At 36.4% G+C, this 144,179-nt stretch overlaps 1 protein-coding gene across 3 annotated transcripts; it reads left to right on the forward strand.

The window, feature by feature from the left end:
- Window positions 1-58,821: 58,821 nt before the first annotated feature.
- Window positions 58,822-118,425, forward strand: MTX2 (metaxin 2). Of its 3 annotated transcripts, none has more exons than XM_058549305.1 (10): window positions 58,822-59,049; window positions 81,896-81,943; window positions 82,943-82,989; window positions 102,780-102,852; window positions 106,484-106,560; window positions 108,597-108,689; window positions 109,195-109,233; window positions 109,619-109,744; window positions 110,830-110,906; window positions 117,958-118,425. In XM_058549305.1, exons 1-10 carry the CDS (start codon window positions 59,010-59,012, stop codon window positions 118,139-118,141), a joined length of 804 nt encoding a protein of 267 aa, XP_058405288.1. In that variant the 5' UTR covers window positions 58,822-59,009; the 3' UTR covers window positions 118,142-118,425. The 3 variants fall into 3 exon arrangements, with proteins under 3 accessions (XP_058405288.1, XP_058405290.1, XP_058405289.1); XM_058549306.1 differs by lacking the exon at window positions 58,822-59,049 and adding an exon at window positions 65,980-66,043; XM_058549307.1 differs by lacking the exon at window positions 109,619-109,744.
- The last annotated feature ends 25,754 nt before the right edge of the window (window positions 118,426-144,179 follow it).

Raw genomic sequence — 144,179 nt, forward strand, 5'->3', positions numbered from 1 at the left:
GGGACAGTTATCTGAGCAGGTTAAGGGAGAGAAAAAAACTACTCTGCCAAATATCCAAGTAACTAAGGAAGCACTCTTTGCCTTTAGTGCCTGAGTTTTATGGTGTATGTGTAGACTGCACATTGACTCAAAGGTTAGGTATCCACTGTGGGAATGATGTATAGCCAAGGAGATCCTGCAGAGAGATCTCCTTGTTCTTTTGTCTCCTGCTCTCAGAAAGGAAGAAGAAAGGTGACCTGAAGACTTGGTTAGTTGTTTAGTAGGTTAGTGTTCTCTGAGAAAGGTGGCCGCACAACAAAAAGCTCTCAGTAGTGGAATTCCCATTTCTAAAGTCAAGAATTACAAAGAAAGTGGGGAGAGTAGTCAGAGCTTTCTGCTTCCTGTAACCCAGACCGAACATCTGGCCTTATAATAGAGCATAGGGGTGCCTTTCTGTTTTTAAAAATGAAATATTTTCATATGAATTCTTTGCAGGAAGCACAAGCACAAAATTTGAAAGTTGGCAAGAGGGTAGGTGGTAAAAAACATTTTCACCCAGGCCCCCAGTTCCCAACCCTGAAGGTATTCATGGTTGGCCAGGCTTTTATGTAAACTTTCAGAAATAGTACTTGAAAAAATGCAGTGTTAATACACAAAATCAAGTGGATACTTGGGACAATTATCAGGGCAGGTCATTTTCCTCACTTTATAAATGGCTACAACTGTATCTTTACGTTCTCTGTATAGTTCAACTGAAAGTCTTCAAGTCCCAAATAATCCAGGTAGGAACATCGGCTCTCCTTTTAGCTAGATTTCTAGATTGTGGTGTAGTGCTTCAAATCCAATAATTTAGAAGTTTAACAATCATGAGGGATTACTTTCCCTATAAAACAGTACTGTGATTAGTTGTTTTCGAAGATTGAAATTACACTTAAACTCCTGTCCTTGGCACCCACATTTTAATGGAGTTGAAGAAATAAAATTTTCAGCTCTAACAAACTCGGCTGATTAGGGGGAAAAGATATCACTTAAAAAGCGGGTCTGTAAATATTATTCTGTTTCACCATCTGCCCTTCACTAACTTGATGCTAATCAGACCTTGTTTGAAACAACAGCCCCTGCTCTGAGCTCTGTAGCTATTTGACAAGACTTGTTAAAGGAGTGGCAGTCCGCTTGCTTACAGCCACTTCCGGGCTTCTCCTGCAGCGGTCTTTGACAAAATGATGTTTCCTTTTTGATAAGCATTTAAATGTACACCTAAACAAAAAATACCAACGCGCTTGGTCATGTCCTTAATCTACCGCCCTTTTCTCTGAGAAAATAAAGCTTTTCCTTTTGAAACTACTCCTAGCACTTAGCTCTGATGGATGTCCTCCGTGATGAAGGTGGCTATTTTGACATACGTATAATGCTGTTCTTATGAATCAGGCCAATATTGGCTATTTTTTGACCAACCCCAGGGATCTTTAAAAGCTTTCTTAATGCAGATCGCTATACAGCTATATTCTGTATTAGGGAGAGTCCTGGCTGGAGATCCAGACGAATGAGGTGACCTCTGGAGGCCCCCTCCAGCAGTGAAAATGCTACAGAAACCATTCAGTGACTTGTGCATGTTTTATTTTAGGCCTATCATCGGAAGAAAGAGAGTCCAATTATAAGAAAGCAAATGCAGTCCCTAGGATTACAGTGACATTGTGTTTATACAGGAAAAGTGAATTTTAGACATTATTAAATACTTTTCATCAGTAGGGGTACCTATCCCATGTGGAGCATTTATAGAACATCCCGCTTCCCATTATTCAGAGCTTTGTGTTATTTTGAGTCAGAACTTCCATGAAGTATAATGATTACTATGCAAACTGTGAAACTGCTAAAACAATCCCATTTCTATTTTGTAAGATTTCAAACTAAAGATGCTAATTTACCCTCCAGTGATCTGTCAAAGGAATGAATACACAGTGGATAGTTCTGGCTGTTGTATAATTAGCTATTCAATGTTCTTTTGTCTTCACAGAATGACCATGTGTCTATTTTTCTGGATTCAAGATAGTTGGGAATGAGGAAGGAGAAATAAAGCATTTAATAACATATAAAATTTCCATTACTTGAGTATTAGCAAATGAAGGACTTGCTAATGTAAAAACCTAAAGAAATGTCACCTAGCTCCTTAAAAGATTAATTGTATGTGATTTATTCCACCTTAATCTCATATATGATGAGGCCCAAGACCAGGAGAGGTTATGTCCGATTATCAGGTCATCAGAAAAGAGGGGTAGGCTCAAGAGAGTTTCAGTAGCTCTGAAGTTCTTAATTATTTCTTAGGGCCAAACAAATGCTCTATATTTGCTGAATATTGAATTTGAAAACCTCAGGACGAAATCAGGTTCAGAGAGATGTTTAGTCTGACCACAGACCTCTCAACAAGAAAAATGCCCATTGTGAAAACTTTATTTGTGGTTTTACAGTGAAAACATACTGGACATACTCACAAATAATGATAAATCTCCATCTAAATAGAAATCAAGATTTTCAGGGTTTCTACTTGTATACCGTATTTCCAGGGCATGAACAGGCAACAAATATACAAAATAGTTCTACTTAACGTTTCACTTACAACTGCTTCTGAAGTTATACTTGTTATGCAGAAATATAATTTCAATAGAAACTGTTTAACTAAATTCAATAATGAACCAAGGGGAAAGAAATTCTAAATATTGGAATGAAAGGATGGTCTATTACTTAAACTGTAAAGATTTAAACATTATTTCATCTACTTTTAAAAGTCTTACTGATGTAATTTAATAAATATAAAGGACGGCCAAAGAGTGGTCATTTGGACTTGTTGTAGTAGCTAATAAAGCAGGTCACTGACACTTTTTGAGGCGTTTCTAGAGGGCACTAGACTATTTAGCACATCCCATTCTTAGGGGTTCTGTAGAGCCTAAACTACAATTTGAGGGGAACTGTTTAAGGGAAAAAAACCCCAAATCATAAATACAAAATTACTAGAGCATCTCCCGGGACCTGGAAGTGTCCAAGTTGGTGAAGTTTAAGTTTCTTTGGGTTCATGGTAAGTCCATTTCTGCCCCTTCCTGAAACCATTGCTCCATTCCCACTACCCAGCCATTGACTGCAAGATGATAGCAATGACTGCTTCTCTCCAACATCTTCGAGCCAGAATCACTGTTGGCTCCTCTTCAAGTGCATCAAATAGTAGATAATGTGGATAAGGGCAGGTTGGGGCTCTGTTCTACTCTCTGAGCATCTCAATCCCACTCTGCTCTTCTGGGCTACTGGCTAGCTGAATTACTTCACTGCCTTGGAATGGGAGTTCTGTCACATCCTGGAGGTCCTTTTCTGTTGTGTTTCCTTCTCAATGATACAAACGGAAGAGAAATATAGAGCTGGACATGACACAGCTACACTGCCGGCTTCTAAGCATGTCCCAAAAGGATGGAATTACTGAGGCCAAGGTAAAGGACTGTGAAAAACAGAACATTATTCTTAAGGGAGGAGATCTGGATTTTAGTACCAGTTGTGTTTTCTAATTAAAAGGGAAAATGACTTCCCTGGTCTCAGTTTCTTCTGTAAAACAAAGGGGGTTGGTCTGGATGATCATTAAGTTTTCTTATCACCTTAGTATCCTTCCACAACCCTTTACGCTGCTGGTTATTCTGAAAAGTTTATTTAACGATAATGTAGCTCTGTAAGATTTGCATCAACAAGAGGCTGTTATTGAACTAATATCTGAGGCTTTCAACATTTAATCTCTTGAGCTTTAGAATGTATTTGTGTGTGTGTGTGTGAACTAGGTAATGTTTCTCATTGGTCTTGATGAACAAAAAAGCTAACAATGGTGATAGCCCCCCCGCCCCCGCCCGAAGGTACCACTGCTCTTTGAACAGATAAATGAGAGTCTAATAAGAAACTTTTCAAATGAGTGTCAGCGCTTCACGTTCAGATTCTCAATCTCTTTGTCTTTAATTCTATACTTCAAAGTTGACACCTTTCAGATGAGAGAAATAATTTTGAATTTCTCTTCCTTTAAGATATGTGGGATTCCAAAGTAAATGCTCTGTTCTGTTGAAGAAAAGAGATATGGTTAACCAATTGGCTCCTGCTTTCCGTTAGTCACCAAGCCCTGCCTATTTTTCCTTCAAAATGTCTTCTGCCTTTTCTCCTTCTCCATTGGGTCAGGCTTTATCATCTCTCATTCAGCTATGCAATGGATGCCTTACTGGTCTCCTTGCCTCCAGTATCCTTCCTAGCCAATCCAGTCTAAAGCCCTGTCTCCATCATGTTCTTCCACTTTAAATTCTCGGTAGCTCCTGGTTGCCAGTAGGAGCAACTCAAATGTCTTCAGCCTGAGATTCAGGTCCCTCAACATCTGTATCCATCCATGTTAATCCATGTTAATCTCTAAAATTAATATTTTGTGCCTGACACAAAAACTTCACCCCAGTGATCTCTTCATTCTTTCCCCAAGGAAATTTATGCTTTTCTGCCTCTGAATCTTTTCTCATGCTGTTCCTCTCTCCCACCTTCTCTCTACCTATCCAAAGTCATCCATTATGGCACAGCTCAAATCCTATCCCCTCTGTGAAATCATTTTGCACCATCCAAATTTAAAGTGAACTCCTCTGAGCTTCTGTAGCTTTTAGTGTTTCTATTACTCACTCAGCACTTATAATCTCCTGCCATATTATGAGATCTCTCTCTTTCTCTTCCTCTTTCCCTCTCCCTCTTCCTCTCCCTCCCCGCCGCTGTCTCGTCTTCCTCTTCTCGCATTTGTTCTCTCTCAGTGGGTATATATTTTATCTCTCATTGAGTACCTTATGCATAATAGTGGTCCTATACTATTTGCTGAATATTGAAGGTAGTTTTATTACCAAAGTGTACAGTGCTACTCATTAAGCACCTCTTCTACTGGGTTAAGAACATTATAATGACTTATTTGCTAAGTATTCTTTATATTTCTTTATTTACAGTAGAACACAAGCTATTCTTGACCACACAATAAAATACAAATAGGAGACTAGGAAGTGAAGGAGGGAGAACTATAGACTTCCCTCCTTGTGCTTCAAGGCACATTCTTTTGATTGAAGATATTGTAAACCAACAAAGAGTGTGAATGTTATCTCAAACCATCTCTTTTATCCTTAGCAAATATGATTTATGATGCACTTTGGTTGTTGTTTGAGGCTTTTAATATATTGCACTCATTATTTGCTACAGTCATCTGAGTACCTTCCGGGAACGGAACTGTTGGAGAAGGATTGTTGAAACCCAACAATGTCTTGTGTGGGGTTTCTCAAGAAAGGTCTGGAGACAATTAAATGCAGTTGTTACAAGAGTGCACTTTGGAGGCAGACAGGCTTGAGAGCAAATTCTGGGACAGATGACTCAATGTCACTCAGCTCTATATTCCTCCCTTAAAAATGGGAATAATAATGTCCTTACTTCATTGACTTGTGAGGATGAACAGAGATAATACATGCAGATTGCTTAGCACAATATCTGATGCTTCATAAACATTTGCTAATTATTAAGATAGGATAGATTATGAGAGTTGTAATAGGCAGCTAAGATGGAAAGACACAGGCTGAGGGAGAGAAATACTTATATATACAATAAATATCTATTGAGCTCCCAGGTGGCAGGCATAGATGGCACAACTAGAATTGTTGAGAAGAGAACAAGAATTGCAGGGAATCAGGTTGAAGAGAATAGGTAAAGGTCTAGGGTTATTGATAAAATTTAAAAAATATTGGTGGTACATAATAACAGAGGAAAACAAAATGGCAGTTAATGGATACTTGACCAGAGCAATGGCTGAGCACTCACTGCATGAAGTAAGAGCACAAGAACTTAGAAGAAGCCTGGGAGAAATAAAGGAACAATAGACCATTAAACACTGCTTCCAGTTTACTGGATCATTCCAGTCAATGCAGAAAACTTAAATCCATCACACTGCTGCTCAATTTTTCCCTATCCAAAAGACATGTGAATTCATATGCATGGTATTTTGAGGGTCAGGTATCGTAAATTAGAATGCAGTGATGACTTACATGAGTTTTCTACATTCTTATACCTCCCCAGGATTGAATTTATCATTCTTGAAAATAGAGAGACTCCAGTTGCTGTGTTCTGTTGACATCAAAGTTAAATAAGATAGGATCAACCATATTCTTGACTCTGTTGTTGCAGAAATGAGAAATTCCTCCCTCTACCTACTCTGGCAGTGGGGAACTGTGAATCTTCTCAACTGTGCATAAACCCGTAGCTATTTTCATGTGGCTTTCTGAAAGCCTGATCTTAAACTGAAGGAAGAAAAAAAACTTGTGGCAAAAAGGACACTTTGAGGTCTAATTAATGGCTAAAGGATAGTCCTATGTAAATAGAAAGTATTTTGTTTTTCCTAAACTCCTATGACCTAATTGTCAAAATAGTGTTACTATTCAATTGCTTGTATGAGTGATTACTCTATCATATATAAATGTTTATATCTCGTTTTACATTTGAAACCTGAGCTACGTTTCAAATTCATGAAGTGTGTTGGCTTCATTATAGTGGGCAAGAAAAGAAATTTCTGGCGTATAAAAGAATCATAGAAAAGATAGATTCAATGTAAATAAATAAAATCGAGCTCCAAAGGACAAGTTAAAACTATGATATTTCTTATTCAGACAAAGATAGCATATTGTGTGTCCCTAAAAATCTTCAATCAACTTTAAAAGCAATTTAAGCTTTCTTGGGTTAACCTGCCAAGAAGTCCAATTTATTCCTCTGTTTTGACTGCAAATAAAAGGCCACATGCAACCAGAATAATCTATTTTTCTAGCAGCATATGGTTCCTTTGCAAACTTCAAAAACAGCTGTGTTTGTATCTCTGAAGACACTTTGGAATTTGTCAAACAGTGACGCTATCAAGAACTGTCCAAGTCCACTTTTATAGAAGGTTTGTGATTTTGTGATTTTTGGCTTGGCCTTTGATTTTGAAAATTTATATATTTTATGAGAAAATGTTCTAGGTTTCTTAACTGATCCCATAAAAACACAAACTATTCACGTTACATATTTTATTATACCAATGAACTGAATGAATTTCATTCTGAATGATCAAAGATGAATAAAGGTATTGCTTTATACCTGTCCCTAACTCAATATACATCACAAAGACAAAGGCGAGCTAGCCCTAGGTTATTTGTAAATAAAAAAAAATTTCATGGGGCCGGCCCTGGTGGTGTAGTGGGTTAAATTCGTGTGCTCCACTTTGGCGGCTTGGGTTCGCCAGCTTGGATCCCCAGTGCAGACCAATGCACCGCTTATCAAGCCATGCTGTGGTGGGCGTCCCACATATAAAGTAGAGAAGGATGGGCACAGATGTTAGCCCAGGGCCAATCTTCCTCAGCAAAAAGAGGAAGATTGACAATGGATGCTAGCTTGGGGCTAATCTTCCTCACCACAAAAAAATAAATTTCATATTTTCCAATTCTGCCTCCTTCCAATGTTAGTTATAAAACATAATTATCATTTTGAACTCAGCACAAATAGAGTTAGCTTAAAGCTTTCTCAATTAAGATTATGTAGTATAGCGACACTTTAATAAAATTCAAAAACACATTTGAGTTGCTAAAAAATGCAAACTCTAACATATTTTCCCTCCTTAATGTCAGAAGGCTCTTTTAGAGGCTACTCTCTTAGTGAAAAAGAAACAGGTATCAAAATATTAATGTCATCTATTTCTTTCTTTTGTTAAATTTAATATTTTTATTTTTAAAATAACATGCATGGTATGTACCCAATTTTATAAAATTATTTCTGTGTACCAAACCATCTCTCCATGTGTTCATCTATCACTCCTCGTGTCTGTGTGTCCACATCGAGGGAGATGTTGAGAAAGATGTTCACCTAATGTTAATGATGATTATTTCTACACAGTAGAATTTTGATTTTTTTCTTTGTAGTCCTTTTCTATGTTGCTTAAAAATTTTTAATAATGAATCATTAAATGTAGAGATATTAAAGTCATTACTTTGAAATATATAGAAAAGGGAAAAACGCATTTGGTAGCCACAGTCTTCGCATTTATTTTTGCCAGAGGAAGACCCCAAAGGAATTAGATAATGCATCTCATGTGCCGATTCCTGAATAATTAAATAAAAATGTCTGTAATATACATGGGTGTACGCATGAGTCAAATAAATGATAGATAAGGTCTATCATTCATTTCTTCAACAGGGAATTCAGCACTTGGGTGTCACATATGTTCAATTTTCATCCTACCAGTTGGAAATAAGCTCTGAATTGTGCTGATAAGGGCAGAATTCATGATTAGCCAAAGAATAGAAAAGAATACCTTTAGCTTAAGTAAAATGGAGAACCAAAAAATATGGCAAGCTATACTTCTGATTATCATATTTCCATGCTTACAAAGGAAAACTAAAGAAATGCTGCTTTTAATGTTAAAAGCAAGTTTATAAAGACACAAGCAAACTTTTTATAAGAATGCATATTCTTAATAAACTTTTCATTTTTTTTGCTGGAAAACAACACCAAAATATCCTTTGATTTCTTTCTTTCCTGTGGTAGAAATTTCATAGTGGTCTGTGAGATAAACACACACCAAAAAGCAGGTCTAGTTAAGCCTCCTAATTGGATAACCACAACGAGGAAACGCTAGTTCTTTCACTGGGTTTCATTTCAAAGTTGGCTTATTTCATTAGCAGCTTGATACTTCTAGGTATGTGTGAGAAAACTTAAAAGAAATATATATTTTTCTAACCGTATTAGATATCTTTATTTGGCCGAAATTATTAAAATTCTGTAGAGCATCTACACGTGGCTGCTGTTGTTTGGGTTGGTTGGGCTCACCTAGTATCCACTCCTTCTTCTGCTAACAGCCCTTCACTTTTTCTGTGGGGAAAGGAACAGGTGGTTCTCAAGACTGGTGGTGATGCCAGCTCTGGGGTGTGTGTCTGGCTTACCTTCAGGGGGTTGTTCTCAGCTGGCTATAAAGCCTCCTCCAAGCCTAGTTCTATGGCGGGCCTGGAGACAACTAAAGTTAATCATCTTTTCCCCCTGTTTAAACTAGCTTGAGTGGATGCACTGCTTGTCTCTCAGAACCCTGTGTGATGCGCTGCCCTCAAGGAACTTATAAACTCAGTAGTTAAGGGAGATCACACAAGTCCAAAAATAATCTTAAGTGCTTTATGGGAGATTTACATGCTTAGGACTGTGTCTACACAGCACAAAACAAAGTGGTAGTCTGGCACGCAACCAGTTGCTTTAACAAATGTGGCAGCCCAAGAATATACAAGACTTCAAAGTCTATCATAAGATCTCTGGAGAAGGGAATTCCACAACTTCCACTGGAAACTTGCTGTGAGTTGCTTCATAGACTTTGGCGATGGAGAAATGGAGTAGGTTTTTTTCTTCCATCTCTTTTGGTTCCCAAGAACTTTCTCAGCTTAAAGGGGGAATTTTGGTCTAAATGACAACAGCGATCCCACTACCAATTGCTTCTTGCTTTGTTTCATAGTTTGATTAATTTTAATTCCTTCTGTTTCTAAACCCTTCTGTGCTCCACATTGCACTCTGTACACATCTTTATTATAGAACAATTGCTGTTTGTTGCAATGATCAGCATCTGTGTCTATCTCCTCCAGCGCTGGAGCTGTAATATATTCATCTTCCCAACTCTGCATTCTCTACTGTATCCATTTTTGCTATGTTTAGTGTTAAGCTGATTTTATATACCATAATTACTGGGGAGATTTTTTGCTTAAAGAATTGTCCATGTGCCCCACTCTGGTCCTGCTAGAAGGTGCTGCCTCCCATGCTTGGATTAAAATGATAAAGTAAGAGGAGTTTGTCTCTAAATCTTCTTTTCCTGAGGCTCTTTCTGCCACTACTCTGTCTACCCATACATTCCAGGCAGGGGTGGATTAAGTCAGCTCTAAAGCACTGACTAGCAATGTTCTATCTTAACCTAGTTACACGAGTGGTCTCTTATGATTGTCTTTCTAAACTGTAAACAAAAGTTCAATGCACCTTTCTGCATGCATGTATGCTACATTTCACAATCAAAATAAGTGAAATATGCACATTAAAAACACGTGTCCATCACTACATATACTGGGTTTCCCTCTGAATGAGAGATAAGACTGTTTTAATGTGTTTTCAACTTCTTCTAGAGACAAGAATGAGACACTGAGAGTGTTGAACACTGAGCTGGCATAGAAAGCAGGGTTGTAAGATGGATTAGATGGGAAGAGGCAGAAGTCAGCGAGGCCACTTAAGGATTCATTTCAATAGCCTTGATGAGAGATGATGAAGGCTTGAGGCAATGAAGAAGACAGAAAAACATAAAACAGACACTTTGGAGGAAAAAATAGGAAGGTGTTAGTGATTGATGCAAAAGAGGAGATAAGACCAGATACAGACCTTAGAGCTCTAGGAACAGAAATGATTTAAAAATTTTTTTTATCATGGTAAAATATACATAAATTAGAATTTACCATTTTACCCATTTTTAAATTCTAATTTAGTGCCATGAAGTACATTCATATTGTTGTGCAATCACCACTATCCATCGCCAGAACTTTTTCATCATCCCCAACTGAAACTCTGTACCAATTAAACACTAGCTACCCATTACCCCCACCCCTCAGCCCCTGGCAACCTCCATTCTACTTTCTGTCTCTACAAATTTGCGTATTCTAGGTACCTCACATAAATGGAATCATACAGTATTTGTCCTTTTGTGTCTGGCTTATTTCAATTAGCATAATGTTTTCAAAACAAAGAAATGATTTTGCTATACCTCACCTCCATTACAAGTCATTTAAGATAAAACTATATTTTTCAAAATGACACCAAATTATGTATACGCTTAAATTAAGGAAGCATATTTCTGGGTTTTCTGATTGCAAACTTCTGGATGCTTGAAGTTCAACTTTTCTCTCTTTTTATGTCTGGGATGTGAGTGGGGGTGTGTGTAGGGGAGACTCTCTGCTCATCTATTCGGTACCCCCCACTGCTCAGAAGGCCTTCCAACACCCAGAAATGCTGCATTTTCAGATCTTCCTCCAATTCCCCACACGTTCAAATGTATCTGCCCAGTCTCCTACTCCCTTTGGGTTCTGTTCTCTGCTGATAGGTTAAGGATGGTGACAACAGGTTGGTGGACATTTCCCAGATAACATATTTATATTTTAACTAGGGATTTTTTTTTTTAAATAGACCCTAATGAGTCCTAGAGACAATGTGGAACTGGAAACTTCAGGAGAGCCACAAGCTGATGGAGAAGGAGGTGAGACTCGTGTGGCCAGGCTAGGCTTGGCATTCTCCCAAACCTCATGTGCAGATGAGCCCCTCATATGACTGTCTGGCCACAGCACACCCGGCTGAAAGTGGGCGGTGCTTCCCGTGGCATGAGGCAGGGAGTGGAGGAGGAGCTTCTCGCAGCACAGAATCCGCACTGTTTGGGCTGGAAAGAACCTTAGTGATTTCCCAGTCCAGTCCCAGAGCGTGGGCTTGGGCACAGAGGGCCCGGGTCGAAATGCTGGCTCCAGTACTTCCTGTTTGACCTTGGGCAAGTTATTTGACGTCTTCTGTGCTTCAGTTTCCTTATGGGGAAATGAACAAAATGGTATCTACCTCATAAGATTGTTGTAACGATTAAATAAAACAATATGTAAAAAGTATTTAAGGATGGTTTTTAGTATATAGTAAGTACTAAATTACATTAGCCTTCCTTCCTTTTACTTTTGAAAAAAACAGGCCCAGAGATATTGCACCGATGGCTCAATGTAGAGCCAAGGTTGGAGCTACGATGATCAGGACCTTTAAATGCCCATTAGCTCTCTGGTTTCTTGAAGCCAGGAGGAGGGGAGAACATTCTTATAATCAAGAATCTCTCTGTTTTGGCCTGAGGGAGAAAATGTAACTGGATGCTCAAAGCACTACATTTTATTTTCCCACAACAGAATGAAGGACAGACTTACTGAGAAGGCAGAGCAGGAGAGGGGCTGCCCAGTGATGGAGGGGCTGACTGCCAGTGGGGCCCCTTCTCCCACACTCATACCCTACCTGTCATTTCACCATTTTTTTTTCCTTTAGTAAAGGAGTCTGGCTAAAGTATAAATGCCCTCAAGAAGGGTTATATATTAACCTTCTGTATTAGTTATCCATTGCGGTGTAACAAATCACCCTGAAACTTAGTGGCTTAAAACAACAATAATCGTTCATTAAACTGCACAGTTTCTGTAGGTCAGCAATGCTGGAGTGGCTTGGCCAGGTGGTTCTGGTGCAGATCTCTTGTGGGGTTACAGCCAGATGTCCGCTAGACTGCGGCAGTCTGATGGCTTGACTAGGCCTGGAGCTTTGCTCCCGAGGTCGCTCACTCACATGGCTGGTGGGTCAGTCCTCTCCATATGGGCCTCTCTCTGCTGCTGCTTGAGTGTCCTCATGACATGGCTACTGGATCCCTCCAAAAAAAGCAATCCAAGAAACCGAGGCAGAAGCCACAATGCCTTTATGATCTAGCCTCTGAAATGACACACCATCACTTCAGAATGTTCTATCAGTCACACAGGCCAGCTCTGATTCACTGTGGGAGGGGACTATACAAGGGTGCGAGGACCAGGAAATGAGGATCTGGGAAGCTGGCTACCACACCCACGGTCAGCTCAGATCCTAGTAATGAGTTAACCTGGGAATAGAAGAAACATGGAGGTGGGGTCCAGTCTGGAGGGAGGCCTTAAATCGGCCCTGATGGGGGAGGCAGGACAAACCAAAAGCGAGCTTCATCTCCTTTTGCCTGCTCTAATGGAGGGCCTGGAATGCAGCTTGAATCAGGAAGAAGCAGCCCCTGAAGGAAACTACAGAGCTCAGAAGCACACTCGTGCCTGGAAAATATAGATAGAATGATTTCTCTTTTAAGCAAATTGGGTAGAACTTTGAAACTTTGACAAATGTCCTAGTAATCCCTGCACCTGGCTGAGCCAGCAGTTTCCAATAGCTGCTGCTGCTCCCACCAACATACTGTGTGCTGGTATCTTCATGCCTCACCGTCTCCATCTTTGGAATGGGTTTGACAGTATTAGTTCATTGGTGATTGTTTTGAAAAACAGGTTTATCATTACAAATACACAGTATATTTATTTTCGTGTTATTATTTTGCTTTAAAATGTTCATTAGTTTGTTTAAAAGATAGCATAAAGATCCTCATAGATACATTAATCAACACATTTACTTGCTCATTTTTCTTTTAATTTTAGTTTTCAAGAACACCCAAAGGCTACATCCATTATAGGGTAATGGACTGCAAAATCTTATTTAATTACAATAAACGTATTTACTGGAGTTACAGAAAAGAAAAAAGACATAATTCTCTGAACTTCTATCAATTTGTAAGAATCAAAACAACCTCTGGTAATGGGCAAGAGAGCGCTTCCTCATACTCTTACTCTCCCCTCTCCCTCCCTCTCTCCTCATTCCCTCTGTGGGAGCTCTGCAGACTTGAGAGGGCAGGAAACCCTGAGCCAGAACATTTGCTAGGCTCACAAGGCCTCAGACACCTGGGGCTTAGAACTTGTGCCTCAGAATTCTTGAGAGATGGATGTAGCTAACATGCTCCTAGTTTGATTCTGATACAGGGCTTTAGGGTGACTCACCAATAGCAATTTCCAGAGCCTTCTTTCTCTGCTCAGCAGATGGATTGTCCTGGGTGACCCTCGGGCCATGAGCAGTCCCACTATCTATGAGTTATTCTGGTGCATTCCCTACTCACCTTGAAGTTAGTGTGAGCAGTTTTTGAGCAGTAACTATGGCGCTTCACCAACCATCTTATTTATCATTCTTGAATTATAAAATATTTTAACGGGAGATTTTGCCCATGAATTAAAAAGTGATAATTAAAAATAGATAAAACACACAAGTTCAGGAACACTTAGTACACCCCAAATTTTCTAGTGGATCCGGGTACCATTACATAGACGATTATATTTAATTCAATCTAAGACAATTACTTCAAACTGGATTCTCCTGCTGTCTATTTCTGGTTCCTCAGGGATCCTATGGAAAATCCAAGGAAATTCCTTGCTGATTGGGGAGATATTAGACTGCAACATGTGGCCCACACATGTGATTAGTATTCCTGTAAGGAAAAATGCAAAGGATTATATTTAGAATATGGAGTACGTGTTCAGTGGTTCTGGATGACCCAGGGGATTATTAGATTCTTCGTGTGGAATTTTCTGTAGTTAAAAGATGAATCTGGAATTCTGACTGGTGTGGATATTGGAGCCCATCTGTAAGTTTTTGCAGATGTGAGGCCTGCCGAATTTTCACTATTGCGTAGTTTCTTGAAAGCTATTCATATTGCTCTTCAGAGAAGATTTCTTGAGTTTCAGGGTCTCTACCAGGTATTTTAGAGGAGTCTTTTGGCATAGGTAACTTCTAAAGTAAAAAATTAATAATTCCTCAACGATATGTTATTGGCCTCCAAAGAAAATGGGTTGAGTCTATAACAGCGTGGCCAGTTTTACATCTACTTAAAATGAAATTATTCTAAATTTCACTCCTTTTTGTTCTGATGTTTCACCACAGTTGTGTTTTACCACATATTTGATGGTGGAACTAGAGAATGCCACATGATTTCTGATGAAATTCTGACGCTCATATCTTGGTCCTGGGAGGCTGATAAGTCAGGATTTCTTCCTGCCTTGGTGCAAGGCCTTGCCCAATCTAACCATCTCAGAAGCTCCTCCATCCTTTTCCATCTTCTGATAAGATGTCTTGTACTATAATATGAACTCCTTGTTTTGTATATATCCAACTTAAACTACTAAAGTCCTGAAGAATGTAAAAATTTTAACTGCCTTCATACTTGCCCTTTCCACCTGAATATCCTGCTCTCAACTCAGAATCAATACCCCCTGCCCAATTTACCCCTCCGTAAACTAGTTCCCCTTCCCAGTTACCCGACTGCTGTCACTTTCGTGACACCTACTTTTCTTCACTCAGGTGAGAACACTGGGGAAGTACAATTTTCTTCATTCTTTTACACTAACCTCTTTCTAAGCCCCTTTATTAACTTTTCTCTTCAAGTGTTGGATTCACTTTCCATATTCCTCTCCTTTGACATCCCATGGGAAGCTTTGAGTATAGCTATTTTCCATGACTCCAGTGACCTTTCCATCCAATTCAGCCTCAATCCTGTTGCCAGTGACTCTTCATGAACCATCTCCCTCTCTCTCCCAATTGTGCTTCTGTCCTGGACTCCAGGCAAATTACAGCAGGCTTAAACTATTTCATCTCTCTCTCAAGGGCCGCCTCTAACAAGCACCTACCTAACTCATCCAGCCTGATTTCCCACTACTGCCAAAAAAGCCTTCTACTTCAGTCAGGTTCATTCCTTTTGTCTTTTATTCATATTAAACTCTTACTTGCTTCTGTTTGTTTTTTCAAGCATTTTTTTTTTCTTCCTGAAATATCCCTTTTCCCGCCTTCCAAATCTCCATATTCAGACCTCTGATAACTCGACCTCACAGCAACCTCTTCTTTCTCTGCACTTAAAAGAAACAAGACAGATCAAAACCATAAACATGTGTTCATACTCTTTGATCCAGTAATACCATTTCTAGAACTGTATCCTAAGAAATTAACAGTTAACAAATTAGAAAAAGCTCTTGTGCACAAAGTTTCCTCTCCTGTACAACATTATTGCTGATAATGTTGAAGAACTGGAAACACACTATATATCCAATAATAGAACTAAATAATTATTGTAAATCACTCTATGGAAATTTTGTATGCACAAAATGAATATTATAAAGACTATGTAATTATGTGAAATGTGTTTTTAAAATATAAAGCTAACTAAATAGTAGAACAGAATGTAATATTGTATGTACATAAACATTTTAAGTCAGTCCTTAATATGCAAATTTCAAATAAGCTTGATGATTTCCATTTTTAAAATGGTGAAAAGAGACATAATTTAAGACTAAAGACATTACTGACAAAAGAAAAACACAGCCATTTACAAGTTTCTATGTAAATAAATTTGACTTTTTGTTAAAAAGAATCTAACATCTCTTATGCACCTGTGCCATTCTAGTCACTTTATATGTCATTCAATTCTTACAATATAGCCGGTGAGGCAAGTATTATTAGCTCCATTTTACAGATGCAAAAAAATAGGCTGGGAGAGGTTAAATAATTTTCCCAGGATCACACAGCTAGGAAATGGTAGGTTCAGGATTTTCGTGTGATTCTGCTGCATAATAATCTGAAACAAATTTAAATACATCTTCATTCCTAATAAAATGTCTATCATTGAGGACTTAGTTATTAAATAATGTGATTAATATGAACCTCAAAAAGTAGGAAACAAGAGAAAGGGAGAAAGGGAAAGAGTGGGGGTTTTGGATTTACATGGACTTCTTCCTAAAGAGCAGTCAGAGACATCACAGAAGTTAATGACAAAGGTCATACTGGTGGACAGGGTGACTTTTGGGAGCTCTGGTTTGCCATTTTCAGCTTAAGGTGTAAGATTCAGTGATGACAATAATAAAATTGTTCAAGCACTTGAATAGTTTTTTTTGTTTGTTTTTTGAGGAAGATCAGCCCTGAGCTAACGTCCATGCCAATCCTCCTCTTTTTGCTCAGGAAGACCGGCCCTGAGCTAACATCTATTGCCAATCCTCCCCCTTTTTCTTTTTCCCCTTTTCTTCCCAAAGCCTCAGTAGATAGTTGTATGTCATAGTTGCACATCCTTCTAGTTGCTGTATGTGGGACACCGTCTCAGCATGGCCGGACAAACAGTGCATTGGTGCGCGCCCGGGGTCCGATCCCGGGCCACAGCATCGGAGTGCGCGCACTTAACCGCTAAGCCACGGGGCCGGCCTCTTGAATGGTTTGATTAGGATACAACCTGGCCTCAAAATCAGATAGAAGATTGGATGCTACCATCTTTCTATAGCCCAGCAATTCAGCTTATACTTCATGACACTTTGGGTTTTAAGTCATCTTTCAACTTTCCAAAGATAGTTGGCTTTCCAGACTCAGGTCTGTTTCTGGAGGAACAGAGGATCCTGTAGCTATCTCCCTTATGTGGATCATGAGAAGCTATGAGGTTTTGGCTATCTTTGGCTGCAAGTAATACCTTGATTTGCGGAAAATCTTGTAAAAATAATGTTGGCAAAAAGCTAAATTTACTAAATTCATGGAACGGGTAGCCACCTGGGAAACGGTATTTCAGAGATCCATACATTTTCTTCTGGGACTTAAAAGCGTGGATTCCTGATTGAAGGGGACAGGTGAGATGTTTTAGAGCTGCTTCTATGCTCTTCAAGCTATATGGAGGTGGCCTAGGCACCATGGATGAAGTGCTAGTGAGAATTTGAATCTCACAGTGATTTGGTTATTAGGTCAACCTTTCATCCTACCCAAACTATACTGTACTTGTCAGAGCCTACCGATAGATACTTCCATCAGTAAAAAAGATGGGGCTTTTCATGCCTAAAAGAACTCAAAATTTATTTCACATTGCTGTGGGCAGAAAAAAGTTTCGTGGTCAATTTAGTTACTCATAAGCACCAGCAGATAATTTTCAGAACAGTCCATGGGGGTAGCACGAATTTGGGCAATATTGCTTGGAGAGCCCTTTGTTGCTAGAGTGGCCAAGCTAGTCAAGGAAGGAGTGTATATTTCTTGTGTGGGAGGAGGGTCAAGGTAGGAAAGCTGAAGCTCAGGCACAGCCCACTCCTATCAGGGTAAAGGGGAATGGAGCTGCCTCTTCCCCTTCCCTGTGTGCAATTCAGGCTTCATATTGCATTGTTCTGACTTCTCTTTGCTTTCAAGTCTACCCATGCTGTATATTTTAACTTGAAATCCATGGTGCAAAAATTCTGGTGTGGGGAGGTAGTGGGAAATTTTAAATTCCTCAGATATGATCCTAGGTTTTGTATCTCTCTTGGGGTGGCACTACATTGGCTAAAATTTGTAGTTTTGTGAAATCTTTTCCTCGGTGAAGAGTGAGATGTACAAGATTTGGCAATGCCTCACGTTCACCAGTAGTCTTTGCATTGTTACCAACACCCTGTTAAATAATTCAGTTGTGTGGTATTTGCTAATGTGGTATTAAAATCCCAAACAATTTTAAAAATTAAAGTTCTTAATGTGAACATCTTCAAGGGATGGGAAATGCTGAAATTAGCAAGGTGCATGGAATGACTAAGAACATTCACCAACCCTTCTATCTGAAAACCTTAACTCCATAGTAGAGAAGAGGCCCATTGGATCTCTTGCTTCGCCTCTTCTTAAACGTACTTTTAAACCTACCTAAAGTCTCTTATTATGGAAATTTAAAAACAAATATGGAGTCTAAACTTATCTTCAGAATTCTATTTATTTGGATGATTTTCAAGCTAGATAACTAGTGATTCAATTTGGATATTTTCTTAGCTTATGTTTTCTCAAAAAGTTCATTATTATACTTTTGATGTACATCAGATGAGCAGAGTATAGGTTATATGCCTAAGTATGCTATTTAGGAATTATTTTATGGAGAAATTTTGGAGTTTATCCTATTATATCGGTTGTTACATGAATGGTAATATTTTTAATAAAAGCATAACTTTTGGCCATCATTTTATTTCCTCCTCACCGGGACATAAGCAGCATCAGATGACTTTCTTAAGATTGTGGAGAAAAAACCCTATTATTCTATCAGTGACCTTTGGCAAGCAACTGCTCTCTTGAACTGCTCCTGTCTCTGGAGTGTTTGACTGAGGTTTCTTCTGGTTAAGACATCGACAATCCAAATGTCAAACAACAATGTGGCCATTTTTCATCTTGAGATAAGTGTTTCTCCAATAAGATGATCAATTAGTCTTATTCACATTACAACACACCTCCCCATGTATTTTTATGCCATACAATGATCTCTATAGTCCTATTACCTTCTTATTAAAAAACCTCTTCATTTACATTTCAAGCTATTAGAACACATAATCAATCCAAACACACCTCATGTATGACCTATGCGTATTGACATTTTCATTATACCAATACATCCTCCAAAGGTGGTATTATGAAAAAAAAAATCTCTATTCTCAAGGATATGAACTAAGGCTTTCATAGAAAATGCCCTATTTTTGATAGAAATAAAGTTCCGGAAACAGCCTTTTCACTGAAGCAAAACTTATATTTAATTACAATTCTTTAGGAATTTTTTCACTTGGGAGCAAGGCATTTCATGGAACGCTACATAAGAAAAATTCTAAAATTTGTTTGCTTTTTGCTAGAAAGGTCTAATGTGGGAAACATTAGGTGTACATTTTGAGGAGAGGTCTCAGAGCATCATTACATACTACTTTTGGAAAATTTTGACTGCTGTCTGGGGTTGTGTAGATACAGCTATAACCCCTGCTTCAAATGCAGCCATATTTTAAATATGAACAACTGTTTTTTCTTAATTTCATGTTACTGGTAACATCATCCACATCTACTCAAGTTTTTGAAATTATTTTACAGTATAGTTGAACAATTTATAAATCCTGCCCAAGAGATATCTACGTTTTAGAGAGACATATGAATACTCTTGTTTTTAGAGATCTTATTTTTAATAAATGAAATTTAAAAGGCCTTTTCTGAAAGGAGCTCAGAGTGCTTACACCTCCAAATATAAACTGTTTCAAATCATTTTTGGAAACACAATAAAAATATAGTACTAAATATATACATATATGTGGGTTTGTGTATAGTGAGAGAAAAAAATAGCTCCACATCCTGAATCAGTCTTTGGCAAGACATTTCAGAAATTTGGAATATATAACATATTCAAAACAGCTGGCTTAAAATAATAACAAAATACTTTCCTACATTTGAAAGTGAAACAGCAGTTCCAATAAGCATTATAAATAGAACAAATCTTCATTGGTTTATTAATTCATTCCTTCTTTCCTATGACAAGCCAGTGACAAGAACCTACTCTGGACCAGGTAATGTACAGGGCCCTGCAGATACAAAGATAAATGACAATCTGTGCCCTCCTGGAGATTTTTTTCCTCCTGGAGTTTTAATGTTTAATTTCATTCGTGCTTTTATTAGGAAGGAAAAGCAGAAGAGGAGGAAAATGATTGTCTAAAAATGGAATGGAAGCTTGAGTCAGAAGCTATTATTCAGCTTTTCTTGGGAGATTCTGAACTCATTCCATCATTATAATGGTCTCACTTACTTCTCCAACTGAAATGAAACATACACACCCCTTTTCTCTCAGACGAAGACAGCATAACAGTAACAAGAGCATGGGACCCGAAGTCAAGTATGAGCTGGAATACCAATCCTGCTACCAATTCAATCGCACCCTTCCACAATTTACTTAACTAATCTCTCTGTGGATTGGTTTCCTCATTGCAGAATGGGAATAAAAATATCAGTTGGTCCTTGCTAAAGGCTAATTCTTTCACCTTCTAGTCCCTTCCTTTCCCTTCAAGCACTGAATATTATTGATCTAAAAATGAGGCTCCACACAAAAAATTTAAAACAATTTGAAGTCTGGGAATTGTATGTTTTGAATGATGTAGCATAATTGCTAACCTTGATGGTTTATAAGACGCTGGAGGAAAAATGATGTCAGGGCCCCCTAATCCCCTGGTCCGGCTGTACATGTTTGGCACTGATCCCAGACTAAATATAGCAGGTCTTGCTCCTTGGGTCAATATAATTTCTAATCCCTAGGTTGAATGAGCAAGGCTTCCCGACAAGATTTAATTCACAAATGCATTTAGGTAGACACTGGATATGTCTAACCGTGCATCATCAAATGAAAACAGGTCATCAGCATTAGCTCAGCTAACTGAAAAGAAACTTGCATTAGGAAGCCAGCAATCTCACCAACAAATCCTTCTGGGGATTGACTAAACATAATTGCTAATTGAAAAACAATTAAAAATAGAGTATTAGGGATATATTCTCCCACTGACAGTTGCACATAATTCCCCAAAGTGTTACTGGAAGCTAAGCAAGTGCGTCTTTGGAAGAATCTACCTCTTAACATCCACTTTCATCTGTCAATCTCCTTTCACAGATTCTTGAGGAGGGGTGGAAACGGAAAGAAAATCCCATGGAATTTTCAAGTAAGAGGAGCCCATCTCTTTATATTCACCAGTTGACCACACCACAGCCTTAGCCTTAAAATGGCTGAAATGCTTGGATTCATGTGTTCCCATCCCTGGAGGATGGACTTTGCTCTCTACCTTTCTAGAATAGATTAATGGGATTTCATCTAACTTACTCCACGAAGGACAAGCTGTAAAAAGCCAGGCCCCTCTGATTCACATGGACATTGAAGGACTTTTTTCTTTTTCTTTTTTGGCCTTTGCCAAAATGTCTCTGAATTCTTGGACTTAAAGCTGAGAACAATTTATGCTCTCAGAGTATCAGTAGAAGTTAAACGTCTTTATTTTTCCATTCATTTTGATTGGAATAAACAAGCCTGTATTTTCCAATTTCTTCACTAACTGAAATCAATTTCTGCAGTGGATGAAAGTTACTATCACAACCCAGTATGAAAAGTCAATAAGAAATTTAAGACTGCTGTTTCTGTGACCACTTCTGATGATTGCTCTAGCGGGTGTAGACTCCTTCCACAGGAGTCCTATAAGCCAGCCCAAAAGAATCCCTATATTTCTGTGCAACCCCTCCTAAGAAAACAACCATTCAGTCTAACAGAAACTGAATACGCTATACTCTAGCAATTTGTTTGACTCGAGGCTTGTATTAGTTTTCTATAACTGCCCTAGCAAATTATCACAAACATAGTGGTTTAAAACAACCCAAATTTATTATCTTACAGTTCTAGAGGTCAGAAGTCTGATGCTGGTCTCACCTGCTTAAAATCAAATTGTTGGCAGGGCTATATTCCTTTCCAGAGGCCTTAGGGAAGAATCCATTTCCTGGCCTTTCCGGCTTCTGGAGGCACTGTATTCTTTGGCTCGTGACCTTCAAAGCCAGCAGTAGCCGGGTGAGTCTTTCTCACATTACATCACTTTGACACTGATTCTTCTTCTGCCTCCTGCTTCCGCTTTTAAGGACCCTTGTGATTACTGGATGATCCAGGATAATCTCTTTATTTTGAAGTCAGTTGATTAGCAACCTTAATTCCATCTACAACCTGAATTCTCCTTTCTGTGTAACATACCATATTCACAGGTTCTAGGAACTAGGACATATTTGCCTACCACAGGCTGAATAAAATCTCCCTCCAAAACAAACAAAGACAAACAACAAAAAAGGCAAAAAAATTTTCTCTTTTTCAGGAGAGTAAAATAAAAACCCTTCTCAGCTAGGAAGATTTATCATTTGGTTTGAGAATGGGGAGCAACTATTTTTGAATCACAAGCTCCAAGTGAGCCTTGTTGAGCTAGGAGAGACTTCCCGGACTCCTGGCAGTCACAGAAGCATCTAAAATAGATTTCTGAGTCCTCTCGGGGTTCACCTCATGTCTCAAACTGTAAACTGGGGTAAACAATCACATTCTTACTGGTGTCCACAGGGAATAGTTTAAATATGTGTCATTCTAATGTGAACTGGGCTGAAGGGAGCTGGATAAGTCCTTTCCCCAAAGTTTACATTATAAGGGCCTGTTCTAGAAGTGAAGATCCTAACTTCAGTACTGGCAATCCAGGGTGGGTGATTTTGCATGGAGTGGCTTTTATTGGCAGCTGGGGCATAATTAGATACTTACTATCACTCTATAATCGATGCATCTTTTTCTTTCTCTTTCTAATCGTTAGGGGGTAGAGGATCATCTTTATTTTCCCTTCTTCCTCCCATCCCTCATTTCGCCCCTGCTTGTGTCTTTGGCCTGTCAGAGATACCCAGTGCCTCACAAATGCAAATCTATAAGTTATCATTCTGTGAAACATGTGCAGCTTTTATAGTAGAATCCTATGCAGCTGTTCCAAACCACCAGATTGGGCTTGACTTTTCTTTATTGCCTTCTCATTTTCCCTCTGACCTTTTAAAAAATATAATATAAAAGGTCTTTCCCACGTCAAAAGATTCAAAGACATGTCATTAAGGACAAAACATAAAGAACATCCTTTAGGATTTAGGGGATAAGGGGAAGAAATTCTTCTATTCTTACAGACAAGTAGTAGATTGTTTCAGTATCCCTCCACTCCCCAGTCCTCACCTCCTCTCCAGCTCTTTCAGAAATGGCCCCAAGGGGCCTCCCTACATGCCTAGAAGCATAAACTTTTCAATATACTTAGATGTTCGATTCACTCCTGCTGATTCTTGTGCTAACAGAAGTTGCTGAATCCCTGTTCCTCAAGAATAATGGATTACCAATCATCAGCTGCTTGATGATAAAAAGAAAAGAAGAGCTCTTATTTTATAAGTCTTTTATTTTAATGACAATTGCGGTAGGCAACCTTTAAGATGGCCCCAATGATCCCCGATTCCTCAAGTGTGGGCTGGACCTGGTGACTTGCTTCCAACCAACAGCATATGGCAAAAGTGATGAGATTTTGGTTCCGAGCTTATGGTACAAAAAGACTGGTTCCTGTCATGCTTGCCCTCATGTGTTTGCTCTGATGAAATCGGCTGCTGTGTTTTGAGCTGCCCTACGCAGAGGCCACGTGACAAGGAGCAGAGCTAGGCTTCCTGTTGACAGCCAGGGAGTTGGAACCCAGGCCCTCAATGCAACAACCACAGAGGAACTGAATCCTGTCAACAACCACTTGAGTGCTCTTGGAAGTAGATCTTTCCTTGGTCAAGCCTTCAGTCGACTGTCGTCCTTGAGGCTGAGGCATCTGACAAAGCTCTGCCTGGATTCCTGACCCGTAAAAATTGTGGGAAAATAAATACTTGTCTTAAGCCTCTAAACTTTAGGGTAATTTGTTTCATACCAATAAATAACTAACACAACAATGAAATGGCATTACAGACAGTTTGGGAAATAGAAGGGCAAAAATCACCCATAATTCTATCACCTAATCATGTATTTTAGTCTACATACATATGTACATATATATTTATATTGCTGATAAACATAATTTGAATAAAGTTTTGCATCTTATTTTTTCATTTAATATTAAGCCATAAGTATTTCCATTTGGCATAAAAATCTTCGTACTTATAATTTTTAATGGCTGCATGATATTCTCTCAAGTGAAATTATTATATTATAGCTAATTTTCTCATTCTCTTTGGGTGTTTTGGTTACTTCCTATTTAATTTTCAATTAAAAATAATGTAGCAACCATCATCTTGTGTATGTGGTGCTGTCTTTTTTTCTCTCACCACCCACATTTTTCCTCTGCCATTCTCTTCCTTGGTACAGTTCTCAGTTTGCTGTAGTAACTTCTCAGACATTCCTCAGTGGTCGGTGGATGGCAAAACTTCTGAGTCACTTCATGTCCAAAGCTCTCTTTGTTTTTCTCTTCATTAAATATTAATTTAGATGGCTATTGATTTTTGGTTGAAAATTGCCATTCCCAAATATATGGCAATATCAAACTTAAGAAAATTTCCATCTCTCCCATAAGAAGATAGTTGAAAAGTTTGCAGCCAACTTGAATATACAATTTTATACATGGAAACAAAGTAGATAGTGTATATTTATAATGTTTAATTTTGTCATTAATTTTGTGACACAAGCATTTAAAGCAACATATTACAGGGCCGGCCCCATGGCTTAGCGGTTAAGTGTGCGCGCTCTGCTGCTGGCGGCCCGGGTTCGGATCCCGGGCACGCACTGACGCACCACTTCTCCGGCCATGCTGAGGCCATGTCCCACATACAGCAACTAGAAGGATGTGCAGCTATGCCATGCAACTATCTACTGGGGCTTTGGGGGAAAAAATAAATAAATAAAAAATAAAAAATAAATAAATAAATAAAGCAACATATTACAAAAATCACTTTCTTAACTTGAAATACTGCTTTCTTTTTTTCTTGTTGAATTCTTTAAAAAGTTTTTATTATGGTAGAATACACATTACATAAAATTTTCCATTTTAACAATTTTTAAGTCTATAGTTCAGTGGTATTAAGTGCATTTACCTTGTTGGGCAACCAGCACGACTATCCACCTCCAGAATGGTATTGCCTTTCTTTTGGATTGTGAAAAATTTTCATAAATGTGATTACTGGGTTAGAGAGTTTGAATCATGTGCCTGGATTTGAGTCCTGAATCTGAGTAATATTTTACAACCTTGGAAAAGTTATCTAACTTCTCTAAATCTCGTGTTCTTATGCTACAAAGTGAGGATAATAATGGCACCTAATAATACCTAATAATAACAGTGAAATTATATGTGTAATGTACTTAGTAGGGTGCCTGGTGCATAGTTGCACCCATTATTTATTTAATAATATGTAAACACCAAATATTGATCATCATCATTGTTACCATCATATTCACAATCCCATAGAATCAGTTGTTTCTTGTGGCTTCTGGAATTTTACTGTTTCTGCCATACACTGCACTGCAAGGGGATTTTTAACAATATTTGTGTTTTGAACAAGTTGTGATGGTATCACAATTGTAAAAGATGCTTTTGGGGTGATTCATCTTAATCTTGAAGGATCAGCTTCTTATAGAACTTAACAGTAGATACAATAAACATGGAATTAAACCACAACAGCACTCCCAGTACACCACCACAAGGCAGATTTCAATCTCAGATGAAGTACAGTGTGAAAGAATATAAAAAAACAAGAGAGAGTGAGAGAGAGATTTTGAAGAAACGAAGGAGAACCAGGGAAGCTCCTGGTTATCAAGCTATTGAGGAAAGTGATTGCAGAAAAAGAGGTAGTCTACATACAATCAAGTGTTGCAAACATCTTCTCAATACTCTCGTGAGATAGTGAAGAGTAGACAAACAAGAAAGCCTAAATGCAGAAAACCTAACTTTTCCCAGCATCACACAGCCAATCATTGGCAGAAGTGGGATTAGAATTTAGGTTTCTGATTCCAAGATTCTGTTTGCTTATGGCTCACTGTATTAGTCTGACTAAAGCCTAATTCTAGAAGGAGATCCTTTTTACTTGAAAGAAGTTAGTCTTCACACAGACACAGACTCATGGGGAATGGATTAAGCACAGCTGTGCCAGAGAGCTTCCGTTTGCCCCCTGAGATCCACTCCTGCCGCTCTCCATCTTGCTCTCTGCATCAGAATTGACTTGTAGAGAATGCATCAAAGGGCTCCGTTGCCCCCCAGCTTCCTGTGGGTATTTGCCAAGGAGATTGGAGAGAGGAAAGTAGTTATGGCTTCCTCCCTGAGGGGTTTCATCAGGGTTTCACAGGGTGGCTGTGTCCTGGGTCCTATCTGGCGTCCCTCTGTGCACAACCTCTCAATCTTCGGGTTCAAGTAACTTCTCTATACCCTTGTTATTGCAGGGTGATAACAGCCCAGGACACCACGGTACTCTGCCTTGTTGATTCCCTATGTGCTGCTCACACCTTCCTAAATAGTCCCTTTACCAAGCTCTCCTCAAATCATCCCATTTTGAGAGCGCCATCTGTTTTCTGCTGGGACTCTGAGTCATATACAAACTTTATTGCCACTAACTAGAACCTTTGGGGAAGAAAGAGGAGGTGACCTGGCCAAAGAGGGATCTGGTTTCTCACCACTGGGATTGGCATATGCTGATGGCAAAGGAAGGTGAGCGGAGTTGTTCCAAAAGCCGTGAATTCTTAAGAAACTGGATCCTTCCTCTTCCAATCAAAGGTGAGATGACATTTCCATCAGTGGTGTCTCACCATGTCAAGAAGGGAGGCCTGAACTGAGTGGTGTTCTGTTGCTCTGGGCTGTCCTGGAGAGATGACCATTAGATTCCTCCTCAGGATATAGCCTGGACTCTTGCTAAGACTGGCCAGGCAATCTAGGGCTGGGCTGCCCAGGCATCTACTGATTCTTAAAAGTCATAGAGCTAAAAGACAACCACATCCTTACATTCCAGTCCTATCACTGGCACCTAAATTACAGTATTATAATTAGGCTTTATATCTTAGGCTTTCAGGCTTTGATTACTTTAAGGAACAGTCTAGTGACCAAAGAAATTCTCATTACAAAGTTTCATTTGTTTGGAGGTCTCTAGACTCTGGAGAAGAAATTGTCCTGGAAACCCCTACCATGATACCACCATTGTCCCATATAGGGAAGACAGGTTTGACATTGGAATTGGGGCATTTGCTGCTATGTCCTCCCTTGGGAATGCTTTGTACATGTGATAGGACACAGTCAGGGCCTCAAAGCTGCCAGGCTTTAGCCAGCTGGGAGAGCTTCTTTTATTCTGCAACCTTATTAGGTTCAACTCTAACCTTATCGCCAAACCCATTGACTGTCCACTTAGCTATTTTTGCATTTCTAAATGCTTCTAGCTTTAATTCTCTACCTCTCACTTTGGTATATGGCTATGTAGAGGCTGCCTTTTATTGTTGCTTAAATGATGTATGTTCATTCATTTATTCAAATATTTATTGAGTGGCCAGGGACTGGGCTACAATATGCGGCTGTGAATATGATGAATACAGTCCCTCCTGTCATGGAACTTACAGTCTAGTGGAGGATACAGATATACAAGAAGATAATTACACGTTTGTTCCTTATTTTGCCAATTTTTTTGTAAGCAGAAGGCAGAAGTCGTATCTACTGTTTTGTCTCCATTGAGTACCAAGCACACACGGGTGACATTTAGTAGATACTTTGTTGTATACATTTCCAGCTAATAGTTTGTTACTCTGCCTGCCGTAGTGTCAAAGGCACTGGATCTGGCCTTGAGGCAAAGAAGGAAATCAGATTAGAAACTGATGCTTGCTTAGCTCTCTCTGTGCGCTCTGGGACAGCCATTAAAGCAGTCTAGATAGCTCCAGATGTTCGATAGATTGGGCCAGCTCCCCATTCTACTCCTTTCTCCTGGAGGCACAGGTCCTCCCCTCACTGACGAGCCTCTCTAGCCCACTGCAAAGAGCCATCTTCCAGTAGGGAAAAGAAAAAGAGGAAAGAGCAGTCTGCTCTGTGGCTAAACCCGTTTCATCTCACAAGGGTAAGAAATCGTTCTCCTAATCACCTCACTGAAGGGAATGGGAAAGGAAAGACCCTATCTGAGGCTCACTGGAATTCAGTTACAATCTATTACTTTAGTTTTCTTGCTGAATTCTGGATATTTATTGTCCCTGGCTGATATAATTGACAATTGCTCTTTTAGGAACTAAAGCAACCAGTTATCCAAACCAACATATTGTAAGATTGTTTGGGAATGGTTTGTTTCAATTATTAATTTAATTTCCAACATTTTTACTTTTAGTTAAAACAAATTTTATTTGGTAAATGCATCAGGATTTGCATGATGGAAATGGTTCTTTGCAAAGAGAGGGAGTAGTATTAAAAGGACAGTAGCCCTTATATTGGTCACTATCATTTGGTATTAATACCACCCCTTCCATCTAGATCCCCAAATATTCAAATTAAAGAGTTAAATCAATTATAGAATTGTAATTAATTAATAAATTTCTTCAAATTTTTTGTTTTCATTTAGTTATCGATTTATGCACCTTAATTTTCATTCATCTTAACCACAGTTATGATTTTTCCCTAAGATTGTTACCTTAACTGGGCAGCATGTCCGTCTCATGATCGCTCATGATTTTAGGCTTTTTTAAAAATTTTAAGGCCAATGGAACATCTTCTAGCACTTGAACCTGCAGGGAAGTAGGTAAAGGGACCTTTTGCTGCTTACTCTGCTGCTGGATTGAATCCTGAACTGCTCTTCTAGACCCGATTGGGTGCTCCCCATCCCACTGACACCTGCTCCTTTGGTGACTCTATGCCTCATTTTTCCATATAGTTCATTTACCCATCTAGTTCTTGCCTTGTCCTTTGGATTGGAAGCAGACCAGTCGTCTTCTGGCTTACAACTTTGGCATCTCCCAACATTCCCCTTCCAGCTGCCACAGGAAATGCTCTCCCAAGCTCCACTTAGGAAGGGAAGTGGTGCTTCTATCAGACTTGTTCCAGGCTTGAGGTGGAACCCAGATGCACTGTTCCTTTACTTTTAGCTAATTAAGTGTTGAATTGTGGAAACTGATGGGATGAATAGGATCAGAAACCAACCTAGAGGGGGGCTTAGGGAGGAATGCTTTAGAAAGGATTAGAATATAGATACATAGAATAGAATGCTTTAGCAGAATTAGAATATGCTTTGGCATAAAGCCAATAACTGATACTTGCAGCTATTACCTCAATATTTGTAGCTGTTATTCTGTTTAAATCCTTTTTATAACTAGGATTAATTAACTGGAACTTTGAAAAGCATAACTTTCCTTAGAGAATCTCTAGCAGAAGGAGCAATAATTTTCAAGGTAGAGAAAAAGGTGTAAGTACTGAGACTGAGTTCACCTAAGGCAAAATGAACCAGGAATCTATAAGAAAATATATCAGTTGGGATCAAATATATCAGTTGGGATCAAATCTAGCAGCAAATAATAGAGACCCAAAATAATAGTGGCTTTAACAAGATGGAGCTTTATTTATCTCCATATAAAAGGTTAGAAGTAGGCAGTCTTGAAGTCTTTAAAGATTAAGGCTCCTTCTGTCTTTCTGGTTTACTGACTTCAGTGTTCTAGCTCATGGTTCAAAGTGGCTACTGAAGTTCCAGCTGTCACATTTGCATTCCAGCCAACAACAAAGAAAGATATTATATACATATATCTTGCTTATACCACATTAGATAAAACTTAGTCATATGGCCATACCTAGCTGCTAGGGAATCTGGGAAATATCTTTACAATAGGCGGCCACATGCCCGGTTAAAAATCACGAGTACTATTGCAAGGAAGATGGAAAGAATAGATATTGGAGAATAGATAACGATGTAACTGGAGACTGTTGGGGCTAAAAGGATCCATGAGCATTTCATAAAACCAAGTCCCAAAGAATTTCTGCCTTCCAACCTTAAATAAATAATTTTAAATATATGTTAAATCATTTTTAGGAACACTTTTATAATAGAACCACAAGCACAACTCTTGAGAGCCTGGTATTAGAGCACATCACAAGTTATTCTCTTTGTGCAGGTGTTGAGAATAAAGAAGAGGGAGTGAATGTTGAAAACAAAGACCTCAGAGACCCCAGAAATGTCGCAGCAGCCTGTCACAACTTGAGGAATGATTCTGATCATTGTCAGTGTAGTTACTCTGAATTGCAGATTTGGGACTTGGGGAGTTTTAGTTCAGTCAGATTCTGCTAAGCAGCATTTCTGTACTTAGATTTTCAAGTCAGAGAAACTGAAATTTCAACTCAAAATGACAACAATTCTTTTCAAAGGAGCATTTTTCCTCCCAAATGAGTCAGTTTCAACCCCTTCTTGCCATTTCCTACAGCAGTAACATATTTATTCAGTGGTACTCTAAGTTAACTAACTGTGCTTAACTCACTATTAGGGAGTGATTTATGTGCCACAAAAAATAGAGTTTACTAGTTTGTGTGGAAAAAAACAAAACAAGAGAACTTTCCCCATGGACCACTGTCACTCACCATCACATTTTGGTCTCACTTGTTACCTCTGCAGGACCTTCAGGTCTAAATCCCTTGAGGCCAGGGACTCTTCTATTTCACTCTGTATCCCAGGTGCCTAGCACAGTGGCTCTCGCAAAGCTAGCTCACAATAAATATTTGCTGAAATAATCTGAAGATGGTTCATCAGAGACAACGTCAGAAAAGCACATAATAAAAATTAACAGCACAGCTTTTGGGTAGTCTTGGGTCATTTCTAGTAGTTCTAAGAGAGACGAAAACTCAGAGCAAGATAGCACTGGGAAGTCTTGAGCTTTTGTAAAGAAGTGATGGAGGAAAAATATTTATTTGACAACTGCTCTTCAGTGTGAAAAATCCACAGCTGTAAACCACAACAGAGCAAAGAAAACCTGATCTATAAGAGCCTAAGCATTTTGCCATACTAGATTTCAGGACACACGATTATCCCTTTTGCTACTTCTGTCTGCCAGTTCTGCCCATTTGCCAAAATAAAGACGTCCTTTCTCCAGCCAAACCTCAGCTGCGAGACTGAACTAATGACTTCAGAATGGAAGACAGATGCTTCCTGCAGGGAGATTCCCCGGGCAGACAAAGAACATGCAACCACTGTTGACAGAATTTGTGAGGCCCAGCGCAAAATGAAAACATGAGGCCCCTTGTTCCAAAGTCAGGAAAAAAGTGCCATTAAAGATACTAAAGTATAAAGCTTTTTCCTTTCTTCTCTGGTCTCCGTCTTGACCTGCCATGGTGTTTTCTAACTGTTGTTTAATGCTGCTCTAAGTAAAGAAAAATTTAAAATTTTAAATTACTGGCATGATTTTTACCATTCATCTTTTTATTGTGGAATATCAGTTTTAAATGCAAACATGAGAACATTTAACTCGTATGCAGAATCACTGAAATTGTACAATTTGTATTTTGTTCTTGCCAGAACATTGGAAATGCTACAAAAAACTACCTTGACTGTTTTTTATTTTACTTCTTGATACATGCACATTCTACCAACACTCTATGGGAACCAAGGGCTTCCATAAAACGCTTACCTTGTCCTTGCTTTGAGTCCTGCTGAACTCCCATGCTGGGTCCCCTGGAGTTCTGTGCTTGTACAGCGTCAGGAATGCTATACACAGATGGTGTGGCAAGGAAGAACGGAACACATCTATCTGCTCATGCGGTGCTCCATCGTCACTTTGGACTTCACTTACGAAACACAAGTCCAAAGATAAAATTATTATGAACTTCAAGACAGTGACAGCAGAGCATCAAACCAAGCGTGGGGCCCTTCTGAACGTGGGGCCCTGTGTGAGTGCACAGATCACACACCTATGAAGCCGGGTAACCAAAGTCAGAGTTATCTTTTCTTTTCTTTTTCAGTAATTTGAAAAATCAGTAATCATTGGAAGAGCACAAACAAAATAAGCACATGGCAATTGGGGCAATATTAACAAACAACATGGTGGGGCCAGCCCCGTGGCCTAGTGGTTAAATTCTGCATGCTCTGCTTCGGCAGCCCAGGTTTGTGGGTTTGGATCCTGAGTGCAGACCTACATCACTTGTCAGCCATGCTGTGGCGGCAACCCACATACAAAATAGAGGAAGATTGGCACAGATATTAGCTCAGGGTCAATCTTTCTCACCAGGAAAACAAACACCAAACCAAAACAAAAAACAACATGGTAATGGCTAACTCATGCCTGAGTTGAATCTTGAAATATCTTTTGCAAGAGTTAATAGGAAAAAAAAGAACTTGTAGTCAATGTTTAATTGTCATCTTAAGAGTCATCTTAAGTGCAATACTTACACAGTTGTATTGGAAAATTAGTGGATTGAAAACTTTCAAAGAATGAAAATTTTTGTTTATTGCTGCAAACCTTGCAACTTTAAAAAATAAAGATTAAAAATTACAGAGATGTGGGGCCGGACCCATGGTGTAGCGGTTAAGTGCACACCCTCTGCTGCTGGCGGCCCAGGTTTGGATCCCGGGCGCACACCAACGCACTGCTTGTCAAGCCATGCTGTGGCAACATCGCATATAAAGTGGAGGAAGATGGGCACGGATGTTAGCCCAGGGCCAGTCTTCCTCAGCAAAAAAAAAAAAAAAAGAAAGAAAAGAGGAGGATTGGCATGGATGTTAGCTCAGAGCTGATCTTCCTCAAAAAAAAAAAATTACAGGGATGTAATATAAAAAAACTACTCTCACAATTTTAATATATTTTGAAAATTTTGTTGCATGTATCTATACTATAACCATTTTTACTCCTAATTCAGGCAGGTGACATCAGAATAAGCAAAGATACAAATCTTGTTCTTTTCTTTTCACGCACTAAAGTTTTGTATTACTTTGTTGATGAGAGACAGCACCATAATAGCCCCAAAGGAAAATCCATCTAAACATTTTCAATTTGAAGAATTTAAAGAAGCAATGATAAATAAGCCGTTAATTCATCTTCATTTTGATATAACTTCTTTTATATTAGGGTGAAAACTTCAGTTATATTTTCAAATGAGCAATAAAAATATAAATAACTGTATTAGAATGATATGGAAAATCATATGTGACAAAAGGGCTATGATTAAGTTGTGTGAACATACAGCTTTGTGAATATAAAGTGTTGCTGCAAATACAGATGTCTTATATGTTCACTAGTCATTGTTTGTAATAAAATTAACCAAAAGTAGATCATTCTTGTGCTTAATCAAATATTCCTTAAAAATAACTTTTCCAAACACACACACACACACACTTGATTATGCATTGAACATTTCTGGAAGGACACTCAAGAATGTGTTAATTAGGTGGTTCCACAGCTCTAGGAGTGAAACTGGGCATTGAGAGGAAGAACTTTTACTTTTTGCCTTTTCCCCATCTTCTGTCCTTTTTTTTTTTTTTTTTGGCCAGGAACACGATTTTATTTTAATAATTTAATAGCTGGCTGATTAAAGAAGGTAATCCTTCAGTGAGCATACACTGAAATACATACTGCAGCCTGCAGGCACACATTGTACATATGCATCTGTACTGTGCTTTCATTTCATTCTTAAGTTGGTTAGAGCCACTCTCTAGCCCAGGGGGATCTTTGCATTAATAATGTCATTGGGCGTCTCCAGAGGAACAAGCATCTGCAAAGGGAGAAGGGCTTTTTGCCATAGTAGGGCTTGTCAATCATGAGGAAGAGCAGAATCCATGAACCTTCTCCTGTCATATGTTATATGTAAATGATATTCTATTATACTTTTAAAACGTTTTTTAAAATGTAAAAATTCAAACATACACAAAGGTAGAAAGAAGAGTATAATGAACCCCCATGTATCTGTCAATCAGCTTCAGCAATGATCAATTCATGTACAATCTTGTTTTCTTTATACCTCCACCCACTCCCCCCTCCCAACTGAATTATTTTGGAGCAAATCCAAATATCATATCTTTTTATCCATAAATATTTCAGTGTGTATTTCTATAAGGACTTAAAAAAAATAACTACATACTAAAAAAAAAAATCCCCAGGAATTCCTTAATATTGTTAAGTATCCAGTTATTGTTAAAATTTTCCTGATTGTCGCATAAATGTTTTTTATAGTTGACTTGTGTATAGATGATAGACTTTTAGTCTATAGACGACCCCGTCCCAATTTTTTCTTACACTTTATTTGTTGAAGAAACTGGGTATTTTGTCCCACAGAGTTTTTCATAGTCTGGATTTTGCTGATTGCATCCCCCTGTCATTGTTTAACATGTTTTCTGTCCCCTGTACTGCTTTTAAATTAGTAGCTAGGACTGGATGCTTGGTCAGAGCAGGTTCTATTGTTCAGTAAGACTATTCATAAGTGGTGTCGTGTACTCCCCACTGCATCACAGCAGAAGGTACATAATGCCTAGCTGTCTCTCTTTTTGTGATGTTAGCATTGGTCAGTAGTGTAGGGGCCGTCAGCATAGCATATTGCAGTAACCTCCTCACTGGTGTCCCCGCTTTGCCCTTGCTTCCACTCCATAAGGAATATTTTCCGTGGAGGACTGAGCAGGGGGTTGGCTGGGCTGTTCTGCTGATCTTGGCTGGGTGATTTTTCTGGGCTCAGCTAGGACTCACACATTTGTTGGCCAACTAGTTGATCCAGGATGGTCTCCAGCCGGACGACTCATCTGCTCCTGTGTCTCATCTTATTGCAGGCTGGCCCAGGCATGTTCTCATGGCAATTACAGGGGTCCAAGAGCCTCCCGTATTTGAAATCATTTGAGTCACTAAAACGATCATTCTTTCTTAGCAAAGCAAATTCTTCATTAGACTTTCAATTAGTTTTCAGTATGAGCATTCAATACAGATATAATATATGATAGAGCCGACCTTTCTGAAGTTTTGGCCGTTCATTTTGTCTCTTATGTAACAGGATGAGGTTTATTATTAACGTTTTCTAGTCCTTGTACTTACACAGTTTTATAGACTTTCTGACGTGATTAAAGGACTTTATCATTTCGTTCTTGAGCTTGTCAGTTCAATCCACACCAGAATTCTTTATTTCCTTTAATTTGTCTCATTGACTCTTTTACTTCCTGCACAATTCTTCTTCTCTTTCTCTTGACAGCACAAGCAGATTTACAGACAGTCCTGTTTTAGCTATGCCGACTCATCTACTCAGTTTAATCTTGGGAGATTCGGGAAAAACCTGTTACAGTTAGTGTTTATAAGCTTTTTCGATATTTACTTAACAAATATGGCCTTTAGGAGATCAAGGTAGGCATTCACTGAGTCGACAAATAAGAAAAATAGAAGGATGGCAAACTCAGGCACAGTAGGTGGGAGAGTCGCCCTGGAATGATGCTTACGTGAGATGAGGAATATTTTCCCCCCAATGTTAGAAGAACCTCTACCAAATCATTCATTTCTTCAATAATTTACAGCATCTTGGGTTTCCTGAAGTATACAAACAATAGAGATATATGTTTTTCCCTTGTCTTGACCAAACATAATACCGTATATTTTATTTATTGTCTCATACTCTTCAAACTATTTTAAAAATAATAATTCACTTAATACTGACAAAACCTGTGTCATACTTCAGGAAGTATTTAATTCATAGGTAAGAAAGACTAAAGTTCAGGAAGATGGCTTTCCTCTAGTGGTAGAGCAGAGGACTAGGGGAGACCACACAAGCCTAATTCTATGCTCAAAGGCAACCCTTTACTCACCCCATATGCAAAGGCAAGACAACTTATAGCCTGAACTTGAAGGATGTTATATAATAAAATATTTTGCTGGAAATTAAGAATTGAAAGCTTTGGATGGATTTTGCTAAACAACACAGCTATCTGTGAATGTCAAAGACATAGGAAAAAAACAAAAACAAAACCAAATCTTTTATCAGAGCTTAGCCAGCCTTATGCGGGTCACCAAGGGACAAGTTCAACAATAATTAAAAACTGTAAAGAGCTTGAGTGTCTTAAATTATAAACACCCTTACAATCTTGGAACCACAAAAAGCCTTGTTGAATACTATTATCACTAATCAGTTTAGAATATTATCAGTTTAACACTGATTATCAGTAAAACACCGTCAGTTTAAAAATATTTCTTGAATGTTTTAACACTGTTCTCAGTACTTCCAAGGAATGCAGATGAAAATAACATTTTCCCTAGCATCTTTTTAAAGAGACAGTAACCTCTTTTGAGTCATAGACCACTTCGGATCTTTTGAAAGCTGTGAATTTTCTCCTTGGAAAGAACACATTTGAACATACACTCAAAATTTTACATTCAGTTTTTGGGGTTTTATGGGCTTTCCAGAAACCCTTCCATGGATCTTTAAAGTGTGAATTATGGACTTCAGTTTCCTCTAGTATATCTGGAAGAAACTCAGTAGGTATCAAAATGCCCCTAACTTGCCATCTGATTTTTTTTTATTGAGGTCACAGTGGTTTATAACATTACATAAATTTCAGGTGTACGTCATTATATTTAGACTTCTAAGTCTATATATAGACTATATATAGATGACATCATGTTCACCACCAAAAGTCTAGTTGCCATCTGTCATCGTACACATGTGCTCCTTTTCCCCTTTCACCCTCCCCCCCACCTTCCCCTCTGGTAACCACCAATCTGTTCTGCATATCTGTGTGCTTGCCATCTGATCTTGATGAAGTCACTTAGCATCTTCAGGACTCAGTTTCTTCATCTGTGGGAAAAAAAAGCACAAACTAGACAACCTTCTAGACATAACTTCCTCCTTCAGGCGCTAATAATCTGGCAAGGAAGATAAAATGAACGACCACAAAAAAATTCAAGGCGATATTTTTTCCAACATTTTTTATGAAAAATTTCAAACAAACATATTTGAAAATTTCTTTCAAATATGAAATAATTTTATAGTGACCATCCATATCTCCATCACTTAAATTCTACCATTAAGTTTTCTCACATATTTATCCATTTAGCCATTCCTCTATCCATCCATCAACTCATCTTTTAAAAAATTCATTTCAAAGTAAATTACAGACATCCCTACTTTCTCCTCAAATTTTTCAGCATGCATATCATTAAATTGATTTCAATATTTGTTTATAGTTTTCTTCTTTTTTTGATGAAATTTACATACAACGGAATGCACAAACTTTAAGTTTACATTTGTTGAGTTTGACAAACTATATGGTCACTCTTTATAATTGATCCCTTGCTATACTAACTCTCTTGTCCTTTCTCTCCTTATTGTACTCACCTGGAGAAACCAAAACCCTGCTTAAATCCAACTCTCCAACGAACAAAAATTTATCTGTGCTGTTGAATAAGATGAGACAAAAACAACTACGATGGCTGTGTGCGTTTTAAATTCATGATTACTAACAACAAGTGGGTGCTTAACACTTCCCAGCAGTTAGACTATATTTGCTTAGTCCAATCTCTCTCACTCTTTAAACAAGTGTTTCTCAAATGATCTGCAGTGAACGGCCAACTTTTTATAACTTTAAATCTATCTTGGAATAATACTTTTGTAAACTACAACTAAAATGAGTTATAAGAAAAATGAAATAGACATACAAAATGCAAGTCCCAATTTAATTTATTTTTATTAAATTTAACAGTCATAAAATTACTCTGTCAAATTGCTATAAGAGCTTCTAAATGCTTAACCTTAATTTCTGTGCTTATATTTTTCATGGACAGATAACAAAGAACTGGCAAAAAGGCACTGGTCTGCAGACTACCCTTTGAGTAGTGCTGAAATGACTAGACTATTTTGTACCTCCTCCTCTCTCCTCAAACCTCCACCATCACTTTGCCCTTCCTCACTCTCAGTTGATGACTTTGCTTCACCAAGACACTTGAAGGAATCAGAAGAGAATTCTCATAAGCTTTCACCATCGTGTGTACTCATCTACCTGTATCTGTGCCCATATGCACTATCCTTTCTCATGTTACTATGGACGAACTGCCACGCTCCCAGAAAAAGCCAATTGTTTCACCTGTACACTGATGTCATGCCCTCTCAACTCAAGACTGCTGCTCTGGCAATTCTCCCTCTCTCTTTTGCATCATTATTCCCCCCCCCCCCCCACATCATTCCCATCAGCATACAAGAACACTGTTATTTCTCCCATCTTAGAAAAATCTCTCTTGGCCCTCCCTCATTGTCCAGCTACACACTTACTTCTCTGTCCTTTTCCTGCAAAACTCTTTGAAGTAGTTGTTTATACCAGCCATCTCAAATTTCTCTCCCTAATTCTCTCCTGGATCCACTCTAGGCAGATTTTTACCCCAACAACTGCATTGAAACTGCTCTTTTTTTTTTTTTTTTTTTTGCTGAGGAAGATTCGCCTTGAGCTAACTTCTGTTGACAATCTTCCTCTTTTTGCTTGAGGAAGGTTCACCCTGAGCTAACATCTGTGCCAGTCTTCCCCTGTTTTGTATATGGGTCACCACCACTGCATGGCTGCTGATGAGTGGTGTATGTCTGCTTCTGGGAACTGAACTCAGGCCACAGAAGCAGAGTGCGCCAAACTTAACCACTAGGCCACAGGGCCGGCCCTGAAACTGCTCTGTTTTTAAGGTCACCAATGGCATTCACATTTCCAAACCAATAGTCATTTCTCAGTCCCCATCTTCCTTGACCCATTGGCAACATTTGACAGTTGATGATCCTGTTCCTTGAAACACTGTCTTCTGTCTTTCAGGATACCATTCTAGTTTGCTCTTCCTCTGATTTTTCTGGCCTTTCCTTTTCAGTTTCCTTTGGGGCCTCACTGACCTGGAAGTGTTGGAGTACACAATTTTTGGACCATTCCTCTTTCCTGTCTACACTTATTCCCTACAGGATCTCATTCACCTTCATGAATTTAAATACCATCTATAGGCTGATGAATCTCAGGTTCCCTGAACCTCTCCCCTGAACCCCAGATTGCAACTTATCATCTCCCATTGGGTGTCTAATGAGCATCTGAGCATCTGAAACTTAACACATCCAAGCATAGCCCCAGATATTCCCTTCTGCTCCCAAATGCTTTCTCAGTCCTCTCTATTTTAGTTAATAGCAATTCTATCCTTCCAAAGCCCTAAAACCTTGGCATCATAACTGACATCTCTCTTTTTTTCACACTCTACATCTAACTTCTCAGCAAGTCTTGTTAGCTATCTATCTCAGTTTACAAGAGACCCAAATGATGAAGAGTTTTTGCATAAAGATAAAAGAGTAATGCTTTTTAAAACAGAAATACTAGGAGAATGCCAATACGGCATCTGGGCCCATTGACTATGAGGGATAGAAAGTGGGCAGCCTCCACGCCAGAGGGCTGCAGAGCATTGCTGGGGCACAGAGAGTTCTCAAGTTCTCCATAGTCAAGAGGTGAGTCAGATTTTGTGAAGAGACTGAAGATGAGAGGAATTTGCTAACAATGGAATTACTGTTCCAGAGAGCAAAAAAGAGAAGGCTGAGGAGATAACAGTGGAAGGATACATCATCATCATTTCCTTCATCAGGTAGTCTAATATCCCATTAGGAGGATAGTAAGATACATACACATATAAGTTCATTGGGTTGGTCCCTAACATCTTGAATGCTATATACACATGGCAATGTTAACTTAATGATTTAATGCCAAGACAAGGTAATCAATAAAGAAGTCCCAAATTGTAGCTAATTTATAAGAATTGACGAAAAAGAACAAATATTGTATGATTCCACTTAGACGAGATACCTAGAATAATCAAATTCATAGAGACAGAAAGTAGAATGGTGGTTGCCAGGGCCCTGGGGGCAGGGGAGATGGGAATTAGTGTTTAATGGGTATAGAGTTTCAGTTTGGGAAGATGAGAAAGTTCTGGAGATGGATGGTGGTGGTGGTTGTACAACAATGTGAATATACTTCTTGCCACTGACTGTACACTTAAAAATGGTTAAAATGGTAAATTTTATGTTATGTATTTCTTACCACAATAAAAAAAAAAAGAATTGAAGCAGTGTGCACTTTTAACACTTGGTAATCCAAGTGATTTCAGACAATGTCAATTGCACACCCTAATAGGGGTCTGACACTGTGGAAAGTGTTCTTACCCACTTCTCTTATTTAATCCTCACTGCAGCCTAATCAGGAAACTATTGCTATCTCCATCACAGAAGAAGGAAAACTGAGAGACAGAGAGCATTCTTATCCAAAGTCATATAGCTAGTAAGCAAGGGAGCTGGGAATTTTATCCAAGCATATGTGTCTCCAAAGTCTATGTACTTTCTATGCGCTGACTACATCACACCAAAATAGGGAAGATGGAAACTCTGCTTGAAAAATGTTCCAAAGGCCACATTTTAAGCATGTGGCACAGTAGTGGACCACTGGCAAACACTAGCAACAGATGGTTAAGGCAGCTCCTTTAGAAACAAAAGCCAGACTGTGCTCAAGTTGAGGAGCCAGTGGTGTGAAGAGGAGCAAGCTCTACGAGAAGTGCCGGAGGCCTTGAATGAAAGAGCGCTGTTCAGTGGGAACACTGTGGAAGGGCTCTTCACCATACAGCGGACACATCAGCCATCCCTGCACAAACAGGCAATAACTGCCATCAGGGGGCATCGCCTTCTGGATAATGCACAGCCAAAATGTGATGTGCTCAGAGGTAAAATTAAAATTTTATATCTGTACTTTGGAAATACACCATGAGTGTTTCATAAATACAAGGTATTAAAATGATTTAGATTGCACAAAGCAGTCTGGGTACAGGAATAGTTTTATCAGATGGGTATCAGAAATCTCGCTGGCTGCCAAAACAACCGTGCCAAAAAGGAATTAGGTACAGACCACTTAGAGAAGCTTTGTACAATGCCAGCTTGAACTCTTCTTTTTTTCTCACCAAAGCATGTTTTGGAAAATCTATGTATGTATCCTATTGTATAGAGAACTTCAAAAGACTAAAGTGGACCACTGCAGAAACCTCAGAATACTGTCTTGAGAATACTTCAAATATTTCCAAAACACATCAGTATAAAACATCTGCACTGTAAATTAAAGATGCCAATAGGGTTGCCAGTAAAGGCAAAGTTTAATATTCCCAGATGTTATTATACAGTATCTATGATATGTTGGCTGAGTAGGGTATGTGCATTTGTACATCATTGTATTTTTTCAAAATGTAAATCTAATCCCTGGAGATATAACAATAGCGAGACTGAATAAATTGTCTGAAAAGTAAAATTCATATTTCTTTTTTTGTTGTTATTTTAAAAGATGGGGGAAGGGAAAGAGCAAGAATGCTAATTCCTCTATTAAATGGTATTTTTTTCTTGTTGAGGTAGTACTCCCAAATTCTTAATAAGCATAGATATAATATGAATAGATTTTTATTTTGGCATTGATTATTCCCATTACAGACCTTTGAGAGGATGCAATGAAATCTAAATATGCTCATTTACTCAATAAACCCTCTTTTTGAGGTACTGACCGTGTTATAGCATACTCCATTTTTATTTTTTTATTGTTTTAATTTTATTTATTTATTTCCCCCCAAAGCCCCAGCAGATAGTTGTAGGTCATAGCTGCACATCCTTCTAGTTGCTGTATGTGGGACACGGACTCAGCATGGCCGGAGAAGCAGTGCGTCGGGGCGCGCCCGGGATCCGAACCCGGGCCGCCAGCAGCGGAGCGCACGTACTTAACAGCTAAGCCACGGGGCCGGCCTGCATACTCCATTTTTAAAGCTCCCTTTATTTTAAGACAATTGTTTGAATTCTATCTAGGATGTTCAAAACTAAATGAAGCATGGTAATTTCACAACATCAAAGAAGACATACCTATATTATGGAAGTATTTTGGAGGATTTAGTAACTCGTAGCATCCTTGCTCCTGTGGGAATTGGTGACAAGGATAGAATAGTGGAAGCAGTTTCATTCTGGAAGCTTTCTCCTGCTTTATTTGGAGTTGAGCTTCAGTGGTAATAACCATAAAGGACATTTTTAAGTGCAAAGTTATTTTGGTTAACCCAAAGGATAATTTTTATCTAGTCACTGTCAAGTTCAATTATTCAATAGATTTTGAACTAAAATATCATTATTGAAAGCAGAAAGGAAAAGTTTTCAAGTATGTATGTCCTTTATATAGGTAATATAGTTAAGCGCCAGTCTCCAAGTACTTAGGCATTATGCAAAAATCTTCAAGGTAGAGGTCAGAAAACTAGGTTTCTAGACTCTATTACCAGCCATTTGTGTGACCTTGGAAAAATAATTTTGGTTCCCTTGGAATTATGTTTCTTAATTTCCAAAATAACAAAGTTGGGTTAGACTAGTTTTTCTGACCTGCTTTAGCACCAGAGGACATCATTTTAGCAGTTGTCTGGAGACTTCTAGTTGGGAACCTCCAGTGAGCTTATGTAGTCAATTTGAGGACAAATTTACAGTGTCTGTTAGATGTTAGGCTGGGATCACAGAATTCTCAAAGTTAACTTCCAACTCTAATGGTCTATGATCCTGTAACTTATTTGGTGCCTGTCCTACAATCATCATCAACAACGAGTTATGGGGTGCCTATTATTTTACCATATTGGGCTAGGAAAGGGAGATACTAAAAAGTTTAAAAGATTCGTCTTCATTCTGGCTTGGAAGATAGGTTAGATAAATAAAATTAAGGAAGCACGGTAATGTGCACTGGGTGGAATGATAACCTAGGGCCAGAAAGTTTAGGAAGGCCTTCACAGCTGGGACTTGAGAGAGGTTAACAAGGTAGAAGAGGGTGGACCTGCTGAAAGGGTGGTAAAGTCTTTCCAGGTGAGATAAATGGAGCCGTGAGAAACATGGGAGCAGGAATATTCAACCCCTGTCTTGGAATAACGAGTAGGCCAGTTTGGCTGGAAAGAATTGTGCTACTATTTAATGAATCTTTAATCCCAAATTGTGTAGAGCAGCTCAGTTGTTATTTTATAATTTTTATTTATTTATTTATTTTTCCCCCAAAGCCCCAGTAGATAGTTGTATGTCATAGTTGCACATCCTTTTCTAGTTGCTGTATATGGGATGCAGCCTCAGCATGGCTGGAGAAGTGGTGTGTCAGTGCGCGCCCGGGATCCGAACCTGGGCCACCAGCATTGGAGTGCGAGCACTTAACCACTAAGCCACGGGGCCGGCCCATCAGCTGTTACTTTAGCAAATGTGGTAGCTATTATTGCTATATTTAGCCAGCCTGTGGTACATCAGACTAGCCAACTGTTTACAATTACTTTTATTAACCCTAGGGAAATTATCGATGTGTCTCGGAATCTAACATTGACACAGTAGAACAATTGACAAATATTTATTGAATCCATATAGTGTGCAAGTCTTTATGGGGCATAAAGCTGAATTGGAGAGGTTCAAGCCCTAAGGGAGGGAACTAGTTGCTGTTAGAAAATGACCTCAAGTAAAAAACAAAATAAAACACAAGACCATAGAGCCAATTTAGTACTTTAAAAAATAAACCTTCAAGCAACATATACTTACAAAAATGATCTTACTCACAACCAAGATGAGAATGTTCACTTTGGTACACTGATGGGTCTAAACCTCTAGCTCTGATCCAGGTCACCTCTTCTCTCTGTAAGTTCTAAGACAGTATTTCCTTACATTTTTCTCTCTGAAGATCTCTACCTGGTGTCCCACAAGCATGCCAAACTTTAAGTTCCAATAGAACACACAATCTCTCCCCAACACACCATCTGTCTCCCGAACAAATACGTACAACAAAAGCAGAAACCACTTCCATTGCCATTACCATTACAAAAAAACCAGCCACCAAAAAACTCCAAACCAAACCAAACCAAACCCATTCTTTCTCTGGCAATTCCCACCTTGGTGAATGACGCTACTTCCAACAACCCAGTCACCAGGTGAGAAACTTTGGGCCCTGGGAGAGGGGCACCGATGAGATGGGGGGAGGGGGATTGCATACATGAAGGCAGTAGGGATAAGGGACTGTTATGAGGCCAAGGCAGGTGTCTGCCTTGATCACTTGTGTTTCTACAGTACCTGGCACTTAGTAATTGTCCAATAAATGTTGGTTAAATTAAGCAGAAATTTGCCTAAGAGCAGAAATTATTGCTTTATCAAAAGAGAGGAATGGGCCAGCCGTGGTGGCCCAGCGGTTAAGTTTGGTGCACTCCACTTTGGTGGCCCAGGTTTGGTTTCTGGGTGCTGACCTATACCACTGTCTGTAAGTGGCCGTGCTGTGGAGGAGGCTCACATACAAAAAGAGGAAGATTGACAGTGAATGTTAGCTCAGGGCAAATCTTCCTCAGCCAAAAAAAAAAAAAAAAAAAAAAAGAGAGAGAGAGGAATAAATTAGTATTCACCCTTTTGCTTTTTCTGAACAGCATAAAGTTTTACCTGCAGATAATTGAATTTGTATTATTAGTACTTTGGTTCAGTTTCATCAAAGGATGAATAGGCTTCTGCGAGCTAGCTTCAAATCTAACCAGTATTTATAATCTGACTTCTGAGAGAAATTGTGTTCAGCATTTTAAGCAGCCAATTTACAAAGATACTTTTGGAATACAACTTGTTTGTAAATTGGGGATTCTCTGTATTCTATGTGATAAATGCTAAGTGCATATATCAGATGCTGGACACTAACGGTGTACTAAAGAGGGCAAGATTGCTTCCAGGGGAGTAGGTGAGAGAACTTTTCAAGATGGAAGATTTATACAGAAATCTTTGAGAATAGGCAGGAATTGAAAAGGCAGACAGAAGGAAGAAGGGCATTCTAGATGAGAGGAAAATTATGAACAAAAGTAAGAATTAACAAGGAGTACAGGGGATAGTGAGTAAAAACCTAAGTTGTGTAGAGAAGTATCAGAGATTTGTAGAAAGCAACTACTGCAAGAACAGCATTTTAGGAAGATTAATCTGGTGGTTATCTGTGGCATGATTTGGAGATGAGAGAGATTGGAAATGGGAAAATCAATTAAGAGTCTCTTTCATAAATCCTGTCATGAGATAGTGTAGGCGCCTAAACCAGAGTGGTAGTGGATATACAAAGAATATGGAAAAAGATAACAGGAAATGAATGGCAATTTATTATTTCATAAAGCAGAAATTATATTCTATGCCTTCTGATTTATAATAAATACACAAACTACAGTGAGATGTTCTTTGAAATATATTGTTGTAAGGTCCTGTATTATTTTCTTGGGGAGGTACTTTTTGTTTAAGTAAAAAACATATTAAATGATACATAATTACACTGATAGAGTTATCAGTTGAATTTCTTGTTATTAAAAAGGCACACTGACACTTCTCTTTTCAGCAAAATTGTGGATTAGATAACCTGAACACTTGGAAGTTGGAGTAAAATAGAATACTCCCATACACCAAAAGTGAAGAGTGAATTGAAAACCATAACGATGTGGTGGAAGATGATGTCTGGCTGCCCCGGAGAGTTTGTTGGTCTTGTTAACTTAGAGCCTTGGGTTTATTATACTATGCAAGAACACGAAAGGCCTTGGGCCGGTGTTAGATTAGACACCCCCATAATGTCGGAACCCCCAAAAGGTTGTGCCCTCAGAGAAAGGGCAAGTTAGCAAAAATCTGTTTACCAACACAGGGAGGCACCCAGGAGCTTGATGATTCTCACCTGTGCTCTGGGTGGACCAAAATAGTATCCACTTAAAGTTCATAACCACAAGCCCTCATGTGGATTTGTCATTTGAATTTACACCATCTGTAAGGGCCCAGGAACTCTCCCACACTGAGAAATCAACCAAAAAAAAAAGTGGTCTAGGCTAGGCTGGTATTACTTCTGGAGTGCTTGGTAGAAGCAAATGCAAAACCTTTCTGGGGGCATATACTCTTAACCCTAGTTGCACATAATTTCCATAGAGGAAGCTGCACAGATTAAAATTACAAAATACACAAGGAAATAATCTACTATGAGTGAGGGTCAGTGAATACATCAAATAGCATGATTAGACCCCAAGAACTTCAATTAAGCATAGATTAGATACTACAAAATAGCTTCTGATTTATATAACGGTAGACTTCAAAGAAATTAAGAACATAAGAACAGAACAAGTATTAAGATTTTTTTAAAAAGCATTTTGGAGTCTCATTCTGGGCAGATTGCTTGGGAAAGGGGAACGAATTGGGCACAAGCAAGGCTAAGACTCATATTTGGAAGATGTTAGCACTCCAAATCATAGTGTCCATGGGACTGGTGTGAACTTCCACCCTATTCAATCAATGCTGATATTAAAAATGTCAGTATTTTGGGTGATGCCAAGTGGCAGGGATCTCCATGAAGTGGTGATGATTTAAGTCAAATGGTGGAAGAATAGTGGTTGTGAGATTTCTGTCCAGTTGGAAGCAAGACCCCAGCCATCAGGTAGAGTGTAGGGGTGGTGGGTGTGGGAGTGGGGGTGGGGATGGGAGTGGTGGAGGATAGCTACTGACAAGGATTAGGGTGATTATCAAGACCCTAGACAAGAGGGCTTGAGTTTAGGGCAGATGTATATGCTAGGAGAGAAACGAGTTACAAAACAAATTGAGAAAGAAGTCCTGTAACGCATATTAGGCATGCACAAAGAAGATAGGGAGAAGGAAAGACATAGCTCAGGGTTTGAACCACGGGTGCCCTGGATACCTGACTTAGTATAACAAGACTAATTCCAGACCCTACACACTGATGGGAATGGGGTTTCCGGTATGCTGCCAGGCTTGGTTAGGACTTGCTTAGAACTTGAGCAACTTTAGGACCTAAAGTTGGGTGAAGTTCCATGAGGCAGGCACTGACGCATCTGACTATATTTATATATCTACTTATTTCTAGACTGTGCAATGCCTTTAGGACTTAAAAAATGAAGAAAATTACACTAGTATTGGATAATAAAGTAATTGTCATCCCCTTTAATTTACTACAAAACATCATGCAAAATATTTCTTTTTGCATACAATATGACTTTCATTTAAATGAATGTTGTATCTCAATGAACAGATTTATGATAAATCCACCCAGCTCTTTGATATCTGGCTTCCACTGTCACTATAATTTCTTTTGAGGTGTCTATGAAGAGAGGCACTTTTTTCTTTGCTGATAATCTTTTGAGGAGTGGTTTTTTCATTTTAGAAAATTTAAAATAAAATTTTAAATTTCTGAGTTTGGAATGTTTTCTGTCTGAGAGATGGAATCCCAGTCAGCCCTCTCCCCAACCTAACTGCCTGCTGTGTTGTTGCCCATCTACAGGCTCAGTCTGGATGGGCCCTGGCAGGAGCTGCTCCCTTCTGGAAAGAGCCTGCAGCTGCTGGACTCCAGTGTTAAAGATCTGCTACTGAGAATCACAGTCTTTCTGACCCTCCTGGGTCAGACCTCTTGGGAATTGTGCTGCCAGACTGCAGGATACTCCAAATACTCCTGGGCCTTTGGATTCCAATGGCTCCTTGTTCTCCCCTGCCCTCAACAGAGCCCCTTCCTCAGTGCACCCTCTCGCTGTCTCCAGCTCACAGGTACCTGCTTTAGAGTAATTTTCAGCATGCTGTTCAGTTGGGGTTGCAGTGTGACAACACTAGGAGTACTTTGTGGCAATCTTCTAGAGTTAGAAAGTTCTGTTTCCTGTAAAATAAAAATAAAATTCCTAGATTCTGTGTTTGACTTTGAGCGCAGAGAGGAGGCTAAGAAAAATTAGTTTACGGTGTTCTCTAAAATTTCCAAAGTGTGTTCCAAGATATATCTCGTCCTGAGAAATGCTTTTGGAAAAAAAGATTGGTTAAGGAAGCTTTAGGTTAGTTGGTTAAAAAAATGTGTAGAAATCTGCATACTATTCTGTCTTATGGAAATTCATAATTCATAGGAGCATGTTAATAGCTCCGAGAGGTCCTACAGTAAAGAAACCTGTCTAATTTTGATTAATCCAGTGTTTTCCAAACTCTTTGATCTCCATAACATTTTTTGAATGATACATATTATCGTTTTGAAGAAACTAGAATGCTGGGGCCGAACTTCAGAAAACATTAGAATTACCTGCATCTAATGGCATCTGCTCAGGCCTCACTGTCTTTGCAGCTTCTGCCAAAGAGGCCCACTTTTATATTCTGGACCTTTCTTCTTTCTTGGCCTCTGTGACTTCCCTCATTCTGATGTTACTCCTACTCCCACTCTGCGTCATAAACCTGGGTATTCTCCAAGGTTCAGGCGTTGGCTTGCGGTTCTTTCTTTATAACTCTCTTCCCTTGGGATCACATTCCATCTCCCGATTTCAATCATCACCCATATAAGGATTTAAAAAAATCAATCTCTAATATCTCTCCTAGCTCTAGTCCTGCATCTCAAAATACCTCCAGAACATTTTCACTTGTATATTCTGCTGCCGCCTCAAATTCAGCGTGTCTACACTTCTCTTCCCACAATATGTACCCCTTCCTGTGTATACATGCAAACAATACCCAGTTACAGTCCATAAAGTTAGAGAAAATCCCATTTTAACAGTGATAAAGAAGATTAAATACTCAAGAATACACATAAGAGGAAATGTGAAAAATCTAGATGTGAAAAATTTAAAATACTCCTGAAAGCCAAAAATATAGACTTGAACAAATGGAAAGATATGCTCTATTCTTGGATAGGATGAATCAACATTATAAAGATGTCAGTTCTCCTTAAATCAATTTATAGATTTAATGCAATTCCAATAAATATACCAACAAGCTTTTTCTTATGGAGCTATACAAGTTGATATAAAAGTTCACATGGAAAAATAACCACACAAGAATATCCAGGATAAATTCAAAAGTTATGAGAAAAGAAAGACATTGAAGAAGATAAACTACTTCATGTTAAAAGGAAGGAGATTTTAAGAAAATAAACATTTATCTGCTCATTTGTACAAAAGAAATGCAGGAAGGATAAATCAGAAATAATGAGACTGGTTACCTCCAGGGAGTGGATGGGAATGGGTAGAAAGAATGTGTAGTGGGAAGGAGGGGGGAGTGACAGTTCTCTGTGTATGGCTTTTTATATTACTTTGACTCTTGGAACCACTGTAATGTTTCACATGCTCCCACCACAAAATAAATAATTAAAACCAGCCAGGACTTGGGGGAAACCTCAAATGGAACATGAAGAGTACTAAATGAACCTAAGTGTATTAAGTGAATAACATGATCACACTGAAGTGGGTGGGGAAGAAAAGGACTAACCTAACTAACCTTGGAAAATAGTTTTTTGGCTTTAAACCATAAAGCTATGGCCAAAAATCCTGCACAGAAATATTGTACTCTACTTAGTAAATTTGTTTCTCATGGGAATATGGGTTTAAAATTATGAAACTACTTTATGTGTATATTATGATTGAACAAATAGGAAAATACATTGTAGATAATGAGAGCCAGGTTTCTCACTGTCAGAGAAAGAAGTTACAAAATAAGGAAAGAGGGAGAAGGCAAGAATGAATTTTGTGGTGTTGGATTAACATTGAAGGTACTAGTATGAAATCATGGTTTTATATATATTTATATACACATACACACATACATATATATAATATTTCATATACAATATATGCATATATATGTACATTCAGACACACAAAGGAATAGCATTAGAAAGCAATATAGATGCGTGTGTAGGCTTGTTACTATACACACATATATTTCCAGCCTTTTCTCACTCTGTGGGCCTGGAAGCAAATGACAAGCCAGTAGCATCAGGTATGCCTGGCAACCAGATCTTGGTTTCTAACTATCATTCTCCACTAAAAGAAACCTGGGTTCCTTGGAAAACAGTTGATTCCGTGGGTTGGGCAGGGAAAATACAAAATGAACCTGGAACATCTTCTAGTGCCAGAAAATAAGGAAGTGCTCAAAAAATGATAGGGGCATTTTGAAAAGACACAGGAATTAACTTGAAAGATACATCAATGCCAAATCTGTGGGAATTTGAGCAACAAAATAAATAATGATAGTTTTGGATTATAACCAATAGAATAAAATAAATACCCATGAATCTACAATGATATAAATAAATAATTGAATTAAAAAAAGGGAAGAAGGCATAGCTCTTCCTTGCAGTAGGATTCTAATTAATAAATGTAGACGGAATGATAAAAATAGAAAATCACCATTAGGTAAACACCAAAGTAATAATTGTTGCAGGCAAGAACCATCAATGGATACTAAAATTAGTGGACAAAAGTATGATCAGAAACAGGATTTTGCATAGTCTTAAAGTATCTCCCACAAGGTACTTATTACTTACAAGAAAAAAATGAGAACTGTGCGGTGGAGAAAACTCACAGACACCACTCTAATCAAGTGATCAAATTTAACATGACCAGTAAGAAGATACATTGACATGTACCCCTGATGTGATGTGTACTGAAAAAGGCACATCATTTCTGTGGTACTCTTGCCAAAAACACATAACCTCAATTTATCATGGAAAATATCAGAGAAACCCAAATTGAAAAACATCCTACAAAACAGCTGACCAGTATTTTTCAAAAGTGTCAATGTCATGGAAGACAAAGGAAAAGAAAAACTGAGAAACTGTCACATATTGGAGGAGACAAGAGATATGACAACTAAATGCAATGTGGGAGCCTGGACCAGAAAAAAGAAGTTAGTGGTAAAACTGGAGAAATTAGTGTAAGGTCTGTAGATTAGTTAATTATATCATATTAGTATTAATTTCTTGGTTTCTGTAATTTTATTATATTTTACATTTACAAATACACATACATTTTACAAATACAAATACATTACATCTGCAAATACAACTTTGTATGTACATAAAATACAAAATTACATTTTCCTATTAGATATTAACATTAGAGAAAACTGCGTGAAGGGTATGTATATGGGAACTCTATAATTTTTGCCACTTTTCTTAAGTCTAAAATTATTCAAAATAAAAGTTAAAAACAATTGCGTAAAACAGGACACAACTTCAGCTATTAGGAGTACATACTTTAATACTTAAGAACTAAAATTTTAAAAAGATAGGGGCCGCCCCGTGGCTTGGCGGTTGGGTGCGCGAGCTCTGCTGCTGGCTGCCCGAGTTTGGATCCCGGGCGCGCACTGGCGCGCCGCTTCTCCGGCCATGCTGAGGCCGCGTCCCACATACAGCAACTAGAAGGATGTGCAGCTGTGACATACAACTATCTGCTGGGGCTTTGGGGGGTAAATAAATAAATAAATAAATAAAATCTTTAAAAAGATACTGGGAAGGTTACAATATTAATTTTAGGTCTGTTATAGTGCATTTTAATCCAACTTATACTTTCTTTAATATGCTTTCTTACTACAACATGATCTGGCAGGGCTGGTGAGCTTAAAGTGTTGTCCAGTATGCCGTTCTTTTTCTAAAAGCCTTATGTCTTGCTGTAAACATACACTTCAATATGATAATGGGCATTAAAGAAAAGTTGAAAGATGTATTTTTAGTTTATCCTAAGAACAAATATATATGATACTTATATGACCTTTAATTTGTTATTAGATGCCAAAATAAATTTATTACTATTATTTTTTAAATTTATTCTCTTAGGTATCATCTTTGTTCACTCTGTCTTCATCTCATTTTAAGATACTGAGATTCTTCGTTTTTCATATCAGTGTTTACGTATGTGCACAACTACGCTTATATGGATACATTGTATGGGAAGGTTCTCTTTACTCAGGTATGGAGAAGTTTAGCTACAAATCCTCTGGAGAAAACTGAATGAGGGAGTCCTACGTGAAGAAATTGAATTCTCTTCTCAAGCTGGTGAAAGGCCTTCATTTTTTTTTGTAAGGAAGACAAGCCCTGAGCTAACATCCGACGCCAATCCTCCTCTTTTTGCTGAGGAAGACTGGCCCTGGGCTAACATCTGTGCCCATCTTCCTCCACTTTATATGGGACGCCGTCACAGCATGGCCTGACAAGCGGTGCCTCGGTGCGTGCCAGGGATCCAAACCGGCGAACCCGGGCGGCTGCAGCGGAGCGCACGCACTTAACCGCTTACGCCACCTGACTGGCCCTGAAAGGCCTTCTTACTTGAATTGTTAACACTTCAGTCTTAGATTGCAGTTTAGATGCAAGTAACGTGCTTTGAGTGCGCCACATACAACATCTTTATTTCCTGAACTGGAGTAGTAGCCTGACAACACTACTAGTATCGTAAATACAACTTGAAACAAAGCAGAGGCAGATAGTCTTTGCGATTTTTTATACTTGGAATTAGGTTCTTTACGGACAGTAAAATCCAGACAAAACTAAATAGAAGATCTAGATAAAATGCATGTGGGTTCATGTGAATGACTGGATTCAACAGTGAGGAGAGGAATATTCAGTCACTCGTAAAACACTTTCCAGAGAAAATGGGAACTGTTGCTGTGATTGGCAAGAGGTGCTGCTGTCCAACATCAGTTGTTTCTACCCCTTTTAAGTTTCTGTGTTTTATTTCTGGAGTACCATTAAAAAAAAAAACAACCAAAAAAAAAGGAACCTGGCAAGATGCCAAATATTCACACTGAAATTTGAACTGAGGAACAGCTTAAAATGGTTGCTTTTAAGGAGGAGTTATATAGTGAGATGTTTTCATTTTATCTAGAAAGGAAAAAATAAAGAATTGCCCTACAGAAGCGTGTTGTTCCTCTGAGAGGCTGTGGGGTCAAACGTGCCAAAATAAGGTAGTTCGTCACCCCCTCAAACGTTAAGATACTTGATGAGCATTTGGGTTACTGAAGGTGCACTTCACACCAGCCCCAGCAGTTATTTTTCATATATCTAAATTTCAGAAAGACATTTGCTATCCTGGCAAAGGCATTTCGCTTACGCTGAGTGTTGTGGTAGCTATGGCAACACAGCCACTTAAAACACTTCTTAGGTAACATTGCCTATGACTTTAAATAGGTTTGGAAGCTCTTTCATAGCACTTCTTACACTGTGTTGAAATGCCTTGTTTGCTTGTCCATCTTCTCAATTGGACCATAATTCAGAGCAGACACTGAATTTTGTTCACCGTAGTACCTCCATGATTTAGTTGAGGGCCTAGCATTGCAAAATGGGTTCCAATAATTACCTGAAGAATGAATGAATGAGTGAATAAATCTCATGCCCTAATATAGATTCTAATTTGAAAAATAAGGTAAAAGAAAATAGTGATGACTGTGTCATTTGGCATAACCTTCTAGATGCCAACTTTACATCAGAGATGACCTATTTCTCCATCATGAGAACCTTTTCCTCAAACCAGCTCCAAGAGCTCAGGAATCCTTTCAAATTTCTGCTGTCTTAGGCCGATCTCTTTACCAGTTGTTTGTGACACGCATGTTGTAGACACTCTTGCTTCAGCCTGCTTCATCATCATTGCCAACTCTTGAGCTTTGTTTAGGGTTATAAAGTAAAACACGACAACTCAGATAAAGTTTAAAACCAATACCAAACCATCATCAAAAGCAAGAGTGTCTACAACTGGTCTACAAAGTTTGCCAGTTTCTCCCTGTTCAACACATCACTCAATCTTCAACAATGAGTCACACAATGAGATGTGTCTTGCCCATCTGCATGCAGTCTTAAATCAGGACATACAATCAAACAATAATGTACTTTGGATGTGGTTCTGTCTGCACATGTTCTTCTTTCGTTATTACTGTAGGAGTGAATCTCTGCTATGGAACATGAAGCTGGTTTAAGATAGGTTCTCAGCAGTATAGTTGAGGATAATGAGACATACTATGCAAGGCCTGGATATAGCCAGATCGGAGCACTTGCCATATTAGTCCACTTTAAAGAAGTTTTAGCCAGTGTGATAAAAACATATTTTTTCTAAATGGTAAAAATGGCATAAAAGTATTACAGAAAGTTTAGAAGCCAGCAAAAATAAATCAAAATCTTACTCCTTTGATACAACAACTTGATCATACTTGAGAAATCTCACCCAGTTTTTTTCATATACATGTTTTTACATAGTTGTATTCACAAAAAAATACATTTTGCATTCGGCTGTTTTTACTCAACATTACATTGTTTGTATTTCTCATGTTGTTATATTCACACATATTATTTATAGCTTCAGGAAGTGTATATCCTTGTTAGCCAGCTCTGGAAGGGTAATATATATACCAAAGGATGAGACAATTGTGCGTAGGTTTTTTGTTTTGTTTTGAAAACCTTTAAGTTTACTGCTAAACTGCTTAGGGTTGAGTTAGCCTAATAAATATAATATAATATATAAATATAATAAATGTGTAAATAATATAAAAATATAATAAATATCCCAATAAATATAATAATTCTGTTGAACGCATCCTTATCTCTTCCTTTCACTTAACACAATCATCTGAATTTCCTCCCCCTACCTCCTCAGGGACTGTAGTTAAGACATCATTACATTTTATCACCCCCTTTATGGAAATGAAAAATATTAAAGAGCTTGAATAGCTTTTCTAGTTTTAAAACAAGTGGTGGCCACAGTATAGCACTCATGATTCTTATTATAGACTGTGGTACTATGGTTTCCGCTGCCTGGCATATCTTCTCCCATTTTCCTTCTTGTAACGGGTCCCATTCCTCCCTGGCCTGGCCAATTATTGAACCCATTCACTTGCACAAAGTTTTTAATCCAGAGATGAGAACATCCAAGCAATTATAATTCTTTCCTGGGATTAGCATATGGAAGTTGCGGTTGCCAAGCTAGAAGATGTCAAGTTGGTGCTGCCGGCAGTATTTTTCCTGCCACCTGGGAGATGTGTCTTCAGTTAAAAAGAATAAAGCTGAATGGAGATGAGAGCTGGAGAGAGAGACAGAGCTGAAGCACCAAGGTCCTGGTTCCTGCAGTTCTTCCTTTAGTTCTGTGAGTTACCCTGGGGTCTCTTCTGCCACTATGAGGCAATAAACTTAAACTTGCTTGAGCTAGGTTTACTTGTGTTTTTATAACTTACACCAGAAAAGTCCTAACTAATTCAGTTCCTGTAACTGTAGCCAAGACATTTATCAACCACCAGCGAAGAGCACCCTCAGCAGATATAGTTAAAAGCTCAGCTCCCATAATAACACAAAGCTATGAAAGTGAGCCAACATATATATTCTGCCAAATTTGGCAGAATATTTTGGAAATTTAGCATTTTAATTTCTTTTGAAAACTAGTTAATATTTGAAGACTCCAGGCCTACTCTAATCAATAATGTAGATATTTCCCAAAGTGTGATCCAATGCCTGCAGCTCATGTGAGGGTGTGCTAGCCTGAAATACAAGAGGGTGGGATCAGAAAGCCAGAAAAGGTAAGAATTTAACAGTCCTGGATTGACGATGATTTCTTAGGAATTAAACAAAATGGAGAAAAGAAGAGTTGAGAGATACGAGGAATGGCTGCCACATTTCTGTATCCTTTAGAAAATATCTTTGTAAACCCCATATATTAGATTGTGCATAGTTGTCTACAGTTCCATCGTTATTAGAGACGTAAAAACTGTTAACAGACGGACAGAAAAGTTCTGGGGCACAACATGGTACCTTAGTGTTTTTAACTGTTTTCACACTCTATTTGGATTGACTGAATTAACCATAATTAATTCTGTTGATCGGGGTTATGGGGGGAACTAACTTGATAAAAAGACCTGAATTTATTATATCATTGTGAAATAAATGGCATAATTTTGAAGGAATCCCAGCCCAAGATTTTCTCTTGCAGGCATTTTTTTTTTAAAAAGAAAATAATTTACACTTAAATATTAACATTCTGTCAGAGAAAAATGAAATGCAGATAAAATGCCTTAGTATTTTCATCTTAATAAAGTATAGATTCATCATGATAGCTGCATATTTTCTACTATATAGCAATACAAAATCTAGATTTGAGACATGAAAATATTCTTGACAAAACAGTTTTGCAAGAAAAGTGATTTTATTGGGGCAAACAATAAGACTGTTAATGTCATGCATTAATATTTTGTTTTAAATAATTGTGTGATTATCCTTTTAGTAACATATGGATTCCCTAGCACTTTTGTTTTATAACCTCATTCTTAAAAATTCCAGTGGCTTGTTTTCTCGTATTTTCCTTAATTGTGGTGATCTTAAACAGATCTTCAGTTTTAAATATGCTAGTTGTTCTAATACAGATGCATAAATATATTTTCTCCAGTTGGCTATTTATTACAAAGACAGCTTGTTTGTGGGCACCGTCAGGACATCTGCATTTTATTGGATTTAATTTTTAGTAATAAAGACCTCCCATAATACAGATTCTTTCCAGCCTAAATTAGCCTGTGTGGGAAGCAAAGGAACCGTCAGTCAGGGAGAAAAAAATAAATCCACATGGGGCTGATGATTCTGTTTTCCTGGCTACAATGAAGAAAGAGTTGTGTATAGTCAGCGCCCCCAGCAGATCCCTGTTTCTTTCTCAAAAGCTTGCTAGAACAGGGTTGGTGTCAGCCCCAACCCAGTACCTTTGAGCTAGCCCAGTTCATCCACGCACCATGCATCAACCGTAGACATAACTGAAAATTTGAGGGCACATTCTCCTTTGCCTCTAATTCTGCTCTGTTTCTCTTGCATGCATGCCCAGTCCCTGGCTCTCGCCATTCTCTTCCACTTTGGGGCTCACCCCTGCCCTTTGGACTTGTCGGATTTTGGTTTGCCGAGTCCAATCCTCAGTACTCTCTAGGGACTTTGGTTCAGGTTACCACACAGTCTGTATGATATGGAGAAATAAAAAAACCATCATGTGTCAAAAAATAGTCAAAACATTTTATCTTCAACTTTTTAAAGCTGATAAACCAAACTTGGTAATAGAATTCCAATAGGTGATGGATCTTCTTCACTTTTACAAGTCATACACAGTTCTCCACTGTGCAGAGAACAGACAGGAACTGAAAGCTTTTCTTTTGATTGACACTAAAATACCTGGAACAGTTAATTTCTCTTGGTCAGTATCACCCATGGGATGAGCAGGAGGAAACTGGGCTTAGCATACTCTTTGCTGTCAGTGTTAGTTCCCTCAGTACAAACGAGAAAAACCTATTATCTCGGCCTGTCGACTCTGAATCTCAGCCAGCAAGAAGATGCTGCTGCTTAAACCACTGCTGTGTTTATGTCCATGTAAGTTTTTGGGTAAATTTAAATTTAGTTTAACAAGTTTCCTAGTTGCAGAAGGTAATGCAAATACTGATAAGACGTATCCTTAAAAAACTTATTATCTAGTGGAGTAGGTAGAATTGTGTTCCCCACAAAAGATGTGTTCAAGTTTCTAACCATTGGTACCTGTGAACGTGACCTTATTTGGAAATAGAGTCTTTGCAGATGAAATCAAGTTAAGATGATTTCATACTGGACTAGGCTGGGCTCTAAAGCAATGACTGGTGCCCTTATACGAAGAGGGAAATTTGGACACAGACACACAGGGAGAATGCCATGTGATGATGGTGGCAGAGATTTGAAAGATGTGTCTACAGCCAAGAAGGCCAAAGATTGCTGGCAACTCGCAGAAGCTACAAAGAGGCAAGGAAGGATTCTTTCCTAGAGCCTTGACAGAAAGCATGACCCTGCGGACACTTTGACTTTAGAATTCTAGTCTCCAGAACTATGAAAGAATAAATTTCTCTTGTTTTAAGCCACTCAGTTTGCTGTAATCTGTTAAGAAACGAATACACTGATATACATATGGCAGAAATATGAACAATAAACTGTAACAGAGGTTTAGAGTTATGGCAGCACACAGAAAGGAGACACAGCCTTCTAAATGTCATGGACAGTAATTCTTAGAACACGAGGTTTCCTTTGCAAAAACTTAGTAAGCTACCTGACTTTTTGATTTACTGTGTGATTTAAAATGAGTCACTTCACCTCTCTGAATCTGTTTTTCATCACTGAAAGGGGGTTTTGGCCCACCAGATGATTTCTGAAGTCTGTTTCACTTGTAATATTTTATGCCTCTAAATTTGTTACATACTCTTATTTTTCTTTAATCGTATACGTCTAATTTTAGAAGTTATTACATTAAGTGGTAAAAAATCACTTATGGGGATTTAGTGTCTCCTCCTCTTCCTGCCCTTCACCCTCGAAAAGGAGAGAAGTATGTAAAACCAGAGTACAGTCGGCCGTCGATATCCCCGACTTTCGCATCCGCGGATTTAACCAAACGCGGATCGTAAACACAGTACCGCGGTTGGTTGAATCCGCGGACACGGGGGCCGCGGATACGGAGGGCCAACTGAGGGACTTGAGCGCCCATGTACTTTCGTATCCGCTGGGGATCCTGGAACCAATGCTCCGCGGGTACCGAGGGATAATTTTATCTTATTCTCCAAGATAAGGTTCATTTCAGGTGTACAGAGCTGAAGGGCAAATCGTCTCTCAGTTTAGACGCTGCTCAAACCTCCGCACTGGCAAGCATGTTTGAATCAAGAAGTAAAAACTAATGTTTATGGACTAATCAACTTAGCAGTATAGTAGAACAGAGGAAATTAACGTGGGTTTGAATCTGGGCCTGAGAGGACTCCCTGAGCAGGCAGTTCAAACTCTCTCAGTCTGTTTCTTGAACCGCACAATGGCGATAATATCATCTTACTGGGTTGTTGACAAGATGAAGTACAATGCTGTGTATGTTTTTAAAAGTGTCTGGCATCTAGTGTGCGCTTAAAAATGTTACTTGCTAACAAAATTCTCGCTTGCAGAAAAGATACTAAAACCCTCCGGGCTTACCCGGGCTGACTCCTAGGCTGGAGTTCGAGTCGCCGGGAACCATGCCCCCTACCCCCACAAACCGGCAACAGCCGGGAGCCTAGGACCGGCGGGCCCCGCGTCCCGGGGCGGAGGGCGGAGGGCGGAGGGCGGAGGCGGGGCCAGCGGGAGCGCACGCGCGCCCCTGTCAGCTGCGCCGGAAGTTCCTGGCGGGGCCTGGCAGTAACCTTGGGGTCTTCGCCGCCGCCGCTGCCGCCGCGGTGGGCTTTGTGAGTCCGTGCCTCAGCCGGTGCCTGGTCGGTTATCTGCTGGGAGCCGCCCGGGTTGCGGAGGAGGACGCCGAGGGCCGTAGGGAGCAGGCACCGCGGGCGCAGGCCCGCCCAGCCGACATGTCTCTGGTGGCGGAAGCCTTCGTCTCCCAGATCGCAGGTAGCGCGCGTGGCCGCGGACCGAGGGGGGCGGCGGGCCGGCGCGGGGAGCAGCGTGGGGTTAGGGCCCAGCTTTCCCCCACACTGCGGCATTACGTGCTGAACCCAGGCCCGGCCATGGGGGCGGGCACGGGGTACCAGCTTCGTCTCACGGATGAGAAAACTGAGGGGCCAAGGTCACCGGCAGAGGCAGGAGTCCCGTCTGCTTTTGCTTGGCGGTGCTTTGTCCCGCTCCCCCTTCGGTCGGGAGGAGCTGGGGTGCGTGGAGGAGGCCGTGGGTTGGGATTCAGGTGGGGGGGCGTGGCCACAGAGCCGGGCATCCGAAGGCTTCAGTGTAAGAGTGGGGGCAGCCTCGGTCGTGGGACCTGAAGTTTAAGGTGATTGTCACTGAGTCGCCCTTGTTACCTATTGTCATTGAGGGGCCACCGAAGTTCTGGATTCCTCTCCAACTGACACAATATGCTACCATTTGCTAGGTCTCTAGGATTCATTGAGACATCTTTAAATCTAAGTATACTTTTTAGAAACACCTTTGATTTGATGGATTGAACATGACTGATGTAAATAGAGGTTTATAATATGTTTTCTGTTATTGAGGTTCTTATTTACTTCAGCGAAAGAAATGAAATATTGTTGAGAAAGTAGAGACTAGATGTAGATATTGTAGTGTAGGTTGATGGGTAATAGTTAATCTTTAAATGGAGTTAATCTTAACTTCCCAGCAGTATTTTCAGTATGAGGACAGTCAAGAGACAGTCACTAGGATAAATAGGTACATTTGAAATAAGGGAATGTTTTGGAAATGGAAAATACTGAATGTGTCATAAAATTTGCCAAAATGTTTTTCGTTGCATTGCGTTTGTGTGAACATACATTTCTTTTTTCCTTTTTCACTTAAAATACATTCTTTTCCAGGAGAGAGGGAAGCTCCCACTAGATTGCCAGCTTCATAAAAGCAGGGATCATACTTGTTTTGTCCCCCATTGTGTGTGTCCTGAGCACCTGTCAGTTGGTGCTCAGTAAATATTTGTGACCTGAATCAATAAATTATTTTGAGATTTTAACCAATGATTATTTCTACTTTTACCTTTCAAGTTAAAAAAAAGTTAGATTATTGATTTAATATAGATTGCTGCTGTGTTAAAAAAATCAACCATTTCATAGTGTATGCTGATATTGGTATACTGTATGCCTGTGTCCCAATGTGTGATTTCTTTTAAAGAAAAAATGATGAATGTCTTTTAATAAGTTTGGAATTTTGCTTCAGTTAGTGAAATTTAAGAATTTCTAGGAATTTTATCTGCCATCTTAGCTGTTTGTAATGATCTGTTACTTTAGGAGGAGGCATTTAAAGATGGATACTTCAATAAATGGTGTTGGGACAACTTGTAAGTCATAACACCACAAGAATAAATTCCAAATGAATTAAAGATCTAAATGTAAAGTAAGAACGAAAACCAAATTGTAATAAAATAATTTGGAGAAAATATAGGAAATTATTTTAATAATCTTGGGTGGCAGAGGAGGCCTAAGGAAGACACAGAATCCAGAATCCATGGGAGAAAAAATTGGCAGAGTTGATTGTAGAAAAATTTTAAAAGCTTTGTTTGATGAAAGACTTAAATTTCTGCAAATTAATAAGAAAAAGACAACCCAACAGAATCTAAGGTAAAGGATAGGAACAGGCAATTCACAACAGAGGAAATGCAAATGGACAATGAACATATGGAAAGATGCTCCCTGACACTAACAGTAGAAAATGGTTTTTCTGCCTAGTCAGATGGGCCAAAGTGAGTATGATAATTTCTAGTACTGACAGGGCCATGGGGAAAACAGTTACCCCCAAACTATTGGTGAGTTTGTAAATTATTACTACTTTCTGGAACTAATATAGCAATATTTATTAAGATGCCATCCTTTGACCCATAAATTCTTCTTCAGGGAACTTATCTGATAGAAATTTAAGGACCAATATTTAAAGAAATATACAGTGATATTAATTGTAGCATTATTTGTAATAGCAAAAAACTAGAGGTGTCCTGAATATATATTGAATTATGGTATGCTCACATTATTACAGATACTAAAAATGAAGAGGTATACCTGTTAAATATATTGGCTTGAAAACTATGAATATCTTAAGTAAAAACAAGTTGTAGAATAATATATATATTGTATGAACCCACTGTTGTTAAATAAATAAACCTTAGTAAACATGTATGTGTATATAAGCAAAGAAAAACAGAAGAATATTGAACTAATTTTAACTAGTAATTTCAGGGTAAGGGGGATAGGGCATTGGTGGAGGGTGAAGGAACTACATTTCTGAATTGCTTGAATTGTTATAGTGAGAATATTTTAGTTTTGTAATTTAAATGATTGTAATTTAAAAAATTTAAAAGATTATATTTAGGCCAGCAGGGAGAAAAGGATGGCTAACATACAAGTTTATATGAAACCCTCTGTTTGACTTGTGACTTATAAGTGTGACTCAGATCCAACAACTATTCAGAGTATTCCATTTCTGGCAATAATATGGTTTTCTTGGAAGAGATCAACCTCAAGAGATTAGAAATATATATATCTACATAGTCCTATTATAACTTAATAAATAATTTTGAGTCTGTTTTTGTGGTTGAGAGCTCTAATTTTTAGTGTATTTAACAGTTTGCTTATTATTCTTCCTTTCAGTGGGTGTGAGCCAACACGCTGTTTGGTATTTCTTTTGGAAACATTTAAAGACATCTTACATCTTATCTGTGATATTCATGAAGTGCCCTCTTTGAGAGCCTTATTTATAAGGACATCTTTTTGGAAGCCTTCTCTGAACTCCCCAGTTTAAGTGGACCACTTCTGTCTCTTTACTTCCTGTGGCTCAATGGCTTATTCTCTCCGTCTGCACTGCTGTTACCTTAGTTCAGGGCTTTGTCATTTCTCGGTTGGATTACAGTAGTAGTTTATGAATTGGTTTCCCTGCTTCCAGTCTGACCTCCTTCCAATATAGTCTCCACACTGCAAGCCTCAGTGGGTTTTTGTTTGTGTTGTTTTATTTTTATTTTCCTAAAATGCAAGTGTGACTCCTCTTGTTTTAACACCTTCATTAGTTCCCATTGTCAGGAAGTGGAGTGTGGCAGGTAAGACCCCCGTAAATTAGTCCTAGTCTGTCTGTCCAGCCTCATCTTTTGTCCCTCCTCCAGTTGAACTCTCGCCTGTCTAAACTATTTGTAGTGTCCATCTTTGGCACGTGTTGCCCTCTGCCTGAAATGTCCACTTTGCTTGGATAACTCGTGTTTGTCCTTTAAGACTCTAGGGGCGTTTTAGCCTGTAAGTCTACATGTAAGTCTACATGACATTTTTTCCTATCAAATCAGAAAAGTTTATTGGTTTTTTTTTTCTTTTTTCTGATAATAATAATGATACATGGCCATTGTAGAAAATGAAAACAATCCGAAAGAATATAAAGAATAGAGTAAAAATCACCTAAAATCTTAACACCCAGATTAAGACTGAAATTCCCATCCTCGTCATTGAAACTTTGGTGAGCAAAGCTGTCTTGTTCTCTCTGCCTGAATTAAAAAAAAAAATATGTAAAATATGCATACTTTTGTAACCTGTTTTGTCATGTAACCTATTGAGATCTCTTTCTGTGTCTATGAATAGAATCATATATCATCATTTTTAAATGGTTGCATAGTATTTCACTGTAATGAAGAAATCATAATTTACTTATCTAGTCTGATTCTGATGGATATTTAGGGTGTTATATTGATTTAACCAGAGAAGCACAGACACACACAGACACACAAGGAATTGGCTTATCCTGTTCTTGTGGGGGTTGTCCAGCCAAGTACCAAGTCTCCAAGGCAGACAGCCAGGAAGGGGAGATCTGGGAGGACAGAGGAGCCCTGTCCTTCTGTAGTAGGTACTGCTTGCAGTGTCTGATCTCAAGGAGGACTTAGGCCTTCTGTTAAAGGGCTTTGAACTGATTAAATCAGGCTCACCCAGGATAATCTCCCTTTTGATTAATGTAAAGTCAGTTGATTAGGGATTTGAATTATATCAGCAAAATCCCTTCACAGCAGCACTTAGATTAGTTTTTGAATAACTGGGAGAAGGTGTTTGTATGCTACAAAATGGCTGTTGCCTCCCTTCTGTCTTCCTAGCGCCTGCTAGAGAATGTCCCTTGTAGCTCACGCTAATCAGAAACATAGTAGAAAGTGAGTTCTGGCAAATGTAGTTCCATCTAGCCAAGTTGGTGCGTCCTAAAGTCATCACAGGTATATATGATTTTTCTCTGATGTAAACAGTGCTTGAATAGACATACTGTGTAGTTTCTTTGGACAGATTTCTTAAAGTGGAAGAGGATTTTGAGTTGTTAACTCGTTAATATGGAAAGGAAGGGTAAATTATGATTTTGAATTAATAGCTTGGATCTCTAGATGATGATATGCTAGATTTAGAACTTTAAAAGAGGGATAAAAATAGTCCTGGATATTGAATGGTTTTCAAAATCTTTTATAACAACCTTTGTGTTTTAGATTTTCACCTGCTGGTGGTGGTGGTTGTTTTTTTAATGGCAAGATTTTCCAATATACTACTTGAGTTTCTGTCTTAAAATTTTTTTTTTTTTACAGTGAGTTGGGTGTGAATATATCCTAGGGGAGGATTGAGTAGCCCGATTTGGGATGTGTGACCATAGTTGGAGCAGTCACTATAGCCAGAAGGATGGAGTACTGTGATGGACAGGCCTGACTCTCTTGCCTGTCCTTGTGGCAGGAGTGGCTCCAGGCTTTGGGGCTCCACAGTGCCACCAGACACACACAAAAGGAGAGAGGTGCTGAACGCTGAAGAGCAGGGTTCTCCCACGGTGTTGATCTCTTCCTTCACCTTGTGTTCACACTTCCTATGGACCTTGGAATGAGTCAGACCAGGGTTCTTATTCAGCTACTTGCCTAATGTGTGACCTTGAGCAAATTACTCACCTTTTAAGCCTCAGGTTTCTTATTTGCAAAATAGTAAAGATAATTATAGATTATTTAAGGATGATGGGAAAAGATATAAAATGCTTAGCATTGTGTCTGGCACATCATAAGCACTCAATAAGCATTCATTAATATTTTTAGCTATTTACCTGTCAGTTTTTCTCTTCTACTAGGTTTTACCTCTGACTTCCTGTGTGAAGATACAAATTTGCTAAAGTTTTCAAAAGTTATTTATAAATAGAATACATAATTTTTTTCAATAATATGAAACGTCTACAGTTACTAAAATTATTAAAATTACTCCTATAACAAATTATTCTAAGATATTTGTTTCAAGATTATATGTTAGATAAATTCCAGCCATGTTAATCTTCATTATAAAATTGAATCCTTGGTATGGGTCATGGGTATGTATACTCTGAGTCTTTTTCAGTGGAGACCTGTTTATTAGACATTGCCAAAAAGTTTTAGCCTTAAAAACTTAGCTGATAATTATCTAGTTACTGATAATAAGAGTAAGTGTCTGTTGTTGAGCCACTGTGCTAGATGATTTTTATATATAATTGCTAATATTAACAATTTGATCCTCTGAGATAGGTGTTATTCTTGTTTTATAGATGAGGAAATTGAAGCTCCGTAAGGTGATAAGAGTATATTAGGAAGAAGGTCATTGGAGTAAGACAGAGGAACTGAGTGTTAAGCTCAGCTCTGCCTCTTACTTATTCTGTGATCTTCGGCAGACCTTTCTAGGCCACAGTTTCCTTCTTGGTAAAAAGGGGGTAATATATTTTATAATATATGTTAAGCTCCTAGTGTAGGGTGGTACGTAATAAACGTTCTATATATGGTCGTTTCTGTTATCACTCTTATTGCCCAAGAGCCTTTGAGGATGTTACCTTTGTTATGTTATCCCATTACTATTATAGACAGCAGAAAATGTCCAAAGTGTCTTTATTTTTATTAACTTCTATACCATCTTTTCTGAATGATTTTATTACTTCACCAGTGCCTTGCTATATTTTAAGCATATCGATGAATTTCATCATACTGTAATTATTAATCTTTTGAAATCAAGGCAGTATCATTTCTGTTCTTTATTTAGAAGCTCAGTAAACTATATAAAGGATGAAAAAAGAAGACTTGGAATATTTCATTTATCTCACTGTGGGCATGTGGGTACTTAATTATTTAAATTTATTAATAACTTCATTCTAGCAGTAGCATTAATTTATAGTATGATCTGTGAAAGTAGTTTTATGGGCTCCATGGAACCCATAATATGTAAGCATCTTGAAAATAAGTGTAATCAAAACAGACATGTTTAAAAAGTTTTGTTTTTATATCAGTAATAAAGTGTTTTCTATTCCATCCCTCTTCCACATGAGCACTGGGAAATCTGGACTTTAAAAGCATTTCGGAAGGGTTCTAGAAGCTCAAAGAAGTGGAAAACAGGTTAAAAGTTCTTTGTAAGATACAAGTGATGCTATTGCTCGTGAGGTTTATTGAGAATGAAGAAAATGATAGGCCTCTTATGTTTGCTTGTCTAACTATCTAATGATAATTGCAACAGATACTTGAAAAAATACAATGCATTCAGTTCTTTTGTTTTTGAAAATAAAAATATTTTGCTAGTTATTTATACTCAGTGTTCTGTGGATTCTCCAGTATCGAGGAGGCACTGAGGAGTTATTGAGAAGTTATTGAACTGGCCATCACATTTCAGAGAGTCTTCATTCATATTAGTCATATGAATGGTGCTTATCACCTTGTGAAGTTGATGTTGAAGGGAGAGATGGAGAAGCAAAACAAAGATAAAATAGGTTATACTTCAAATTAGAGGCAAAGTACAGTTTATTGACAGCAGTGTGGCCTGTTTTATTTTATCCCGTTTGTATTCATGAATAGGTTGGAAACCAAATTCTTAGAGGCAATGTTTTGTTGTCTTTTAGGAAACTTTGATGTGATGTTAAGATGTCTTGAAAGGCTTGTTTCTGATCGTGAAATACTACATGAGTAAGCATAATGCAAGTTTTAATTTTCTTGTATGCTTTATTAAAATTCCATACTCTGAAATTACATGGTTTTTAGTTTTTAACTTAGAAGACTTTGGTGATGGTTGCCCATAAAATTTGTCAGTCTTATTTCCATGAAGACTTTTGAGTTATTAATGTTAGCCCAAGCCTTCCATAGTTGAATGAAAATTGAAAGAAAACATCATCAAATTTCCTAGCATTTTTCAAACATTTTTGAAATTTCTTGGTAAGCAGTGGGACTGAAGATATCAAATAGAGATGATTATTAAATTCAGGCTTCTCATTTTTTGTTCAAAGATAGAAGTTATAATATTCAGCAAATCCAGCTATAGCCATTTATGTGTAGAAGAGAATTATTTGTCTTGCCAGTAAGAGAAATGCATGTTTTAATTTTTTATTGCTTTGTAAATGATCCTGTACTCTATTCTTGAACACTTTTCTTATTTTTGTACGTTCTATAAATGAATCATGGTTTTGAACTTTTCTACATCAGTAATAAAAATGAAATTTGGTTGGTTAGTAATAAAAGAAGTTTCTTTTCATAAAAACAATCATTTTGTCATGGCAATTCCCATTAACTGTAACTGTGTTAGCAAAATAGAAACCATAAAAAGCATTTCATTGTGCTTATACACTTAGCTATGTTTTTGTACTGATTATATATTTTTATCTCTAAGAACTTTTTATAAGCCAAAGAAGTTTCTTCATGACTTAACTTGCCTTTGGATTTTTAAAAGACTTGTGTATCTTTATGCTAGTGGATATAGTATCCTTATGTATTATAAGTGAATTTCTCACTCATATGGCATTGCATTACCTGGTCAAAGTAGAGCACTGACTAGAACTTCATACAAATACATTGTATCATTTGTTAGATGTGAAAAGGCTGTCATTACTCTAGCCTTATTTCTCTAAGGTAACATTGACAGCTGATGCTTTAATGATCTGGCCTTTTGTTGACCTCCTTTTTTTTTTTTTTTGAAGATTTTATTTATTTATTTTTTCCCACCAAAGCCCCAGTAGATAGTTGTATGTCATAGCTGCACAACTTTCTAGTTGCTGTATGTGGGATGTGGCCTCAGCATGGCCGGAGAAGCGGTGCGTCGGTGCGCGCCCAGGATCTGAACCTGGGCCACCAGCAGCGGAGCGCGTGCACTTAACCACTAAGCCACGGGGCCGGCCGTGACCTCCTTTTCTTTTGATTACTAGCCTTTATTTAGGAAAATATTTTGGCATCATAAATTATAAGTAATGTTCCTAATTTTCTTATTTTATAAATTTAAAAAAGATACATCAATAAGAAAATAGTGTAAAAATAAAAAGTACTGTCTTAGTTTTCATTAGGTATTGTTATCGTTGTAAGTTTTACTGTTCATCAGTTTAACTTTCTGGTTTGGCTAGTGGATGAGAACTAGTTCTGTGATGTTAACTCTTTAAGTGGTAATTGATATTTGTTCTTTAGTTAAGATTGTGAATTATTCTTGATGTATTTTCTCTTCAAATAGAATTCTCTTTCTAGCCATAGTGATTTTCCTGTAGCATCATTTGGTGGCTGTTTGGAGAAGGCAAAATAATTTTAATATTAAAATAAATATTTAGAAAGGGAGCTGTGTTTTAGAAATCATGGAGTGCAGTTTAAAGACAAATATAAAGTGTGTTTTCATTATTTACTGTTTTGGATTATGTTTGTATCCTAGGTAAATGACTTTACAGGTTTGCCTTTTATAAGAGGATTATGGTAAGGTTTGAGTTTAGCTGGCTTAATTAAGTCATTTTTCTCTTGAATTCTCTTTTTTTTTCTCATTTCCTGAATAATGTAGCAGCTGCCGTCAGATCAGAGTTTATGGTGGAGTTAAGCCATTGTAGTCACTGGTTTCCAAATTGTGGGGACTAGAGGCCAGGGAACCATGATGTGGTCAGGAACCTGGAGAGTGAGATTTCAGGAAGGTGAAAGTTTCAAGGTAATGGGTTAATAAAGTGGAACTGACTGGAGGGAAGGGGAAAAGCTCAAAATCTATGCCTGAAGCAGGAAAGTGGTATTTATAAATATAACATGGTCAGGAGTCAGTTTGGTTACTGATTTAGATGAACAGAGGGAATTCTGAGGCTTCAGATGATTCAACATTTAATTCTGTCTTTGATGATAAATCTGTGACTAATTGTTAACTATCAAAACTATGCCTGTTCAGTTACTGTTGTAGTGTACAAACCACACACAACTCAGGGTGTAAAACAACCATTTTATTATGTTCGTGGATCCTGTGGGTCGGTAATTCAGACAGGCCACAGGAGGAATGGCTTATCTCTACCTCACAATGTCTGGATCCTCAGCTGGAAAGACCCAAAGGTTAGAGGTGATCCAACAGTTGAGGGCTGGAAACATCTGGAAGCATCTTCACTCACATGTGTCTGACAATTGATGCTGGCTAGGAACTCAGCTGGAGTTGTCTTCTAGAATACTTACACGTGGCCTCTCCACGTGGCCCGGGCTTCCTCAGAACCTGGTGGCTTCAGGGTAGTCAGACTTTTAGTCAGTTTCCTAAAGGCACGTATCCATGCTAACAAGGGAGAAGCTGCATCACCTTTTATGACCTTTCCTTGGAGGTCTCGAAGCATCACTTCTACCATGTTCTGTTGGTCACAGGAGAGTTACAAGTCTGCCTGGGTTCAAGGAGAGGGGAATTAGACTTCTGCTCTTGATTGAGGATGGGGGGTGGTTGGTGAGGTTCTAGAAGAGCTTGTGGGACAGGAGCTATTGTTGTGGCCATCTTTAAGAAATATAATCTGCCACAGTAACCAAGGTGGTAATGTCCTGGTGCAGAGGGCTTAGCTGAGTCTGTTTTAGTTACAGCTGGGAACCGACTGGTCCCACTCATGACCTAATAGAGGTTCTAAAACGGGATCGGGGTGGATGGGAGGTGGGGGTGGGTAGAATAGTGTATAAGGGTGGTAGGGTGGTATTGCACATTGCATTCAGCTCTCTGTGGAGCTATCAAAAACAAACCACGCTTGCCTTGCATTGCGCTTCCCACCTGCATGCGCGGGCGCACACACACACACACACACACACACATTCCCTTTTTTCTCACCAAAGGCCTGTTTGTAAAGGTTGAGGATAGCTCTAAGGCCAGTATGGTTTTTAAACACTCCATAGATGATTGTGTGCCTCTGGTTAGGAACCATTGAACAATTTGGAGAGAAAGTGAGTTCATGAGTTTGCACTGTTGCATTTAGTACACACTGTTGAGATGTTATTATTCCTTAATTTGGTTTGATGGTTTGTTTCCAGAGTTGTAGCAATTTTTTGCTGTCAAATATCTTTCAGGCTTTAGATAGCAAAAGACCTACTTGTATTTTCTACAGAATATGTTTATTTGTTGGGTTGAGTACATGATTTGCACTAGGTGCTCTGCTAGGTGCTGGGGTACAAAAATGAGTAATACAGTTCTTGCCTTTGATGGACTTACATTCTTGTGCAGAACACATCCATTGAAACAGATAATTTCGATATAAAGTGGTGTGTCAATGCTAATTTAGGAATGCTTTACTGAGCATTTTACCTCTCGTCTCTCAAACTGGATTAGGGGTGTTCGATTTTTTGTGAACATCTCAACTCCTCTCCCTGCCCCTCACCTTCTGTCTGGCACGGTTCTGATTATTTTTTGGACCCAGTTCAGATTTCATCTCCTCTTGTGAATTCTTTCCTAACTTCCTCAGACAGATTCAATTATTTCTTCAAGAGCATTCCTATAGTGCTTTATATGTACTTCTGGTCTGATGCTTATATTAATATTACTTATTGATTGAGTACAGTCTGTGAGCTAAAGACTATAAATGGCACTTACATAATTTATCTGATTTTATTCTTCCAACAACTTTACAAGGTAGGTAATATTTCCCCTTTTTACAGATAAGGTAAATGAGGCAAGAGGAGGTTAAGCAACTTGGCCAAGGTCACTGAGACAAGAAGTTGTGGAGTTGGGAGGGAACCCAGGTATGTCTGACTTCAAGATCTGTGTTTTTCTCCTATACCACCTGTATTCACTTACTGTGTTGTAAATGGTCATGTGTATCCCATGCCCCTGACCCACTCATCAAAATTAGACACTAGAGAGCAGTGACAGTTTTATAGTCGTCTTATTATAGTCCTTGGCTTATTTTGGAAGTTTAATAACCTAGTTTGTTCAGTTAAATGCCTCTAATATATTTTTTTCTATGTCTCTGAGGATTTTCTACCCCTGTGTTCCTATTCATGAAGGATTCTATGATGGTTAGGCTTGTTATCTTACTTCTTGTTTTTTTTGTTCTTGAGGAATCTTGCAGTTCTGCCAGGATTTCAGGAGATGTAATGAAGGATCAAATGCTCTGTAGAGGATCATTTGTTTCATGGTGACCTGGGTGGGGTGAGAGAGGAGGAATAGAATTTTTTGGTTACCTAGCTTGGTGTGAGAGAGTTAGCATATGTAGAGTACTCAGAACCGCGAGTACATGGTAGATACTTAAAAAAATAGGTGCTGTTATTACAGTGATTGTATTTGTTTAGAGTAGTGGGGAGAATTGCTCCTTAGTTTGAGGGACATGTATTTTCCATTTTCTAGGATTAGATTGAGAAGACCATTAAACCTTGGAGGTTAACATTGTTCACGCTGTTGAGGTCTGATACTTGTGTAGGGCTGTTTATCTTCTGATTTTTGGCCAGAAATTGCACTTTTAATCTTAACCAGCTGTGTTGGTATAGTTCTGCTCTTGATCTCATATTCTTCTCTATTTCTGAGAAAAGCTCAGACATGGTGTCAGTGTTTCCTCTTCTTTTATGAATTTCAGATTATCGTTTTTAAAAAGAGAATTCAAATTTTGAGTTCCAGCAACAAGGTTCATATCTTCATAATCACATGTAGTTGGCCCGCTTTTTATTGGAAATTAATGAAAATTGGTGGGTCAATTTTATAATGGAAGAAAGTCTAAACATAACCGTTTGAGAAGATGACATGTGTACTTATTAAGAAATAAGAGAAAGTTTTAAATTTAGCTCATATTCACTTTAGCCTGAATTATTGGCTTGTTGATGCTGTGAATTTGTTTTCTTGACCGTCGTTAACCTCCAGAAGTTTGTCAGTTTTATGAAATTGATCCTTGAATACCATTTTGAAATTGATCTCTAGATTCGCATAGATGGGTTAGGTGGCTCATGTTCAAGTGTCATAATTACTAACTTAGTTTTACTTTCTTTATTGATTACATCTCATGGAAAAACTATCATTTAACCACTTTGGTTCCAAAATAAGTGAGGCCTCAGTTCATTAATCTTAAAGGCTTATTCTGGAACACTATAAAATTGCAACATGTTACTAATGCATATTTTAAAACATGGCTTTAAACCATATCCACAAATACTTAATTAGAATAAGATCGGCAAAAATCTTCTTGAATAAAATTATTCTACACAGATCCTCACTACCACATTCTTTGAGGCAAATGAATGAAAGAGGTGGAAAGAACTTAATCAAATTTCAAGTACATTGTGTGTTCTGGGGACGGTCATTTTTTGTGGTGTTCACAGACCAACTGCATCAGATTTACTGGGAGTGCTTATGGCAAGTTTGGATCCTTGGTCCTCATCTCTACAGTATCAAAATCTTTGAGTTTAGGGTTTGATGGAAACACAATTTTGTGAAGGTCCTAAGGTGATTTTTATACGCTAAGAATTGAGAACCACTGTTGTGGGATGATTATCGTTGCTTTAATTTAATAATTAAGTATTACTCAGGAGTGTTTATCTGTGTGCTCTCTAAGAGGTTAGCTAATACAGTTGTGTGTTCACTGACTCGAACCAGACTACCTGGGTTCCTGCCCTGGCTCTTGTCACTCACTAGCGTTGTGACTTCAGGCAGATTACTTATGCTGTGCCCTTAGTTTTCTTATTGTAAAGTAGGGATAATGGGGGCCGGCCCTGATGGCCTAACGGTTAAGTTTAGCACGCTCTGCTTCAGCAGCCTGGGTTCCCTTCCGGACGTGGACCTACACCACTCGTCTGTCAGTGGCCATGCTGTGGAAGACTGGCAGCAGATGTTAGCTCACGGTGAATCTTCCTCAGCAAAAAATAAGTAAATAAAATAGAGATAATAATAATAATCTCTACCTCATAAAGTTATTATGAGATAGTTAATATGTCAAGCACTTAAGTGCACAATAAATGCAGTAAGAGTCTTAAAATTTTCTATTTATCTCAGCTGTACTGAAGTATAATTTATATACCCTTTTTAAATGTACAATTTAATGATTTTTTAGTATATTTACAGAGTTGTGATTATTACCACAATCTAATCGTAGAGCATTTCCATCACCCCAAAAAGAAATCCCTTGCCCATTTACATCACTTCCTGTTCCCCACCCCCAGCCTGAGTCAGCCACTAATCTACCTTCTGTCTCTGTAGATTTAGATTTGCCTATTCTGAACATTTCATATAAATGGAATCATACAATATGTTTTCTTTGGTGACTGGATTTTTTTGTTGGGCATAATGCTTTTGAAGTTCATCTATGTTATAGCATGTGTTAATGCTTGGATCGTTTTTATTGCCAAATAATATTCTGTTGTATGGATATACCACATTTTGTTTATCCGTTCACCAGTTGACGGTCGTTTGGGTTGTTTCCACTTTTTGACTGTTGTGAATAATGCTGCTGTAACATTCATGTCAAGTCTTTGTGTGGATATATGTCTTTCATTTCTCCTAGGTGAAACCTAGGTGTGGAATTGCTGGATCATATGGTAATTCTGTGTTTAACATTTTGAAAAACTGCCAAACTATATATTCCCAACAGCAGTGTGTGAGAGTTCCAAATTCTCCACATCCTTTAAACGTTTGTTATTGTCTGTCTTGTTGATTATAGCCATTCTAGTGGATGTGAAGTGGTATCTCACTGTGGTTTTGGTTTGCATTTCCCTAATGACTAATGATATTGAGTATCTTTTCATGTGCTTGTTGGCCATTCATATATCTCCTTTGGAGAAATGTCTATTCAAATCCTATGCCCATTAAAAAAAATCGGGTTGTCTTTTTTATTATTGAGTTGTAAGAGTTCTTTATATATTCTGGATATAAGCTCTGTGAGTCTTGGGGAATCTTAACTGCTGCCACCACCACCACCACCACCACCGTCATCTGCCTAGATAAAAGTCTAGGTAGTGTTTGACTAGAAGCAGTTGGATTCTCATTATTCTCTAGTTTTATTTGGTCTCCAACTTTGATTGTGAGGGGGAAGTTGTGCCTTCTACTAGTTTTCTTGAATTTTTAATCTGTTTTGCTTTCTATCCTCTGCTTCCTGAATGGCAGGATATTAGAACCCATTTACCTTGGATATTAATTCTACTGTATCATTCATTCATGTACCCTCACTTTGAGTAATTTTAATCTTTTGTTTATTACATTGTTACAAATGAATGGGTGATTGGAGATGTTGATGAGGGATTTGTGGGGTATGATTTATTTGTCATGGGCTCAGTAAATTGGCATTCGTTTGACATTCTGGAGATTGTGCACTGTTGTATGTAATTTTTTCTTAGTTCTTTATAACATGTAGACCAAATGGAATTAAGCCTTGTAATGAGTATATCAGATAATCTTTGTTGTCCTAGTCAGATAGACTCCAGTATTTGTCAAGAGTTTTTAACTTGAAACATTATAAAGGTAACAAATATGGAGATGGGCCACATAGTATTACTAAAGTCTAAGTGCCTTAAAGGCAGTTACGTGATTTTCTTTATAATTTTATCTTTAGTGTTCAGAATAGTGCCTGGCACATTATATTCTGTAGGGGAAAATATATATATATATATGTATATATTCTGTGACTATTTATTGAATGAATGATAAAACAGATTGGTAGAATGTGGCTAAATTTACTTTATAAAGGAGAGCTATGTATAATGTAAAGCTATGATTGGAATGTTTGTGTCCTCCCAAAATTCATGTACTGAAGTCCTCATCCCTGAGGTGATGGTATTAGAAAGTGGGGCTTGGGAGGTGATTAGGTAGTGAGAGCAGATCTCTCATAATTAGAATTAGTGCCCTTCTAAAAGAGATTCCAGAGAGCTCTCCAGCCCCGTCCACCGTAGGAGAACACAGCAAGAAGTCAACAGTCAGCAGCCTGGAAGAGGGCCATCACCAGAACCTGACCATGCAGGCACCCTGATCTTGGACTTCCAGCCTCCAGAACTGTGAGAAATAAATTTCTGTTGTTTATAAGCCACCCAGTCTGTGGTATTTTTGTTTGTTGTGGACTGAGGCAGTGGCCTTACCACTCTGTTACAAAATACCTGCCAGTTTTTTAAATTTATAGAAATGACAGTGTGACACTGTACTTTTCTGTTCTCCAAAATGAGTCACTTTCTGACACGAGTATTGATCTCTGACTGTTGAGGTGATGGGAGAATGTTTTTAAATTCCTTTTGTGGAAAGAGTCACTTTCTGCTTTCACATCCTGTGTACTAGCATTAAACATCCCCTATGAAACAGTAGCTCAGGGGCATCACTATTTAATCATTTTGTGATCAATATTATCTGAGATACAGTGTTATCTTTGAATTGTGCTATATTTTGTAGGTTGAATTGCTGTTGAATCTAATACATAGCTCTTAAAATTCTAGTTTTGATGAAGTCCCACATCATATTTATGTATTTATGTCAAACTAGTAAATTTATTTTCTTCTTTTCTCTGTGTGTCTTGCAGTAACTTGTCCATGTTTAAGAGCTGCCAAATGCTCTGAGTATTTTGTGGTATTAGTGGTAGTTGCATTTACACTTTTGGCAGAAAGCCATCCAAATTTGGAGATAGGCTACACATGTTTCTTACTCCTTCTGTATAATACTGTCTAAATAGTCTTTGGAAGCTAAGGAGATGACATCTATGAGCTTTCAGAATCTAGTTGCCTAAGGATAAACTGAGTTTGACTTCATTAGTGCACAAATGATAGGTCTGTGTAGAGTTATTATAGCATTAATCAATTTGATGGATTGGAAATATGACAGTACTGAAGCAGCGTGTAATATTAGTGCCTATTATTCTACAAATTATGTCTCACCTTACATTCATATGCCAGAGGAGTCATGTTGTACGTTAAGAATGCAGAATTAAAAAAAAAAAAAGACAACAGAGGACACCTCTTTTTGTGGCCCTTCTCTTGGCCTCTGAGATGAGATCATCAAGAGGTGGACTTTGGAATTAGACTTGTTTATTAGGTCATAGCACTTTTATATGTGAAATACCCTGAATTGAATGAAATAGATAGATCATCTGTCACCAGAATGACTTATCACCTAACTTGATACTCGAGCAAATGCTGCAGGTAAAATGTAGAGTCTTTAAGAGACTTAGAGATATACAAACGTGAATTTATTGGCTAGTAGTCATTTCTCTAAAAATTATAATGGATTAGTAGTAAAAAATAATGATTTTTTTGTTGTATGGGTTGATAAAGCTTGAAAATAGTATGTACCTTAAAGATGATTAAAGGAGAAGCAAATATATATTTTGGGGGCTATGGGTGTTGCTTTACATGTGTGCATTTCTAACACTAATTTATTTATACATTGTTTATTTTGTCTTACGGCTTTCAAAAGTCCGAGTACGTATCCTCTCTCTCTTTTTTAAACTTGTTCTCCTCTGACATGAATACAGGAGTAGAAAAAGTTTCTTTGAAAAATTTAAAATTCTTACTTGGATAAAACAGCTCTCCATCCTGCTAAAGACTGAAACTTTAAGAGGCATCTCCTTTGCTTGTAGTGAAAGACATACTAAACGTAACATAATCATAATTTTGCCTGGGCAAAATTGGAAAGTAGGTAAAGGACTAAGTGGAAAAAAGACTTTTAATAACATTAATTGGGTAGAAACTTACTACGAGGTGCTCTGATATTTGCTTTATTTCTAGGTGTTCTTTATTTATATCTATAAAATAGGAATATATTTCTTCTTTATAAAAATGATACAAACTTTCGTGGGTCTTTTGCTATGAAATAAGAGTCATTCTAATTTTAATGAATGAATTAATATAGGTCACTAAGAGTACCTTAGAGTAAGTTATTGCTTTGGTATGAAAATGATATAGTAGTTGCTTATTGTGAAAGAATGAATTTCTGAAAGGTGGATAGTTTTACTTTGGAACTCTTGTAATAAAGACATTTGCTTTAAATGATACTTAGACAAAAAAATTTAAATCTTGCTTAATTTGAATTTCAGATTTTGGCATATATTATTGTCAATGTCTTATTCAGTTTGGAGCTATTGAGAAGCCAAGTCTTTAATAAATAATCTCAGGACCATAGGAATTTTTCACATTCTAGGAACTCACTGCCTGGGAAGAGAGATAAGATATTGACATAAGAATAGAATAGAGTAGAAAGTAGGATATGATATAAGACAAGTACAAACTGCTATAGACAGTATCGATAATGGAGAAATTAGATTTGTTTAGTTAGAAAAGCCTTCTTCATGGAAGCAGCATTTAAACTTTGTCTTGAAAAAGGTGTAGGATTTGGGTATGTAGTGGTGAAGGAATATTCTGGACAGAGGGGAACAATTTGAGCAAAGTCAGGAAGGTGAGAAAGTAGGAAGAATGTGGGGGAAATTTTAAGTACTCTGGTAGTCTACAAGGGTCCTGTTGTTAGGTAGGTAGATAGGCAAGTACCCTTCCCACCACCCCATTAATTCGGCTGTGTTCTTTCTAGGCTTTTTCTGTGATCAGAAAAGATGATTTCACTAGAATAGAGGAGGACTCTTCTTTGTTCAAGGGTACATGAATGGCTGGGTTCCCTGCTGAAACTTCAAATAAGTAGTTATTTAATTTAATTAGAACAATGTTTTCCAAAGTGAAGTGGGGTGTATATACCCTGTGTTATGCAAGATAATCCTTTGAAGTACAGGAAGAAAATATTCAGATTTCACTTTTTTTTAAACTCTACTTTCTTTTTTAGTGTATGTTTTATAATGCACATGATTTATTACCTCCGGAATACCAACCATATGATTTCTGAATCTATTTGGACCTGCGTACTCAAAATATTTATTGATGGGGACATGAGATTTTAAAAAGTGGTGATCCCTGGGTTAGAGTTACAGAATGTGAAAGTGGAACGGAGGGATGAATTGTCAGATGGTTGAGGGCTGCGTGTTAGTCTCAGGAGTGTTACCACAGTAATAGCTGATGAAAACTATATATTTGATAGAAACAAATTTCCAGTTTTAGGGTTAGTGCATAGGTAAGTTTATAGAATTGGGTTCTGCCAACTTTTTTCAGGCAGCTGTTTAATATTTTTACAGTTGTGTTATTGGTTGTAGTATTGAGGTTCCCTGGGTAAAGTTTCCCTTTTTTGACCATGTTGTGTAGTTTCTTTATCTTTCCTGCTGCATTCCTAGCTTAAATGGTACAGAATAATAACAATAATGGTAGGGGTAATAATGAAAACAAATATTTATTCAGCCAGCATTTACTGATTGTTTGTTAGGTACTAGGTTCTAGGGATGAAGTAGTAAGCAAAAATCAGACATGAACACTGGATTTGTGATGTTTATGTTCTAGTAATTTGTAGAACCCAGTGCAGAATGAAAACGTGAGGCCCCTTGTTCAAGAGAATTCTGAGACTGCGACAGCAGAACATTAAACCAAGTGTGGAGCCCTTCTAAGTGTGGGCCCTGTGCAACTGCTCAGGTTGGACGTCTAAGAAGCTGGCCCAACCTGAGGAAGTGATGTTTGAGCTGAGATGTGAGGATACAGTAGGTGGGGAAGATTGGTCCAGGGCACAGGAAACAGCACAGATGAATCTCTGGGGCAGGTAGGAGTGGAGTGCCTTCAGAAACTGGATGAAGGCCAGTGTGGCTGGAGTACAGAGTGGGTGGAGTGGAGGTATGGTGAGGCCAGAGAGGTAGAGAGGGTGATGTATGAGGCTAAGCTGAGGATTCTGATCTTTATTCCAAGAGCCTCAGAAACTATTGATGTGTGTTAAGCATAAAGTTTACTTTTGATGTGCTAGTAATACCGGTAACTTGCACCTTGACAGCATTGGACAGCCTTCTTGCTCAATCCCCATTTCCTACCAGCCTCCTTTCCTGAAACTGTTAGTCTCACCTTGTATATTTATTCTAAGACTGGCTCTTTCCTAAGGCAGGTTTAAAAAGGCACTTCACCTCAGGGAGTGTTTTTGGTGGTAGAAATTGAAAATAGGATAGGTAAGTCATGAAATTTTATTCGCTATTGAATTAGTCTGTGGTCTAAAACATTTTAGGTTGACTGAAGTAAAACTAGTAAGAGATGGCGATTTTTCTTTTTAAATGCTACAGATTTTTAACGTCTGTTGTCAGCACTATAATTTTAAATTCTTAATCTCCCTCTCTTTTACACATGGTCAGGAGCAAGGGGTGGGTATTGGCTTGCCTGACCTTGGAAAAGAGAAGTGGGGAAGAAGTTGTATTTTTGGACTTTGTTTTTCACATAATAGGCATTCTCAATAAAAAGGCTTTAATTAATATCACCTAAACCAAGAAATAGGCTTTGTACTTTGTTATATGTGGATAATAATGTTCATGATTCATGGAATTCTTATGAAGGCAGTTACAGAGCTCCTTTCCTAGAAGCATACCTGTGTGGTTGACTTGTAGATCCATTGCCATGCCACACAACTTAGGATTTTCGCTTTTCGCCCTCTTATCAAATAACACGCTAGCCATTTCTTCTCCCATGTCATGCTTAAAATGTAATTATTTGAGCTCGTTCACATAGGCACTGTACTAAATCAGTGATATTGGTGTACTCTGAGCTGCTCATGGGCGAGGTCGGCAGCTGGTCATGCCCTCCGTCCTCTACCATTTTTTGCCTCCTGGTCTGTGGATGCACTGGAATTCCAAGCTGCTAGAATAACATGGTTATATAGGTTTGTATCAGCCTACGTGCCTTCTCTTTTTAAATGATAGGCTCTATTTGTGAAGATAACATCAGACATTTTGGCAGAGTTACTTTCTGAGAATTTATTTTCAATAATAATTTCTGAGTTGGAACATAGTTTGTGTCTTGGATCAGGAAAAACATACTCCCTTCACCCCTGTTTCTAGCTTTAGGTTCTTAATAACAGAGCTTTAGTATTCATAGGCAACTTCTTTATTCTTATTTGCAGTCAGGTAATGTGTTGCAAGATTTCTTTTACTTTCACATATGTCTGTTGTATTAGATCTGGAGAATCCATGGGGTGATGATAAATTAACTTTTAACTGGGATTACTGAACACACAAATTGCTGTTCATAGGAGAACTGCTATATTGCAGAGTAGTGAAGTAGCTTCTGATTTATCAAAGAACACAAATTGTATTCAGCCTCTATTTAATGCTAAGTGTATTTTATTCCCTTGTTTTGAAAATTTGTAATCCATGTCTAGTATGTACACAAAACAGCTAACCAAAAGTTAAAATTACCAGAATATTTAATTACAACACCCCATTACTTTAACAGAGTTGATAATATTAAGTTCAGTAAAACTTTGATTAGCCAGAATGTTTAGGGAATAGAGTGGAAGGTTTAATCGGATATCCTTTTTCTTCCTTTCCACGCACAATTAACGAACATGAACTGTATGCAAAACATGGTACGGTGTGGCATACACAGATACATTTGACACATCTGTGCCCTTAAGGAACTTAGTTTCAATATGTTTGAAATTTTTGTAAATTTTATTCCTCTGCTTTATTGCTTTAATAAGATTAATATAATGCACATAATTGAATCTTTGATGGTTTAGGATCTTGTAACAAATGAACCTCATTGTACTGTTTCTCATATAGATGTAAATGTTGTAGGTGTGCTGACTGTACAATTTATCCTAGGTTATTTTTTAGTATTTGCTGATGTCAGCTTGTTTTTGTTTCCCTGAGTTTTATTTTAAAAACTGTCACATAGGTTAATTGGGTTCTTTTTGAAATTTTACTTTGTTAAAAAGTTTACAGTAACATATAATAAATATTTAGTTTCACCGCCTTTTTGGTACATGAGTTGAAACTCAGTAGCCTTTACCTATGTGTATAATATTGTGGGTAACAGCATACAAAACCATGTATGGTCCATTATTTGCTTGGTGATTTCCTGGTATTATCCCTAAATATGAGTTTAATTTTCTGTAGCCCAAACCGAACCAAAAGTAGCATTTATAATTTATAATAATACTACTATGTTTTTCCTTTCATTCTAAGTGTAAATAAAAGCAAATTAAGGGGTCCCCCCTCCTGCCAGGACTGTTTTAGTGCATCTTAAATGATCTGTCTTAAGAAAAAAAATGCTTCACGTACATAAATTTTTTTTTAAAAAAATCAGCTGGAATTATATATTAAAAAAATAATTTGGGCCGGCCCCATGGCTTAGCGGTTAAGTGCACCTGCTCCGCTGGTGGCGGCCCGGGTTCGGATCCCAGGCGCGCACCAACGCACCGCTTCTCCGGCCATGCTGAGGCCGCGTCCCACATACAGCAACTAGAAGGATGTGCAGCTGTGACATACAACTATCTACTGGGGCTTTGGGGGGAAAATAAATAAATAAATAAAATCTAAAAAAAATAATAATTTGTTGCTATGTCACGGAGACTGGATTAGTTTAAACACAATAAGAACGATAACAATTATTATCAAATTTCATATATTTACTCTCTTGGAGAGCAAATGTAGTTACTGTGTTAGAATTGATGATTCTGATGTTTTGTGGCTTTTACAAAGAATTCAACAAATGATATCCTATATATTCTCAGTGGAGGCATTGCTTCTTTTTTTTTTTTTTTATAATTTTATTTATTTATTTTTTTCCCCCAAAGCCCCAGTAGATAGTTGTATGTCATAGCTGCACATCCTTCTAGTTGCTGTACGTGGGACGCGGCCTCAGCATGGTCAGAGAAGCGGTGCGTCGGTGCTCGCCCAGGATCCGAACCCGGGCCACCAGCAGCGGAGCGCGAGCACTTAACTGCTAAGCCACGGGGCCAGCCCTGGCATTGCTTCTTAAGCACAATTGATTAGACAAAATTCAAATCTAGTGCTTTTTCCAAATACTGGTAGGTTGCTAATATTCTCTCTGTAACTAAAGTCTTCTCTAGATGGGAGGTTGAGAGTCAAGGTCAAGCCTGGCTTCGGACCTAAAATTAATTTTACCAGCTTTATTTCACATTTTTAGTATTTACATGCTTCTCCTCTTTGTTTTTGTGGGGTGGTGGTGGTGGGGTCAAGGCAATGAAATGTTGTAGAATACAACAGGATTCCTCTGTATATTTAAATACTACCAGCTTATAAGGAAAGATGCACAGCCTGATGTAGATACATTTGATTCTTTCATATAGTATTGTGTTTGAAAATTTATTTTGTTAAAAGTTTAGTGAAAAATATTACAAATATTGTTTCACAATTTTTTTTTGATAGTGAATCAAAATTCAGTATCTTCTTGTATGTATGAGTAACATTTTGGATATGTGTCTGTTTGAAGGAGGCTAGAGGAATAGTAGCATTTAGGCTGTTTTATTTTTTAAATTCTCACTTTTGACTGGGCAAGATGTGTTTCACCTCCTCCCCATAAAAAAAATGAACCACCACCAAACAGTAAACCAAACATGCATTTAAATCAAATTATCTAACCTCCTTATATAGGTTATCATAGAATCTAAGGTAGTTTGATTAGTTGCCATATTTCAGGTAGCCTTGGCAATTGATTTTAAATGCTCCAGGCAAATGTGTGTGCTTATTAATTTGGTTGGTTATTGATTTTTTGTTTTTTTGCCCTATGTACCTAATTTTCATTGCTTTGTTTCTGCAGCTGCAGAACCTTGGCCTGAAAATGCTACGTTATATCAGCAATTGAAAGGTAGGTATTTGTTCACAATTAAAAATGGCTTTATATCAAAATATATTTATTACCAAAAAACCCCCTCAGGAATATAATTGACTGCAAAGAGAACATAAGGCATAAAGAAGGAATTCCCTTGTATAATTTGTCTAGCAGATTTTACCTAAACTTGTATCTGCCAGTGTAAACCAACTATTCATGGCCTATAAGGTCCTTAGTTTATTATTGACTCATTATATTGGCTGCTGTAGGCAGTGTAAAATGATGTGGTTGCAGGAGCAGTTGGCAGATTTACTGCACCAATAGCTGACGCAGCAGATTTTTGAAGTCCTGTGGTAAAGTGGGCTCTCAGTAAAAAGGAACTGTTAAAATGTATAGGCTAGGATGGTTCAGGCTTCCTTTAGCAGCTCTTCATATATCATCAGATCACATTATGGACCCCATTTGGGGCTCAGCAGCCTGCTACAGTTGTCAGAAGACTGCAAAGTAATGAAGACTAATAGGCAGCAACCCTAGTCTTCTAAGCATGGAATTTTTATTGCAGCGAACTTGTCATCTTTCTTTTGTGTGACAGACCTAGACACACTGTGCAATATTAACTGCAAGCTGGTTTTATATGATTTTCAGTGCTTTTACTTTTAACTAGAGGGGTTTGAGCAGATACTGTTTTACTTAATTTTAATGAAAAGAAGAGGAATGTTTCTTGAAAACTGGAAAAATGAATTTGTTTTTAAATGAGCAATTTTAATTATATATTGGTGATAAAATGCAATAAATGATCAAATTGTTTTAGAGGAAATAGTCTTGTTCTACCATTATTTACATACCATGATAATTTAATCAAAATTATAATTATACAATAGCATTGATATAGAACTTCATAATTATGTTAGTGAAAGGCTGTACCTTTTGTTGCTAAAAATAGGAATTGTTTTTTAAAATAAAAATATTTTTAAGTATGTTTTACTTGTTTAGCAATCACACTTTTGACTCAGACCTTTTGTTGTATTTCCACAGGGGAGCAAATTTTGCTTTCTGACAATGCAGCTTCTCTTGCTGTGCAGGTAAATATGTGAATAATGTAATACTTTTTCACTTTGAGTTGCAATTATTTTTTTTCCTTTTCAGACAGTCTGGTGCTGTATGTTTAGAATTTTTCTGTGTAATTTACCGTTGTCAATATCACATCTCTTCTGTGAAGTATAATTTTATTATGTAATATTATCCAGTTAATTGTTGTCAGTATATAAAATAAACATAAAAATCTTCATTATTCATTCTTGTTATAAAAAATACTTATGTGCTAGTGCTTCTCTTTCTTAGTCATTGTTTTGCTTTTGGCTAGATATGATGGTATTGATTATGTGGGGTGATATGTGCATTTATGGACACAGAATTATTTTCTAACTTATTTGTAAAGATTTATTCACCACATATTTTTAAGCATCATTCTCTCATTGTACTCATTCTAGCCTTAATCCATTTGGTAATCTTGAAGCAGACATATTCCTCTCTAGCCATTCCTTCTATATTTATTGATTACATTAGTGTCTATTATCCCCAAACCACTTATTGAATGCAATCGCCCTTCAAGTTGTATATCACAGTTGTGTAATCCATAAAGATTAGTGGCCCTGTAAACTTTAAACTGCACTGTAGGAAGAATAGGATACTTGGGGATTGTTGGCTTTTAAAAAAAAAGAGAAATGTTTATGTAGATTATAGAATTATAATTATTCAAACATTTTACATATTTAGCTGCTGTTTATTTAGTTAGCTTACATAGTTTGAGTCAGAAAGAGGATTTTATTGTGCAGCATCTAAAAGATAAAAGAGAATTCTAAGACATGTGACGTTTATTGGAGATGAGACTGTGAGGTTCTTGAGGACAGAAAGAAAGGGAGGAAAAGGAACTGTGAGCTTTTGCTGTGTTCTAGGCAGATGCTAGGCACTTGGTCATCTCATTATTTTTTTATTCAACTTGATATCCTCTGGGCTTGATAACTATGTCTGATACATAGTATGTCATTCAGTACAGTTTTGTTTTGTTTAAGGCAGGGAAAGAAGGAAAGATGGAAAGAAATGTGTTTGGACAATAATTTGTGTGAATATCTATGAGTATCTTTCAGTTTCTTTCTTTTAGAAGATTTATTTTATATCGTTTTTTTTTGTGAGGAAGATCAGCCCTGAGCTAACATCCATGCCAATCTTCCTCTTTTTGCTGAGGAAGACTGGCCCTGGGCTAACATCTATCCCCATCTTCCTCCACTTTATATGGGACGCCACCACAGCATGGCTTGACAAGCAGTGCGTTGGTGCGCGCCCGGAATCTCAACCCAGGCTGCCAGCAGCGGAGTGCGTGCACTTAACCGCTACACCACAGGGCCGGCCCCTATTTTATATCTTTTTACCAAGAATATAAATTACGTTTATTTTTTAAATTTGTCTTTAGGCGCTAGTATTATAACTAGTGTATTTTCTTTCTTATGTTAACTTTTGAGAAGCAGAAATTCTCAGTTGGTTATATGCAATAAATACAAACTTTATACTGCTATTTGTTAATCCTTTTTTTTTTGGTGAGGGAGATGGAATTTAAGTTTAGCTTTCAAATGCTAATAACAGTGCCTAGCATATAGAATGTACTCAGTAAATGTTTATTGAATGAAGAGTTTATAAGTGTAGTAAAAGCAATCTTGCCTGATAACTGTAGCACAAGTAAATTATTTGCTGTGTACATATGAACTGGTATTTTCAATCTTTGTATCTTTGAAAAGATAGCTTCAGGGCACAGTGAATATTTTAGTTGAAGCCCTAATTCTTAACCCTTTTTTTATTGCCATTTTTGGAATAACTCTTTCGGGATCTGATGAAAGCTATAGAACATTTCTCCAGAAAACATTCCATTGCACACACACAAATAAAAACATATCCAGGCTATTCTGCATCTGGTTTCATGATGTTTACTGATCTCCCTGCTGAAGCTTTGTGGGGATCCCCTATGAAGAACCCCTAAAACTAAAGAATAGGTTAGGAAGTACTGAAGTAATTTTCACCAAATAGGAAGGTATTTTGGGTAGGAATAGACCAGTGGTTCTTAACTGAGGCAGATTTCTACTCCACAGAGGATGTTTGACGTTGTTGAGACGTTTTTGGTTGTCACAACTGTTGGGGAGGGTGCTTTTGGCATCTATTGGGTAGAGGCCAGGGATGCTGTTAAACATCTTACAATGCCCGGGACAGTCCCTCCACAACAAAGAATTATCCAGCCCAAGTGTAGATAGTGTCAGTGTTGAGAAGTCCTGGAATAGATGGTTTAACTAGTTTTCAGTACAAAGCAAGATATCAGTATATTAGTGTTAAGAAGAAAAATTAACATCCTAAATAATCTGGGAAACGAATGAGAAAAGAAATCTTTGTACTTGATTTAGCAACTCTTATTTTTATGGTTCTTAATACTTTTCTTTCTCAACATGGCTTCTCAAATCATAGTTGCAATTAAAAATAAAACAAGAAAAAAAGAACCTTTTAAAAAATGCAGAATTTTGCTTAACCTTTTCAATTTTTTTGTTATCCTACTTATGTCACTTAGATGATAAATGAACCAGAATATATTAAAAATTCTTGGTTTTCTTCAATATTCTTTGACTTGACAGCTGATAGTAGCCATGACTATAAATGTGACTTTTCCAGATATCTGATGTAAACTTTATGGAGTAATTTTCTTCTGTATAGTGGACCAGTATCCGTTTAGAAGAATAAGTTAAATGTATAAAATTGATCAAAACAATGTGACGGGTATCCATAAACTGGATGTTTTCTAGGAGATACCAGATATCAAGCATCAGATATTTTAATAGTCTGCCAGTTAAGCCATCAGGAAGTATAAATTTTACTTACCACATAGACTTGGTGTTTATTATACCCCTGGAACTAAGTGGTTAGATCTTTTTTGATTAAAGGAACCTTTCTGATTTCAATTTAAAAGAATATAAATTTTTTTCTCATGGCTGTTATTTCCTCTTAGATTTGCTTTCCTTCCCTCATCCACGAAGTATTGATATTACCTGAAGTGTTTGGTCATAAAATAATCTTGTATGTCGAATATAGTGAGGTGTTAGTGTAGTGTTTTCTCTAGTTCTCATGAGCAGTATATATATTTATGTATATTTATATAGCAGTACACACACACACACACGCACAGTATTATATACAAACACAGAGAACACACACACACAGTATTATACACACAAACACAGAGAGAGAGATGTATCTTCCTTTCCATAATACTTCTGCTTTGAAGGACTTTGGCTTCTATATATATATATATATATTTTTTTTTTTTGTGAGGAAGATCGGCCCTGAGCTACCATCTGCCAATCCTCCTCTTTTTGCTGAGGAAGACTGGCCCTGGGCTAACATCCGTGCCCATCTTCCTCCACTTTATATGGGACGCCGCCACAGCATGGCCTGACAAGCGGTGCGTCGGTGCGCATCCGGGATCCGAACCGGCGAACCTCGGGCCGCCGCAGCGGAGCGCGCACACTTAACAGCTTGCGCCATTGGGCCGGCCCCAATTTAGGCTTATATTGATTGAGAAAAGAACTTTGATAATAATTCTCTGTAATAATAATTCCACTCTCTCACCCCCAAACCAACTGTCCAATAGATATATAATGTATATAATGTTGGCCACATATGTGGTTTAAAATTTTGTAGTAGCCCCATTAAAAAAAGTAAAAAGAAACAGGTGAAATTAATTTTAATAATACATATTATTTAGCCCACTGTATCCAAATATTATCATTTTAACATGTAATCAATACAAACTATTTATGGGCTGTTTTATATTTTTTTATATTAAGTTCAAAATATGATGTGTATTTTACGCTTATAGTGCATCTTGCCTGGTGCTAGCCACATTTCAAGTGCTCAATGGCCATATGTAGCTGGTGGCTCTTGTATTGGACGCATATGTCTAGAACTACAGTATGAGCAAATACATATGAACTCTACAAGTTTTCTACAAAAAATGTTTGATTTTCTTCAAGAAGTTTATGTGTTTACTTATTCAGTATATGCTGTTTTTTATAGCAGATTCCACAAATGAAATGGGCAGTTGGTCTCTGTTCCTAATACGGCATACCTTAAACATTACTCTTTGTTTCAAATTTCCTCATCTGTAAAATGGAGATATAAATAGAAGCTCTCCTGTTGGGTGTTGTGAGGATTGAATGTGTTAATATATATAAAACAGTTAGAAAAGTACCTGGCATATTGTAAATATGCAATGAATGTTGGTTATTATTCCTTCTCTCCTACTTCTTGACAGAAGGACATATATTCAGTGTCATCAGGAGAAATGGAAGCTTGCAGGGTTTGTAATGCCTGAAAACACCAAAGTAATTAACGTACTTGTTAAGTGTAAGAATTTTTTTCGGACATATTTGAATTTGTGTGAGCATTAATAATTTTTGTAATCATTCTTTCATTCCATACCTAAGAAATGTTAATTTTGTATGCTTTAATTCAAACTATTATTTTAATAATACTGAATAAAATTTGTTTTAAAATTGAATATTTATTGGATGCTTTTATTGTATAAGGCATTCTACTGAGAGCTTTTATGTGAAGTATCTCCTTCAATCCTTACCATCACCCTAGTGTAGGGTACTCTTATTAACTTCATTTCAAGATGTGGAAACTGAAGCTCAGGAAAGCTCTGCCCAAGGTTATAGAGCCCACAAATTGTGGAGATAAACAGGCAACAACAGCACTGGTTGAATGCCCACTATGTGCTCATCACTGTGCTGAGCACTTAATTCTTATTAACTCGTTTAATCCTGACATCAACTGTATGATGTAGGTGCTATTATAATCTGTATTCTGGGGATAATGTTGGAGTAAGAACAACAGTAATAACTAGTTAGAATTTACACAGCACTTACTCCATTTGCCAGGTCATGTTGTATGTACTTTAGGTATCGTAGATAATCCTCAGGCACAGCAACCCTATAAGGTAGGGTAGTAGTATTATTCCCATTTTACAGATTAGCAAGTTGAGGCAGAGAGGTTAAGCAGTTGGCCCAAACTTACATGAGTAGGACGTGGCAGAGCTGGAATGCAAACCCAGGGAGTCTGAGTCGAGAGTCCACATTCATGACACTTTGCTGCATATCAATTCAATCCAGTGATAAAGATCTTTGAATTTTTACCCAGAAATAAGTGGATATTTAATTCAAAAATCATTTCTGACATTTCCTAGCAAATTACATCTTTATAGATTATATTAAGATGTGAAAGATAAACATGTCTCAGCTTTTGGATCTTTGAAATGTGATAAAGGCAGTCTTACCTGTGTTATGAGTTATTGTGAAGCTCAAGTTAGGTAATAAATGGGAAACTCTTTTGAAAAAAGTGAAAGCAATAGAAATACAAGATGTTGTTTAATGCTAAATTAGTGCCTGTTTTGACTTTAAGATTTATATACATATTTTGTGAATGTTTTTATATAATAAAATGTTACTTTCTAGTAAGTTTTAGAAAGGATTTTGTTTAGTATGTATGAAGCCAATTTAAAAAGAAACCTGTTTTTCTTTTTTGTATGGCTTAATCTAAATATTGTAAAAGTTTAGTTATTGAATTTATTTTTAGAGAGTGTCTCAAACTGATGACCATTGTTAATTGTTAGAATGCTGCATGAAAGAGTAATCTTACTTTTTACCTACTCAGTTTTTACTTCCTCCAAGGAAGAATAACATTTAAGCTGAGTTTATGGGGAATATTCCTATGCCATTTAATATTCTCATTTTTTCTTACTGTTTGTGACTAAATACTTTATCTCTAAAAGTGAAAGGAAAGACAACAGAAAAAAAGACTATTTTCTTTCTGTTGAAAATGTTGTATCATTAAAAGAAGTCGTCATTTTTATAGGCCCCATTAATGCTAGGCCAGGAACACTAACATGTCAGATCTGCTGATAAATAGTTAGCTGGCCGTTGCTTTTTCCTTTTAGCAAATGATACTTTTTAGGTGGACATGTTAATTAGTGCTTAAATGGTAATATCCTAATGTAGTGATTGGGGAAGAGCAGGAGGGAGGGGTAGCTCTCTCTCCTTTGGGACTGCAGGTCAGTTGTTGCAGTGGAGAAACAACTGTGATTATGAAAATATAGCCGCTGTAAACTTGTCATGTCATTCAGGTGACCACAGTGGACAGCTTACCTGCAGGATTTTGGAGGGAATGATTTTGAATTTTTAGTTTAGTTGGATCCATTTTTCCTTTAAATGTAGCAACCAAGTAGTTCATGGTTGTGGGCAATTTTTAAGTGTCAGTTTAAACCTGACATAAATACAAGTAGGGTGACACCAATGGATATGTTTTACTAGAGAATTAATAGAATACTATTTTATGAAACACATTTTTAAAATTGATGTAACTTTCTTAAAGTTTCATAAAGTGTAAAATTTTAGTTTTTTAAAGGTTGTTCATCCCTCCGACTTTGATCATCCTCTGCAAAATGAGGCTTCTGTATTCATTTTCACAGGATTCAGGAAAGAAAGGAAAGCTAAGGAGTAGAGAGAGTTTAGTGAACATTTATTACATAAGAGGACTTGTAAAATCCTTTTCAGTATTCTAAATGAGCAAAATGGAGGCTGCAGATGTTTCCATGATATCACTGAATTTAAATTCTTCAGATTGAATGTCGTGTATTACGTCACCTTTTATATATCAGAAGTATTAAAGCATTTTCATGATTTATGCTTATATAATACCTGGAATGATTTAAATATATAAAATGGGATCTTTAGAAAAGATAACTGTGAACTTAAATTGCAAACAGAATTTAGCAGATTAAAAAAATTCTCAGTATTAATATTAATCCCTCAACACATAAGTGGTGCGGTATATATAAAAGTCTTACAGGATTTGTGAAAATGAAGTATATTCAAAATAGAATTAGGTGTCTATTAGAGTTGTCATTTTTAGTAATTAGTGAAATAACGTAAAATGGTTATACAGGGTAATGGTTTGCTAATATAAATATCTATTTAAGGTAGCAAAAATTCGTACTCCTGTAGTTCTGAGAGATTGCAAGTTAGAATATCAGCTGTATACTTTTCTGTTTAAAAAGTAAAGAGCAAGCAGGATTTTAAAATTTGTTGCTGTTAAACAGAATAATAAAGACATAGCAGTAAGATGAAAAAAATGACAGTCTATTTTTTAAACAGAAAAAGGCTAGACGACTTCATTATTAGATATGTAGTATCAACATAATTGATCCAGCAGCATTATATTTGAGCTGAAAATACACTTAAATTTGAGGCCATACACTACCCCATGTGAGAGAAACATCTTTCATATAGTTCTAAGATGAAATTACCCTTGAATGAATAGCATCTTCATTTATCTTTAAACCTTTTCTGTGCTTTTAGTGAATCTACTCTTTCAACATGCTCCAAGAATTACATTATACTATTATACCAGAATATTTCTGCAGTGTGAAATAGATTGGTTTGGAAAATGAACCTGGCTTTGCTATAAATTACATTCCCAGGTACAAAGGAATTTGTTATTTTGTTTAAAATAGTCACAAATATAATTAAGGTCTTAATTTATGTTAAACTACAAATATGGCTATTACTTTAACTGGATTAGGAACTTAATCTTTCACTTCAAGAATGATACCTAACACTTTTCATTTGTAACCTTAGATACATTATTTCAATTACAAGGTCTGCAGCTGTTTGATATAAAAAATGAATTATTTTGTAGATAGATTTGTTCATGGTTTTTAATTTTAAAACACGCCTTTTCAAGGTGGAAAATAATTCTTTACTTTGTCGTCACGAATTTTCCTTTGTGTCCTGGTAAAACAAGATATGGAATTAAAATTCAGAACCATTTTCATTTTGTGCCCTGAAAATGGCATTGCATGCTTTAGAATAGTCCTTAGTGCATTCTTACATAAAATGTTTCAAATTTAATTGTGAAATGAATAGAAGCTTTGTCCCACAGGAGCAAACCTGAGGTCTGCTACCTAGCTTTACCCAGTGGGGCTGAAAGTGGATGATTCTCTATCTAGAATTTGGATAACTTTGTTAATGTGATTTACATACATTTAGAAGCTATGTTATAATCCCTTAAATTCCACTGTATTAATCAGTATAAAGCATCTAACATTTTAAAAACTTAAGGACGGGCCGGCCCGGTGGCTTAGCGGTTAAGTGCGCGCGCTCCGCTGCTGGCGGCCCCGGTTCGGATCCCAGGCACGCACCAACACACCGCTTCTCCGGCCATGCTGAGGCCACGTCCCACATACAGCAACTAGAAGGATGTGCAGCTGTGACATACAACAATCTACTGGGGCTTTGGGGGGAAAAATAAATAAATAAAAAAATCTTTAAAAAAAAAAAAAACAAAACAACAAAAAAACTTAAGGACAATTCTTAAAAATTTTGCATTATTTTTATATTTTTGTTGGCAAGCAATGTTGATTTTATTGCTTAAGTGCAATTAAAGAGTATTGTTATGTATTAAACTTGTAAGACAAATAAATGTTCATTTTGTTTTTGGAATAAAGAAGAAGAAAGAAGATAGTTGGTGCTGCTCATTGGTAAATGATTCAATACTGAGTTTCCATTAGTTTGTTAAAATGAAATTAACGTATTTTATATCCCTGCCATCTACTCTTTAGCTTATCCTAAGAATTTTAAATTTGGTGGAAGTTTTTTTTGCTTCTTTGTTTGTAATTGTTATTTTTCTCAGTTGGGAATATTTATTTTATCTATAAATAACAAAACTTTAAAACATTTGTTATAGGAGCTCAGATAAAAAGCAGTTTCCTTTCCTTACTCCCAAATTGTTCATTGAGTGCCAACTATGTGACTGGTATTGCATTAGGTTCTTGGGTTACAAGAATTATTCTTTCTGTGCCTTTGACTATTTTATAACTCCTTTGCTTAATTTTGACCCTACAACTTATTTTTTTTTAATCGGTCATAATAGTTTATAACATTGTGAGATTTCAGTTGTACATTGTTATTTGTCAGTCACCATATAAATGTGCCCCTTCACCCCTTGTGCCCACCCTCAGCCGCCTTCCTCCTGGTAACCACCAAACTGTTCTCTCTGTCTGCACCCTACAACTTATTTTTATTTATGTTTAATTCTAACAGGGAAGGTGGTGTCTTTTCCTATCCTGGTTATCTTTCTTCTGCTTTCTTTTTGAACTTGATTTTTTATACAGCTGTCAGATGTTGATGTATCTAAAATTGAGTCAAATATTCCAAGAGTAGTTTTCAGGTGAGAGTTGTATTAAGTAAGGAAGATCCTATTCTCTGATGTGATCTGTTTTCATATGTGCTCTCAACAGCATTTCATGTTTTTGGTAACAAATTTGCTCTATTTAAAAAGCTTTTTGTACTTACTGAATTTTGGTTTCTGATGACTTCTGCATAGCTAATTTTTTTAAAGTTGAATTGCTGTTACTGTTTTCTAAAAAATTATTGATATTTGCAACTTTATTGATTTTTAAAAATATCTCTGAATTTAACAGGAGTTACATCTGACTTTTTAAAGCAGTGAGCTCTGGTCCCATAAAATAACAAATGCTAATTTTTTTTGTTGCTTACTGGTTTTCTATGAACGATATGTTGAGTATTTATTATTATGAATATCCGTAGCTTATTCATTAAGCAGATGTTTATTGAGAACCTATTGTATGCCAAGGATAAAGTTGTGGACAAGATAGACATGGTCAGTGTGTACTTAAAGGAACTTATATTCAGGAGGGAGGCCTTTTTTCAGTTTCTTGTCAGTTTCATCAGTGTGTATGACTTTGAAAAATTATTCATAAAGTAAAAGTTTATGTCAATATCAAAATATCTTTATTCACTTGTTTTTGCCTTGTTAGAAAAGATTTTATATTATATAAGATACATACTGAAAACATAGGAATCATATATTTAGTCTTTACGTTATTATTCTCTAAAAAAGTGCTTTTGGTTTATCCTTTTAATATTTATCCTTTTAACATCTAGATATTTTTCATCTCAGTGTACAATTTTGCTATTGAATTATAAAGAAATAAATATAAAGTATAGTATATAATTATTATTTACCAAGGAGGTGTTAAAAGGTAATAAAATAAGTGAAGTCAGCTTCCTTTTGAAGTCACTAATGTTAAATAGTCTTTCTTTCTTTGCAGATGAATAAATGAGTATTTATTATTACTAATTTATTACTAGTAATTTTAATAATAGTACCTCATATTTATTGAACTACTATGTACCAGATGGTTATGTAAAGTGTTTTACATACAGCATCTCATTTAATCTGCCTAATAAATTGTTTTCATTTTAGAAATGAGAAATGAGAAGTGAGATAAAGGAACTTGCTCTCAAGCTAACACAGTCAGTCACCAAGATTCCACCCAGAGATGTCTCCCTGGGAGGCTTCTGCTCTATTAACTCCTTATTGTTCTATACCAACTCTTAAGACTGATGCAGAGGACTCCCATTTTTCGAAAGACACTCTAGTCTTCCACTTAAACAACTTGCTTCATAAATCTGTACTCTGTTAGGATCCATTAGGTTCTGCCAGGGCACTTAACCAGTGACAGTTAAGGAGTGGGAATGTGCTAATGGTTGCCCAATCATAAGAGTGGTGTGGCTTATGAGTCAGCAGCAGAAAGTCAGATTGCTCTAAATGATAGTAAGGACAGCATCTCAGGGAGGCAGCATCCTCCTTGTGCAAATGTATCGACCAGGGCAGGCCTGTTGTTGGCTGGCTGTGTTTCCATTCAACCAGAGTTGAGCCCTTTTCACCATTTTCTGAACTATTCCTTTATTACTTTTTTAAAAAGCATAATGCAATTAAAACGAAGGGTATTTGATGTTTTAAGATTTTTAGTATTGTAAAGTCTATTCCTTTACTCCTGTCTGCAACCATCATATTTATTGTTTTCTTTAAAAGAAATGGATGACTTTTTGGCTTTGAATTTAATTTCACTGATTTCCCTGCCAGATTTCTTTCTGGAATATTATTTCTCTGGGAATAATGACTTGAAGAAGCTAGATACACATAGTATTTGAGATATTTTGTTTTGTTTGATTTGCTCATTAATGTTATTCTGCTTTCCTACTTATATTAATTATAAGACCTGCATGCTTATTTTAAATCTCCTCAATATTAGACCGTAGTTGCTGAGATTTTAAAGGACTCCTGCTGACAGCAGCTCCTTCATGTGTTACTTCTCAGTAAATATTTCAGAAGATAATACTGCTCTTATCAGATGGCTTCTTAGCTTCTTAAATCTTCTTATTTAACCAGTTAAATTGACTTTTCAGTTTTTAAACTTGGTGGCCTGTAGATACAGGGGATGGAAACCTAAGACCAAAGATAAAAACTGTCCTTGATTGTGTTTTTATTCTGTATAATATCTGTAGCACTACCCATTTCTTAACACCTTGATGTTACATACCTGCAGGGAAGTGTTGACAGAGATTATATTGATTTGTAGGTACTTGTGTCACCTGTGGCCACAAAAGAGATGGAGTGGCCTTCAAGATTGGGCTTCTCAAGGTTTCAGTAGAACCTGCTTATCTGATTTCAAAGCATATAGTTGTACCTTAGCAACACCAGGCCTTTGAAAAGAGTAGAATTGTCTGCTTTTCATTTCCTGTCAGAAGTCTAGCAGACAAGTGATAATTAGAGAAGACCATCTGAAGACTCCTCAGTCCCCTCCTCCCACCAAAATCTGCTCATTCCAGTTTTTCCTATTTTGGTAAATGACGGTTCCATCTTTCTAGTTGTTTATGTCAGAAACATTGTCGTCTTTGGAGTCCTCTCTTTCTTCTGTATCCATATCCAGTTATCAGCAAATCCTTTTGGCCCTACCTTAAAAATATAGCCAGAATCTGACTTCTTACCACCTCCAGCGCTCCCACTCTGGTCCAGGCCATTATCATTTCTTTCCTGGATTATTGTAAAAAATCCTCCTAACTAGTTCTCCTGCTTCCACTCTTCTCCTCCTTACCATCTAATCTTTATATAGTTGTTTGTAATCCTTTAACATGTCAGTCAGATTCCAGCAATCCTCAGCTCAGCACCTCCTAATGATGGTTCATCTCACTCAAAGGGAAAGCCAAAATCCTTGCAATTATCTGTACGTCTTACGTGAGCTGGTTGTCTCTCTGATCTCATCTCTTACCACTCATTTCCTTACTTCCCCATCATCACACTAGTCTTGTTCCTATTCCTTTAACACGCCAGTTGAAGCACAAGACTGCTTCACTCCTTTGAACTTGGACTGCTCTTCTCTTAGATATCTCTGTGGCTTGCTCCCAAACTTTCTTCAGGTTTATGCTCGAATGTTACCTTATTGGTGAGCCCTCATCTGACCACTCTACACACGATAGCAATAGCTTCATCCTGCTTTGTTTCTAAGTATTTATTTATTTATTTCTAAGTAGCTGGAATCACCATCATATTTTCTGGTTTATTTGCTTACCATCTGTCTCCATTAGACTGTAAACTCCATGAGGTCTGAGACTTTATGGTCACTGCTCTATTCCCAGTGTCTGGAACAGTCCCTGATATGTAGTAGGTGCTCAATAAATATGTATTGCGTGTTTGAATGAATGAATGAAGTGCTTTCCATTCATTCTTCTAGATATTCAAAATCATATCCTCCTAGCAAGTTAGTTCATAGGAAGCTATGCATTGGACCAAATAAATTAGCCTTTTGTAGGCCTTGTTGAGCTATGTTTTAATGTTTTGCTCTAGGCCTTTAGAAGAAAAATCACATAAAAAGCAATTCTGCATTTGTTGTATATTGTCCCATGTCATTTAGTTGTCCTTCTTTATAGAAGATTGCAGATGAGAAATATCTTTTGCAATTTAGTATGAAAAGTTCAGTTGAGGAGCAACCCCATTCTTTTTTGAAGGGTACAAATATTCCATTGATAGATTTACCAGTTTATCAAACCAGTCTTTTATTGATGGATATTAGGCTATTGTTATAATTATTATTTTGCTACTATAAATAGGGCTTAGGTATGAATATTCTTACGTATATCTTATATAATTTTATGCAAATATATCCATATGATATATTTCTAGCAATACAATTGCTGGATCAAAGGATATGTACATCTAGAATTTTGGGAGATGTTACCAAAGTGCCCTTCAAAGAGATTACATTGATTTATACCCAACCAGTGGTTGAGTATAAATTTTGTGTTTTGAATTTTGACCAAGCAGCCTTTTTTCTTGGTTTTTTATTATCATAAGTTTCTGTTGCTTCATTAAAAAAAATTCACATGTGACTAGAACTGGAAGATTTACTGAGTCTTAAACTTCTGTACTCTTTATTTTGTGATTTGATGTGTTGTTCAAATTTTCATATGTTTGTTCATTCATTGAGCTGATAACCATTATCTGCCAGTTATGTACCAGTCACATAACTGGAAATTACACAGTAAAAGCTAGTTTTAGAGGACAGAGGAAACTGAAATGAGAAGCAAGAGGGATCAGAAGCCGTGATTGCCATGATAACGTGGCAACCATGTTACTGAAGGATTGCTGTAACAGGATCCCCATCTATGCTATTCCTATTCTGTTACCTGCAACATTTGAAAGGTTTTTTCCAAAACCTAAGCCACTAGTTTTATAATCTAATCAAAGCAGTGGCGTTGTTGTCTACAGTAACAACTTTTGAGTCTAGTATTTAAGATATTTGTAAGGGTTGAATTGATTGGTAACAAATTGTTCTTATTTCTTTAGACTCCTGGCCTTACTTTCAATTATGTGTAAATGAAGTATATTTTGTTTCTCAAAACCAATTTTTACAAAAATCTGAGCCATAGAGAAGTTATGATTCAGAAGTAAATCATGAAGAAATAGAATTTAGAATCTTCACGGTGTATCGCAGGTATCATCTCCTGGGGCTGTTTCTAGAATTTCTCTGATTTAAAAGTTCTCAATGAATGTAATTTCTAAAGAATTTAGGATCAAGAAAAATGGATAATCTTTTTATATTTACTTTTTCCTTTCTCATAATAGCAATTGGTGACATACTGTATGTCCTTTTTAGCTTGGAGTTAGGAATTTTAGAGTCAAATTTGCTACTCATGTTAATAGACCTTTTGAGTTGTTCCCAGTATTTGATTATTATGGATCAAGCTGCCAGGAGCATTCTTGTACATGTATGTTAGTGGCCATGTGCTTCTTTTCTTTTTGGTATATTTCTAGGAGTGGAATTGTTGGCTGACAGGATAGGCATATGCTCAGTAGTAGATATTACCAAACAGTTTCAAAGTGGCTGGATCAGTTTACACTCCCACCAGCACTGTGTGAGAGGCTTATCACAAAAAAACCCTGGTCTGCTGTCTCACCCTTACCCCATCCCAAATCCTGATACTCAGAGACAACCACTTTCAATCCTTTTAGCTATATTACTTTCCCAGGTATTGATCTCTATGTTTTTAAGTAAGATGCTTGTGTTGCTATTTTATTTTTTAATTTTAAATATATCTATTGAGTTGCACTATGAAATTCACCTGTCACAGCTCTCCTCCCCCTCTCTTTCCCCATCTTCCCAATAGTTCTCTCACTTTTTTGGTTAAATTAATATTCAGTGTTTAAATTATAATTAGAATGTAAATATTGCTCTCAGCTAAGTGGCTCAGTGTACTATGAACGTAGTCTTTCTGTATGACTTTTTTCTCCCTTTGGGTAAATAATTGCTTTGTTTAATTCATTTGGGTAGTTTTCTCCCCTCAACTCTTTGACCGAACTGTAAAACTCCCCCTCACAATGGTTGAACATACCAGGTCCTTTTTTTTTTCTTCTCTTTTGGAAACACTACCTTTGAAACCCCTGTTCCTTTGACTTTAATTGGAATAGTTCCTTTCTTGGCTTGCTTCAGAGCTGTTTTCTTAGGACTGCTGTTCATGATCATCTGGGAATTCTTTTTGCTTTTTTTCTTTGTTGGATCCCCTATTTTCTGGGTCCCATGTTCTTTTTTTCTTGGTTTATTATTTTTTACTTTTGTGCAGCATATTATTCGTTAGCTTCCTGAGAAAGGGCACATAGGAGATCAAATTTTAAAGAGCTTGCTTGTGTGATACTATTTGTATTCTGTCTTCACACTTGAGTGATACCCATGGCCACATGTAGATTTTTAGGTTGGCAAGATTTTTCTTTAGAATTTTGAAGGCCTTGTGTTATTATCTAGCTTTTGGAGTTGCTGTGGAGACATTCAGTATCATCTCTTTGCTCAGTCCTTTGTATGCTTTGCCGCTTTTCATTTTTCTTCCTTCCGTTTTTTTTCTCTTTCTTCTTCCCTCCCTCCCTCCTTTCCTATATGTCTAGCTTAGAGTACTTAACCTCTCTATACCTCTGTTTTCTCATATTAAAATAGGGCTATTTGTCGTATTTACCTCATAGGTAAAGCCCTTATGCAAATACCTGGCATACAGTAATTGCTCAATAAATATTAGCCATTATAATTGTTCTTTAAAGTTGTCTTCTGCCCTCTGCATTTTCAGTTTCTTCTCAGTTCCTTTTTTGTGGTTTGTTTTGGCCCTATATTTTATGTTTGAGGCTTTCCTCAAATATCTTTTGATCTCTGCTAACAATTTGTATTCGAGAGTGAGGCACTAAAAAGCTGACGCGGAGACGAGGGGCTTTTTGACATTGGGCTTCACTGTAGACTGATTGCACAGTGAGCTGCCATTTTTGTTGACCGGTATCCCACTCTACCCCACCTCCAATTAAACCATCAGTATTTGTAGGTCTTTTCTACAGAGGGATATCCTGCAAGTTCTTAATTTGACTGCCAAAGTTTGGAAGCTGAGAGGGAGAGGGGTGCTGTGGGTCTCTTTAGTCAATGTGTATACTTTCCCTTAACCTTCTTCTCTTCAGTGTGACACGCCCCCACACACACACTTTGCTCTGCTTCGGTCTTGTGTCAGGAGTCTTCTCTGACTGGGTTTCTCCAGAGAATGAACCTCTGTTTTCTGCCAGATTGGGGGCAGGCTAGTTGTCTGATGCTTAAACAGACTTTCATCGAGTCCTCCTATTTTTAGTCCTTTACCTCACCTCTGCCTTCTGTGGTACTTGGTGCCTCCAATTTTGGAATCTTCCTAGTTTCTGTGATGCAGCTGTATTGATTTTCTCCTCTGCGTGCTCTCAAGTTTCAGTTTCCTCTGCCCTGCTAAATCTGCTTTCCATCTTACAAAAGTGAGTTGACATCTCTGGTCTGCTTTGGTCTCCTCTCCCATTTTTTGTGTCTTTCTGGGTTTATAAATTTTCTCTTTCTTCACTTATTTTAGTAGATTTTTTGAGAGGTTGCAGAGATAAATATGTAAGTTTAATCTTTCATGTTTAACCAGTTATTGATGATCTGGTATTACTTGTTTTCTCTTTAATTTTTTTTAGGAAATAAAAAATATACTGACACCATACCCCATTAATGAATTTTTTTGACATTAAGAATTTAATTTATTCAGTATGTTGAATACATCAACATATTAAATTTTGGGGTTTTAAAAGTCAGGTACTGGGTATTATGTTCTGTGTGCGTGTGTGTGTGCGTATGTTTAAAAAATTCCCTACCATGTCATGTGCTTAGGTGGTCAGTACCTTTGTATTCAAAGAATGAATATATTTATTGACTGTAGTTTTAATTTATTCATTCTTTAGTTCTTAGTTTTCATTGACCGTTTGAGTGATTAGAGTTGCTCAGCAAATGAGTAAACCCTATATTAGTTCTTTTTGAAATTGAAAATATTATGGTGTTTAATGTGTCATTGTCATTAAAAGTTGATTGATCACTTGCAGGGTTGTGGACACTGTACTGTTATGCAGGTTGTTTTTATAATATTTAGCCTAATCGCTTTCCGATGATGTCAGCCTCACTTGCTAAGATGTCTTTCATGTACTGATTACCACTGTTATAGACCAACACTGTCCAATAAAACTTTCTGAGATGATGTAAATGTTCTGTTATTTGTGCTGTTCAATAAATACACTAGCCACTATCCACATGCGGCTGTCAAGCACTTGAAATGTGGCTAGTGTGACTGGGGAACTGAATTTAAAATTTTATTCAACTTTAATTAATTTAAATTTAAGTTAAATAGCCATAGATGACCAGTGGCTACCATATTGGACAGCACAGTTATAGATCATTATTCTGATAGAATGTGCTAAGTTTTTGATTCAAATTATTTTATGTTGTCAATCACTTGAATAAACTAATACAGGAATAACGTATGCAACTGAGGAATAGGACTTAGGCAAGTTATCCTAAATTTCACTATTATAATTAGAACTTCATGTTTTTGGATTTACATAAGAATTAAAACATGCAGATTCCTAATTCAGAATTGAAAATAAAGTGTGTTTTAGGTTGGTGTATCAAGCCTGTTATATTTGGAGTATTTGAGGTACTTTTGATAACAGATTGAAAATGAAAATGAGAGGTGAAAGTACTATTTTGGAAACTCGCAGAGATTTTCTTCCATCCTACGAGAGAAGGGAGAAATACTGTTTGAATCAAAGCCCGGTTTGGTTTTAGAGCTTTTGTATTCTTGAAGATGGTCATGGTAATGTTTTGTTTTGCATTTAATGTTTGGATGAAAATACTGTGTGACATCAGACTTCTTTGTGAACCACAGATTAATTCAGGAAATTTCTTTTGAATCTGGGATGAAGAATAATTATAGTAACTGCTGTAAAATTAATCTTTGGCTAACCAGAGTTATGCCATCACTTGAGGTCCATGATGAGTTGAGTATTGTTAAATTGGTCAAAATTAAGTCAGTTATTTATTTTTTTTTGTGAGGAAGATCAGCCCTGAGCTAACATCCATGCTAATCCTCCTGTTTTTGCTGAGGAAGACCGGCTCTGAGCTAACATCTATTGCCAATCCTCCTCCCTTTTTTTTTCCCCCAAAGCCCCAGTAGATAGTTGTATGTCATAAGTGCACATCCTTCTAGTTGCTGTATGTGGGACGTGGCCTCAGCATGGCGAGAGAAGCAGTGCGTCGGTGTGTGCCCGGGATCCGAACCCGGGCCGCCAGTAGCGGAGTGCGCGCACTTAACCGCTAAGCCACGCAGCTGGCCCAAGTCAGTTATTTTTAATAAAGAAGTCACAAATTCACAGGACTGGAAGCATGGCTTTGCAGAACATTACAATTTTGCTTAATCTTTTTTAGTGAAATATGTCTCTTTGGACTATTCATTAGTACAGTTACCACTATACATGTAGTCAAGCAAAATATACCGTGTTTACTATTTTATGTAGTATTACGATTGTTAACTGACAACTGAATATTATTCAGACCTTCGAGAAGATAGATTAAGCAGTTCTTTCATATTCTTTTTTTTCTTCTGAAGGTCTCCATCCCCTCTTAGCCCCTCATTCTCAGCAGATGATTTCTCCTCCCATTTCACAGAATGTGAGCACTCCTTCATTTTCTTGTCCTTCTCAGGCTTATCAGCTTGTAATCACCATCACTGATTCCAACCACCCTTGCATTACAATGGAAAAAGTGTCCTCTTTTCCTGACAAAAAGAGATCCCTCCACCCGTGCTCTCATTCCATCCCTTTTAACCTTCTCCTGGATCTTGTATGTCAGTTATTCTACCAGTTTCTTGTCATTTCAGCCTATTTCCACTGCTTTTTTTTTTCTATTTATGTTTTTACGAGTTCAACCTTTCTCCATCATTGGTACAGACGCCTATGTAGTAGAAGGGAGTTTATCCTTCTAATCCCTTCTTCTTCTCATTCAGTCTTCTTGAAAGAGCTGTTTCTATTTATTCTCTCTAATTCTTCCCTTTCTAGCAAACTGTGTTTAGCAAGCCTTCTACGTGTTGTTGATGCATGCTGAAGTTGGAGAACCACTATCCCGGTCTGTACTTACGGGCCAATCAGGAAGCTCACTGTTGTCGCTTTAATTGGGAACGCGGGTTATAGTATTTAGAGGACTCTTAGGGTGCACTTCACAGGAATCAACTTTTGGTTGGGTGAGGTGGTGTTTAAACCTAGAAAAGGTAATTGTTGGTAAATTAGTTAGGATTAGGTTTGACTTTGAGTGACAGAAAACCACAAATAGCAGTGGCTTAAAAAGAGAGAAGTTTATTTCCTTTTCTTATAAACATAGGTAATCCAGGTTTGGTGACTACATAATTATCAAAGAGCTAGGCTCCTTTACTCTTGTTGCTCTACCATCTCTAACACTCTAAGACAAGAAAGATGATGATCCTGTAAAGAGTAGTGGAATTAAGCAATAGCTGATAAAATTCAAACTTTAGTCATTGTTAAAGAAAATTAAAGCAGGGCCGGCCCCGTGGCTTAGTGGTTAAGTGTGCATGCTCTGCTGCTGGCGGCCCAGGTTCGGATCCCGGGCCCGCACCGACGCACCGCTTCTCCGGCCTTGCTGAGGCTGCGTCCCATAATACAGCAACTAGAAGGATGTGCAACTACGACATACAACTATCTACTGGGGCTTTGGGGAAAAAGAAATAATAAATAAAGAAAATTAAAGCAATATACATAAAATAATATGGTAAAATAAATGTGGATAATTTACATTTCCTTCCTTAAATGTGTATAAATGCTTTAAGTTTCATACATTTACTGGTGTCTAAATCATATTGATTTTTTAGTAATGAAATGACATTTTATTTTTGTTTGGAATACAAATCTTTTACTTTAAATTGATTCTTTTCCAGTAAAGTGTTACTGTCTGAGCTCTTACTTAAGTTTGGAAAAGAAAGAAAGAACAAGTTGTGTTCAACTATGTATATACTTTCACTAGGCTTACTGTACTTCTCTTGATTTACAGGCCTTTTTGCAAATGTGTAATCTGCCTATCAAAGTGGTTTGTAGGGCGAATGCAGAATATATGTCTCCATCTGGTAAGTGTGTTTTTTTTTTCTCTGTTAATATTCTGCATTGATAAAATTGCAGCGATAGTCCGGTTTGAACTTAGATTTTTAAAATGCCTATTGTTTTTTTGTTTACCCTTTGAGGAATTTTCCCCGGGTTTTATAAAGTAACAAACAAGTTGCAACAAACAAGTTGCAAACTTGACAATCTTAGGGTGGGCATGTCTCCCCATTTCAACTCTGTAGTCAGAGATGGTTCCTGGAAAGTTATGGAAATTGTTTTAAATAGTAAATATTAAGAAAATACATAATCTCAGATTTCCCCAGTCTTATTTACATAGAACTGTTTCCTTTCAGAAAACAAATTTTAATATTAATGAATCCATTCATTATTAAACACACTTCCCTACATTACGTTCTCCCATTATACAGATGGAAGAAGAGAGACTGTGGAATAATTAAATTAACTTGTCATAGATCTTAAAGTCATCTCTGAAGGTTTTTGGTTTCTAGTTCTTTCTTTTTGTTTTATTTTATTTTAATAGGTTTTAAGATACTTTTTATTAAGGTTTTAGCCTTTCTGCTATTTTTTTAATAATCAGCATTGCCTTTTCTGTGTGACGTGTGTTAGTAGATTAAAGTACAGTTTTAAATAAATATGATTCAGATAATTTTTAGTGTAAAAATATAGTGCCAAAAGGTGATAGATAAATGTTAAATAGAATTGGTATGGATTATAACTATGGTTTTGCTGGAGCAATAATAACACATAGAATCACTCCTTTATGTATAAATAAATCCGTTGAATGTAACTGATTGCCATAAGTGTGTTACATTGCTTTTGAGGACACACTTATCTCTCTCTTCATTGTAATGATAACTTAGGAATGACTTATGTTAAATATTGTTTTCATCTTAAGTTCTTAAGGGTGAATATCAAATCTATGAAGACACTCTCTTCGTACACACTGAAAATTCCATATGAATATATTTACATTTATAGGTTTATGAATATACATTTTAAAACATTTCTGTAAGCGAATTTCTAGACCTATAAATGTAGACATATTTTAGATTCTTGAAGGCCCTTAATTGACTCATTTTATATTAATTTTATGCTTAGGTTTTATAAACTTTACTGAATTCTGGCGAAATGAATTGTATTGCGTTCTGTCCATCTTTTTCTTCTATGTAGTCATAGAAAAAGAGTGTAGCTATACATATAAAAAGGTTAGTGATCTAACACTAAAGTTAATGTCTTTGGCAAATTAGAAGCCATATAATTCATCCACTCATTTCCTAAAATCACCTAGGTAGATATTTATCTTCTTTTTGTTTTTTTTCTGAGGAAGATTTGCCCTGAGGTAACATCTGTGCCAGTCTTCCTCTATTTTGTATGTGGGTCACCGCCACAGCATGGCCACTCATGAGAGGTGTAGGTCCGCGCCCAGGAACTGAACTCGGGCCGCCAAAGTGGAGCGTGCCGAACTTAACCACTAGGCCACAGGGCAGGCCCCAATATATCTTCTTTTTATAAGCTGTGAAAGACAAACAGATAAATATTATAGAGACTACAATACATACATGCCTTCATAGGAGGAATATCCTATAGGTAGATGAAAATGGCACTTTCTATTATGATATTTAAATTTCATCTTATCTCTAGTTATTATTGTCTTTCATCATATGATTTAGGGTGATCAGGGCAATGTGTTTTATTTGCTTGATGATCTTCTCGTGGTAGATTTTTAAAGCAGAGAGCATCATGGAATAGTCAAAAGACCACTTGGCTAAGAGTTAGGAAATATTTTCTCTAATCCTTCTGTGATTTTGTCACATATTAACAGTTTCTTTGGGAAATTTTACTTCTCTTCTTTGAGCCCCAGTGACTTCATCCATAATATCTGAGGTGGTTGGATTAGATGACATCCGAGGTCCTTTCTGTTTCTAATATTCTCTGAATCTACAAACTTGCTTGGCAACATCTTCTTGATTTCTTTAGAAATAAAAGTTCTAAAAATGATTATTTTGCCTAAAATGAGAAACAGGGCCCCTCAGTTTTTTTGACATTTGACTCGTGCTGGAGAATAACTGTCTCACCGTGCTTTTCCCTGGTACCTGCAATAATAAGGATATAACATTGGCCCTGCTTTAAGTCAGGCTGGTGACAGAAAATATTATTCACTTCTAATTTGTTGCCTTGATTTTTATATATCTCTTTATATTTAGAGAGATATGAGTACTCAATTGACTACCCACACTGCTTCCCTATTTCACAATCTACCAGTGCTCACTGTATTTTTAAGAAAAGAAATAAAATACAAACTTTCTTCCAAGAACTCCAAACTGGATATTGAAAATGAGAAATAGACTTTGCTCTCAAAATGTCACACCCCAAAAATCCCCTTCAGTCTAGGCATTCATTCACCAACAGTTGTTATTCTCAGATCATTTTATCCTAGGAGACCTACACTATTTCTAGCAGTATAGTAGTTACAAAGTTAAAAACATTAAAAAACAGTATGACCTAATGCTTATCCAGATAGGAAATTCTTTTCTTTTTTGCAAGATTTATAAAGCAGTAGAAGAAAAGAATGCAGAATTCAGAGTTTTTATATTGGTAAGATGGCAGTGTCTTCTAAATACATCTATTTAGAATGTATTTCAAATGTATTACACCAAAAAGCCTGCCTTTCCTTTGTCATGTGTGTTATCCTATGGGCACAGATGAGGCTTTTGGTGGTGCTCTACTCCTCATCCATTACCCTCAGGCTGAATGAGCCAGAGAAGAGGGAATCTATTGAAAAGGACCATGAAGAAGCCTGCTGTGTGAACTCTATTTGAACTAGGTCTGACAGCAAGTTTCATCATCTAGTTTTTGGGGTAAACTTTATTGCTATTTGGAAACTATTTTGTTCTCATCATTTCTGAGAATTTCATCAACTATTAGAATTTGTAAAAATGAAATATTATTTTTTTAATGTAACATTTATTTAGAGAAGCCAGTTTTTATAAGCATAGTACTTTTTCTCCTCTTTTCCTACATGTGTTGGGAACATACTTGGTATTATAATTCATAAAGTAGCATACCTTCAAAGATTGTTAATTTTCTTAATTCCTAATATTTTTGAGTCAAAGACATTTATTAGTGCACCATTATGTGCTTAAAATATTGACCTTAATGGGTATCTGAGATTTAAAAGTGGAAACTGTAAAAAGAAGTCTTCTTAAATGTAGTCTAAAATATGGATTGAGTTGTTGTACTCTGAAGAGAAAGCCCAGTTAAATGACTTTGAAATTATCGGTGGTCATGAACCAACGTCTAGGCCTGGTTCGTGTAATTTGAATAATTAGTATTTACTGCTATATAGTGATTTGTTTGTATTAGCTCTGAAAAGGGAATATTGTGATCTCTTATTATACACAAATGAGAACTCTAGGAGTGAATCTCCTTATTCCTTTTTCTTTTGTTTTAAAATTAGTTAGTAATCAGTGTTTAAAAATTTATAGAATTTAACATAGACATTTAACTATGATTTTCAAAAGTTATAGTTTTATGAAATCTCTGTATTAATAAAACACATCTCAGTTTTGTGTTAATTTCTTATTAGCACAAACTTTAATTTACTGAAAGAGTTTTCATATTTTCTTTTCTCAACAGGTAAAGTACCTTTTATTCATGTAGGAAATCAAGTAGTATCAGAACTTGGTCCAATAGTCCAATTCGTTAAAGCCAAGGTAATAAAAAAGATATTAAATGCATTTGATCACAGTTACTCTTAAATAAGCCATTCATCATTCTTGAGTGTCTTACATTTACATTGATTTTAATCTAGTTTTATAAAATGCCAATATAAACTACTGGAGAAATATTTCTAAAGTCTAAGTTTTTTTTTCATGAGGTAAATCAATGGCAAAAGAGGTAATTTGATCTTTACAAAATAGTAGATAATTTTCTAACTTATGCTTATGAGAATTTTGATCATAAATGAAAACTGTAGGTTGTTATAAAATGTCAGGTTAATCTTTGAGAAGGGAGATATAGGATATGTTTAGAAGTTGAATGTATTAATTTATCCGTTTGAATTATTCAGTTTAGATTTAAATAATTATCAGAAGACAATCCCCATTAACATTTGGGGAAACATCCTTCCAGACTTTTCTCTTTGCATATATAGCAAAATATAGATCATACTATTATGTTATTTTGCAACTGCCTTTTAAAATCATCAATATATTTGGAAATTCTTCCGTGTTAATGACTGTAGATGTATAGATATACATCATCCTTTTAAATTGTTATACAGTCATGCGTTGCTTACAGACAGGGGTACATTCTGAGAAATATGTTGTTAGGTGATTTTGTTGTTGTTTGAACATCGTAGAGTGTACTGAAGGGGAACAAAATTTGCCACCCCAAAATGTGTCTCTTCAACATGAGGATTATTTTAGGTTGACTATTTTTAAGAAATGAAAGACTTAAAAAGTTTTTCTTGTTACCTCCCCCTTAACTGCCTAAAAGAATTCAGATAACAAAACCTGTTTTAGGAAGCTAGCTGTCACCTTAGCATTACATGAACTAGGTGGTAGACAGGGAGAAAGAAACCTAGAAGAGCCTGATTGTTGGGCTCCTTTCTGTCTTCTGTTTCTGTGTGGACAAACACTTGTTTTTCAAATATTGGCTCCCTTTCACCTACCTGTGAACTGCCTTCTTTTCCTTTGATGTCCCTGACTCTCCCCACCCCCAGCATCTTCTTTTGTCTGTAACTGAGGATGGTATTTTAGGTGAGGGCTTCTGCCATTTTGGTGAGTTACTCGGTTTTCCTGCGTTTCTCACATGTTTGCATGTTATTAAACTTTTGTTTGTTTTTCTCCTGTTAATCTGTTTCATGTCAATTTAATTCTTAGACCAGCCAGAAGAACTTAGAATGGTAGAGGAAAATTTCTTTCTCCCCTATAGTACTTAGACAAACCTAGATGGGATAGCCTATTACACATCTAGGCTGTATGGTACTGATCTCATGGGACTACTGTTGCATATGTAGTCCATTGTTGACCGAAACGACGTTAAGCGGTGCATGGCTGTATAATATTCTAGTATATGCATGTATTACAGTTTATTTATTTATTTATTGCCAATTTTTTACTGTTATTGAGTGCTAAGATAAATATTCTTGTATATACACCTTTGTACACTTGTCAGATTATCTCCTTAGGATAAATTCCTATGAGTGATATTGCAGTGTTACAGGGTGTGCATTTTTAAAATTGTACAACCGATTGCCAGATTGAACTAATGGTTATACCATTTTATGCATCGACTCATTACTATAGTGTATTAGAATTAAAAATTAGTGTCTATTTCCCTATACCTTTACTAACATTTTTTTCACATTTGACCACTTTATAAGCAACACTTGTCAATCTTTTGGCATTTATTTTATTATTAATAAAGTTAGTTCCTTAAAAAAACAAGGTTTACTGACCATTCTTGTTTTCTTCTTTTGTGAAATAATTGACAATGTAATTTTGTCCATTGAAAGATACACTTTTATAATGACAAATAAACACTACTTATTAATATTTTGTAGCAATAGCAGAGTATTAACTATTTTTTCATATAAAATAATTTTGTTTTAGGAGGCATTTTGGAAATTAATCTATTGAACATTTGTAGTAAAAGCATTGATGTTATATCACTTGGTAGTAAGATAACTGAAAGTTTTTGTATATTTAATATGATGCTCTTTTAAATTTTTTTAAATTCCCTTTAGGGCCATTCTCTTAGTGATGGGCTGGATGAAGTCCAAAAAGCAGAAATGAAAGCCTACATGGAATTAGTCAACAACATGCTGTTGACTGCAGAGGTACAATAGAAGATAATAGGCCTTGACAATAAGCTTTTTCTCTCATAAGAGATAATCTTTCTTATGGATTATTTTAAAGTTATTGATAAATAGGAAAATAGTCAAGCAATTCTAGGGCTAGGATGGTTACCCAAACTAGATACTTGGTCATTATCTTTGAACAAGTTGCCTGACATTTTCAGTTCTGGTTTTTCTGTTTGTAAAAAGAAGTGATTCTTGCCCACTCACTATTTTACTTTGGCCTTGTGAAGTTTACTTAAATAATATCTGTAAAATACTTTAATGGTATTTAGAGATGTCCTGTATGAATAAGAAATATTTTTATAAAGTACTACCGTTGAGTTTAATAATTCTGTATAACAACATTAGCCAGGAAAAAAACAACCTTCACATGTGACTTTTATAAAATTGGCTTATAAAAAATTACCATGGCAAGAAATAACTTTCTTTATCCATTTTTCTCTTTGGTATTCTAAAGTTTTAGTGATTGTTCTTTTGTTCCTAGTTGTATCTTCAGTGGTGTGATGAAGCAACAGTAGGGGAGGTGAGTGGTTCTGCAGCATTTATCTTAATTAAAATTTAATGAGAAAACACTTTTGCTCAGAATCCTAAGTCCCTGCTCATAAATGAAACATTGCGGTTTATACCATTAGTGGTATAGTTTTCACTTACTTTAATTTTGCTTGCACATACATTTTAGGGAAGCTGTGTGTCATTGTTTGATATAACTGGTTGCAAAGTACATAAAAGTTTATATATTTTTAAAGGGAATGGTTTAAAATTTTAATTTTTTAGATTGCAAGCTATGTGTTTTTTTCATATTGTTCTATTTGTGTTCTGAAAATATATTTCCCTTAGAATTCTATTTGTAAAAACAGGCTTTGTTTTTAGAAAGAATCATATTTTTAAAAAAACTCTTTTTGCTTTAGATTACTCATGCTAGGTATGGATCTCCTTACCCTTGGCCTCTGAATCATATTTTGGCCTATCAGAAACAGTGGGAAGTCAGACGTAAGATGAAAGCTATTGGATGGGGTAAGAAGACTCTGGACCAGGTCAGTTCAGATCGAAGTTGACAGAACCCTCAACTTGAATGCATTAAGAAATTCATTTTTTTTATTCACAGTCATTTAAAAAATCCCAACATAATAAAAATTAACAAAACATTTGCTCTTATTTTCTCTGGCATGAAGTAATTTTATTTGTTTTATAAAAATCACACATGGTTATTGTAAAACAAATGATATAATACAGAAAAGTTCAAAAAGGGAATAAAATTGCCTGAAATCCTACCACCTAGAAATCACCACTGTTAGCTATTTGGAGAACATTCTTCTAGATGTCTCTTAATAACATTTTCCTTAAATGGGATCATATTATACCTACCATTCTATAACCTGATTTTTTTCTGTTCAGCAATACATCGTGGGCATCTTTTAAGCCAGTGAATACAGATCTGCAGTATCATGGCTTAAAAAAAAAAAACGCTGTTAAGTACAGTGCTTAAAATATCTATTTTTCTTTGGTCTTAAATTTACCGAAGTAGCAAAATAAAAAATATATATATATCTTGTCAAGGTCACGAGTTTGAGCATCATTAAGCTAATTAATGTCTCTTTTCCAAGGCTACCCCTAGTCCTAGCTAGCCAACTTACTGATGTATGCCATTGGCCACAAGGGGGATTGAGTAATTGAATAGGGATGGAGTAAATAAAACCCATCTTCACTAGTGGGAAAACAACTCAAATGCTTTTACTCATGGTGGGTCAGCAGTGTCATCTTTATGGGGCAGATTTTTTTTTTTATATGTGTAAAGTCAGTCATTTGAATATATGGGTTCAGGAAGACATTTTTGTAGGGAGTAGAGTTTTGAGATAAAATCTTTCTTGGTAGTAATCTTTATAAGTAGCTTAAATGTACTTGCATTTAAAGAAAATTTGCTCTCAAAATTTCTTCCTATTTCTTATATAGAAAGTATTATTACATACTATATGTGGTCTATAGTCTTATTTAAATATATTATAAAAGGTTACTTAAATTTATATTTCTGTTATAAACTGTGATACAAATTAAGTTTTAGACACATTTTATTGTTTTGCTAATTTAAATATTTTTCTTTGGGGTCTGTTGCCTGTGTTAGGTCTTAGAAGATGTAGACCAGTGCTGTCAAGCTCTTTCTCAAAGACTGGGAACACAGCCATATTTCTTCAATAAGCAGTAAGAAATTTTATTATTTTTTTTGTTAATTTCTTTTCTATATTGTTAGGTTACAAACTTATTTTATCATAGTGGAATTGTTTTATCAAGAAATATTTATGAAAAGATTTAGTTAAATTTAAGTTCATTTTTGCCCTCATTACACATTTACTTAACACTTTTTGGGTGTCAGGCACAACACTAGGCTCTGGGAGACAGATTTCTAAAATGTGGTCCTTGCCATTAAGAATTTCTCTTAAGGGCAGACGTGTAAACCAGTCATTGTTGTGTGATATGAGAGAGGATCTGCTAGAGGTATTTAAAGTGCTGTGTATGGAACTACAACATCTTAACAAAATTCTAAACTTGCAAAGTACTATTAAAATATGAAGTGTAACCATATTTGTCTATAGCATGATACCCTGGAGACTAGAAAAGTGAATAAAACTAAACAATAAAAAATACTGTTGGATGGACAAACACTATTATGAACTTATCTTTTCAAAGTTAATGAAATATTTGTAAAGCACAGAAATGAATATAATGGCTATAGATTAAATAAATATGTATATGTATGTAAATTGAGTAGTTCATGTTTCATTAAGACAGATTTTTTTGGTAATTGGGAAAAGAACATCTAATGTAAGCAAAGAATGAATTTTCCTTTTTTTTTTAAAAAAGTAATTTTAATATATCAGAATCAGCTATCCTGTGATCCAGTTTAAGATAGGTTTAAATTAGCATTTTAATCTCAATGATTTGCTTAGAAGTTCTAACTTTTTCTTGGCTTTTTAATAAAAATTTCTTTCTTTTAGATTGATAATTTTTAAAAGGCTTTATTTGCTATTATTTATTATATCTTTATAGGCATTCATCTTTTATAGCCATATCATCTTTTGGTAGAAATATTAATATTTGTAGCAAAAATGACTATGATGATAGCTTAGAAATATTAGTTATATTAATATGTGCTATATATAACTGATATTAAAATAAAATTTGGGCTCTGTTGATCTCTGAAGCAGAAAGGTCATAGATTTCAAACCATGGAATCCTGGTAGATAAAGCTTCTACAGCTATGTTCCTGTGTCTAGTGATGTTTGCTATGAGGTTATTTGTTTAGTCTCTAACACAAAAGAAATGTATCCAGGGGCCGGCCCGGTGGCTTAGCGGTTAAGTGCGGTGGCTTAGTGGTTAAGTGCGCACGCTCCACTACTGGCGGCGGGGGGTTCAGATCCCGGGCGTGCAGCGACGCACCGCTTCCCCGGCCATGTTGAGGCGGCGTCCCACATACAGCAACTGGAAGGGTGTGTAACTATGACATGCAACTATTACTGGGGCTTTGGGGAAAAAAAAAAAAAGGAGGAGGATTGGCAATAGATGTTAGCTCAGAGCCGGTCTTCCTCAGCAAAAAGAGGAGGATTGGCATGGATGTTAGCTCAGGGCTGATCTTCCTCACAAAAAAAAAAAAAAAAGAAATGTATCCAGATGTTAGTATTATGTAGTTCCTTTTCTTTCTGATATAGAAATTCTTAGGAGTTGAAAAGCTCAGAAGGGGTATGGGGTATGTTTCATTGTTCAAAGTGCGTCATTCTGTGTTAGGAGTTAGTTTTGTTATGCAGTCTGTCTTCATGGGAGGCCAGGAAAATAGATCTAACTTATTTTTCTCCTCATTTAAACTTAATTTCAGAGTTAGTAATGACTTGTGATTCAGTGGAAATATCAAAATATTTTTTTCTTCATAAGGGTACAATTATATTTAAACTTGTAGTCAAAAATTCAAAATTTAGAACAGACACAAAACTCAAGGTTGCTATTGAGGAGCTCTTACCTAATTAAGATGTAGGTTTTTGAAATAATTTTGCCTTATATGAGTCTTAGACAGATAAACATTTTCCCCTAACAATTATGATTGAAAAATAGAATAGATTTAATTTTTAATTTTACTCAATTGTTTAATATTAAAATGCAAATAAGCTACATTTCAGAAAAAGTAACTTATACAAATTTTCATTTTGTTGTGGCAACATTTTTCTCATTCTTTTCTTACTTTGTGAGACACTATACTTTAGTGAATAGAGCACTGGCTTAAGTCAAGATATATGGTATTGGATTCTAAGTCTGGGGCCCTGGATTCTGTTCTTGTCTCTAACATATACCAGACTTTGGCAAGTTTTGTTTTTCCCCTGTGTATTCTGCCCTTACCCTCAAAAATTAGAATGAAATTTTCTTTTAGCTTACCTACTGGGGATGTTTAGAGGACTCATGAAAGAAACCCAACAGCTTTACTTGATGAGAGAAAGGAAAAGAGTAGTTGAGGGAGAGATCTTGCAGCAAGAATAGTAATTGGGAAAAGAGGACAAAGAAGCTAAATGGTGGAAAGGGAAAAGGAAAGTGAATTTGAAAAAAATTAGAAATAATACAAGGTAGATACTAACATTGGTGGCCTTTTTATCCTTCATAATATAGTGTTGGTAGCTTTTAAATATTTAAATCATATTTTAGAAATGCAGCTAAAACAAAATCTGTGCTACCTGTGGCATACATACTGTCTTGCTGATGTGGTATCTGTTAAGACAACGACACAAATACTACTAGGTCATTTTTTCCCTTTCACCTGGTGAGTGTGAACTTGGAATGAACAACTAAAACTTTGCTTAAAGTGATATTTTTACGTCACCTTTTTAATGAAGGGGAAAAAAGAGTAGAAAAATATATATATTTTTCTAAATGTAATCATGATAGAAGGAGTTATACTATTCTAAAGCATTTATGAGCTCCTTGTAGGTCTGTGTGTTTTCCAAACAAAACCTGTTAGCTAGCAGAAGCTCAATAAATGTTGGTTAAAACTAGATTAAATTGAATGAGAAATTGGAAAAGGAGTTCAATTTGAAAAAGAAAAAATACTGCTATTAATCATTAAGTAAATGGTAAAATTTGAAAATATACCTTCATATACTGACAGGAAAGTATATTGAAGAAATGGTGCAAAAATTATACTTGGGAATCTTAAGATGAAAAATTTCAAGGAGGAATAGGATTATATTGAGGTTTATTCAAGTAAGAAATCACCGGTTAAGAAAATTAAGGGGTATTTGCTCAAAAATATCCAAAGGCAAAATATAGAAAAGGTTGATGGCACGGGGCTTGATTTACAAGCTTGAATGATGGTCCTAAAGATCAGTGATTGTTGTATAAAGAAAGGATGTGTAGATGACTTCTAGTAGTATGAAGACATGAGAAGTTAATAGTGTAGTGGGGGAGAAATTAGGGAACACTCAGACAAAATTAATGTTTTTGAAACTAGACTGACTATGAAAGGTATCAGAAAGAAATATGAACTCATAATAAAGAAAGCCAAAAAGAGGAATACAGAGAAATTTTATGTGGGAAAGGTTAGGAAAATATTCATATTTTATGGTATCGTTTTTCTTTTGATATTCAAATGAAAGAATAGTAGATAACCAATGGATGTTAGCAGAACCTGTTGCAATAATCGTTTCACAATATATGTAAATCAAACTATTATGCTGTGTGCCTTAAACTTATACAGTGGTGTATGTCACTTCTTTCTCAATAAAACTGGAAAAGAGAAAGAATAGTAGATAACCAACAAAAATGTGGAAAGATTGGTAACGCAAGATAACATTTTAGGCTAGAACATTTTTTCTAGTAAAAAGTCTATAAGATAAATGCAAATAATATATATCAAAGATATCGAAGGTCTTAGGAGGAGAGTTACTCTCTATATTCAAATTATAATCCACAAACCATTTAGTAAGCAGAAGGGTGGAAATGTTATGTTTTCTCTCCATATGGTATAGGAAAAGTAGTTAAAACTGGAGGTACGTGAAGATCTTGGCTTGATTAAACAATTCAGTAGAAATATTGAGTAAAGTGTATTTTTTTTTCTGTCGCACATATGAGTTGCAAATATTTTCCTGAGTTTATTGCTTTTTATTTTTAAAGTCAGGCTTATTGTGGTATAATTTACATATAGTAAAATTGACACCTTTATGTGTATAGTTCTATGAATTTTAGCAGTGGTATGCAGTTGTGTAACCACTACGAGAAGTGTACTTTTTAAAAAGAAAAAATTGTGGGAATTGGTAATTTATATGTCAGAGTCAATTACTATAAGTAGTTGCTGAAATTTTTAAGGATTACAAAAAATATGCATTAGAAGTTATGTGTGTGTGTTTTGTTTGATTTAGTATATTGTATTCTACTTCCTGTTAGATGTTCTAAAGTAACTTACCACGAAGTTGCTGTCTTTTTATAACATCAGATCAATTTTTGTATGCTCGTTACCCATATATAGTTCAGCACCTTTTGAGTTATGTGGATATGTATTTGCAACAAATAACATTTTGACCACCTCAGGGGTATTTCTAGACCACTCTAGTTTGAACATACATTCATAGTTGAACTCATTCAGGGCCTTCATTTATTGATAAAGAATGCTCATCTACACTACTGAAAGTTGAGTCAGGGAATATATTCACCTTTTTTAGGCTCTAGTACAAGACACAAAGGGTAGTTAACTCTAAATAAGGATTAGGAAAATAAATCCTAAATTGGTAGGTAAGATATATCTTTTAAGAAACATGTTTAGGAATATGGAAGAGTTGGTGTTCATATTACTTCTCACAAAGTGCATCAGCTCTACATTTATCCACCTTCTATATCCTTGGTTCTTTTCAGGTATCCATTTGTTAATGATTCTTCATCTGTAATGACAAGATCATGATGCTGTCAAGTCCAAGGACACTTGTGATTTTTTTAAACTATCCTCTTGGCTGCCCTCTTAAACATGGCCATAGACTGCACATCTGACTTGATTAATACTTTATGAATGTGTCAAAAGACGGGAGGATTTGAAAGAATGTGAATAACTATTATTGAAAAATTAAATATCCTTCACACCTTATTTTATGCATTCAGTCAGCAAGTATAGATTCAGTTCCTTAGATACTTTGCTAAGAACTGGGGATATAAAGATATGTGCAGTGTTGCCTTTAAAGAACTTGGAGTATAATGGGGGGAACAAGTTAAGTAAACATAGTTATAGTGTGGTATGAGAAGTGCATCACGTTTTTATTGATTCATTCAACACATTTATTGAGAACCTACTTTGTGCATCATTCTAAGTATTGAGGACACAGCAGGAAACAAGTAGACAAGGTCTTGGTAGGAGGAGACAGATAATTAACAGCAAATATTAGATAGTATTAAGTGCTGCATGGAGAATTAAAATGGGATCACATGATAATAAGTGACTGTATGTACACTTTAGTGTGGGTGGTCAGGGGAGGCTTTAAGATGTTTAAGTAACATTTAATAACATTAATAACATTTAAGTGTTATTCTAAAAAACAAGAAGGAGCCAGCAATGTAAAGTCAAGGGAAGTGTGTTCCAGGTAGCAGGAATAGTTGGGTCAAGGCTCTAAGATGGGCTTGAATCTGTTAAGTTCCAGTGGAAGAAGCAAGGCCGGTTTTGGTTGTGCGTTGAGAAGGCTGAAGAGGTAAGCAGGGGCCAGATCATCTAGGCTTTCTTTGTATGCTTCCAGTAAGGAGTTTGGCATCTTAGTGTTAGTAGAATGGAAATTCATTGGAATATTACATGCTTGGAGTGGTATGATCTGGTGACATTAAAAAAAATCACTCTGGCTACTATGTGGAGAATGAGTAGAAGCAGGAAGACACATTAGGAGGCTATTGCAGTGGTCCACGTGAGAGATAATGGTAGCTCAGGCTAGGAGATAAAAATGGAGAGAGAGATAAGTGGTGGCATTCAGGACATTTTGGCAGTTGTGTCTCACTGGACTTGCTGATAGATATGGGAGGGTGAGAGGAGGAGGACTCAAGAGTAACCCTGAGATTTTTGGCTTGAATAGCTGGGGGGATAGTGGTGCCTTTTATTCTGGGAGGATGGGGAGATGTGCATGTTTGAGATGCTTATTCAGCATTGCAGTGGAGATGTTATGTAGGCATTTGAGTGTGTGATTCTGGAGTTTAGGGGAGAGAGTGGGACTGGAGATAAATATTTGGGAATTAGTGGCATGAAGAGGTATTTAAAGCCATGCAGCTGCCTGAGGTCATTCATCAACAGTGATCAAGGCCACATAGCTAGTAAGTAAGTGGCAGACTTAGGATTCAAACTTAGATTTGATGGACCCCAAAATCTATTCTGCCAAACCAGATTATTGCAACTTATTTTCACATTTAGGTGGGCTAACATGTTTTCTCAAAAAATTTATCACTATGAGCCTGACAGCAATAATTCGTTCATAATTATGATGGTGTTTTCTCCTTTGAGTAATATTTTACTAGTAATTATTTTAATATAATGTAGATTGGTGATGCCCCATTTATAGACCATTAGTAGTGAGGTAGATACATTTTATTTTTTTGTTGGTGATATATAATTAAAGGGAAAAAAACCCTAGAAAATTTTTTGTTGAAGCTATCTTCATCATTATGTCTCCTTCAGAAAGCTAAGTTACTTTAAAATTAGTAAAATTAAAATTAAATCATATTGTTAATATATGATTGGGTAATCAGGTGTTATTTTGTTGTCCCAGCACCACAGTGAAATCCTCTGCTTCGACAGCATTTTGTTTATGCATCTATTAAAACTCTTACTGAATTGTGCTATGGTAATTTATGCATTGTGTCCATGTCTTAGAATATTTTTCTTGTTTTTATATCTCTGGCGTCTGGCATAGTTCCTGGCACATTGGAGACATGCTGTATTTATTTAGTGAATAAATTAATGAGTAAAATGAATATAATCAATTATACCAATTGTGTTAACACATTTAAATGATACTACTACTTGAAGAAGCAAGTCACACAACTAGCAAATCCTAGTTTAAAAGATTTTTTTTTCATATCTTATAACAGAAACTCCAAGTTAAAACAATAAATTCTGTCAAGTTGGGGTAGGATTTATTTCTTATGTGACTTTTTCCTTTTAAATAGATGAGTAAAACATTTTAAAAAATAGTGTATATTCTACTATATAAGTTAAACACTATTCATGTTACTCTCATTTCTACTTTTGTTTTAGGCCTACTGAGCTAGACGCACTCGTATTTGGCCATCTGTACACCATTCTTACCACACAATTGACCAACGATGAACTTTCTGAGAAGGTGAAAAACTATAGCAACCTCCTTGCTTTTTGCAGAAGAATTGAACAGCACTATTTTGAAGATCATGGTAAAGGCAGCTCATCTATCAGATTGTCTTAGAGTTATGTGTTAATTTAGTTATTTAAAAAAAATTAACTTTTGAAATATATGTTACTTGAATGATATAATTGATAATGGTATCAGAATTTTAAAACCAAAAACACTGCTTTTCAAAACCTCAAAACAAATTATATAATGTATCCTACACGTGCTTTATACTATTATTTTGTGTACACATTAAAATAATGTTAAATGATATCATTTGATATGTTGTACTCTATATCTTGAAATTTTTGTTTTCTTGAAATATGTATGCATATACAAATAAAGCTCAAACAACTGTATGATTGATATATTTACTTTCTTTTGATCTTTCTGAAAGCTACTCTCAGAGCTTTATACATGGAATAAACAGTCTGTTTTCTAAGGCAAGTAATTTATGTTCCATACTCCTAAGATTATTTTACTGGATACGTGATGAACCTGGTCATGGGAAAAATGTTCTTAACAAGTATGCACTTAGAAAATGTAAATGATTGCAAGGTGATTAAATCGTGGAACAGATGACCGTTTAAGAGCATTCTTCATATCTAAACTTAATTGAATTTAAAAACATTTCATGAGAGCAACTATAATTTATATTTGATAAAGGAATAGTTTCAAGGACTTTATCTTTTTGAAACTTCTTTTTGAGACAAGAATATTTTAATAATGCTGTTTTATTCCTTTTGTGGGGAAGGGAGGAGAGTTTTCATAGAGGTATCAACAGGAATTTATATATAAGCATGAAGGATTATATGTTGTATCCCTTTCAAATTTTCTAATTTTTCGTATAAAACCTAGGATGCTATAGAGAGTCAGATGTAAAAATCTTTTCTTGAAAATGTCTAGAATAATAGTACTTATATATTTTCTTTTTATGTACTAGGCATTTTTAGCTCATTTAGTCCTTGCAAAAACACCATGAAGGTTATTATCCCCAGTTCACAGAAGAGGAAATGGAGACACAGAAAGGGTAATACCTTGCCAAAGGTCAGAGAGTTAGTAAGTGGTAGAGATAGAGTTGGAATTCAAACCTAGGCAGTATGGCACTTGTTTGACTTTCATTGAACTTTTTTCTTTAAGATTATAGATTTATACCATATAAGGGATATATTAGGTTCTTCTGAGTCTAAATCCCACATAAACTTGGGGTACTCTCTTTGGACTGTAGTGCTATTTATTACAGCTTTCCTGAACAAGCTTTGTAATGTGTAGTAGTATTAAAATAAGAAATCCCAAGTTATTTATGTTTTTGCACATTTTTTTCTTCTGAGGAAGATTTGCCCTGAGCTAACATCTGTTACCAGTCTTCCTCTTTTTTGTATGTGGGCCGCTGCCACAGCATGGCCACTGATGAGTGGTGTAGGTCCGCACCAGGGAACTGAAATTGGGCTGTTGAAGAGGAGCGCACTGAACTTAACCACTAGGCCACTGGGGTGGCTCCCTTGCACAATTTTTATGACTTTTTTTGTGTGTATATTTTTGTATACTTGTTCTGTACTTAATGATGCTTTTTTCTTTTAGTATCACCATAAATTCATTTAACTGAACTTTAGTTCAAATTTGTACCTTAGTATATAAAATCTGGACTTTTTTCTTTGAGTCTTTTGGATGTAAAGATATTATTAAAACACCATGGGGATATTTTAATCTTAATCATTACAGTTGGCTGTATTCTTATCTTAATGTGAGGAACATTGGGAGACAGTGGTTGTTTATTCCAAGTTGAGATATTTACCCTTATTTAAGACTTACACTGTATATGGATCACTCTCAGAGAGGTCTTGTTTCTTTCTAGTGTTGAGTGAATCACCACCAAAACAGAATGTAGTACACAATAGAAACCTTGACATCCCATCATGGTGATTGTTACCTGCTTTTATCTTTTAAATTTGGGTCCATAAAGCCAAGTTACAGTAGCTAAAAGTTACACTCAAAAGCCAGTTTGCTGACCAAAGAGTTAAATGTGGTTTTGCTGCCAAAATACTTATCTGTGTACTGAATTTTAAAATAAGTATCATCCCTTATTTAAATTAAAATCATAAGTAGTGAGAAACTGTTACCGAGTAAGGGCTTGCCACTCAATACGCACAGAAGCTGACACCATGGCAGCTTTTGAGAGAAAAAAGGCTTTATTGCGAGGTCGACCAGAAAGGAGACTGGGAGACCAAACTTGCAAATCTGTCTGGCTGGTCCAAAGTATGGGGTAAAGTTTAAGGGATCAGGAAGGGCCAGCTGGTATGCAAAAGCACTAGCAGGATGAGTTTCAATTGGCAGGTCTAAATTTTCTCATCTGTGCATGCTCCTGGCTGGCTTGCTGTGCCTGAAAAATAGCTTTAACATTCTGTTGTTAAGATGGGATCAGTTATGGGAGGTTACCAGGAAAAGTACTGTAAAAAAAGTACTGTACAAAAGTACTGTAAACTGCAATAATTGTTATGCAGATTTGTCATTGCCTTCTCCTTTGATAAGAGTTTCTAGAGATTTAAGAGTCATCTTCCTCTTCCTGGCACAGAGAAGGAGACACCCTTACAAATGGAGATCTCTTATAAATATAAAATTCTCTTACAAAAAAGGGTAACTTCTACTAGGATTTCAGAGCTTTTCCTGTGTCTGCTGTTTCTTAATAATTATCAGCTCAAAATAGCCCGTATGCTGAAGAGGCATATTTTGGGGTGGCAAATTCTGTTCCTGGTCCTGTGATTACAAAACTTTAAATCAAGACAGGTACAGTCTGCAGTATTGTTTGATGACTTTTGAAGGATGTGCATTATTGGGTTTAATATAGCTCTCTTCTGTGAAACCCTTTAGAAGTCCAACTTGTTACTTTTTAGTTGATTTGCGTATTGGATGAGTAGATATTGTATTAATTCATTAGGTACCCTAAATCCAGGAAAAGTAGAAATGATAAAATATGTCAAATCTGAGAGATTTGCTAATAATGTGTCTTGATACTTTTTTGATGAATAGATAATGAGTAGTATTTTTCTTACTGTTGTGTGTGAGAAAATAGTTTAATGAGAATGGGTAAAATGTAGCTGTATGTTATTTCAAGATACCACATTTTAAAGTAAAATTTAAGATGATATAATAACTTTTTTGAACTTAATTTCTTGTTTTGAAGTATTACAATCAGTTGCTTCTTATGAGATAATTTATAAATTTTATGGTCTTAAGTAAAAGTAAATATTAAAAATTTTGATTATATCTAGACTGATATGAATATTTTCCTAATCCATTTTCACGTTCCTAAGAATTGGAATCATATTTCTGTCTCTATTTTTATATTTTTATCAAATTATAGTAATTGAATTTGTGACAAGACTGTAATAGATTCTCCAGGATTTTCTACTTAGATGATCCTGTTGCCTGTGACTAGAAATACTTTAATTCTTTCTAATTGGTATGCCTTTTGCTTGTTTTGTTTTTTTTGTTTTGCCTCATTGCACTGACTAGGACTTCCAGTATAGTGTTGAACAGGAGTAGTGAGAATGGGCATTTTTGCCTTATTCATGATCTTAGGGGGAAAATATTCAGCCTTTCATCATTAAGTATGATCGTAGGTTTTTATAGATGCCCTTTATCAGGTTGAGCAAGTTTCTTTCCAGTTTCTTGAGAGTTTGTGTATGTGTGTTTAAATCATGAATGAGTGGTGTATTTTTTCCAAAGGCTTTTTCTGTTTCGAGATGATCATATAGTTTTTTCCTTTAGTCTGTAGAAATGGTGAGTTAACGTTAATTGATTTTTAAATGTTGAATCAGTTTTAGTTTCCTAGGATAAACCCCATATGGTCATGATGTATTATCCTTTTTTTTTTTTTTTAATTTTTTGTTTATTGCAGTAACATTGGTTTATAACATTGTAAAAATTTCAGGTGTACATCATTGTACTTCTATTTCTGCATAGATTACATCATGTTCACCACCAAAATACTAATTACAACCCATATCCTTTTTATATATTGTTGGATTTGATTTCCTATTATTTTGTTAAGGATTTTTGTGTCCATATTCATGAGAAATGTTGGTCTCCAGTTTTCCTGTAACACCTTTGTCTGGTTTTGGTATCAGGTTAATGCTCGCCTCATTAGATGAGTCAGGAAGTTTTCCTTCCTCTTCTATATTCTGGAAGAGTTTAGATTTGGTGTTATTTCTTCCTTGAATGTTTGGTAGAATTTATGAATGCAACTAAGTCTGGAGGTTTCTTTGTTGGAAGATTTTAAACTTAAAATTTTGATTTATTTGATAGATTTAGGGCTATTTAGGTCATCCATTTCTTTTGGATTGAGCTTTGGTATGTACCTTTCAAGGAGTTTGTCTGTTTTCTCTAAGTTGTTGAATTTATGGGCATAGAATTGATCTTGGTATTCCATTATTATCCTGTTAATGTCTGTAGCATCTGTAGTGATATCCCTTCTTTCCTTCTTCATATTTGTAATTTTTGTCTTCTTTTTTTTTTTGTCAGTCTGGCTAGAGGTTTAACAATTTTATTGATTGTTTTTCCAAAAATCCAGCTTTTAGTTTCACTGATTTTTTTTTCTTTGTAGTTTTGTTGTTCTTAGTTTCATTGATTTTTTTTCTCTGTAGTTCTGTTAGTTTCTTCTCTGCTCTTATCATTATTTCCTTCCTTTGCGTTTCACTTGCTCTACATTTTATAGTTTCTTAATGTGAAAGCTTAGACTGCTTTGAAACTTTCTTTTCTAATATAAGCGTTTAAAACTATAAAAGTTCCCTCCAAGCACTGCGTGGAGAGAATTTTGAGATGTTGTGCTTTTATTTTCATTCTGTTCAAAGTATTTTCTAATTCCCTTGTGATTTCTTCTTTGACCCATGGGTTATTTATAAGTATATTCTTTAATTTGAAAATATTTGAGGAATTTCCGAGATATCATTCTGTTATTGATTTCTAGTTTAATTCTATTTCTAGAACATAGTTTCTATTTCAGTTTTTTAAAATTTATTAAAGTTTGCATTGTGGTTCAGAATATGGTTTATCTTGGTGAATAAGGTTCCATGTGCAATTGAAAAGAGTTTGTATTTTGCTATTGTTGGGTAGAGTATTCTATAAATGTTAAGTTGGTCTAATTTGTTGATAGAGTTGTTCAGGTCTTTTATATCCATATTAATTTTCTGCCTGCTTGTTCTGCATTACTGGGAGAGGAGTGTTCTATGTTGCTGAGAGAGGAGTGTTGAATTGTGACTTTTTTTCTCCTTTCATTTCTATCAATTTGCTTCATGTGTTTTTAAGATCTCTTGTTAAGTTTATATATATTCAGCATTATTATTTCTTCTTGGCGAATTGATCCCTTTCTTGATATGTTCTATCCTTCTTTATCCCTGGTAATGTTTCTTGCTCTGAAGTTATTTGTCTGATATTAGTTATTTCAGTCAATTTAGTTATTTATCTGATATAGATATTCAAGGTTTCTATAGGTTAATGTTTGCAAGGCCTATATATTTTTATTATTTTACTTTTAGCGTACTTATGTCCTTTTATTCAAAATGTTTTTCTTGTAAACAGCTTAGAATTGGATCTTGGATTACCTAACAATTTGTCTTTTAATTGGTGTGTTTAGGGTGTTTATATTTAATGTAATTATTGATATAAGTAGATTAAAATATATCATCTTGCCAGGCATTTTCTATTTGTTCTACTTGTTCTATGTTTCTTTTTACTCTTTCTCCTTTCTTTTGGATTAATTGAGTTTTTAAAATGAGGCTGTTTTATCTTTACTATTGGCTTATTATGTATACCTTTAAAATTTTTTAATAGTGGTTACCCAGGGGTTACAATATATATCTTTAATTAGAGCCTGTGTTCAAATAATATATACTGCTTTACTCCCAGTCTATGGCTTGTCTTTTCCTTTTCTCAGTGGTGTCTTGGGAAGGGCAGAAATTTTTAATTTTGGTGAAGTCCGGTTTATCAAGTCTTTCTTTTATGGATTATGCTTTTGTTGTCATATCTAAAAAATCTTTTCCTAATCCAAAGTTCTAAATATTCTCTTTTATGTTTTCTTTTAGAAGTTTTATTGTTTTAGCTCTTATATCATTCAAGTCTGTGATCCATATTGAGTTAATTTTAATGGGATGAGGTAAGAGTCTAAGTTTTTTTTGTTGTTGGTGTTTTTTGCATGTGGATATACAGTTGATTTTCTTTGGCACCTTTGTTCTTTGTGAGAGATAGGGGAGAAGGATCCAGGTGGAGTTTGGTGCCTTTCTTGCAACTGCTGCTGTTCTCTTCTCTGAGGGACCATAAGGGACAATTTTCTCAGATTCCCATAATGTCTATAATTTTTTTGGTGAACTTCCTGTGAGGTCCTTTGAGAAGAGCCTGTGAGCGAGTGTGAATTCCTCTTTAGTCTGTGGCCCCCAGGGTTTTAATAGTCTTTCGTGAGCCCACACTCAGCCTTCAGTGATTAAAAATTTTAGCTGTTATTGTTGTCCAGTAGTGTCTGTTTCAGGTAAAGTGCTCATGTCCGTTCTCTCCTTAGTTAGCCTACAGCCTCAGCTCTCTGCTGGGTTCAAGAACCCATGTGAATTTGCAGATTGTCTGGCGTTCGTCATTATTGTAAGGGTGGGAGCAATGCTCTTTTCAGCTTTCTACATTCTAAAATGGGAAATCTGGACATCTAGGTTGCTTTTATTCTTGAGATAAGAAATGCTCATTTAGAATTAAAAGTGCTGAATTTTTATAGAGGTTTAATGAAAAATGTCAAGCATACAAAAAGGAGAGAAAATAATAAAAAGATCTCCCATGTACCCATGAACCTCTACCTCACTTCAACAGTTACCAACTCAGGGCAGTCTATGCCCCCATTCTTTTTTATGTTTTATTTACTTAATATATGTTTACATAAGTTCATATAAGCCTGCTTTTTAAGATGTAATGTACAACCGTGTTCTTTTTTCTTAATATTTTGTTATGTAGATCATATCCACACCTACGTTAAAAAATAGAGCATTACTATTATCTTAAAGAACTCTGTTTGACACTTACCATTTTCATCTAATCCCAGCTCCTTACCCCACCACTGGAGGTTGTGACTATCCTGAGTTTTGTGTTAATCATTCCTGTGATTTAATTTTTTGCTTTTAGTCTTTATATAAATGGAATCATGCCTATGTATTCTGTGTTTTACTTATTTCACACAATATTACATTTTTGAATTTCATCCATTTTGTTGCACCTAGCTAGCTGTGATTAACTTTCACCATTATATAATATTCTTTAAATGCAAATACAGCAGTTTATTTCTCTGTTCTCTTGTCGGTGGACATTTTAGTTGTGTCTGGCATTTTGCTATTATAAAAAATGCTGCTTATGAACCATCCTGTACTTATCTCCTGCTATAAATATGCAAGAATTTTTCCAGAGTATATATACATAGGTGAGTCTATTTGCTGGGTTGTCAGGTATGTGTATATTTATCTTTATTAGGCAATTCCAAATTGCTTTCCTAAATATTTGTTCCGGTTTACACACGTAGACTTATCTACCTCTTTGCCAACATTTGGAATTATTAGACAGATTTTTTCCAATGTGGTTTTAATTTGTATTTTCCAGATTGCCAATGAGCTGAGTATATATTTGTATGTTTATTGGCCAATCTTTGTGTGTGTGTGTGTGTTTGTGAAATGACTATTCGTAGGGGCTTTACCTATTTTTCTGTTGGGTGGTTTGCCTATTCTTAGTGATGAGAGTCCTATTTGTATGATAGATGTTAATGCCTACTTGGTTGTAAGTGTTACAAATATCTCCTCCTAGTTTGTGGTTTGTCTTTTCACTCCCTTTATGGTGTGTTCTAATTTACAAAAGTTCTTAGTTTTTATATAGTGAAAGTGGTGGTCAATCTTTTCCTTTATGATTTGAGCCCTCTGTGCTGTGTTTATAAAGGACATTCTTCCCAATCCTTATGTGTAAGTCAGGGTTCAGTTTTAGAGTCCCCTCATTCATGGGACTCCAAAATAAGAAAGCCCATTGTTTTCCATGGGAAGTGACTCCAAAGCCCTTGTGGCTGGTTTATTTTCTGTATTTTAACCCATCAGGTGGACACAGTCTTGGGAACCAGTATGGTTATGGTGGATCTCAGTGTCACAGAGCAGGTGACCGGAAACTAGACCCATTATGTGATGTTGAGCAAAACATTTGTGTATTTTAGTGCTCCTCTTGTAAGTTTTTGCATACTTTGCCAACTGATAGAAGACCTTAAAAAGTCATATGTCAAAAGTAATACCAGCAAAGAACAGTTTGTGAAATTCCTAAGGGCATTCAGTTTACTTTTTGTTGAAATTTGTGGAGGTAGACAATGGGAAACTGACGTCAGATATGTTGATAAAGGTGTAATTTTCAACTGCATAGCACCCTTCTATAAAAAGTAAGGGAAAAAAGAAGTCAAGTCTTCCAGGTACTGGTTAGCATGAAGAATTGTCCTGCAAAGGACCAAACTCTGCTCACCTGGCTCCTGTGTTCTGTATAGAGTTTTTGATGACATTTTATAATGACTCTATTAATAAACAAATCTTCTTCTAAAACATTAAAAAGCAAAACAAAACAAAATCCCACTAGAATTCACTCTAGACAGTTTAAGCAGGAAGGAATTTATTATAAGATATTAAATGATTTATAGAATATTTGACAGTACTAAAGAAACACTCTAGGTGGTACTTTCAGGAGTAACTCCACAGAACTGGGTCAGCAGTGAAGCTCCTGCCTCTTCTATGATCAGGAAGCCCTTGGCTCCACAACCATCTCATCACGGCTGTGATCAAGAAGCTGCCATGATTGAGATGCTCTTGCCACTGCCGCAGCATTCTGAGCAAGAATCAGACAACGCCTGCTGTAATATGCACTAGCAAAATGGATGCCCACACTCTGCCTTTCAACTTCACAAATCTAGCAACTAGATATCAGGACCTCTGTTGATGCTGCTACAGAAGAAACAAAGCCTTTGTGATAATGCTTGCCAGAGAAACAGTAGAACTGTACCTTCCACCTCACTTTTGCTTTTCAAATCTTTCACAAATGCTTCTGATTGCCTGAAACTAAATAACATCCAGAGCCCTTTTTGTAAAGGATTCTGGAAATTGTACGTTTTAACTTTCTAGCTTCTGCAGGAGAGGAAGGCACCCTAAAAGGATAATACAGTGATGTTGAACATCAGTCCACTGTATTCTTCACTCTTGAGGTTGTAGAGCTACTCCCCAACATTTTCTTAAACAAGTTTTGCCTTTCAAGTTCGTAATGTATCTGGAATATCTTTTTTTTATGGTGTGAGGTAGCTATTTAATTTCATTCTTTTCTCAAATGGATAATTAATTTTCCTAGTGCTGTTTATTGACCTTATTGATGGATCTGACTTTTTCCTGCTGATACGCAATCCCAATTTTATTATCTATCAGGTTGCACATAGGGTTATTTCTTGTCTATCTTATTACATTGGTATATTACATTGGCTATCCTATTTTGCATCAAAATCATATTCTCTTAATTGCTATAGTTTCTATCAAGTTTTGGTATCTGATAAGGTAAATCTCCCATCGTATTCTTTACTTTCAGGAATTGAAGTTGGACCTTTATACTTCCATGTAAATTCAAGAATCAATTTTTAAAATTCCACCAAAACCAAAAACTAGGATTTTGATTGGATTTACATAGAATCTCTGAATTAGTTTGGGAAGAATCACTACCTTTATGAAATTGAATCTTTAAATTCATAAATGTGTCTTGCTTCCATGTTTCTTTAATGTCCTTCAATAAAGTTTTTCTCCATAGAGGTCTTGAACATCCTTGTTGATTTTGTTCCTATTTGCTCACTCTATGTTTAGCTATTATAAATGATATTTTATTTAAATAAAATTTTAAATAGTATAAAGAAATGTTCTTGACTTTCATATGAAATCTACCCAGTAATCCTGTTGAACCTTCTTATTGTAATGATCTGTCTAGGATCCTTTTTGGTTTTCTATAGATAAAATAATATAATCCCTACATAATAGCAGCTTTGTTTCTTAAATTTTTGTTGTTTTTTTTTTTTCTTTAATAAATGGAACAGGAAATCTTGTTCTTAAATCAAGAGACTCAATGTTTTTTTTTTTTTTTTTGGTGAGGAAGATTAGCCCTGAGCTACTGAGCTAACATCTGTTTCCAATCCTCCTCTTTTTTGCTGAGGAAGATTGGCCCTGAGCTAACATCTGTGCCTATGCTCCTCTACTTTATATGGGACGCCTGCCACAGCATGGCTTGATAAGCGATGCATAGGTCTGCGCCTAGGATCTGAACCTGTGAACCCTGGGCTGCCGAAGCGGAGCACATGAACGTAACCACTATGCCACCAGGCTGGCCCCTTGCTTCTTTTTCTTGTCATATTGTGGTAACTAGCACATCTAAGTTAATGTTAAATAAAAATGGAGGATCCTTTTCTTGTAGATTAATTAAATAGGAATTGACATTTTAAAAATATTGAGTTTCCTCTCTTAAAACATGGCAAATCTCTCCATTTATTTAGATTTTCTTTTGTGTTTCATGAAAAGTTTTATGTTTTGCTACATATAGACTGATCTTTTTCCTTATTACAGATTGTATTTTCCTGCTTCTTTGCATGCCTAGTAACTTTTGATGCCAGATATTGTGAATTTTATCTTTTGGAAGGCTGGATATTTTTGTATTCCTATAAATATTTTGAGCTTTGTTCTGAGATGAAGTTAAATTACTTGGAAACAGTTTGATCTTTTGGGGTCTTGGTTTTAAGATTTGTTAGACATAAGAAGAACAGCATTTTTTTTTTTTTTTTTTAGAAGAACAGCATTTAATCTAGGGCTAATTATTTTTTGAGGCAAGACCCTTCTAAATACACTATCTAATGTCCTGTGAATTATAAAATTTTAAAATCTCACTGGTAAGAATAGGCACTATTCTCACCTTGTATGATCTCTGAGTACTGCTTCCTCTAATTCTTTGAGGTGTTCTTGGCTCCAATCTTGGATAGTTTCCCATATGCGTGCACTGGTCAGTATTCTGCTGAATACCCAAGGGGGATGCCCCGCAGATCTCGGGCGTTCTCTGTCCTCTCCACTACTCTGTCCTGCAAACTCTAGCTGCCTTTGTCTCCCTGGACTCTCCCCTCTGCCTCCTCAGTTTAAAGAGTCTACAAGGCTCTGCTTGGGTTCTTCTTCCCTGTGACTTGTCCTGGACACTGTCAAGGCAGTAATGTGGGGACAATCATAGGATTCACTTTGTTTCTCGTGTCTCAGGGATGGCTGTCATTTGTTGCCTGATAACCAGTGTCTTGAAACCATCATTTCATGTTTTTGTCTGGACTTTTGGGTATTTAGGGTTGGATGGTAAATCTGGTCCCTATTACTTTTATCTTGGCTGAAGCTGATATCCAAATAAGAATATTTTTGATTTCCAAGATTTCTGTTTATTTTTGTTTCGCAGTTACAGTATTCTCTTGAATCTCTGAAGATATCAATTATTTTCATCTTTGGATGCAAAATTCACTCTTTTTTTGGATGATAGTTTTTCTGTTGAATTTAGGGTCTTTCTCTCAAGGGGTTGATTTTCTTTATATGTTTGACAATTCTTGATAAGCGATGCATAGGTCTGCGTATCTTTCTTTGCATTTGAGAATTGCTATACATTTCTTCGTGGATATTAGTTATATTACCTTATCTGGTTCTTCTCATTTGCCAAGATATGCTTCTAAATAGAGTTTGGTGGCAGTTTGCCTTGTGTGTGTTATTCCTCATCCTTGAGATTAATTGTTACTTGCACACTTCACTGTCTCTCTAATCCCAGATCTATGCTCACTACATCATCCTGAGATCAAATGCTGCTGTTGGGCACTTGCTTCTTAGCAAAAGCTGGAGATGGAGGAGAGTGCCATTAGCCCAGCTGCTCTGATTGCATTTTCTTGATTAATCCCTTGAATATGTTAGGATCCCTTCCTGCACTTTGTAAAAGGTGCCACTGACCTATGGAGTTGCCTTGGAGTCTTGCCATTTTTTGTGATAACCTTCTGCTACTACTTGGAGCTTTGGTTTCCTCCAAACTTATTTCTATGTAGATCTTATGCCATCTGCAGTATTTTTTTAATCAAGAGTTCTTCAGAATTTCTGCCCCTCTGGTAGCACTTTTTCTTTTCCACTGTTGTCATGGATATATTCTTTAAAAAATATATGTTGTTTCTGACAGTTTCTGGGTTATAGGGTAGAAGGAGATGTGGACACATGTTAATGGTCATGTAATGTTTCATTTTCTAAAGGTATACCATAAGTACTTTATCAGTCCTCATTAATAAGAGATTTAGGTGGTTTACAGTGTGTGTAAGTTATATTGTAGGGAACATTCTTGAACATATATCTTTAAATATTTATGTAAATATTTCTGAAGGGTAAATTCCTAATAGTGGAAATTTTCTGTCAGAGGGTGTGTTTCTTGCTTTTGATAAATTTTAAAAGTATATAATATTGTCAAATTGTCCTTCTAAAAATGTATTTTCATTTGTCCAAACCCATAGAATGTACAACACCAAGAGTGAACTGTGATGTAAACTATAGACTTTGAGTGGTTATGATGTATCAATGTGGGTCTGTCAGTTGTCACAAATGTAGCACTCTGGTGGCGGATGTTGATAATAGGGGGAAGCTATGCATATGTGGGGGCAGGGAGTATAAAGGAAATCTCTATACTTTCTCCTCAATTTTGCTGTGAACCTAAAACTGCTCTAAAAAATAAAGCCTTAATTTAAAAAAAAGTGTATTTACTTAATAAAGACATATAGTGCTTGCAGTGTATGAGGCATTGTTCTAAGCTCTTTACAGATATTAATTTATTTTTCACAACAACCCTATGGTGTAATATTATCCCCATTTTAGAGACAAGAAAACTAAGGAGGCACAGAGAGATTAAGAAATTTGTTCAAGGTCAAATAGCTAAATTATATCAATTTACATTCCCATAAAACTGTGTTTCACCATGAAATGTTTAGATATTTGCCAATCTAAGTGAAAAATAGTATCTCATTACTCTTTGATTTTGTATCTCTAATTATATAAGTGAGGTTAAACATATTTTCATATCTTTACTGGTTATTTGTAATCTCTGGTTTTGTCTGTTGCCAGTTGGGTCGTTTCTTTTCCTTACGTGTGATCTTTGTATCGTAGATAAATTAACCCACTGTTTTCATAGGTGTTGTGGATATTTGTCCTCAGCTTGCCATTTGCTTTTGACTTTATTTTTTCTGGAAGTAAATTCAAAATTTTTAAATGTATTGAGTTATGTCATTCTTCTCCATTATGGCTTTCTGATTTGTGTGCTTTTGTTGTATCTGGGAATTATCTAGAGGCAAGAAATGAGATAGTTGAGGATTTGGCTTTATGGTTTGTATGTTTATTTACTTACTTGTTTATACAAATGGCTAGCCAGTTGTCCCAGCACCATTTTATGAATTCATTGATTAGAAATGCCATATTTATCATACTAAATTCCAATTTGAAATTTTGTCCAGAAATGTTACAGTAGCTTCAGTTATTATAGTAAGTTATAGTATTTCTTGTTACATAGATTATCAGCTTTCAAATAATTAAAATGCAGTAGAATGTAATTAATAGTGAAATTGCATCAGGCATAATTTGAATTTCTTGGAATGAAGCAGAAGGTATGCTAGCATATTGTAATGCTTTAGGGTTATTTTTATTAAAATCAGTTATAATTAGAATGAAGCATTTTAGTGCCAATTAATTGATATATCTACTTGCTAGAATGCTAGATACATGTCTTTTTTTTTTTTTAGGAAGATCAGCTCTGAGCTAACATCCATGCCAATCTTCCTCTTTTTTTTGCTGAGGAAGACTGGCCCTGGGCTAACATCCGTGCCCATCTTCCTCTACTTTATATAGGACACCGCCACAGCATGGCCTGACAAGCGGTGCATTGGTGCACGCCCGGGATCTGAACCCGGGCCTCCAGCAGCCGAGCGCACACACTTAACTACGCCACGCAGCCAGCCCCTAGATACATGTTTATTTCATAATTATTAATCTTTATAAAGTTCTAAAACTTTATTTAATTTACTCACATCCTATTTAAACGCTGAAGATGTATCGTTCATTTTATCCTCGCCTACCTACTGATGAGGTTGTACTGGAGGAAAAAGTATTATTGATTCTAATTTGAAAAACAATGTTTCTTCCTCCTGACTTCTACCTTCTCCCATTAGTGACAGATCGTCAAAGACTAAACCTTAAAAAACAAATGCTTTGTATTTACTAAGTATTTTGAAAACTTCATCAAATATGTCAAATTACTAAAATATTGACTTAGATGATGGATTAAGTTAATTTATACTAACTATTAGATCAGTGTCCTAAGTTTGGTGTATCAGATATTATTCAGTACTTTTACAGAATAATGCTTTCACCCAAATATTTAATATGTGCACTTTTAATAATTATTAGTTGAAATTGTGTTCCTGAGGAAAGAGCAACTTAAATCTCTCTGATCACATATAACATGTATTTTGTTAATGTTGAACATATAATTATTTCATTTTGGTTAAATCATACATTCAAAAGAAGTATCATTCACAGGGACAAAGTTGTTTCTAGGGGATTAGCTCCTTATTGTTTTTCATTGTCTAGGTTTTAAAACTAAACTTAGCAAAAATTGTGTTAAAAATAATGAGTAAAAGAACTATAACTTAAACCAGAAAAACGACTGATTTATGGTGGTTTTTTTTTCTTTAAATCAGAAATGTTGGCTTACTGAGTTTAATGCAATATACTTTCATCAGTGTAATGTTTCACTCTTATAAAATCAGAGAGAATTAAAAATAAAACTTTAAGGATATTGCTGTTTTTACCTTTTTGTTGTACACATTTAGTTTGAATTCCTGGTCTTATTTACTTTTTTCTTTTGGAATAAGCAAAGTATATACTTAGGGATATTATTTAGAACTTGTACAACAAGCAGAGAAACCAAAAGACAAGAAGAAAATACCATGAGTTTTATGGAGTCTCAAAGTGAAAAGACAAAGTTAATAACAAAATTAAGATAATAAAATTTTAATAAAATTAATAAAAAATTTTTTTAAAAAGTCCAGGATTTTAAATAGGAAAGATCACTTTCTGACTGTCTAGTTGTTTATCATGATAATTAGTTGATGTTTTAAATAGGCTGGAAGATTAGTTAACAATCTAAGATATATTCCTGGATATAAGGCCATAATTGTATAAACAATAACTAAACAAGTTTTTCATATAATATAAATCCACAGTATCATTTATTGGCAGTCATTTGACTATGTGATGTTAAAAGTTTTTTCCAACAAAAAGCAATAACAGTTTAGGCATCCATTATCTGTTCCCTTGGAGACTTTAGAAGTGCTGGATTTCTCATTGGACAGCGTAAGAAGCCCTATTTCGTCAAGTTCTTGAATACCCAGATAATTTTTAACTCTTGCTATCATATTCTTGTTTCATCACTAGACTAATACTCTTGAGAATTAAGTTCTAATCAAATCTCATATTTAAATTCTCCAAAGTGCTTATTTTCATTCATACAATAAACACCTTTAGTTTGCAAGGGACTGTGCAAGGTAAGCAGTCTGAATAAAGATCTGCTGAATAATTCACTGCCCCTTATCTCCAGGAGCTTACTTACCGGTTGAGCATATGGTAGGTGCTCAACAAATAGTTATTGAGTGATTTTAGGTCACGGATAATCTCCTAATTCTTGGAAATTAACACACTTCAAAATAATCCAGGGTTGAAAATAAAATCACAAAGGAAATTAGAAAATGTTTTGAATTTAAGAATAATGAAAATATATTCAAGGTTGTGAGATTTAATTTAAGCAATGTTTAGAGGTGAAACTGTAGCTTTAAGTGTTCATATTAGAAAAGGAAAAACGTTTATGACCAATTATCTCAGCTTCCACCTTTAGAATCTAGAAAAAGAAGGGAAATTAACCTCCAAATAAGCACTACAAAGGAAATAATAAAGAATGTAAGTCAGTAAAATAGGAAATGGACAAACAATAGAGAAAATAAACCCAAAAAGACGTAGAAAACAGACACACAATAGAGAAAATCAATAAAACCATAGATAATTCAAAGGGAGAATGGAGAATCTTTTAAAGAGATTGTTCTGGAACAACTCAATTTCATATGAAAAAAACTCCCCACAAATCTTACCTCAACCAGACACAAAAGTTAACTCAAGATGTATTACAGTTCTCAATGTAAAAGTTAAAAACTCTAAAACTTCTAGCAGAAAATGGTGGGAAAAATCTTTGTGACCTTGGGGTAGGGAAAGATTTTGCAGATAGGACACACAAAGCACTTATGAAAACAGAAAATATTGAAAAATTGAACTTCGTCAAAATTAAAAACTTCTGCTCTTCCAGAGACACTTTATAAAATGAAAAAGCTTGCCACAGTCTGGGAGAAAACATTTGCAATAATACATACGATAAAAATCTTGTATCCAGAACAGATAAAGAACTCTAAGAACTTAATAGGAAGACAAACAATCCAGGTTAAAAAGTGAGCAAAAAACTTAGACATCATACAAAAGAAAATATATAAATGGTCAATGAATATATGAAAACAAGCTTAATGTCATTAGACTACATTTACATCAAGTAAATGTAAATTAAACCACAATGAGATACCACTACAAACCTACTAAAATGGCTAAAATCGAAAAGTTTGACATTCCCAAATGTTGACAAAGATGTGGAACATTTGGAATTCTCACACACTGAAGTGGGAGTATGAATTGGTGCAGCACGTTGGAAAATTGGCAGTTTCTTAAACATACATTTACTATATGACTGAGCAAATCCATTTCTAAGTATTTGTCCTAGAGAAATGAAACTATGTTCATATGAAGATTTGTACCTGAATGTTCATAGCAGCTTAATTTGTAATAGACTGGAATTTGAAAAAAATCCAAAAGAGTATCTACAAATGAATAGATAAATTATGATATGTTCAAGCAATGGAATACTACTCAATTAGTAAAAAGGAACAAACTACTGTTACTTGCAACAACCTGGATGGATCTCAAAACCATTATGTATGCTGAGGGTAAGGGACCAGAAGTGAAAATATATACTCTGTGTATGTATATATGAAATTGTAGAGTAGGCAAAGTTAATCTGTAGGGACAACAGATCAATGGTTGCCTGGGATGAGGGGTTTTGTTTTGTTTTGTTTTTTCTTTCTTGTTGAATGCAGAGGGGCACAAGGGAAATTTTGGGGGTAATGGGAAAATTCTACATTTTGATCCTTGTGTTGTTTATAAGATGTATACATTGTCAAAACTCGTCAAACTACATTTTATTCTATGTAGAATATACTGCAATAAAGTTGATTTAAAGAAATGATTTGGGGGCCGGCCCCGTGGCTTAGCGGTTAAGTGCGCATGCTCCGCTACTGGTGGCTGGGGTTCGGGGCCGGGTTCGGATGCCGGGCTTGCACCGACGCACTGCTTCTCTGGCCATGCTGAGGCTGCGTCCCACATACAGCAACTAGAAGGATGTACAACTATGACATACAACTATCTACTTGGGCTTTGAGGGAAAAAAAAGGAGGAGGATTGGCAACAGATGTTAGCTCAGAGCCCGTCTTCCTCAGCAAAAAGAGGAGGATTAGCATGGATGTTAGCTCAGGGCTGATCTTCCTCACAAAAAAAAAAAAAAAGAAATTATTTGGGTGACACTTTCTGTTCTCTGAAACTTATATAAGATAAGGATTATCATTCTTCAAAGGTTACTGGATTTTGGGGAGGAGTATATTTTTGACTACCAATTCAATTTATATTTTTGGCTATTTATTTAGGTTTTCTATTTTCTCTTAATTTAAAGAATAAATCAGTGATAAATCAGTAGTCTAGAATTTCAATTTAAGGTACTTTTCTTCACTTTTTATTAAGAATTATGATATATTTGGTTACTGAGGGACAACGGTTCTTGTTTCTGGCTGTTTCTTTTTCCGCTTCAAATCCTGGTTAAAACTATTCTGACGAGTTATCCTGAGATCTAGGCTGGGTTACATGCCCCTCTTCTGTGTTTCCATATCACTTATAACATTGTGCAATTTTCAAGTGATCTTGGTACCATGCCAGGCATTGCTTGTTTAGATAAGGGCAGAGGTGAAATATTTCTTAACTGAAGAAATTGATGCTTATATAATTTGTGATTCTTGAAACTCTCTGGATCTATTTAGGCACATATCTTGATCCAAGTTATTTTACTAGTTTTTTTTCTTGGTTGTTATTATTTAATACCTCTCCATTTAGCCAGGGATCACAAACTCAATTCAGAAGCCAGGCATGTAATGAATAGAGAGAGACTGACAGGATGTTAAGACAATAGGGAATAGTGGGGGCTGTGCCCAACTGGAGAATGCATCCCTTTACCTAAAGCATTTAAATAACATAAAAAAAATTTAAAACAACTTGCCTGCCAAACAAATATGTCTATAGACCATATTCCACTGGTTGGCCATCACTATGAATCCATTGACTTGTGATGTCAATACTTAGTACCATTTAAAGAAATATCTCAATTAGGAGGCAAGGAATATCCTGGGAAACTTTTCAAACAATACATACTCCCCTTACCCTCTGCCTAATTGAGGATGACTGGTATACTACCTTGCAATCTAGTGCTAAATGATAATAATCAAGTTGATTGGCACCATGTGGCTTTAGTTACTGGCCATTACTAACGGTTTTCTTTTTGCCAGCAGAGAATGTTAATTTTGCTGTGGGTTTTAGCAAAACTACATTTGTGCACAATTGCATTATTAGAGAAACGACTAGAGATAACCATATGTAGCTTTCAAATGACCCGTATTACAATGTCGAGTACTTGGGCAAGAATTCTATTTTCTCATTTATTATTCATTCATCCATTCAATACATATTTAAATGTATGCAATAACGAGTTAGTGGTTTCTTTTCTCTGAAGATACTTAAGACAGTGTTGGGAGGGAGAAAACCTAACACTGGTATTCGAATGGCGAATGTCGAATGTCGCTGAGATGGGCTTAATGAAGCCTCTTAGGATCAGCTGGACTGCTAGCAAACGCTTCATTTCCCGTGGGTTTCTTTCCTCACAAGCTGAGCAGAGCTTCAGCAGTTCTCACGACAATTATCACCCACTTGTTCTGTAGGTCTCAAGTTTTTTTGCATTAGTCAGGTTGAAGGATTCATGGTATTAATCACGACTGAAGTTGTTATTTATCACCTGCTGGGTGAGAAATAATAATTTTGGCACTAGTGGGGCAGCAGGCCAGAGGTACCAAATTAAGTAAAACATCTAAACACTAGCAAGGATCATTTCTCTGATTAATGAATTGTTACAAAGAAAAAGTGCTGCTCATTATCTGGTCTTACCAATACAAAGTGGAGCATGTAAGAAAAAAAGTACCAGCTTGCTCAGACCAATTTTCTGTTTATTTCATTCCTTTTTTTCTTGTTCTCGCTCTCTTTTTTTTTTGACTATGAACAGATTTGTGTTGCCAGTCACACTATTTTTTTTTTGTTACCAAATAAATAGGGAAACACCTTATATTTTAATAGTATATCGGAAAATATTTCTGGCTATTGAAATAATGTTTTTTGTGACTTTTAAGAAATTAAATACAAAAGAGGTTAGGTAAATCAAACCTTTAAAATGTCAAATTACCTCCTCATCCTTGTATAAATTAAAGATTTTATTTTACAGTGTAGATGCATTTTATTTTTTCTACTTTGCACTGAATACCATTGCTGAAGGGCTTATTTTAGACAGGCAAATTTTCATTTCTGTTGTTTTTTTGACAATTCCAAATAAGAAAAGCTCATTTTTACTCTGACCCCTCGAGCAATCTTTACCTTTTATAGCACAAAGAACTTCTGTTTCCAGCCGTGATGGGCGTAACAGGGACTGGGTTTATTCTCTCGCCTTACACACCTAAAGAAACCAGAAAAAAATATGTGAAACAATGGTTTTCAGACGTGAAACAACAGTTAGTTCAGGACAGTGGTCCTTGCATGAAGAGAAAGCCTCAGTTTCTGCTTAGAGAGCATTTCCAAGATGCAGCACAGGAGAGGGGAACCCAAACAGAGCCCAGAAGATTCCCTGAGTTGAGAAGATAAGAGTTCAGAGTTCAAGAAGGCCAAGGTGGCTAGAATTCACAAAGCGGAGTACTGGAGAGAAGATAACTGCATAGAGAGAATTCTAGAGAGCTGCAGAGGGTTCCACTTCTAGTGTTCAACTGGATGTTGATCATCACATGCATACAAAGAGACTACCAAGCCTCAGGAAAGAACTATTGGAAAAGAGGAAGCAGAATGATCTTTAGAGCTCATGGAGGGCTGGAAATAGTTTCTGTTCCCACTGGTCAAACTGGAAAGATCACCTGATATAGGGTGGTATGAGTGGAGTCCTCAGAAGGGGATTGCCTCAGAAGGAGATTAGGGCCAAATTAGACCTAGACTGAAGGCTGTCTGAATCTGCCTAATAAAGCTTCAAAGCAAGCCTCAAAGGATTGAATTGGGGCTGGCCTGGTGGCATGGTGGTTAAATTCATGTGCTCCACTTCAGTGGCCCGGGGTTTGAGGGTTTGGATCCCGGGCATGGACCTACACATCACTCATTGAGCCATGCTATGACGGCATCCCACATACAAAATAGAGGAAGACTGGCACAGCTGTCAGCTCAGGGGCAATCTTCCTCCCACAAAAAGAGGGAGATTGGCAACAGCTGTTAGCTCAGGGCTACTATCCACGCCAAAAAAAAAAAAAAAAAGAATTGAATTAATTTCAAGTAACTTAACTGCATCCCAGAAAAAAACCTTAAAATATTTAAGGAACATAAAAGTCTCCAGCATCCAATAATGTAAAATTCACAATGTCTGGCATCCAAGAAAAAATTACCAGGCGTGCAAAGAAGCATGAGGAGAAAAATCGATCAGTAGAAATCGACCCAGAAATGACACAGATGACATAATCAGTACACTAGGATGTTACAACAGCTGTTATAAATATACTCCAGGCGTTCAAGAATGTAGATGAGAGAATGCTATCTAAAATAAGTGTTACTCTAGATATACATTTGATGTTAGAACTTTGAAAGTGTGCTAAGGACTGAATAAACGCACATGAGCCAGGATTAGTATGATTGACTTTTCAGAAGATGCATTTCAATAAGTATAGAAAACCTTGAAAAAATTTGTCACTTGTATTTTCAAACAATAGGAAAAAAAATTATCCTGAATGGGAAATTGAAATGCTGAAGTTTATCATATTTCTGCTTGTGTTAGAAATTATCTTAAGATGATTAAAAAATATATAAAGGAATAAGCAAAGTGTAGGCTTATGTTTTTTTCACTTGATATGTTGTCAAAGCTTTATAATAAATTTAATTATTACCATTGATGAATGACACATTTCTGCTATAGAAGTTGTTTCAAGTGGTTTTCTAATGGAGGCAGTAAATACCATCTCTGCGTACACCTGATCAAAAAATAACGTGTCATATGAAAACTTGACTTCTAAAAGAGACCAAGAAAAAAGCTTACTTTATTTTAAAACTCCTCATTTGATGATGATTAATAATATATGTAGTATTTAAAGTAACTAAACATTTTTTAAATATATCAGATTAAATTGAAAGTATCTAATTGAGGGTAGTCAGACTATCTGTACGGTTTCCTATTATAAGACTGGAATGGAAATTCCAAATATAAAAGCCATCTACTAACAAAACCAAAGGAATTTAATTCAATTAAACAAATATTTACTGAACATCTTTTATATTGAATTTGTTAGGTTCTGAAGGACATACATGGATAGCCAGCCCCTGCTCTCTAGAAGATTATTATCTATACTGGTAGATAAGACAAAGATGTGTGAAAAGTTAAATGAGAATGCAAAACATAACAATTTAAGAAGGGACAAAGGTCATATGTAGTTAAGTATTCAAAAAATGACAGTTTAAATATGTGAAAAATTATTGACATTTAATGGAATGGCTGTAGAAAGCTTCATGGAGAAGGTAAACTGAATTTCATTTTAAAAGGTAGGTAGGTAGATTTTGAATAGAGGAAGACTTTCATTAGAAGGTCACAGTATGAGTAAAAAGTGCCCAGCAAATTCATGGACAGTCAGCAAATCAATGTGGTTGAATCAGAAGGTTTCTGCAGGGTAGCCGTGAAAGATGAAGTTTTAAGTGTAAATCTGGACTTGATTACAAAAGGACTTCAGTGCACTTAAACACTTTAAATATTTAGGCAACGTGCAGCCTTCCTAGACAACATGGTGTAAGGGAAATTGCTCTGGGCTTGAAGTCAAAGGACTTGAATTGGACTCCTGGCTCCAACCGGTAGCTACGTACATGATCTCAGGCAGGTCACTTCCTCTCCAAGTTTTAGCTTCCTCATCTACAAAATGAAAATGTTAATACTTGTTCTGTCCACCTCACAGGCTTGATGTGAAGATCCAACAAATTAATTAACGTGAAAGTGCTTTGTGACTTATGAAGCACTCCACAAATCCAAGGTGTTCTTTTATTGGAGAGAAGAAAAGGATATGATTAAGTTGGCTGCTGAGCAAGATTGATCAGGAAGTGATGTGTCGTGTGCCTCTTGCAGCTGGGAGACAAAAACGAAAGGCCGTTTCATTAATTTAAGTTGAGGTAATGAGTCCCTGAATTAAGACGGTCACCAAGAAAAAGGAAATAGAGGGGCAGATCTGAGAAAAACTTGGAAGGAAAAGCTTACAGGGCTGATAGCTAATCAGATGTGGTGAAAGAAAAAGTAGCATTGAAGATTTTGAGCCTCAACGGCAGAAAAGGTATAGCTGATAGAAAAGCAAACTCATGAGATGTTGACAGTTTGAGTTGGACACGTTGAGCTAGACAACCAAAGGAAATGTCCAGTAAGCAGTTTAACAAAACATTAATTTTTCACAATTCTGATTTAATGACACTCCCAAAGAATCTTCTGTACATGAGAGATCTTTAATAACCAGTCCCTGGTATTTTTAGGGTATAGGAGAACAAACAGACTGGGAGTGGGAGAGTGGTAAACTGGATATAATTTAGCTCTGCCAATCTTGACAATGCTCATTGAAAAACATATAAATTAAACTTGTCAGGATAAGCTCCTAAGGGGCTGCTGGCGAAATCTTAAAAACTCTCCAAATGTAAATTCACGAAATCCATCATGCTTGTTTTTCTATAATTTTATTATTAACATATGTATGTTTCCATTTTCTTCCCTCTTGTCATTAATTGAAAGAATTACAGGTAATCAGAGGTGGCAAATATTGATGCAAATTCTGTTAACTGCCTGTTATTTTCAATTGAGAGTATTCAATTTCTGGAAATCGTATCATATTGGGTCACTACTAAGATGGCCTTATTGGCTTCTATTTCATTTACTCCCATAAGCGTAACTGGTCCTAAGTGGGATGTGTTTTCATTTTGGTAAGTACTTAGATTTTTTATAAATTAATTTTGAGGAATTATTTCTTTTTATTAAAATTAGGTACTTTTGGTTTAATTTTCAAAGTCCATGTTTGAAAACTTTTTTGTTTACATCCAAATATGGTAAATGGTAGAGGACAAGAACTAAATATCATATGTCTTCTTTTAGTCTCCCCATCAACCCATCATTGAAAAAGAGAGGTTGGGAAGATATTTTATGTCCATGTGAATTTTATAGGAAAATAAATCCATATGTTTCTGATGAATTTACACTTAACTCATCAAATGTGTGGTTTAGTAAAAGCTATTTGATGTCGGAATAGATCCCTTCGGGACAATCTTTAAACTTCTTAGCTCTCTTCCTCTATGGCTCCCCCTCCCTCCCGGATAAAAACAGAGGACCATAGTAAGAGAAAAATACTGTATTCTGCCTTGAATCAAATGTCTGGATTCTGGAGAGCTCTTAAAAGCAAAAAACAAAAGAAAACAACAAAAAAGCTATCTTAATAGCTTAGAAATTATGTTTTAGGATCTCTTATCCTGTGTGTGTGTGTGTGTGTGTGTGTGTGTGCATACATGTGTACTTAAATGTACATAAAAGAAAATCCCAGGGGACCAGCCTGGTGGCGGGGTGGTCAAGTTTGTGCGCTCTGCTTCAGTGGCTGGGGGTTCACAGGTTCAGGTCCCTGGCATGGACGTACACACCGCTCATCAAACCATGCTGTGGAGGCGTCCCACATGCAAAATGGGGGAAGATTGGCACGGATGTTAGCTCAGGGCCAATCTTCCTCACCAAAAAAAAAAAAAAAGAAAGAAAATCCTATTGAAGTACTTCTAAAACTTTATGTAGATCTATAGAAGAGCTGCCTTGTCATGTCATTTTGCAGGGATGACAATTCCCTCTACTTCTAGTCTATAGTAACGGCAAATCCCTAAAACTAATTACACCTTCTAGTGGTAGGTGTGACCTTTTCTGTTTACAACTAGTGATAACAAGTAGGCCTTACACTACATTTTCTTCCAGAGGAACAAAACACAGGCCATTTCCAAAGTATTTGGCACAGCAGTTAACCAGGAGAGAGCAAGAATGCCCTTTGCTTTTCCCTTTATCAAAATATATTCATTCCAGTTTTCAAATTGCTGTTTTTGTGTCCTAAATCTCTACCCACACTAATTTCTGCAGGTCAGACTTTGACCCTGATTGGAACAAAATCTGGAGTCAGATATTCACACTGCAACGGCTCCGTCTCCCTGCGTGTCAGAAGCCATATTGCCGCAGATGCCTCACGCACCTTGGAGTGCAGCTTCTGGAACTGATGAGGGGAGAGCGCGGCACAGCGGCGCGGGCCTGGTAATCACAGGACTGAGGAAACACATACATCATCTGCCACCCAGGTTGGCATTTCAAGTAAAAAACCTTCACACTGTGTAAGATGTTGGACAAATGATGGCCATATGCATGTTTGTCTGGGTGCAGATGGCTCGGCGTTCTCGGAGAGGAGAAAGCTGAGCTCGGCTTTTTTTGCAGACAGTTTAATATTGGTGACACAGTTTATGTCCTCTGCAAAAACAATAATGGAGCGGAAGGTGACATAAATTATTTGCAAATCGTTTGACATATGCAGGCCATTGTCCTTGCAATAATCACCATCAGTCTGTCAGTTTAAGATATGAACCATGCCACTGCCATTTTATATCACTGTGTTAAGCTTTCACATGTTGTAATTTTACAGATTTGTTCTTTGGAGAACCACTGCAACACAAATCAAATCGTATTATGTTTAGTCATGTACTGTATCATGCACATTGCTTAGATAAAAATAAAAATGTGCGTTCTCTGGGATGGAGATCTTGAGGCAGTCTCCATTCCATATCTTTGTGAAGTGGTAGTTAAACAAACCTTTCCTTCTTTACCAACTTTCGTTCATTTTTCGAGTTGGTGAGGTTATTGTTGAGAATATTGACTTTCGTTTCTCACTATAAAGATGTATAGAATGTGTGTAAGATGAAAATGGCCCGTCATAAGGATTTTTCTTATGTTTTCTAATAAATTTAAGAAGTTAATAATGCAAATGTTCAATGATAATCTCGTAGCCACCTTTAATTTTATATAGGATATTATTGGATTTCTTTCTCAACCCAAGAAAATGACTAAATGATGATGAAATAGTAGACGGTATTGTCCCTGTTTCTATCATGTGAACTTAATTCCATATGGAACTTTTACTTATTGAGTTTTTGATGCCTATGGATGTTGAAAACTATGTTTTACAGTTTAACCAGACATAGCAAATGTTGTAAACACTTCTGAGTCATTGCTCTATTGCATATATTTGGACCAATTGATGAATGAACTTTAGAAACAGTTTCCCAATTTCCAAGAAAACTATAAATTCTAAAATAGGGCGTTCAGAAATTGAGTACAAACACTTCTAAAGAGAAATATGATTTGTTTTGATTTGGAGAAGTTACTTCCATTCAGTTACATCAGCAGAGCTGTATCTGTCTTCTCTCATTACATAGCCCTTAAAACAAAGATTTATTATATTTCCATCTTTGAAATAACATTTTTTCTC

The sequence above is a fragment of the Diceros bicornis genome, chromosome 10 (assembly GCF_020826845.1).
Source record: "Diceros bicornis minor isolate mBicDic1 chromosome 10, mDicBic1.mat.cur, whole genome shotgun sequence".
Classification (NCBI taxonomy): domain Eukaryota; kingdom Metazoa; phylum Chordata; class Mammalia; order Perissodactyla; family Rhinocerotidae; genus Diceros; species Diceros bicornis.

Coding starts and splice junctions, on each gene's coding strand:
- MTX2 (XM_058549305.1), top strand. CDS start 59,010: ATGTCTCTGGTGGCGGAAGCCTTCGTCTCCCAGATCGCAG. Junction 109,745..110,829: donor GTAAGAAGACTCTGGACCAG/GTCAGTTCAGAT, acceptor TGCCTGTGTTAG/GTCTTAGAAGATGTAGACCA. Junction 110,907..117,957: donor CCATATTTCTTCAATAAGCA/GTAAGAAATTTT, acceptor CTTTTGTTTTAG/GCCTACTGAGCTAGACGCAC.